At 43.3% G+C, this 118,097-nt stretch overlaps 2 protein-coding genes across 5 annotated transcripts; one reads left to right on the top strand and one right to left on the bottom strand.

Moving 5' to 3' along the window:
* Positions 1-30,396: 30,396 nt before the first annotated feature.
* HDDC2 (HD domain containing 2) lies at positions 30,397-43,925 on the top strand. The gene is made up of 6 exons (XM_059700249.1): positions 30,397-30,532; positions 32,031-32,152; positions 33,243-33,345; positions 37,334-37,402; positions 40,979-41,117; positions 43,543-43,925. Exons 1-6 carry the CDS (start codon positions 30,452-30,454, stop codon positions 43,647-43,649), a joined length of 621 nt encoding a protein of 206 aa, XP_059556232.1. The 5' UTR covers positions 30,397-30,451; the 3' UTR covers positions 43,650-43,925.
* A 7,593-nt stretch (positions 43,926-51,518) lies between these two features.
* On the bottom strand, positions 51,519-117,827 carry TPD52L1 (TPD52 like 1). 4 transcript variants are annotated; one of them, XM_059700247.1, is made up of 8 exons: positions 117,598-117,827; positions 77,704-77,819; positions 74,030-74,178; positions 63,712-63,813; positions 60,878-60,892; positions 59,584-59,622; positions 56,607-56,667; positions 51,519-52,107 (listed from the first exon to the last, which is right to left on the bottom strand). In XM_059700247.1, the coding sequence occupies exons 1-8, from the start codon at positions 117,614-117,616 to the stop codon at positions 51,982-51,984; spliced, it is 627 nt and encodes a 208-aa protein (XP_059556230.1). In that variant the 5' UTR covers positions 117,617-117,827; the 3' UTR covers positions 51,519-51,981. The 4 variants fall into 4 exon arrangements, with proteins under 4 accessions (XP_059556230.1, XP_059556228.1, XP_059556231.1 ...); XM_059700246.1 differs by lacking the exons at positions 59,584-59,622; positions 60,878-60,892; positions 117,598-117,827 and adding exons at positions 55,089-55,170; positions 116,064-116,203 and having other exon boundaries at positions 51,977-52,107; XM_059700245.1 differs by lacking the exons at positions 59,584-59,622; positions 60,878-60,892; positions 117,598-117,827 and adding an exon at positions 116,064-116,200.
* Between the last annotated feature and the right edge of the window lie 270 nt (positions 117,828-118,097).

Genomic DNA, 118,097 nt, shown 5'->3' with positions numbered 1-118,097 from the left:
TCCGTGTCCTGAAATCATCCCATCCAGGACTCAGTAGGAGGTGGCACCTCCTCAGAATTGCCTAGCAATTTGCTGCTGCTCTTGGTTTGATCCAATGTGTTACTGTAGTTGGGGACAGCGCATAGTAGGCACTCAGTTAAGATAAAACATTGAAGGGGGTGTGAAGTTTTTGCTTTTAATTAGTTTTTAATTAATCCTTCACTAGTAAATTAATTGGATAAAATCCTTTTTAGTTTTAATTTTGCATTTGGATAATCAACTCATATGCTCACCAATTACAGTCTCTATAACCATTGTTGATTTAATGCTAATGACTGAAAACTATTTTTAAATGAACGCATGAAGTGTTTTAAATTTCATGCAATGTGACTTCCATGCTATTCACATACCAAAATGATTAAAAGAAGAGTCTCTGTAGTCAGGCTGCCAAGGATGGAATCCTCACTCTGCCATCTACTAGTTGTGCAATCAGGGAATGTTACTTCACCCAGCTGTACTCGCTGCCTCAGATGTAATATATGGGGATGAATATAGTACCTATCAACAGCAACTACTCAAACTTGATTATATACAATGGGAAGTATCAAATAATGCAGAATGCAAATTGCTATACAGAGGGGAAAGAATTCCAACATTATAACTAAGGTTTATGTGTGACTGAGCCTTGAACTTTTGTCAGTCTAATCCAGTCTTGCACAACCATATAACTCTCTAGGTAAAATGTCTTTAAGTGGATTGCATACAATAGTCTGTTAATTCATTGGTCTGCTGCAATGACATTACAGATGTGATTATAAAATTGCAGGATGGACTAAAAAATGTAAATTACTATGCCAAAACTTACACATCCAAAGTACTGTTGGGCCTTCAAAGCTATCCTTTGTAAGATGTTTCTATAAACTTATTCTAATATTACTATGATTATTAAATATGTTCTTGGTTCTCTCGTTTTGGAAAGACCCTCAGAAATAGTGTAGAGGGTACATGCAAAATTTAATCAAATCCATTCCACCTCTCATCTGACACATTGTGACTATTCCCCAAAATCATATTTAGCCTTAAACACAATCAATACCAATAAAAGTCCAAGGAATAAATAACTGGCCCTGAAAGGAATGAATACATGTATTCCTCACTCATCCATAAATATTTATCTCAACGCACTACTAAAAAGGCTTTTACAATATCGATCCCACTGTCCTACGTGAAATATTTCCCTCGAGTAATAGTTGTGATAGGAATGTGTATAAGTCCTGGCATGTATTTAATTAAATAAAAGCTATCCAGACCGAGCTGGGCTCCAGCTACAAAGCCGCAAGTTTCATAAGCCCAGGGAGGCCGACCTTGCGAGGCAGGGTGAGGACAGCCTCCGGGGTCGCTCCTGGTGCATCCGAGGGCCTGCTGCTTCCCAGATACTGAAGATGTGCAATGAAACCCCGAGGGCCGAATCCCTGGGGCCAGCAGTTAGGGCGAGGCATCCTGGAATCCCATGAGAAACTCTCTGGACCTAGTTCATCTACGTCAAGTGAGCCTGCAAACAAGAGCCACGAGAGTTTAAAAAGACCGCGCTGCTGGCGACTTCCCTGGCCACGCACGTTTTCGCCCACAAAGCTCCGGGTGGCAGGAAAAAGCTGGAAAGAGGCCAAGGGAGTTGGAGGGAGGGAGAGAAGGCCAGGTCCTGCGTTAGGGATCGGGATGCTAAACTGCGCCACCTTCCTTCCCTCGCACCCTCACCCCCACTCCCACCCCCACCGCCCCCCTCACCTCCACCCCCACCCCCATCCTCACCCCCACCCGCAGGGCTCTCTTGGCGCTTGTTTTCTCTCCAAGGAAGCTGCAGCCCCAGGTACTCCTCCACCATCCCTGGACATCTGCTGGGCTTGTCTATTTTCTGCTACAGGCAGAGGACAGGAAGGAAGAGTTTGTTTCCTGTAAATACAGGGAGAGAAAATTACAGCTATGATTGTTTTGACAACGGAAGCCCTCCCTGAAACTGGTAACACGGTTCATTCCTGACAGGCATCGGCCCTGCGTTGCAAGCTCTCGGCAGAAATTCCTCTCAAGGGGTCCCCGGGGGAAGCTGAAAGACTTGATGGCTTTGCATTAGATGGCTAATGGCATAAAGATGTAATCCTGGGCCATCTTGATATCGGGCTGTGCGAATGGAATGCAGCCTGCGTTTTGATGAGTGTTTTGATGCAAGCCCCCACCCCCTACCCTACCCTCCCCCCGCCCCCCACCCGCCACCTCGGATGAGCAAGCTGGAGCTTGACCTGGAGAGCGAGGGCGCGCACACCCGTTTATACGCAAACACACAACCCAAGTTTGAAAGCGCCTTGATAACTCACGTTATTTTCCTTACCTTTTAAACGATCTCCTCTTGTCCTCTGTTCTCCCAAACGTCATTTCTTTTGAAGATTCCTTGGCTTTTAGAACTATATAAAGAGCCCTAAGCAGTTTGGCTCAGTGGATAGAGCGTCTGCCTGCAGACTAAAGGGTCCCAGGTTCGATTCCGGTCAAGGGATGTGCAGGAGGCAGCTGATGGATGTTTCTAACTCGCTCTCCCTTTCCCTTCCTCTCTGTAAAAAATCAATAAAATATATTTAAAAAATAAAAATAAAACCATATAAAGATACAAACATATTCAAGGAAAAGCTATAAAATTACCAACTATATACTGGGTTTCCTGCCTCCTTCTTTCAATATTTGAGGATGTGTCCACCTGTTGGGGGGGGGGGGGGGGGGCGGGGCGTGGAGAATGTATTTGACCAGGATCCTCAGACATAAACGTGTTATTTTTAGATGTTTTAAAGTCATCTTTTGCCTGATTGGTGTTTGAAATCTAAAAAGAAAGGAGGAAGGAGTTAACCAAAGATGGTTGGGTTAGGAGCCAGAGAAACATCTACTTCTATATCCGCTTACTAATGAGAATAAGCTATGTTACTCGAAGGGAGTGATTATCTCCTATTGGTAGGAGAATAAATTTAAATTTGATAGTTGAAGTAGGATTCATATTTATGTCAAACATATTCAGGAGGGGTTGTTTAGGTTTCTTTGCTGAACTTGTAACAATCAGAGAACACCCTAATTGAATTAAGTGAATGGGATGGTTTTTGCTCTTGTCTGTCTTGATAGCCTGTCCTTTGATTATCCTCTTTCACTGGCTTCTCCTTTTAGCATTCTTTGCTAGTCCCTTGTCCTCAGCTCCACTTCCAAATGATAGCATGTCCCAAAGCTCCATCCTGGTCCTTCATCTTTCATCCAAGCCCATAGCTTTAATACTATCTATATGCCGACAGTTTCCCAATTGTGATTCCAGGGACCACCTGTCCCCTGAATCCCAGATTCTTATAAGCCACAGCTTACCTGCCACCTCCACTTGGCCATCTACTACACATCTCAAATTTATATGCCAAAAACAGAGCTCAATTTCCTCATCCCCAAACCTGCTCCTACTCAGCATCTCTGTCATTGCTACCACATTCGCCTACTTGCTCTATCAGGAAATCATCCCAGAGTCTTCTCCTCCCCTATCTCTTATAGCCAATCTGCCAGCAATTTCTCCTATTTTTTTTCTACTTCCAACTAGCATCGCCTTCTATCTGTCTATCTTTCTTCAATCCCATGTGTCTATCTGCCAAGACTCTATTTGCAATAAGTCCACATCCACAGGTATTGGGAGTTAAGACTTCCACATATCATTTTTGGAGGGACACAATTCAACCGTAGCATGAACTGTGGGAGCCAATGGAAATGCATGTCTGAATGTGCAAGGGAGGGCTCAGTACATGAGTGTGTGTGTGTTTGTGTGCATGTGTGCTCACTTAATAAAGAACTATAACCAAGTAAGCAAGTTTCCTGGTTCTTGCTTTTAGGTTGCTTGGATAGATTGTATGTTGTCCCTCCACTCCACTCACAATGAGTAATGGATCATTTCTAAGGCTCTTACTCCCACCTTTAATGAATACCAACACTAATTAACTGTCAGTAACATGTAGCTGCTCTTGGCTGCATGCATCTCTCACTGAGGTCATAACGGCTGTTGGTAAAGAAATTTATTACTCTGTGAGGCACACTCTGGGACTCTCAGTGTGAAGACCATTTTTGCAAGTGCCAAAACCAATGCATGGCAGGTTTTCCTCGGGAAGGTAATATGTTCCATAGCTCCTGGGCCTTGGCAAGATGACACATCAAAGGCACAATGGTTCCATGGAATGCTGTAAAGATTTCCAACCACAGTCCCATCTGCTGGGAGGATCCTGTTTGAATACAAACTATTGCGTATGTCCTGAAATCAGAAACAGCACCAGAACCCCCTACATGATCAGAACACGGTGTATTGCTAGTATTATTAGCCTTAGAATTGTTCTGGGAGTGACAAAATTTGCATCTCAGGAAGAAACAACACCATACAAGCAATATCAGGGATTTCTCATTAGGAGAATGGCAGATGCCCACACCCTTGTGTGCCCTACAGTGAAGTCACTTGGGCAGCCTGCTTTAAGAGCCAGCTCTGTACTCCCAATGAACTCTACCAAATTAGCTTTACACGAGGACGCCGCCTTGCTTCTCTAGAGGATCAAAGTAGCTGGACCCAGGCCCAGTGTTCTGTAGATAAGCAGGTCACAGGATACGTTTGCACACTGTTCTACTCCTAGTACACCATGCTGCAGATTCCTCTGCATTTCCCGGGTTATAGCCATAGAGGGAACTTGGGTTCGCATGCTTCCTTCTATTATCTGCACTAATCTGGTGACCTGAGATCATTCCTGTTCCCTCCACTCTTGTTACAATGCATCTGGAACTGCGTAACATTTTTTTGGTCATGTATGGGGCTACTGTTCCCAACAAAGTCCTTTCATCCTTCCTATAATAACCTTTGTACTAGTAACAGCACCTCCTTGTAACACTTAAAATGCTTGTCTCACAAGGCCAGCATGACAAGGGAAAGTATGTCAATATGATTTTTCAAATGACATCTGAATAATGAAAAATCACAAGACTAGCTAGTCACAGTCATAAATAACAATGGCAGTGGAAAAGATGTATTAATATGATGAATAAAAGATGGAAGAAAATAGTGTAAGTTAGAATGAATTTTAGCTGTTCAGTGGTGGGTGTTATTGGTCAGGATGCCATGCTTGGATTCATTCTCCCTTTTCTGTTGCTCAATTTGCATGTACTAAGATCACAGTCTACATAATCTGCATACTATACCAATACATCAGAAATGTGGCTGCAAATTTTTGAGACTGACTTTTTTAAAATGCCAGAACTTAAAAACCCAAATTATTATTTTTCTTAATTCTAGAAGTATGTGGTTATTCCAATGCTGCTGTATTTACCTAAAAGCCTGTGGAACTCATCTTTTTAGAAACACCTTTGTGAAAACTGAAAACAAAAAGCATACTCATTACTTTGTGTTCACATCTTAAATTTGTCATCAAACTGTTTAATCATCTTGAACTCATCATACTCAGAGAGTTAATTCTAAACGTCTTTGTCTAGAAGTCAGCCTCTTTGAATGAACATTTGCTATCCCATTTTTAACATTTTAGATATTCTGAATTATAAAAGTGATACATGCCAGGTGGGTACTTGAAATTACGGGGGGGATCATTTGTAAAGTGTATGATTGTTTAACCACTATGCTGTATACCTAAAACGAATACGAAATAATACTGAATGTAAACTGTAATTGAAAAATAAAATTAGAAAAAGAACCAGCAAAAAAAAATGATACATGTTTATTATAACAAGTCAAAGAAATTTATAAGGAAAAAATAATCTCTGCCCTCTTCTTTCCCTCTAATCTTATCCCCATGAACTAATAAAATACGGTACATCCATGCTAAAGAATAATGAACAGCTATATATATTAACCTGGAGGGATGCTCAACATATATTTTACATTTTTAAATTCTTACAGCACATGAGTGTGCTATGCCACACTGGTTGAAAATCACCGCTCTAGAGTCACTCAATAAACACCCAACATAGCAGTGACTGTGTTTCTTTGTTGAGTCATTTTCCTAGGCCTATCACATTCCTAATGTCATCACAGGGGCTGGTCAGTGTATAAGATTCACGTGGATGAAAACTGCTGCCTGCCAATTTGCAAAGTGTACCTTGAACGAAGACTATCAAATAATGTGTCCGTCAGTAGTCATTCATGTTCTCTTTCATCTGTACATTTTAATTATAATTTAGTGTCTTCAACCATTCAGGAGAAAGGGAATTCTATTTATACTTTATAGAATAATGAGAACCAAGGTCATTACTAAAGAAAAGTTCTAGAGTAGTCCATAAAGTGTAAATGTTATTTAATTTGATAAACATTTATTGAGTGACTCCTCTCAGCCAGGAAAACTCCTAGGCATAAGAGAGAAAGAAATGGACAAACTGGTCACTGGCCTCAAAGAGGCAAGAGACAAACCAGTAACCACATTTCCAGCACAGTGTGAGAGAAGCTACAATGCAGACATATATGAGTTGCACTGGAAACCTACATGGGTCCCCTACAGTACTGAGGGTTATTACAATACTTTTAGAGTCACCACATGTGGCAAGGAAACACAGAGTTGAATATCCAGTGTGCTAAATAGTACTGAAAGCTCGATGATTAAGTCAAGCGGCAAGAAAATTGGGAATAAACAATGTAATAACAAGTTAAAATCCTACAAGGTTATATTTAAGCTCTTCATTTTGAAAAACCTGAAGACATGGACCTTATGATGATGCTCATGTTGGGGATAGAAACAAACACAAATTTTCTATTTTGTGAAATCAATTTGTCAAATAAAATTCTTCTCTGATTCCCAGTATATCCACATCCATCTATATATATAAAAGCCTAATATGCAAATTGTCCCCTCAGGAGTTTGACTAGAAGACCAGGAGTTCGATTGCTCAGTATGATGTGTGCAATCATACTGAGGGGGGCGGGGGGGCGGCGCAGGACAAAGGAAAGCCCCAGTCGGTAGCCGGAAAAAGGAGGCCCTGGCCGGCAGCCAGAAGGCTCTGATTGGCCCTGATTTCAGGCCAGGCCTAGCGACCCTACCCATGCACAAATTTCGTGCACCAGGCCTCTAGTGTAATAATAAGTCATTATATCATGAGGTTTGACTGTGTTGCTAGAATCTTGATAAACAAAAGTCATTGAAAATAACAATATTATCTAATTTAGTAGGGGTTTTTTTACAGGGATAAATTTTCCTGTGACACAACAATTATAGTTTAATTCAGCATCAAAGATGAACTATGAAGTAAAAGAACCCCAGGAAATTTATAAAATAAAAAAATCCCAAGGAACTTTATAAAATTGATGATGTATAAGCTTTAAGAACATCTGTATAATCCACTTAAAAGGAAATAATAAATGATGTGGTGTAAAAAAAAAAAACACTTCATAAAATATTTCCATCAATGTTTACTTTTAATCTGAAAACATAATAGTCTATAGAAGTACAATTTTAACCCCTGAACTTTCTTTTTGAAAAAAAATCTGATTTTTCTCAGTTTTTATCCCCTATAGTAGAGTGGTATCTGATGATTTTGCATTTGTTTTTATAACATGAAAAGTCTGCTTAGTAAAGTATTGTGTACCTTCATTTAGCATTTTTCTGCAAAGGAATAAAAAATAAAGTCTTTTTCTTAAGGCCATTTTGCACTCATCTACATACCAGTAAATAACAGTTCCTTCTTTTCCCCTCTTTCTCCTTCTTTCCTTCCTTCCTTCCTTCCTTCCTTCCTTCCTTCCTTCCTTCCTTCCTTCCTTCCTTCCTTCCTCCATCCTTCTTTCCTCCCTCCCTCCTACCTTCTGTCTCTCTCTTCTTTCAACAGTTTTGACCAAGAATAATTATATGCTTATTATGGTGCTAGCAATACAGATTTCAAAAGTGGACTTAACAATTACATCACAACTCTTCCATTAAAAGGTTTCATAAGACAGTGTGGTATTAGATTGCATATGTACATGGTTAAGTTCAGAAAATTAAACACCTCTGATTCAGCATTGATTAATAACTGCATCAGTAGGATGCATGATTGAATATAAGCCTGATTATCAATACTTAGGGACAAAAACTGTTTTGCTCTGTCTCTGAGGATATGTTCTGAATTCTAAGTGGTCATACTACATTGGAAATGTGGTCAGATAGAAATGGAATAGAATCAATGAAAAAAAGTGAATGCTAATTTTGAAATAGAACAATACATAAATAAAATTATGGAGAATGACTTTTTATGTGAATGACAGAAAATTATCAACCAATCTTGGACTCAAAGTGAATATAAAATGATGGTTATAGCAGAATAATGATTTTTCAGAGCAAGCAGAATAGGCTGTAGAAACCCAAAGGTTAATTCTTCCTTGACACTCACACAAAGTATTACCAAAGTACACTACTCAGTTGAGATACACCCACTGAGAGAAACATTAAAGCTTATAGAAAAGTCCCAGGTATGCTTGCATTTGTGCTATTAAGATTATTAAGTCTCTTGGAAAAGACTGTCAAGTGACCCCTGTTTATATTCACAGATTGACCCCAAAATACCATTTTCCACTTCATTGAGAACGGACTCAAGGGGCCACTTGACAGTCTTTTCCAAGAGACTTAATAAGACAAGGGAAAGCGCACGGATGAAGGAAATAGACAAGAAATGAAAGCTGCCTCTTCGGTTTGAGATTATATCAGATTCTCATCTTTCTAAAATGTTGGCAGTGCAGTCCTTCCTAGAAATAGGGAGGAACACCAACCAAAATACTGACTTTAAAGACCTAATTAATAAGCAGTCAACTTCTCAACTGCAAAAGCACACCATATTTCTCTCTTTACAAGAGTACGTCAGTGCATATGAACTATTTACATGTAACATAGAGGCTTACAAAGTATATGAAGGACAACTTAAAGTTTTATGTGTTCACTTGTTTTATAATCTGCCTTGCATCAGACAGGATTTTAAATGGCTTACAAGGATTCTGGGAAGATGGCAGTGGTAGAAGCATGCTATTTAAACATTCTTGAATCATTTCATAAGGACCAGGCAGAGCAACTACGATAGCAAACCCAAAAGCCCACAGGCAACCTGTGCAGCAAACTAGCTGACAAGATGTCCCCTGTAAAACCCAAAATATGAGGAACCAGAGCACCCACGGTTACAGGACTCGTGTGCAGTCATCCTTGGCACAGGAGGAAGTAGAGGGACATCAGCAGGGCATCTGGCGGCCCTGAAAAATAGGAGAACCCAAAAACTCTCCAAGGAGGCCCCACAGCCATCTGAAAGAGTGGCTTAGGGGTTAGGGGGTTTCATCCAAGGCCCATCCAGGATAAAGCCCCACAATGAGAAGAAATTGCTGGGATAGAATTCAATTTGGGCAGCCAGGGGCAACCGAAATGAGAGAAAGACAAAATCCAGATAGGTGTCATGAAAATAACAGAAAAGGAAGTATAAGAATCACCAAACTAGAAAAGGTATTCAGGACTACTACCACCACTCCAAAAATACTGGAAAACTCATTTTCCTTAAAAATTAGCATCAGAAAAATCAGAGTTGAATCCCATACAAAGTTATTAAATGAGAGAGAGAGAGAAAGGGGGGAGGGAGGGCAAAATAGCATCCCTACAAACAATAAAAATGCATAAAAAAGACACAAAAAGATGAAAAGTATAATATAATATTTAGAAACAACCTAAATGAAGTGGAAAAAAAATTAGAACATATAAGGGCTAAAAAATTATAATTAGGAAAAACTAAAAAATGAGGTGATTAAAAAAAAGAAAATCTTAAAAAGTGGCAGAACTTATAAATAATTGGCAAAGAAAACATGGTATACTTTTAAGACTAAATAGAAGGGATTTAAGAGCAAGTAAACACAATGGATAATATCTTTCAAGAATTAGTTGACTCAACAAACTAGAAATGGAAGGGAACTTCCTCAACTTGCTGAAAGGCATCGATGAAAAACTCACAGCTAATACTTAATGATGAAAGAGTGAACAGTTTTCCTCTAAAATGAGAAGCAAGACAAGGATATCTGCTTTCACCACGTCTACTCAGCATTGTAGTGGAGGGTCTAGCCAGGGCAATTAGGCAAGAAAATGAACTAAAGGAAATGAAAGTAAAACTGTCTCTACTTGTAAATGTCATGATCTTGTATACAGAAAACCCTAAGGAATCAATTTAAAAAACATTAGAATAAGTAAACAAGTACAGCAAAGTTGCATGATACAAATCAGTGTACGAAAATCAATTTGATTTCAATACATGCACAATGGACAATGTAAGTGAAAATGAAATTAAGAAAACAACTCCATTTGTAATAGCATTAAAAGAATAATATACTTAGGAATAAATTTAACAAAAGTAATTCAAATTGTATACTCTGAAAACTACAAAATATTGATAAAAGAAGTGAAAAAATACATGAATCAAAATCCCAGCTGGCTTCTTTGCAGAAATTGATAAGCTGATTCTAAAATCCATATGGAAATTCAAGTAGTTCAGAATGGGGTAGAGGGGGAGGGGAAATAACATCTTGAAAAAGAACAATATGGAAGACATACCTCCTAATTTTAATACTTAACAGAAAACTATAGTAATCATGATAGCAAATAACAACATAAGAATACATAGAAAGCCATAATATGAATCAATAGAATAGAATGAATAGTTCAGTAATAAACCCTCTCACTTGCAGTTAATTGACTTTGAAAAAGTTACCAAGACGATTCAATGGGGGAAGAATAGGCTTTCAACAAGTGATTCTGAGACAACTAGGTATCCACATTGAGTAAATTTAACTCAAAGTCGATCAAAGACCCATTTATAAGAGCTAAAAGTATAAAACTCTTAGAAGAAAACATAGGCATAAATCTTGAAGACCTTGGATTAGGCAATGGTTCCTAGATATGATGCAAAAGCACAAACATCAAAAGAAAAATAGCTGAATTGGACTTCATCAAAATTAAAAACTTTTGTGCTTCAAATGACACTATCAAAAAGGTGAAAGGACAACTCACAGATGAGAGAAAATATTTGCGAATCACGTACTTAGAAAATATGTGCAAATCATAAGAAACTGGTATCTAGAATATATAAAGAATGTTTCCAACTCAATACAAAAAGACAAACAACCCAATTAAAAATGGGCAAAAGATTTGAATAAGCATTTTTCCAAAAGAGATATACAAATGGCCAATAAACACAAGAAAAATTGCACAACATCCGTAGCCATTAGGGAAATAAAAGTCAAAACCACAATGGCATACTACTTTACTAGGACTGAATCATCAAAAAGACAGACAATAACTAGTGTTAGTGAGGATATGGAGAAATTGGAACCACATACACTGCTGGTGCAGCCACTGTAGAATACAGTCTGATGGATTCTTAAAAGGTTTGATGGATTTATCATGTGACCCAGGAATTCTGCTCTTAAGTATGCATCCCAGAATAACAAAAATACATGTCTACACAAAAACTGCTACACAAATGTTTATAGCAACATTATGCATAATAGGCAAAAATAAAGTCAATGAATGGAGGATGAATGGATTAATAAAATGTGCTGTATCCATACAGTAGAATATTACCCAGCAGCAAAACTAATGGAGTGCTGATACACATTACAACATGAAGTAATCTTGAAAATGTTATGCTGTGTGAAAGAAGCCAGTGTCAAAAGACTACATATTTTATTATTTCATTCACATGAAATGTTCATAATAAGCAAATCTGTAGAACCAGAGAGTAGATTAGTAGGTTAGTGGCTTCCTAAGGGCTGGGTGGGTTGGGGGTTTAGGAAAAATGGGGAGTGATTATTAATCATTAAGGAGTTTCTTTTTGGGATGACAATATGTTGCAAAATTGATTGTGATGGTGATCATACAAGTCTATAAATATATTATAAGCCTTGAATTGTACACTTTAAATAGATAAATCATATGACATGAATTATATTTCAACAAAGCTATCATAACATATTTTTAATTTTTATTATTTTTAATGTATTTTTGTTGCTTTCAGAGAGGAAGGGAGAGGGAGAGAGAGATGAAAACATCAATGATGAGAGAGAATCATTAATTGGCTGCCTCTTGCACACCCCCTACTGAGGATTGAACCTGCAACCTGGGCATGTGCCCTTGACCAGAATCAAACCCCGGGACCCTTCAGTCTGCAGGCCAATGCTGTATCCACTGAGCCAAACCTGCTAGGGCTAAAATATATTTTTTTTAAATTAGATTTTTAAAAGGAACTTAAAAATTCAAAATGAAATGAAGAGATAATTTTTAAAAAACTCATGAAAATATAATAAATATGGAAGACAGCAGATAGGAGCCCAAAAGGAAATAAAAATCAAAGTAATGGCACAAGACAAATGCTAAAATCTACATTCAAGAAAGATTTCCTGAGAGGGCATGGGGGACTTGAAACTATATATTGAATGACCAGCATGAATAATTACTATTGATTTAAAGAAAAATGTCTGAATCCAGGTTACCATGGAAATAAAGATGAAAGTAGATGATATTTGGTAGGAACACTTAAGGACCTACTTGGAGGTTAGCGATAGCCTATATTCAAAGTTTGTTCACAGAAATAGAGATATTTGTACTGTTGTTCATTTTATATCCTTCAAATATGATAGAAATATTCTATTGTGTGTTCAAAATCTATTAAAAGCAATTAAATTGACTAGTACTATAAGGCAACATCTAATAAGTGCTTAATAAAGAACCTAGTGGGGAAGAATTACCCTGCAGTGAGGATGTGAGCTGTTGAGTAACAGAATAATATCTGAAAATTGTTAAGCTCTTACATACAGCAGGCACTATCTAAAGTACTTTACAGTCATGCTGAACCTCTGGACAACCCTATGAGGTAAGCACTACTATTTTCCCATTTGGCGGATGAGAGAGCCAAGGTACAAGTTACTTATCTAATTTGCACAGTGAGTTGGTGACAGAGCTGGAATTTGAACCCAGGCAGCCTGGCTTTAGAGTCCATGCTCTTAATTTGTTATGCTTCACTCCCTGTGGATTTGCTTAGCCAGGGGTGGTGGTGATGTAAGAAACTCGGGAGTCATGCCAGCTATTCACAAGGACAATAGGGGGAAGGTCAGACAACCTTTGGGCTTAGTTGGAAGCCAGATCCAGAAGTGCCTGAGTGTCGTGCACAAATGTTGGTCTTTCCCCTTTGATCAGTGGTAGGTATTGAACATTTCTGAGCAAGCAAGTAATAAGCAGAAAGTTATGTTTAAGCAATGATCATAATAAACTGGGCTGGAAAAGTGGGAAAGAGCTAAATAAAGGCAGGAGATCAATTTGGAGACTTTGAGGAGAAGGCAATGAACTTAAAAGAGATGACTTTAAATCAGGAGCCAGAACCCTCAAATATTATTTTTTTCTTTAATTAAATTGTTCGGGGTGACATTGGTTAAGAAGATTATATAGGTTTCAAGTGTGCATTTCTATGATACATTACCTGTATAAGGCACAGCAGTTCCCAGGGGAATTTGTGTCCAGAGGCCCAGGCCCAGCAAAAGCACGTCCTGTAATATGATGGAGTCTTGACTCTTAATGAGTGAGAGTTGCTGCCTGAAGCCGAATGGATAGATTAGGTGGAGAACGCTGTCTACCTAAGTGAGGAAGGACCAAAGTCCAACAAAACAGTATGGAGAAACCTCATCATTCTTAGCCCTCCATAACCAGTCATTCCCACGGGGAGACAAGAACAGCCTGAGAAGATACTTGCTTCGGGCCCAGAACAGTCTCTCTAGAAATGGGTTTAACACATGCCTTCCTGCCACGGTCCCACCCCCGGGGACCAGGTCACTCCACTCCTCATGGACAGGAACTGGGGAGAGAAGGGTTTCCAGCTGCACCTGCGTAGGTGATCGCAGCACAAACTAAGGTGGTGAATATGGGAGCAGAAAGGAAGGACGTGACATGAGATCACAATGGCCAGTTGGTTATAAGGTGAAGGAGTGAACCCTCCAAAACAAGAGTTTGAGCCAAGATAATGAGAATAAATTGCACGCCATTTCGCATAAGGTTGCAGTTTCTGAGAGCTTATCCACATCATCAAGTGAGGATTTACTCTCACTCGGTAAGTCCCCGCCTAGAGCAGAGGGGGGTGGCCACTCTTTTCCACTTGCACAGCGCGGAGGGCAGTCGGTCGGGCACAGGATAGCTGCACAAACCAGGCCTGAGGAATGGACTCTGGGTCATAGTAACCAGGTCCCTTCCAAACATGCAGGAACGGGTAACTCCTGGTGAAGGTTGCCTCGAGTGAAGGCTTTAAAACTCAAGGATTTAGAAAAGTTTAGATTTAGAGATGACATTTCTTGGAATATTTCTCAAAGGGGAGCCAGTTGTGTGCTAGGCCATGTCTTGGCCCTAAGCAGCTATTCCCTCATGAAGTTTGGCCACAATTATCTAGTCACTATTATTTTATTTTGCCATTATTATTCATGCACTGTGATCTCAAGAAATGAAACTCACGTTCCTAAATCAATCACCAAGGAGGCATTGTAGACCTAAGCGCTGCTAAGCTCAAAGAAAGGGAGAGAAAAAGGAGAGTGACTTCTTAAAGTCCTCTATATTTTTCTCCAGCTTTATCTTAACATCACAGCTCTTAATTATTTGGGATGAACCATTTCATGAATGCTCAGGCCTCGAACATCAGAAAAAGTCAAAGTGATGAGGTAAATAACTTGCTTGGGGATGTGGTGACTTAGAAGTAAGCTCAATAGCTCACAACTGCTCAGTCTCCACCCAAGTAATGGTTTAAAAGGTTGTCTCACCCTGGCTGGTGACTCAGTTGGTTGGAGCATCCTCCCATGCACCAAAGGGTTACAAGTTCAATTCCCAGTCAGGGCACATACCTGGGATTGCGGATTCAATCCCCAGTCTGGGGCACATATGGGAGGAAACTGATTGATGTTTCTCTCTATATATACCCCACCTTCTCTCTCTCTTCCTAAAAAAATAAAATAAAAACATATCCTCCAGTGAGGATTTTTTTTCAAAAAAAGATTGTCTCATATTTCGTCACCAGGAGAACGTAACTTGTGATAGTGCCCCCTTAGGGAATCTATCATTACTCCAACGCCATATTGAACTGAACTCACATCTCACTGTCATAAATTCCAATGCAGCTCCCAAATCACTCACACAGAGAAAGACACTATGCATGGAAATGCAACCACTTTTTTGCATGTGCGGTAGAACACAGAGGCATTTTGTTTCGCAAGTATAACATGATGGTTTTTATGGGGGAAGTGAAGAATAATTTATCCAGTGGGGGAGGAATGTAATTAGCTTGAATACAGAGCATTGGAATTGGGCCAGAACAATAGCCAAGCTACTGAGGAAAAAACAAAAAAAGATTCCATCTTGGATACCCTAAACTAAAATAGTGTTCCCCAGTAAAAGCTTGTTTCTCATGGTTGTTTCTACCCCCGTCTCCACCCCCGGGCCCCGTCTCAGCAGAAAATATGTGATAAGAAACTAAGGGAACATATAAGAAATAACATTTGCCCAGCATCCACTGCATGTATACACTGTTTAACATTCTCAGTCTTTTCAATGCTTCTGTGCCCATCTGTGCAGCCAAACTCTCTCCACACCCTTCAAAACGCCTGCCCCTGACCCCCCCCCTTGGGTCTATAAGTGATCCCAGCGATGGCATCTTCAGAAGAATAATCTAGAAAAATACCTGAGCAGATTGGAAACAGGCTTGGGTTGTTGAGCAGAAAATGCCAGGGTCCCTGGCACCTGGATGATGGGTGCAGGGAGCGCAGGCTCCGTGGAAGTGTGCCCTTGACCCGGCATTCTCCTCAGTGTAGGCCCAGAGGCCAGAACAGGGACGTCTAAAATGTGGAGCACAGGAAGGTCCCCATGAACCTTTCCACTTCTTGCCTCGGTGCAGTGGTTCTCAACCTTCCTAATGCCACGACCCTTTAATACAGTTCCTCATGTTGTGGTGACCCCCAACCATAAAATTATTTTCGTTGCTACTTCATAACTGTAATTTTGCTACTGTTATGAATCGTAATGGAAATATCTGATATGCTATATGTGTTTTCCGATGGTCACGACCCACAGGTTGAGAACCGCTGGCTAAGGCTAGTGCCATCAACCTGAGTTAACTCCAGAACTTATGCTCTTAACCACAGAACAAAATAGCTCCACAGAGCACAAAAGCTTCCAAAAATTGCTAGCTGAATGAGTGATCGCATGGGAGTTAGTATCTGACCTCTTGGAGTTTCACAGAAAAAGATTTGTATATTATCTGCGGAATAAAATTGAAAATATGCTGGGCAAAAGGAGCATCAGAGCTCGGATCATCACCAGTTCCCACACCTGTGACGCTGGGTTAGCCTTCCCATGAGGAGCGCCTGCGGCTCAGCTGTCGGCAAAGGCCCCTGTTTCCCAATGCGCAGGACCCAGCACCCTGGATTCTCCTCCATCGCTCAGGACTCAGCGTTCTGTCCTTGGTAATCCGTCTGGAGCTGAGAGGCCGTACTCGGGTGACAGGAGAAGAATAATCCCAGGTTATGTTGCCCAGCCTGTCGTTGACTTTTAGGGCCGGATCAAGAAGAAAATAAAGGAACTGAAAGTCAGTCTAATCAGCATCAAAATTTGCCCCAGTAGCACCTCCTGGTAACAGGTTAAGGTGTTCATTTGTATTTGCCTTAAGTCAAGTAGCCTTTAGAGTAAGGGAGGTAGAAATTTAGAGTCTTTTCACAACAGAGGAAAGGTGTGTGTGTGTGCGTTTTTAATTGTTTGTTTTCTGATTACAAAAAAATCACATATGTCCTTGGGGAATAATTTTGAAAATGTGGAAATTTACATTGAAAAAAATCAACCATAATGCCAAGACAATGGCCTTTAGCACTGATTGCACTTTTGCATGTTAAAATCATTACCAGTTGCTCAATTAAAGCTCCTCTTTTTACCTAATATTTAGAGAAGCATTCTCTCATATTATTGAGAATCTCTGCATACGTCAATTTTATTAGCCACATGGTATCCCATTATCTAAATGTACTTGAGTTCACAGTTTACTTACCAATTAATTTTATTGTTCTCATAAGGCAGGGGGGCGGGGGGGGGCTTTGTTTTTCCCTGTAGTTTATTTTTGTTTTTATATTTGCCTTGGTGCATAATGTTGTATTTATTTTTTATTTTTTGCCTTTAATATAATATTAAAATATTAGAATGCATGCACACAAAATATATTTTAAGAAGTACATAGTGGGTCAAAGGGGCAGACTATTACTAAGGTTCTAAATTGCTTTCTAAAACTGGATCCTGTTTTAAACCCCATATTCTTATTCCACTTTCCCCCACCAGCATGAAGCACCTCTATCTGTTTATTTGATAACTGATATAAACATGGCATGTCATTGTTATAATCTGCATTTGTAGGGAAAGCAATTTAAATAAATGGAATTATGCCACATTTCCCACTGAAATGTATTAAAAGATCATTTTATCTGATTGTTAAAATATTTCCTAGCTTTCAATCAGTGATAACTGCATGATAAATATCTATGCATTTACTTTGTTCTTAAACATTTTCTTTAATTGTTACTATTTTTTTTAATATATTTTATTTATGTTTTACAGAGAGGAAGGGAGAAGGATAGAGTTAGAAACATCGATCAGCTGCCTCCTGCACACCCCTTACTGGGGATGTGCCCGCAACCAAGGTACGTGGCCTTGACCGGAATCGAACCTGGGACCCTTCAGTCCGCAGGCTGATGCTCTATCCACTGAGCCAAACCAGGTAGGGCTAATTGTTACTATTTTTAAAATTAGAGTTGGAAATGCCCTTTACTTGGTCCACAGAAATGGCAGACTTTTGGTTGCACATCCAACATTTGAAATTGACTTAAAATGATTCCATTTTATAATGGAAAACCCTGTTCTTATGCCCCAAAATTCAGTTTCTTAGGAACCACACTGGCTACAGAAATAGCTGGAATTATTGCTTTTCATCTTAGAAGCTTATCTCAATTTATCTTTTTATAATTGTGACATTTCATTTTTATTCCTCTTTCCATTCTCTACAGTACTGCATGCCATATGCTTGTTTTTCAAAACTCACATCTAATATTTTGACAAGCCTCACTGAGGATGATGCATTTCCATTCAAGCTCATCATATTTACAAACAAACAATAAAGAAAACAGGTATGAGGATTACCAGCTTGGAGGGAGACTCACTGGCGAGAACAGCACCCACACACCAACTTCAGCCGGGTGTGGGATTTTTGCCACTGACTTTTTTCCATTCACTTGTGAACAGCAGAAGCAAAAGGAGCTGGTTGGTGGTCTGCGCCCGTCCAGTCAATGCTGGGAAACTGTCAGGATTACAATGCTCCTTTGTTGGTTGGCTTGGCAGCGATGCCAAGGGCTGAATGGGCCACAGAGACTGAACTAGTGATGACGGCTGCTGGGTCCGCTTGAACCACCAGAGCCCTCCCACCGCATCGCCCAGGCCACCCGGGGCTGACAGCGCGGATGTGGAGATGCTCAGATTCCTCCCACCAAGATGCTGCGCCCAGTTGGCTAAAGGAAAATTTTCACTTCCTGCTAATCAATCTAATTCAGCAGCAGGAGCAATCTCATTTGAAACTTGCAAAGAGAAAGCAGGTAAACAGGATAGAAAGAAATCATGAAAACGCTATAGTGTAATGATGTGCTAATCCCTCTACTGAAATTGCCTGGTGGTTGTTGGGGGTGAGAGTAAAGGATTAAAAAATAAACTCAGGAGTGAGTGCAGGGTGGAGGGGTCAATGAGAAAAAAAGGGAGACATCTGTAAGACTTCCAACAATAAAGTAAACAAACAAACAAACAAACAAAAAACTCAGAGCAAAACAGAAAAAGGAGCTCCCCTATGATGACATTCATGGGGAAAATCCGATCTGAGCAATTGAGGGCATAATAAATTTTATATTTGTTTTTGTCACATCAAATATGCTGGAACTCCAATGCTCAGATTTAGATGCAGCCCCCAGTAACAGAGAGAAGGAAACTGAAGGTTATGAAGAAGGTAGGACAAAAGATTACTAAACGAAAAATGAGTTGTTTTCTAACAGCTTTCTTCTAACCCAGATTCCTGGTTTTATTTAAGAAGCCATTGCCTTTGAAAACACACAGGGTCTTTTCAATAGCAAAAGATCAAATGATGTTAATCAGGCAGTGGGGCTTAATCCTTTAATGCAGCTGTCTCTTTACATCATAAACATTCCAGCTATATAAACTGGAATGATTTCTACCTCAGCTTCCTTTCTTCTCTCTCTCTCTCTCTCTCTCTCTCTCTCTCTCTCTCTCTCTCTCTCCCCCCCCCATCCCCCTTTAATCCTAACTTTCGCCAATCAGTACAGAATACGCTTTCTTATCCTTTCTAACCTCGATCAAGGAACAACCTGCTGTGCCTTAGAAGGAAGATAAGAAAATGGGGCAGTAAGCACAGCCACTCTCCCTTCCCCTCTCCACGTCCCTCACACTTCGGGTTGATCATCGTAGTCTATGTTCTGGTGGAAAGACCACATCCACAGGCACTGCATGTAGCTCAGCTTCTCCCAGCTCCTCCTCAGCGATTGCTTTGGCCCAGTGAAACCAATTCCACTTACTACAGATGGAAATGCAATCTTTTCTTTAAGAATGCAATCACCATAGTTGAATTCTGAGTGTAGGCATGTAGACCTAAAGAGCGAAGGACTGAGGTGGGCTGAAGGGCATATGACAGTTGTCTTCAGAGAGTTGACCTGTCATGCTGTTGCAGTAGGATTGGACTTCTATAAAGATATGGAACCATCAGAGCAGTGATTTCTAACGGGGGGTGTGGTGGTAAAGGGTGTCACTCGGTAACTTCAGGGTACAACCCCTTTGTCTGCTGAGATGCTAATGTGCCTGCAGTGTAGCACCACTGCTACCCAAGGGAGTGGGGCCTATTTGGGGGCACGTTAGAATGGGGGGGAAATTGAGCGATTTCTCAAATTGGACTATAAATTCCACAAGATCAACTGAGAATATATAATTTCTTCATCTTTTTATTCCTAAGGACTAACAGGGCCTGAGATGTGGCAGATGCTCAAAAATCCTTCCTGAGGTATTATTTTGTTGATGAATTAAAGGGGAAAAAACTTCAGGGAAGCAAATATCATTTTACTATAAGTAGAAGGATCTAATAAGCATTGTCCAAAGTGGGTTCCCGTGAGAGACAGTGAGCGTTCCGTGCTTGGAGGAGTTCGAGCGTAAGCTGGGGATTCTGCTGTACACGTGGGAGACTTGAGCAGATCTCTGAGGCTAACGGATTGGCAGCTAACTTGGCTTCAGGCCCAAGAAAAATTCCACTTTCCTCTTCATGAATATGAAGGGATTCATTGCTTGAAGGGTGTAAAAAGATGATGCATCCTGTAATATCATCAGCTTAAACCTTGCTGTCTGGAAGTTATGTGTTAAATTTGAACCACAGTCTATTAAATCTTGTTTTAAATGTTTATGTATAGTGCTTTGCTTTATTATTATTATTATTGAGAATAACGTTTGCATCTTTGAAAGTCTCCAACCACATGGTTTTCCCCATGTGAATGCTAATACATATTAGCCCAGAGCTGTGGCTTCTAGGTCCTGAAAACCTAATTTGTTCTATCTGCAGAACCAACGGCCATACCTAGCTCTTTGTCACATTAATTTGGAGCCCAAATTTTCAAATTAGTTTAAGGATGGTCCATAAGAGAACTCCAACATTTCTGGGAACTTCGGAAGTCTTTTAGGTTTTTCTCCTCCCCCATTTCCTTCTCCACCTCTGCTCCTCCTTCTCCTTCTTTTAATTCTGAATGAAATTTCTCATCCAAGGGACTGTGGTACTTGATAATCACTTCTTTGATACCCCGGCATTCCACATTCACTTATACTGAACATCTGTGGCCCATTAAAGGAAGTAATAAAGTGGTAAGCCTCATGCCCAACCATCTGTTTGCTGTGATGATATTTTGGCAAAGAGCGCCCCCTATCACCAGTAAACCAACCTGGCCTCCCTGTGGGCCAGAGTCAGCCAGAGGAGGGGTGCAGTACCTATCACTAGCATTTTTTTTTCTTTGCCTCGCAATTACCTTTTCACCAACAACGGCATAGTACCTGAGACTGTACATCATGCCTGTTTTACTGTCAGCACACAGAGGTGGGTGACTCTGGGTTCTGAAAATAAGAGCCAAGTTTTCTGTCAATATTTTTCCCACTATCTATGAACTTAATTTTTGAGGAGAGTAATGGAAAATTCTTAATCTTCTTCTCAGTCTGGACCATTCTTAAACGTTTTGGATCTTTTGCTGAATAAAACATGTCTCCAAACTTTGCTCAGATTAACAATTATTCTCCAGCTTTTTAGGGGTCTTAGATATCTTCTAGGCACTTCCTGTTACAGGTGAGGAGCCTGGGGTCCAGTGATGACATTTACCTCTCCAGGTGACTCCACCTCCACTGACTGCTACCCTCAGGCCCTATCCTTTGGCCTACCCTCCTCTGACTTCTGCAACATAGAGGGTATTGGAAAGAGTGGGAGTGTATAAAAACTCACTATCGCCCTAGCCGGTTTGGCTCGGTGGATAGAGCATCGTCCTGCAGACTGAAGGGTCCCGGGTTCGATTCTGTTCAAGGGCATGTACCTCGGCTGCAGGGGAGCCTCCTCCCCGGCCCAGGCCTTGGTTGGGGCTCATGCAGGAGGCAACCAATCAATGTGTTTCTCTCACATCAGTGTTTCTCTCTGTCTTTCTCTCTCTCTTCCACTCTCTCTGAAAATCAGTGGAAAAAAATATCCTCGGGTGAGGATTAAAAAGACACACACAAAAACAAAACTCATTGTGATATCTTGGGCTGTATCTGAATAGAACTTTTATCTTTATGTTTTTATTATGTCCTGCTTGTGCTGATAAAATACAAATCTCTCTTCATAACACAAAAAATAGATGTTGATTCTAAATACAGTTATATCATTTACTATCTCTCTCTCTCTCTCTCTCTAAAATCATTCATGTAAATTTTTTGAAAAGGTATTTTATATTCTTCTTCCCTTGTAGGGAGTTTTAAGTGATTTAAAATGTTAGTTAGTTAGTACCTGTATGTATTATTTGATGATCATATAGTTCTTCCTAAACAGCATGCTTGACTTTTAACAGAGACTTTTGGGGATAATGTAGTTCGAGTGCCAATGGAGGAAATTTTACCTTATCATATATTATTTACTACAGAGGGGTGTTTCTATTGCAGGAGAAAGCCAATGGGCTAAGAATGAGAACTTTGGATTCAAGTACAGTGTCTGCCACTTAGTAGCTCTCTGACCAAACTCCCCTGGCAGAGGGGTGTGTGTGTGTGTGTGTGTGAGAGAGAGAGAGAGAGAGAGAGAGAGAGAGAGAGAGAGAGAGAGAGAGAGAGAGAAAGAGAGAGAGAGAGAGAGAGAGAGATCAGGGGAGGGAGTAGTAAGAAAATCTAAACTGCCTTTCTCATGGGATTGTTGCTAGCATCAAATCCAGTAACATAATTGTAAGTTCTTTGAAACTTATAAACAAATTTAAGTTAGTATTTCAATAGCCAGAGCATTTGCTTGCTGCCAGGTAGCATGCTAAATGGGCCCAGTGTGGTTAAAGGTTGAAATCTGGGCTCTCTGACCTGTCCACTTGGATGGAATCCCAGCTTCACCACTTGCTAGCCATGTGCCCTCTGGAGAGTTACTGAACTTGTCTAAGCTCGACTTCCTGAGGGGATACTAACTCAGCTCACGTCGTATTGGGTTGTGTTAAGATTAAGTACAGTAGTGAATGCAGGGCCCCCAGTGGGAGGGCCAGCCCACAGCAAAAAACGTTAGTTTATCTTCGTATTCGGAGGTTCCTGCTGTTCGTATGGCTCCCTGGAGCAAATAACCTGGGAGAGTTGAGCTTCTTAGCCCTTAAAATCGTTACTGAGGTTACCTATGTATAAAGCTCTAGCTGAGACGTCACCTCGAAGGACATGGAGACATTTCTGGACTCGTGAAACAAAATCATCGGCAGTAAGGATTCACGAGTTCGAGGGTAAACCCAAGAATATCTGCTTTTTCTCTGCCCTCTTTACTCTCGTCTTAAGAACTAGAGCTGTCTCTTATTGGGAAAATTTTACCGAGTGAAGAAATGACTACCTAGCTAGTGTCCCCAGTGGACACTAGCTGTATAAATGTTATGGACTTACAAATAAGTCATATACATAAAAACATATATATATGTTTTTCCTTTACAAATAATTTGTACTCTGATTCCTCTATTTTTACTCTATTTACTTTTAGGTTGTGACCTTCACAAAAGCTGGACTTTTTGGTTTGTTTTTCTCACTATGCCCAATATTCAAGTTCCATGAGTGATCCAAAGAAATGTAATGCCTTGGATTCATGTTGTGCCTCTGTTACCTACTTGTTGGCTATTCTGGGGAAAGTTGCTTCAATTCTCTGAGCCTCAGTTTCCTGGTTCATACAATGAAAGCTATCTTTCAGAGTCCCCATGGGACTTGGAAGTAATACCTGGAAAACCCTTAACACATACAGGTACTCAATAAAAGGCCACTATCAGTATTTCTCTCCTTTAAGCTGTCTCTTGTTGATTATTACCGCCATGCTGGCCATCATCTCTATCCCTATCCCTAAGTTTTGGCCCGGATTCCCAAGAACTAAAGATAACACCGGCAAGAAGAAAAATAGAAAAATCCAAAGAAGCCTGGTGAGAGGAAAAAAGCGTTTGCTAAGCTCAAATCAGCCAACAGAACAAACTTTGTGCTCCGTGGTCCAGAACTGAAAGCCAACAGGCTCAAACTGATGAAGGAGAACACTGATGCGATGGTGCCACTTAGTGGTCGTCTCCTAGTACTACAAGCAGCGACTTCGAAAGTGGTGGGGAAGTGATTGCCAAAGGAGCCTGATTGTGGTCTTCATTGCAAAGGTGGGAATGCACTGCTTGTCCCGCATCCTGCTCTCTTCCTGTCCCCAGCGGGGCTGTGGACAGCACACTCATGTCTGCTCAGCATCACTTTACTAGTTTGTTACTTCTATATGAATAGTTAGAGCCTCTTTGTGCTTACAACTTAGCTCATCAGCAATGAGTTGGCAATTAACTAAAATTTTAGTCAACCACAAAGTAACAAAGGAGGATGAGATCCTTCTTGACATTTGCAAGTTAAACGTAATCTCCACTCAGAATCCTTCCCCACTTGAGAAGAAGGGAGACAACGCTCACCCTTAATTCTGAATGTTTTTTGATAGTGCACCGGACAGTTACTCGCTGATAATTATCTTTCAAACACAATGATGTTAAATGAGGGGACCTGCTGAACCCTACAGGCATTCAGTCTTGAATCCCCGGGAAAGAGAAAATGGGCAGATTTGATTATTCTTGTATTATTCATTCACTTAAGTATAGTAGAATCTATGATAAAAAACTAAAGTTACCAACAGGGGGGAAATCCAATAGTGACGTATAAAGAGACGTGTCCTTTAAGGGTGAGGAAATCTTGTTTTAAACGTTAGGGTTTTAGAATTAGAAGGGACTTTAAAAATTAGATGGCTCGGCTGCTTTTTTTAAAAATTGGTGGAACTATATTTACCTAACTTACGTTTTTGTGATATTTGTGTGTTAACCTTGATTGCCGTGTTAGGTTTTGTTATACCTGGTAGAATGATCTGGCTCTACTAACAAGTTAGGCTGTAAAACACCTTCTGCAATGTGAAATTTATTGGGAGAGAGTGGACCTGGGAGAGAATTAGAACCAGCTGAAGGCACACACAGGCCCACTGCTGCTCCTGTTTTAAAGGTAGTTTAAAAGCTCAGATGGAGAGAGAGAGGAAGAACCAGAAAGTTAGAGCAGAACAGATGTTGCTGCTGCTGTGGCTCTGGTGGTAGGTGGTCCTTCCCGGCTCAGACTCGGGAGGGACCATCCTGGCAATTTGAAACACGTGCTCCTCAGCTCCCTGCCGCCCAGCCACACCTGGGCACGGGGGGAGAGAGGAGCAGGTATGTCCCAATCCTGAACACCCTTGTTTCATGGAAATGCCATGGCCCTCAGGCCAATAGCATCTCTTCAGTAGAGTTGGGAAATGTCTTCCAAGTCGACTGGTTTTGTTCATTACATTAAATTTTTGAGCTCCTGATTTACGGCAGTCTTCCAACATCCTCTTTATTTGGGGCAAGGTGATTCTGTCCCTGAAATGGGTCTCCTTTCTACATCTCTACCCCACAACCCCCACCCCACTTCATCACCATATTCAGGGGAATGTCATGCAAGATTCTTGGTTCTAAGGAAAGAAGATGAATCAGACATAGTGGCTGCCCTCCAAGAAACTTTCTGTCTGGTATCACCATCATGATAAAACTGCCTGAGAAATATGCCCTGAGCTCAGAAATGTACTTCCAACGAGTTAGAGAGTACTTCCGCAGCTTCATGTTTGGCCATTTGGTTTTTTCACCTTCTAAGGTCAGGTCCTTTGAAAAGACAGGAGCAACCACCAGGAAGGACACTCGACCTAATTCAAGTGGTGTTTCACTTAGAATGAACCAAAGACACACAAAGAACTGAAGTATCCCCAAAGAATACTTTAAATTATATTTAACTAGAGGCATTCGGGGGGTGGGGGGGGGGGGTCCCTCAGCCCGGCCTGTGCCCTCTCACTGTCTAGGACCCCTCGGGGGATGTCCACCTGCTGGCTTAGGCCCGCTCCCTGGGGGATCAGGCCTAAGCTGGCAGTCAGACATCCCTCTGGCAGCCTGGGAGCCCTTGGGGGATGTGCACTTGCCAGCAGAGAGCAGGCCTAAGCTGCAGTTGGACATCCTTAGTGCTGCTGAGGAGGTGGGAGAGGCTCCCGCCACCACCACTGTGCTGGCAGCCATCAGCCTGGCTTGTGGCTGAGCAGAGCTCCCCCTGTGGGAGTGCACTGACTACCGGGGGCATCTCCTGCATTGAGCATTGCCCCCTGGTGGTCAGTGTGTGTCATAGTGACCAATCATTCCCAGTCATTCTGTTGTTAGGGTCAATTTGCATATTACCCTTTTATTATATAGGACTAGAGGCCCGGTGCACAAAAATTTGTGCACTTGGGGAGGAGGGGGGTCCCTCGGCCCGGCCTGTGCCCTCTTGCAGTCTGGGACCCCTCAGGAGATAACGACCTTCTGGCTTAGGCCTGCTCCCGGGTGGCAGAGGGCAGGCCCAATCCCTAGGTGCAGCCCCTGGTTGGGCTCAGAGCAGGGCCATTGGGGAGTTGGGGCACTGCCCCCTGTCATGCACAGAGCAGGTTGATCAGGAGGTAGTGATGCCACCCTCAGTCACTCTCAGGGTAGGGCCGACTGGGGGGTTGGGGCACCATCCCCTGTCACACTTAAGGCAGGGTCGATGGGGAGGTTGCAGCGCCACCCCCTGTCACGCACAGAGCAGGGCCAATCAGGGGGTTGGGGCACTTCCCCCTGTCACTCACAGAGCAGGGCCAATCAGGGGGTTGGGGCACTTCCCCCTGTCACGCAGGGTCCATCAGGGGGTTGGGTCACCGCTCTCTATCACCCACAGAGCAGGGCCAATCAGGGGGTTGGGGCGCCGCCACTCTCACACTCAGGGCAGGGCCGATGGGGAGGTTATGGCTCTACCCTGTCACACACAGAGCAGGGCCCGTGGGGGGGGGGGGGGTTGGGGTGCCGCACCCTGTCACACACAGAGCTGCAGGGCGATCAGGGGGTTGGGGTGCCTTCCCCTGTCAGGAACAGAGCAGGGTGGATAGGGAGGTTGTGGCCCCGCTCCCTGTCACACACAGAGCCGCAGAGCGATCAGGGGGTTTGGGCACTGCCCCCTGTCACGCTGATTCCGGTGCCAGGAGGCCTCTCGGCTCCGCTGATCCCGGTGCTGGGAGGCATATTACCCTTTTACTATATAGGGTAGAGGCCTGGTGCATGGGTGGGTGCTGGCTGGTTTGCCCTGAATGGTGTCCTGGATCAGGGTGGGGGTCCCCACTGGGGTGCCTGGCCAGCCTGGGTGAGGGGATGATGGCTGTTTGCAGCTGGTCACACATCCTTCAGGGTGGGGGTCCCCACTGGGGTGCCTGGCCAGTCTGGGTGAGGGGCTAAGGACTGTTTTCAGGCTGTGGGTGACTGAAGCTCCCAACCGTTCCTTTTTTTTCTTTTTTCTTTTTTAATTCTGGGCCAGCTTTAGCTTTGAGGCTTGGCTCCAGCTCTTAGGCACTGCTGAAAGTAGGTTTCTGGCCTTTGCTTACAATGTTGTGATCCTGCTGGCTGAAGCCCGGCAACTAAAGCAGGTTTCTGGGGTTTTGTTTAGCTTCTATATTTGTTACATAGTTGTTTAGAGTTGCAACTCAGAGGCCTGCAGCGGCAGGCGGGGAACGTTGGAGTCCTCCGTCACTGAAGCAAGCAAGCCTCATGTTAGTTTCAAGCCGCCTGGCTGCCGGCAGCCATCTGGCTGGCAGTTAATTTGCATATCTCCCTGATTAGCCAATGGGAAGGGTAGCGGTCGTATGCTAATTACCATGTTTCTCTTTTATTAGATAGGATAATATATAGTTTCTATAAAGTGAGATGTACTTGATATAGAAAAGGTTTCTGCTCAATTATTCCCTTCCAAGTTTTAAACTAAGATTCCTTGGCAATAGAGCCAAACATTGCTAAATGCTCCCTTGGCAGGGAAAATCACCTGAGCTTGAGAACCGCTGATGCAGACCAACTGTTAACCTTTTTGTCCTTGAAGATATAGCAGCAGAAGCACTGTTTCTTCCTGAGATGTCTTAAGATGGGGAGAGGGGGGAGAACTAAGATTTTAGTCAGACTTGGGCTTTACTGTTTAGTTAGTTCCTTGAGCATACTCATGAATGTTTTCTGGGCAAGTTTTCTCAGATTAGTCCATTGGTATATATCCCCTCCTCTAATTCCCCCAATTCTTTGCATGTAATGACAGTTTACAAAATCTTCACACACAGAATCTCACTTAATTCCACAATGATAAGAGGTGGGTACTGATAAGCAATGATAAGGGTGTCCCAGAGAGAAAGATTTGGAGGAACACAGGCCGGAGCTTTGATGCTGGCACCACCATTCACTGGTTTTGGAACGGAGGCCAGTTCCTTAGCTTCTGGGCAACTCAGTTTTCTCATCTGAAATACAGGATTATTAATATTTCAGAGGGATGTTGGGAGAATTAAAATGAGGTGAGAGATATAACACTACTTCTCACCAGCAGAGGCTCGTGCAGTTACAGGTTTTGTTCTTGATTTTTTTTTTTTTTTTTTTTTTACTAGTTTATAACATCAGGACCAAAGCTTTGTGAACTCTACCACAGCTGCACATGGAAGCAAGTTTCCTAGTAGTGGGAGGTTTTGCCCCTTTTCTGCTCAGAGACCTCTTCAAGGATCTAACAAGCAGAAAAATCCTCATAACTAACACAGTTTTTAGACACTTTTAGAATATTCACAGACACCTCAGAAGTGTATATTGAGTCCAGGTGAAGAATCCCTCTAATGAGAACCCTCTCGTTTCACCTTTTCTTCCAATGGACTCGAGTAAGTGAGTTGTTTTCCTTGCCCATTGCTTTAAACTGGCATCCTCCTTCTGTGGAAAGATATTGGCTTCTGTTTCCCCTTCTTGTTGGCCAACACTATTTCCATTCTTTTTTTTAAAAAAAAAAACACCAAAACTCTTTTCTAGTGGCCCCATCCATTTAAAATGAATTGCAATACTTACTCCCATTCTCTCTGGAACCATTTGATTTGGGGTTCTGCTTGTCCCACTACAACGGAATCTTCTCTTATTCAGGTCACCAATGACATTGAATTTGCTAAGTCTGGCAGTTAAATCTCAACGCTTATCTGATATGACTTGGTTGACCATATTCCTTCCTGCTTGAAATATTTTCTTCCTTTGACTTCCAGGACACAGTCCTCTTCCTACCTCCCGGCTGTTTATTCTTGGTCTCCCAAACTCTACATGTTGGGTTGCCCCAGGCCTTAGACCTTAGGTAGCTTTTCTTCTTCACCCATAACTTCTCACTAGGGTCTCATCTAGGTCCATGGTTCTACATACCATCTTGTATGTTGATGACACAAAATTTTTACCTTTCTCCTGACCTCCAGATTATATATTTACTAGAGGCCCGATGCATGAAATTTGTGCAAGAGTAGGCCTTCCTTCCCCGGCTGCTGGCACTGGCTTCCCTCTGGCCCTGGCTTTGTCGGGGAGGACGGCGAGAATCATGTCCGGAAGGATGTCCGGTCTAATTAGCATTTTATTATTATAGATTAGGACCCCTACTAGGCATCTCCACATGTCCTAAACATCTGGTTCCTACCCTTCCCCACAACCTACTGTTCTTGCACTTTCTCCAGCTCAGTAAATAGCAACTCCATCCTTTCAGTTGGTCAGGCCTAAATTTGTGGTCTTGACTCCTCTCTTTCTCTCAGACCCTATGTGCAATCTGTCACAAATCCTGTTAGTCCTACCTTCAAGTTGTATGCAGAATTCAACATCTCGGCACCTCTGCTGCTGTCACCCTGGACCAAACCAAAATCATCTCTCCAAAGCAGTATTTCAGGAGTCTCCTAACTGGTCTTCCTACTTCCTGCTTGCCCTATATAGTCTATTCTCCACATTACCCCTCTCCCTGAGTCCTTCAGTATGCTTGTCCACCAAATGCCTTTAAAAATCGTTAGCACTGATTATTGATGGAATTAAGACAATGATTGAGACAGAGCCTGACCGAATCCTGGGGATTAGGGGGTTCTTGAGCACTTGAGGTGTTAAGGGAAGTTGTGATTTCATCCTGGGATTGTGCTCACTCTATAGGGCATTTATGTTGATCCCCAAACCTTTGGCTACGACTAACCCCAAAGTCCTACCAGTACTTGTCATTACTACTGAGCTTCTCTTCAAAGTACTTTCCTTGTACCTCTGTGCAAATGTTTATCGTTTGCCCATGTTTAAGTGGAGTTCCTTATCTTTTCCCCCCCCACCAGACTCTGAGTCCCTAAAAGGCAAGATTTTGGTGCAATCTGGCTTAGCCCTCCTCCTCCTCCTCCAAACACGCACCTGCCCTCCCACCCTCACCCGGGAACTGGGATCCTTTTACAAGTTGGAGGGAGCGCAGGTACATGGAGTTGAGCAAACAAGTCATGAGCGGCTGGCGTGTGCCCAGCACTGCGCCTGCAGTGGATGGTGCTTGGCCCGAGGGTCAGCCCCCAAAATCCTACGGCTCAGACAGGACAGAGAGGCCTGGGCAAGCCATGGCGAGAAGGCTGAGGAGGGGAAGAAGAGGAGGAGGAGGGAGGGGAGAGGTAAGGGGAGGAAGGAGACAGGAGGGGGCGGGGAGAGGGAAGAAGGGGGCGGAGCTACAGCAGCGGCCACGCGGCTCGCTCCCCGGCCGATCGGTGGCCGATGGCTGCGCCCTCCTCCGTGGCCGCCTCGGGCCCCGCCCGGAACCTGCTGCAGTTCCTGCGGCTGGTGGGGCAGCTCAAGGTGAGCGGGGTGGGGGGCCGGGCCCCAGCGGGGGGAGGCGGGCGGCCTCGGGGCACCGGGCTCCCCGCCCCCGCGGCCCGGCAGGAAGCACCTCCGGGTGCCGTTGCCCGCGCGGGCGGCAGGCGGCGGGAGCGAGCCGGCGGGGACGGGGTGTCGGGGCTGCCAGACCGACCGACCGACGGACCCCGGCCGAGTGGGGTCCAAACCGCGGAGTGTCCGGGTGGGGCGGCTGCCTGCGTTCGGAGGGAGGGGTGCGGGCGGCCCCTTCGCCCCGGCCCGCGTCCGCCCCGAGTCCTGGTGCCCTTGGGGCGCGGGGCCCCACACCTGGGCGGGTGGGGTGGCTTCCGAGCACCCCCCGATCCCGCAGATTGGAAGCGGGGTGCGCCTGTGGGTCCCCCAGCGGCTCTCGGAAATGCCCAGCCTTGTCCGCGGCCGCACCGGCCCGGCCTCGAGCTAAGCGGTGGGGCCGGGTGGCACTCGGGTGGGAGGGAGCCGAGCCTCTCTTCTCCGGAGGGTGCGGTGGTCCACGCTGCAGTGACGTCACGTTCGAGTCCCCCCCCCCCCCATTCCCCTTCTCCCCCACATCCCCTCTCCCCGCTCCTTTACGACTTTGTTAAGTTTCTCTAAGTTCAGTCTCCAAAATTATCAGTTTCTTGCCACTTTTACTCCAGTTTCCAGTGATGGCGAACCTTTTGAGCTCGGCGTGTCATTTTGCAAAACCCTAACTTAACTCTGGTGCCGTGTCACATACAGAAAGTTTTTGATCTTTGCAACCATAGTAAAACAAAAACTTATATTTTTGATATTTATTTTATATATTTAAATGCCATTTAACAAAGAAAAATCAACCCAAAAAATGAGTTCGCGTGTCACAGGTTCGCCATCACTGGTTTATACCATTCCTGAGAAATGTAGACTTCTGAGGAGGCAGTGCAACCCCACAAGATCACCTCGTGATGCGAATAAAAGGACGAGCCCTTAGAAACGCCGTGGCCCCTCGGCTTCGGCGTTCGGAAGTCTGTCGCCTGGTCAAGTTCAGAGCCTCCACCAGCGTTTTCCATCGGTGTCTGCCCAGCGGCCTTGTTGGGAGGCAGGTGTTCCCGAGTCTTGTCGTGATGAAAAATAAGCTACTTTACACGTTTATTTTTGTCGCAAGGACTTGTATGGGTTCCGAGAGGTATAGCTCAGTGACAGGAAGGGAAGGGGAACCTCAGGGGAGGGTGTTTTCAGTGCCTCGATTATTAGACTTTTGTGTTGTGTACGGGGGAATTATCTCCCCCCCCCTCACCCCCCAGCTCTTTGTCATTCTCTGCTGACTTCACTGCTTTATTTGATTCCAGATCTTGATCATTTTGGTTAGTTATGTGTGTTTTTTTAAATATGTTCTGAAACCATTACCCCGTTTCTGTGCCCTATTCCCTGGACTTCTATTGAACAGCCTAGCAGATAGTGAAAATACTTATTTTATAAACTTCTCCCTCTAATTCATTTCCACCAGAGAGTCCCACGGACTGGCTGGGTGTACAGAAATGTCGAGAGGCCAGAGAGCGTATCGGATCACATGTACAGGATGGCAGTTATGGCGCTGGTGACCAAAGATGATCATCTGAACAAAGACAGGTAAGCCATGAACGTTGGAACCTGGCAGGCAGGGTCTCTGCTCTGTGATGATGCACCACTTTTCATGACTGAGGCCTGTGTCAAATTCTTGTAGGTTCGTTTCAACATGGGAAGAAATTATTTGAGGTGACCCATACAGGTTCAGGATGGGGGGGGGGGAGACTGTGTGTGCTGATTGCTTCCATTGTTAATTGCACTCTGGGTTTTTTCCTGGCCAGTGAAAGAGCCTGCCTTGGCTGGTGTGGCTCAGTTGGTTAGGCGTCGTCCTGTGCACCCAGAGGATGCAGGTTCAATCCCTATGCAGGAGGCAGCCAATCAATGTTTCATTCTCACATCAATGCTTCTCTCTCTCTACCTCTCCCTTCCTCTCTCTCTAAAAATCAATTAAAATATTAAAAGAAAAAAAAGATTGATAACTTCAGGTTATAAAGCTAGATGATCTGGTTATAGCATTTACTTACTGATACAAAATTCAGAAACAATCATTTCTCCAGTAAACTAGTTAGGTGGCAACATGAGGACCTTCATAGAAAAACGAATAGAGTTGGACAGGTCTGAGTTCAAATCCAGTGACCAGATTGATGTTATCAAGCTTTTAAAATGATATTTGAAAAACCAGCCATTTCTTAAAAAAATATAGGCTATTTCCTCTGCACTCTCATGTATTATGTTGAATATTACTAAGCAGTTTTTTTTTTAAGTATATATTTTTATTGATTTCAGAGAGGAAGGGAGAGAGAGAGAAACATCAATGATGAGAGAGAATCATTGACCGCTGCCTCCTGCATGCCCCACACTGGGGATCGAGCCCACAACCCGGGCATGGGCCTTGACGGGGAATTGAACCGTGACCTCCTGGTTCATAGGTCGACCCTCAACCACTGCGCTACACAGGCCGGGCTTAACAAGCAGTTTTGATTCAAAGCTGTTGAAGGTTTTCATAATATAGTTACTGTAGAAAATACTGCATTGAAATACTCTCTGAGGGTGGAGAAAGAAAAGTATATTATGTAACTTCGAAACAGTATAGAGAAGGGGTTTGTAGCGAATATGCTTCTGTGTAATTATCCACCATTTCTCGCCTGGTCAGATGTGTACGCCTAGCCCTGGTTCACGATATGGCAGAGTGCATCGTTGGGGACATAGCACCAGCAGATAACATCCCCAAAGAAGAAAAACATAGGCGAGAAGAGGTCAGTGTTGGCTGTTGACTCCACAAGAGACCACCAGCAGAGCCTGTCGCTGACGCACAGCTAAGTCTGTTAGACCCGTTGGAGCAAGGGAGTGCGCCACCTCGGCAGGGCCTGAGTGTTCAGGAAGGGCAGGGGAACATCAGGGGAGGGTGTTTTCAGTGGTAGAGCCTGGGCTGGAGCATGCTTAGATGGATCTCACAAGAAGGGCAGCTAGTTGAGGCCGCAGACTGCACAGAGTTTAGGGCATAATAGCCTTGGATTGGTGGGAATGATGAGGCAAAATCTTAAAGACACTCTTGAAGAGTAAGCCATTAGTGCTTGCTCTGAATTGGGTAGTTTATAGTTGCAGCTTCCAGAAGCAAGGATTTCCCTGGAGTAGGAGCCAGTTGGTTTCTGGTTGTTCTCAACCTTGTTTAACACAAGAACAGGAAAGTGTGCCTGCTCACAGCCTTGTTTAGCACAGGGACAAGCAAACTGTATTGGTTTCCATTCTCATTAGTATGTGGACATAGGTAGCATGGCTTTCATTGGGATAGTGGAAATAGCTGGAACTTGAAGGAATTCTTCATGCGAGTTAAGCTCTTTGGAGAGAAGTTCTATAAATTACAAGTATAATCATTTTTATAATTGTTTGTTGGATTTTAAGTTAGTCCTTTAGTGGTCAGAAGTAAAGAAATATTTGTATTGGTAAGAAATGAACATCATCAATAACATAGGAAATCAGTATCATTCGGGCTGTAAACCCAGAGGCCAGGGCCAAAGAGGAAGACATATTTACAGCAGAGGCCACAACATCCGACGGGGATTTTAATGCTGAATAGCTGGTTCTCAGTTCTGGGATCATTGCAAGCTACTTTTACCAAAGGCCAAAAATCCTAAACTGCTAAGTGGACAAGCCCTTTATCAAGACGGTTTAACTGGGCAGGTGGCCTGAGCTAGCTGTTCTCAGAGCTGAGGGGCGACAAACTTAGCCAACAGCATTTTTGCCTCTCTACAGGCAGAAAAGCCATAAAGAATCCCAATTTAGGAATTCCAACGTATTCTAAATTATGGGAACGAGAGGAATAGTGTAAGGAATATTCTTCCTGCCAAAATACGGGTGTAGAATACAGGCTCAGCATCGCCACAGCCTATAGAAAGGGTGGAAGCTAAGGAAATGTTTCTCCATAGTTAGACTGTCATTGTGAGGTGATCACTTTCTAAGGTATAGATGTCTCTAGTCACTGTGTTGTACACCTGAAACTAATATCATATTGTATGTCAGCTATGACTGAAAAATACATTTTAAAAAATAATATTAAAATTTCTTAACACGTTAAGTGCCTAGCCTGTTTTGTCTTCCGGACGGAAAGTATAGTGTCAGTCACCAGTGATTGACATGGTGCTTAACATGTTAAAAAAAAAAAATTTCCTAGGTTGCTGGACAGAAATGATTTAAACTGGGACCAATTAGCTCAAGATACTAAGTTACAGAAAGGAATTAGCCCTCAACCAGAGGATGTTGAGAAATGACTTATGGCATAGAGAAAAAGAAGGGGGAAAACCTCCTCGATTATACAGCTCATTTCAGGATATATGGTAGTTTTATTCAAGGGTATATCTTTAAGGGTATATCTGGACATTGTGGACAAGAAATCATATACTGAAATACCAGATGGTAACCAAAGACCTTGAATGACATAGAAAGGAGAAAAGACAGGCCGTCCCTGTGCAGGTACACAGGGACTTGGAGGCTTACTTCATAGGGGAGCAAGTCAGAACCTTCTGAAGGAAAAGCACTGTCCATAGGAAGGATCTCCAGCTACTGGAGATGGGAGGAGACTTACTTCTGTCCTGACGAGAGCCGAGTCCTGGCCTCCGTGGGGGACAGAGTAGATCTGAACCATCAGAGGGAGTGGTGCTGTCCTCCTGGACTCCGTATCCTGGCAATTATGGGAAACCTCATTAAACCTCCTGTCTGCTGCCCACTCCTTCTGATTCACAGCAGAGTGAATACCGTAATCAGAAGGGACAAGGGAAGCATCTTAGAGAACCACAAGTTCTTGGGCAAGAAGCCAAAGGCCTAGAGAACACTGATATTCCATTGCCTCTTCCTGCTGCTGGCAAGGATTTGGGAACAGAGAGAAGGGTCTGGGAGATGAGCCATTCTTCATGCAGATGGTACTCATGAATAAGAGGTGGATGTCGGAACCAGGCATTAAGATAATTAAGTGAGGGTTTCTTGGCTCGAAGTGGATTGCACATGATGAGAGGCAGGGAGCATCCTTTGCCCAGAGGCTCGCCAACTGCATCAGGAAGGCTTTAAACCAAAGGAGGAGGGAGGAAAAGTACTTGATAAGCCTGGAGGCTGACTGTTTTTTGAAGGACAGCAAGTATTTGGATGAAAGGGAGAATGAGGGTATAGAAGAGAAAATGTAGGGGCCAAAAGCAGTACTTGTAGTCTGACCCTTCCTACCAGGACAAAACATACTTTATATTATAACCCACGTTGATAGAAGGCACTGTCAAGAACTAGGGAGATGGAACATGAAGCTTGAGTACATCAGTGGCAGGTTATATTCCTTTGTAAAGGCACAAACTTATTGAGACAGAAGGAGAGCCATGGTATTTATGTATCTTCAAGGGTTAAAGTTGTTAAAGAACTGAGGTTAAAAGAAGAACCACCCTACCTTGTTTGGCTCAGTGGATAGAGCTTTGGCCTGCAGGCTGAAGGGCCCTGTGTTCAATTCCAGTCAAGGGCACATGCCCGGTTACAGGCTCGATCCCCAGTAGGGGGCATGCAGGAGGCAGCCAATCAATGATTTCTCTCTCATTATTAATGTTTCTGTCTCCCTCTCCCTCTCCCTCTCCCTCTCTGAAATCAATAAAGATATTAAAAAAAAAGAGAGAGAGAGAAGAAACAAACTGTATTATGGGAGTGTATGTGACAAGATGGAGAAAATGAGAAATACAGTGAACATTTTATACAGTGCTTAGTATGTACCAGATAATAAAGACTTTATATATATATATATATATATATATATATATATATATACTATTTAAACCACACAACCATCCTTTCAGGTAGGTACCATTGCTAACCTCAATTCACAGATGACAAACCTGAAGGACCAAGAGTTTAAGTAACTTGCTGAGGTTTCCACAGCGAGTAAATGGCCAGCTGGTTTCAAACCCCATCTGGACTGATAGTTTGTAGTCGACTGCGGCACTGTTCAGCGTCACCAGTGATGTGTGCATGGTGAATGATGCTCTCGTGCTAGTCCCGAAACTGACGCAGATGTTTGCTGAAAGCTTCATTCAGCTCAGCACTTGAGGCAGAATCTTGACGGGGAATTATTTCTAAATCTGTGTGTGAACAAGGCTAATAGGTTGGAAGTGGGAGTGGCAGGGCTCGCCATCAGGAAGGGAAAGGCCGGCGCCTTCAGCCATGTAACCTGGACTTTTGTGGAGTTGGTTTCCGAGGGTTATTGAAAACAGTGGGCATGATTCTGTGGCACAGGCTGCCGAACAAGGAATATCGACTACCTAAGAGGCCTCGAGATGTGCCCTTCTGCTTGTATAGTAACAAATGATAGGGGTTTAGATCCATTGCTCAATTTCAGGAAGAGAGCAATATATTGTTTGTCTGTTTTGTTTTTTAATACCATGGCGATTTCAGTCAACGGGTAGTTTACTAATGAGTCAGTAATTGGATGTGGTCTCCAAAAAGCCAGTTCAGTCCTAGGCTGCATTTATAGAAATACAGTGTCTAGCATGAGGCTGAGGCTCCATTCTGTTCCACTTTGGTCATATCACACATCAGGAACTGCATTTAGTGCTGGGTGCATAACCTTAAATGGACACAACTGCCCTCCTCGTAAGCTGTAAATATTGTCCAATATTCTGCTGCCCCTTTGAGGCTCTGTGTGAGAGTTTGAGACCAGTACTTGGCTTTATAGAGAAGTTGAAATGTGAACATGATTAAAATAATGGTTTGATGTTTCAGGAAGCTATGAAGAGGCTAACCCAGCTTCTCTCAAAGGATCTCGGAAAGGAGCTCTATGAACTCTGGGAAGTAAGTGCATCTGGTGGGTTGTGTGGTGCCTGGAAGCCTGGCACGGGTGGTGTTGGTTACGAGGCCCAACAGGGTTTCTTTAGGCAGAATAGTCCCTTCTTCCGAAGTATGTACTTGCAAGCGAACTTTTGGAACACTCTGAGTCGGGGAATAATGGAGTGGAGTTGTGTTGCATTTCATACATTAAAAAAAAATGGCTCCTGAGTTTATGAAACCAATTCCTTGTGCTATTATCTCTTAAGGAGGAAAGACCTCAGGATTTGAAAACCTTTTACAAAAATTCCTACTCTTGTGACTCCTAATTATTGTAAATATGGTGGCAGTATCTGTTATTTTCTTAGTTAGCCATCAACAACTGGCTAAAGAAAGCTACCTGCAAAATTTACTTAACTACAACAGTAGTTCACAAATGAAGGTGCTACAACAGTCACTTAGCAAGACTTTGGATTTGGGAAACTGTAAAACGCCGAGCCTTAAATGATCCCATAATCCCCAAACCAGTAACAATTGTATGATCTTGTAAAAGTCATTGGTTGATTTAGTTCCACTTGTTAGAGAAGATCTCAGGACAGGGGCAGTGGCCGCCCTGGGAAGTGACAAGCCTCCTTTAGAATTGTGCTGCCAGGCCAACCAACACCTACAAAGACGGCAGTGGTTAAATTTCTTTATTGGAGATGCTGTGGGATATTGATGACTGATGTGGAGGAGAAGAGTTGTGAGCTTGTCTACTTTTTGACATGAAGTTCACCTTTACGTGCTATGAAAGGGATGGGGAACTCGTTTTTTAGGTGTTTTGTGTGTGTGTGTCTTTTGTGGGTTTTTTGTGGGGTTTTTTTTGTCTTTTTATTAAGGGCCAGAGGAGAAAAATGAAGACCATATGAATAAATAGCAACACATTTTTCAGACAGAATTATAGAAATTTATTTCTAGAAAACATTATTCCAGGCTCTTAAACTCTCCTTACCCAATCAGCACAGCCCTGCGAGTGAAGAGCTGCTCCAGCTCAGTAGGGTGGGCACAGGGGCCCAGAGGTACAGACTGAGGATACGCGTTAAGAATCCGTGTTTATTGGCTTGTTAGCAAAGAGGGTGAGTGTGTATGTGGTCTTCATATCAGCTCCAGGGGCGGCTCCTTCCTTGCCTCTCCCTCGCTTCTGGTGAAGCCTCCGCTGGCTTTGGCACCCCTTACCCTGTAGACACACTGCTCCAGTCTCTGCCTCCACAGTCAGGTGGTGTTCTCCCTGTGTCTGTATGTGTACCCACCGGAAGTTCCCTCTTCTGATAAGGACACCAGTCATTGCATTAGGATCCATCCTAATCCAACATTTAATTATATCTGCAAAGACCCTATTTCCAAATAGGCATAGATTCTAGAAAGGCACGCATTTTGGGGGAATATTATTTAAGCCGGTATACAAGCTCATAATAACTTAAGCATTTTTATAATTCATGTCCAATATTATCAGTACATGGACTTCAGTATCAGATTTCTATGTTCAAACACTGGCCCCTCTGTTTAGTAGCTATGTGATCTTGGGCAACCTATTGAACCTCTTTGTTCCTTAATTTCCTCATCAATAAAATGGCAATAATAATAGTACACCTATGTTATAGGATCAGATGGCAATCAAATTGATAAGTATAAAGCATTTAGAATATTGCCTGATACATAATAAGCTCTATTTTTCTTCTGTTTCCATCCCATATGTTCTGATTTTGGATTAAGAAAATATAGTCATTCTGTATCCCGGGAACTTACAATAGCACTAATAGGAAATGCCAGTTAATTGATTTCTGCAGCTATTCACACTATAAATAGCTGTCAGCCCAGAGTCACATCTGTTTAAAGCAGTTAAACATCCTTGATTATAATTTATCTTTTACCATAAAGTGTGAAATCAAATTTTAGAAAGTTAAGAGAAAACATTTTCTTTCTCAAAGTATCACAGAAAGGAGCCTCCCCACAGCCTGCGTTTTGCTTTGGAGAAATATCCCTGGTTGGAAAGTGAAATTGAACAATGCCAGTACCATTATTTTTTGAGAGAAAACCCAGTGATGTATATTTTGAAAATAAATATGTATTTTCCTCACAATTTGTTATAAAATATGTTATTTCCTAATGGTTTTGTAATCTTTTTTCCCACTTTCAACTGAGAAAAATCCTGGACTGCTGTGCTTCGAGTACTCAATTTATTTTTATTAAATAATGAACTTAAATTTATTAAGTATAAATATATAACTGTAAACAAACATTTAAATTAAGTGTAACTATTTCTAAGTGCCTTTGAAATAAAACAAAAATATATTGGTTTGATATTAAAATTATTTCTCTTTACAATTTTAAGCTCTATCAAAATTCAAATAGCTGTCTTAAAAGAATAAGGCATTTAACAAAAACTAAGAAACCATCAGTGACTCCCATCACATTATCTTGCCAAGAAAGCATGACAGGTTCATTATGGAACACATCTGGGGTGGAATTACAAATGAGAACTTGGCAGGGAAGCCAGTGGGAGCACTGTGATGTTAATAGAATGATTCTGTGTAGTATTAATTGGGACTTGTGTTCATGTGGCATGTGTCATGCTAAGAAACAGACCTCCTGTAGCCCATTTCAGGTGTGCACTGAGGAGAAACCAATGGGAGGAGGAAAGGTAAAATCTGCTCCGTGTCCACTTCCTTCACCACCTCCCTGCCACACACGCCATGAAGAATTCACAGATCCTGACTGGGTCGAGTCATAACCGGGACAGACTGAAGTCCTGCCTATTTGGAAAGCAAGGACAGCCTGGCCAGCATGGCTCAGTGGTTGCGCATCAACCTATGAGCCAGGAGGTCATGGTTTCATTCCCCGTCAGGGTACATGCCCAGGTTGCAGGCTCAATCCCCAGTAGGGGGTGTGCAGGAGGCAACTGATCGATGATTCTCATCATTGATGGTTCTATCTTTCCCTCTCACTTTCTCTCTGAAATCAATAAAAATATATTTTTTAAAGAAAGCAAGGACCGATGTTCCAAGTATAAAGTGCTAACCAAAATTAAATGAGAAAGCTAGAAATTTCCTTGAAGGAAAAGGAAACCCAACATTAAATGGAGAGAAATAATGTGAGAAGCATGAGATGAAATATTAGCTTGAAGTTAAAAAAGACCTATACCACTCAGGTGGATTAAAACATTGGTCACCAACTGTTGGTCCACAGACCACTAGTGGTCCGTGAGGTCCAAAAGGTTAGCGACTGCTGGATTAAAGAATAATGAGGTTGAAATGGAGACAAGATACTTAACAGGAAGAAAAATGCTTGGAGTGTCAATATGAACAAATGGGACTTCCAAGGCTTGCATCTGGTGGATGGAACACATGGCACTGTGAGCACACCCTTCTGGCGTGGGGTGGTGATGCTGGCTGTGAAATTACAGGGGACGCAACTCTGAAGGCTTTGTCATAAGGTGGAGATGTGGCCAGTTCAGAACGTGCTTTTACTAGTAGCTGTGACTGCTTTCAGGCAGTAGAATCAGAATTTTCCTGGATTTCCCTGTCCTGAGCCCTAATCATGATGCTCTAATTGTCCCTTTCTTAGGAGTATGAGACCCAATCTAGCGCAGAGGCCAAGTTTGTGAAGCAGCTGGACCAATGTGAGATGATTCTGCAGGCATCTGAGTATGAAGACCTGGAGAACAAACCTGGGAGACTGCAGGACTTCTATGACTCCACAGCAGGTACGCAGTGCTGTTTCCAATAAGCATCGTCACCATTTGGCTTCCTCCTAGTGCCATAAGTGACACTGAGCCGGTGAATCCACTCTTGTGACCCTCTTCCGACCTTTCCGTGTGGAGCATCTCAAGAGAAAGTGGTGAGATCACGGGGAGAGCTGGCCTGGGGCAGAAGAGCATTGCCCCCTGGATCCCGAGCTGTGTGCCCCTGGGCAGTCTCCTGACCTCGCCGTCTCCTCTCTCAGAAATGGGCATCATCATACTTGCCCTACGTAGGTCATAGGTCGGTTTTGAGATTCAGGAGAGAGGATGCATGTGAAAGTGCATTATGATCTCTAAGTGCTTCATGGGTATGAGGTCATGTGGAGGTGGAGGTAAGAATAGAGATGTAAGACAAGAAAGCCCTACATGGCTGAAGTCACCATACCGGTGTCGCCATAGCACAGACCTGCAGTCAAACTGCTTGGGTTTGAATCCTGGCTCTGCCCATAAAATCTGTGACCTCCAGTAAATTCCTTCACCTAGCTCTGGGCCTTAGTTTCCTTATTGTGAAAGTACAGATAATGACAGAATTTACTTTTCAGGGCTGTTTGAGGATACAGTGGGTTAATTCATGTGAAGTGCTTAGAATAATACCTGGCAGAAACCCTCAGCTATCTTCCTTTTGAACCAGTTTCCAGAGTGGGGAGCCAAGTTTCCTGGATTAGTGATGGCTGGTGTGACGCCCCGTGTTCCTGTCTCTTGCTGGAGTAACTCCGCCTCTCGCTGGGAGCGCTTCAGGCTCAGCCAGCCCCCACCTGAGAGTAGTTCGGGAGAGCCTTTCTGGGACCTCGCAGGACCCTCCTGTGGCCCCACCAAGGAGATGAGGCTCCCAGATCGCAGACGATTGCATTGAAATGAAGTTGATTGGATTTTCCTTCTCTCTTCCAGCCCGCTAGGTCTGCGCTAGGCCTGGCCCTCCTTATTTCTGTATTGGGCCGTTGTTATGACCGCCTAACTGAGCCGGCTAGGCTCACCATTCATCCTGAGGGCTTGCTTTTATAACTGTGGCTTTCCTCTTCCTCAGAAATAAAATCCTGACACTTTTGAGCAGCCTAAGGCCACTCACCACTCTGGTTTCCTTCCCAAACCTCCCTGTCAGGATGAAGTGTTCCCTTCCTTCTGCTGATCTGCACTGGTCCAGAGCTCACCATGGTGTTCACTGCCTGACCTGCATTCTCCTAATGATGCTGCTCCTGGGTCTCTTCCCAAACCCACACTTGCTCACCCCACCCTAGCAGGTGTGTGAGGGCCAACACCAGCTTTGTCTCGTATGTCCTTTCACGTAGGCAGTGCTCAAAAATGTTTGACTTCAGTTAAATAGAAATTTTGTGAACCGGGGGTCAGCAAACTGTGGCCCATGGGCCAAATTGGCCCACTGTACTTGTTTGTGTAACGTTTTATTGAAACATCCACACTCATTCCTTATGTATTGTTTATACTACTTTTGTGCTACAACAGCAGAGTTGAGTAATTTGCAAGATAGTCATGCAAGTTCACAAAGCCTAAAATATTTAATATCTGTCTCTTTACGGAAAAGGGTTGCCAGCTGTGTGTTGTTGTTGTTTTTTTTAAATATATTTTTATTGATTTCAGAGAGGAAGGGAGAGAGATAGAGATAGAAACATCAACGATGAGAGAGAATCATTGATTGGCCGCCTCCTGCGCGTCCCCCACTGCGGGGGATCAAGCCCACAACCCGGGCATGTGTCCTTGGCTGGAATTGAACCTGGGACCCTTTAGCCCGCAGGCGTCGCGACGCTCTATCTGCTGAGCCAAACGGGCTAGGGCATGCCAGCTGTGTTTTAAGCAATGATTGGGTTCTAGGATAGCATATTTTACCAATAATGTAACTAAAATATAAGTAAGTCATGTTTACGTGGTGCTTTGCATTTTAACATTATCTTCCATTGACACATTCTCAATGAAAAACAAAAAATGAAATACGAAAATACTAGTGAAATAAAAATGTGGGGACTGGAAGGTCACCTAGCTTACACTCCCTATTTTACTGAGGAAGAAACTTGAGCCTGGAAAGAGGGTGACATGCCCATAACTGAGCAGAGAGTGACTTCACTGCACTGAGCTCCTCCTGAGTTTCCCTGTGGCTCCTCATTCAGAGGCTGCCTGATGACGCTCCTCCCAGCTCCTGTCTAGTCGACAGTTTCGCCTGATTTTCATCCTTATGAGCGGCAACATCTGGGGTGACGGAGAATAAGCTCCAGGTGGTCCCCTCCAGCCCGCTCCAAACCAGAAGGAAGGATCTGGAATTGTGTTCTGCATTGGAGTAAAACATGGGTCAGGTCACAGAGCCACGCCCCTGACAAAGCCTGGGCTCAAGCTGGAGAGATCGATGTATTCTCTCATCTTTCTCCGTCTTCTTGCCTTGCAGGAAAATTCCATCACCCAGAGATAGTCCAGCTGGTTTCTGAACTCGAGGCAGAAAGAAACGCTAACATTGCTGCTGCCGTTGTCACCGCCAGCGAGGCGCACTCCTGAGAAGTTCTCTATGTAGTTGCAGTCCTGTAACCAACGTTTTATTTTCCCATTGAATGTATCGTGTTTGCCACTGTTGGTCTGTTAATTTCCCCAGACGTGAGTCTGTTTATTTTCAATTGCCTGGACTCCAGCAAGAAACATGATACAATTTGGGCCATAAAAGAGGCCGCGGAACAGGATGTGGTCGTGAAAATGCATGGACGAAGACGTGGCGGGGTGTGTGTGTGGGGGGGGGGGGGGTGTCTTTTTATGAACTAAATAAATACATTTTAAAACCCTAAACTTTGGCATATTTATTGGAGGTTTTAAATCTACTGAATTTATATCCTGTATTCCCGAGGGCCAGATTCATTGAACGATAGGACATTTAATTATGATTGCTTTTAAGAACAGGTTTTTCAGCCGACTTAGCGATAAGGATCTAGGAAACAGAATGTATTATAATGCCTTCTCTGCTCAGGCGGAATGCTGCTTTATTCAGGTGATCACTCTCCGGAACCAGATGTCTAATTCCACCGTGACCGGCTTTAGGCCTCTGACCATGGACTTGTAAACCTGCTAACAGGTTCTGACCCTTCCCCCAGTTCTGTTGCTCACTTGGAGATATAAGTTGGGGCATGCAATTCCACATGCTACTTGTCTTCCTCGGTGTATTGTTTCTTGTCTGATTTACAGATGTGCAGACTTTGATTATAGGAATGTTTACCAAGTGAGAAATAGGTGGTAAGAGGATTGCCGGGGTCACTGGGCCTCACGTAGGGAACACGGCAGACCTGTTTCTTCCCCTCATTTCTTTCAGGATAAGTAGTCTGCCCGCTGGCCTTGCTCAAGCATTGAATGGTGAGGAAGGGAAGACAACTTGGTGCAGACCTGCTCAATATTTTGCACTGATAGATTTTGGTGTGGAAAATGATGCCTGTCCCTTTAATTTAAATGTCAGTTTCTATTTGAAGAAAGCCTTTTCAGCTGGCACGGTGAGCAATCTAGGCAGCGTTTCTTTGGAAACTCTTTGCAGTCTCCATGGATACCCAGTCTGCGGGAAGCAAGGTGCATGATCTCTTCAGAGGCAGCACACGCATGTGCACATAGCTAGCCGCTCTGCGTTGAAAAGAGCAGCGCTGCTTTGCATCCAAATGCTGCTGCATCATAACAACAGTTTTTAAAAGGAGGTAAATGATTGGAAACCAGCAGTGTGCTTATTATTGGAGATGCAAGTTAGTAGGGAAACAGAACCACATCTATTAGTATTTTAGAGTGTATTCTCCTGGCACAAGAAAACTACAGATAAGGTTTAAATATTTATAACCAGGAGATTTCCTGTGGCCCTTGAGTATTATTTGGGATGTTTTTTTTTTCTTTTCAATTAAATCTTTATTGTTCAGATTATTACATTAGTTACTCTTTTTTCCCACCATAACTCCCCTCCGCCCAGTTCCCACCCCACCCTCCACCCTCACTCCCCACCCACTGTCCTCATCCATAGGTGCACGATTATTGTCCAATCTCTTCCCTCACCCCACACCCCTTCCCCCCCCTTTCCAAGAATAGTCAGTCCATTCCCTTTCTATGTCCCTGATTCTATTACAATCACCAGTTCATACTGTTCATCAGATTATTTATTCATTTGATTTTTAGATTCACTTGTTGATAGATGTGTATTTGTTGTTCATAATTTGTATCTTTACCTTTTTCTTCTTCCTCTTCTTAAAGGATACCTTTCAGCATTTCATATAATACTGGTTTGGTGGTGATGAACTCCTTTAGCTTTTTCTTATCTGTGAAGCTCTTTATCTGGCCTTCACTTCTGAATGATAGCTTTGCTGGATAAAGTAGTCTTGGTTGTAGGTTCTTGGTATTCATCACTTTGAATATTTCTTGCCATTCCCTTCTGGCCTGCAAAGTTTCTGTTGAGAAATCAGCTGACATTTGTATGGGTACTCCCTTGTAGGTAACTGATTTTCTTTCTCTTGCTGCTTTTAGGATTCTCTCTTTGTCTTTTGCTCTTGGCATTTTAATTATGATATGTCTTGATGTGGTCCTCTTTGGATTCCTTTTGTTTGGGGTTCTCTGCGCTTCCTGGACTTGGAAGTCTATTTCTTTCACCAGGTAGGGGAAGTTTTCTGTCATTATTTCTTCAAATATGTTTTCAATATCTTGCTCTCTCTCATCTTCTGGCACCCCTATAATTCTGATGTTGGTACGCTTGAAGCTGTCCCAGAGGCTCCTTACGCTATCTTCGTATTTTTGGATTCTTTTTTCATTTTGCTTTTCCGGTTGGGTGTTTTTTGCTTCTTCGCATTTCAAATCGTTGACTTGATTCTTGCGCTCCTCTGGTCTGCTGTTGGGAGTCTGTATAATATTCTTTATTTCAGTCAGTGTATGCTTAATTTCTAGTTGGTTCTTTATCACAACATTGAGGGTCTCATTAGATTTCTTGAGGATCTCACTACATTTATCGGCGGTCTCACCAGTCTTTTCGAGGGCCTTATTAAATTTATCGGCGGCTTCTAGACAGTTCTTTAAAGACCTTAAAAGTGTGGTTTTGAACTCTATATCCAACAGTTTGCTTTCCTCCAATTCTGTTGTTTGTGTCCTGTTTCTTTGTCTCGGCATTTTTTATGCTTCGCTGTGTCGATAGAGTGCCTTTCTGTGCTAAGTGTCCCAATTACCTGAGGTAGACACTCTTGGTGCACCCCCTTGTGGGCTTTGTGCGCAGTCTTGTTATAGTTAAGCCTTGATTGTTGTAGTTATCACTGTGAGGAATTGACCTCCAGGCCCATTAGCTGTGAGAATCAGCTGTGTCTGCAGTGGGAGAACTTCTGTGTTGGAGACACCCCTCTGGGGTAGACTTGCTTTGATGGGGCTTTGGTGCTCACTGAGTCTGCCCCTTGAGTGTGTCTTTTATGGTTCCACGGAGCTGCAAACTGGATGGTCCCACTCTGACCTCTGGGCTTCCTGGCTCCTGGATCTCTAGGGAGGTGCTAATCTAGCCTTTGCCTGAAGCTATCCAGCAAAAGTCTCCCTGCAGGGCTTGGGCAGGGCGGGGCGGGTCCCACGGGATCAACAGGGCGGGGTTAGCAATTATGGCTGCTCTCAGTCTTGCCCTCAGAGGCTCTGCTTCTCAGTGTCCCAGTAATCGCTGCAAGCCCCACGGAGAGAAAGCTGCCCTAGGGTTCTGAGCGATGCCAGACAGTCCCGCTTCTCCCGTATGAGTCTGGGTCCCTAGAGACTCGCCCGGAACTGGAGCTCAGAGCCTGAGACTCCCTCCCGATTGAAAACGACAACCACGCCTTCAGCCGCCAGCCTGCTCCGCATGCACTCCGCACCTTAGTATTTTACTTCAGCACTGCGCCTCCTCTGAGTCTCGGTATGTTTTTCTCTTTCCTCCTAGTTGTAGAGCTTCCACTCAGCCAGCCTTCCTGTGGTTCTGGATGATGTCTGTTCTGTCTTTTAGTTGTATTTTTGAAGTGGTTGTTCGAGGCAGCAAACTCCGGTGTTTACCTATGCTGCCATCTTGGTTTCTCCTGAGATGTTTTGCCTGCTATATTTTTTTGTAAATTCACAGAGAGATTTGGAACCCTCTACTTGTCACTTAATCATCATCTCAGTTTCCATTTACCTACCAAGTGAGGGCTCACACAGTCCCAAGCCTTCCTCACTGAGGTAATGTGTTTAAAAACAATGAAAATATAATGGTGCTATAAATAAAATATCATAAGAACAAAATTAAGGTCAATTTTTTAAAAAGCTGTTGAATTCACCAGCCAATGTCTACAAATATTTGAGCATTATCCCTTAAAAAATGTAGTTTTCACCCCAACCAGTTTGGCTCAGTGGATAGAGCGTCGGCCTGCAGACTGAAGAGTCCCAGGTTTGATTCTGGTCAAGGGCATGTACCTTGGTTGCAGGCACATCCCCAGTAGGGGGTGTGCAGGAGGCAGCTGATCGATGTTTCTCTCTCATCAATGTTTCTAACTCTCTATCCCTCTCCCTTCCTCTCTGTAAAAAATCAATAAAATATATATATATTTTAAAATGTAGTATTCACCTGGCTGGTGCAGCTCAGCATTTGAGCATCAGCCCAGGAACCAAGAGGTCACCAGTTCAATTCCCGGGTTGCGGGCTCAATCCCAGTAGGGTGCACGCAGGAGGCAGCCAATTGATGTTTCTCATCGATGTTTCTATCTGTCTCTCTAAAAATAAAAAATATTTTTTAAATGTATTTTTCTTAGGAGATACCTGCTACTTGCCTGGAATTGGCTTTCTGAATAACAAACCCTGTGATTATGATGCGGAGTAAATACTATTCTTGGCCTGAACTGTTGGTTCACAAACCAGCCGCCATACATAGAGAGCAAAAGAGACAGAAGGAAGAGGCAGAACACTCCCAGTGATTCTCAACCTTCTGGCCCTTTAAATACAGTTCCTCATGTTGTGACCCAACCATAAAATTATTTTCGTTGCTACTTCATAACTGTAATGTTGCTACTGTTATGAATCGTAATGTAAATATCTGATATGCAGGATGGTCTTAGGCGACCCCCTGAGAAAGGGTCATTTGACCACCAAAGGGGTCGCGACCCACAGGTTAAGAACCACTGTGTGCCTACTCTAGACCAGTGATGGCGAACCTATGACACGTGTGTCAGAGGTGGCACGCGGACTCATTTTTTGGTTGATTTTTCTTTGTTACATGGCATTTAAATATATAAAATAAATATCAAAAATATAAGTCTTTGTTTTACTATGGTTTCAAATATAAAAAGATTTCTCTATGTGACACAGCACCAGAGTTACGTTAGGGTTTTTCAAAATGCTGACACGCCGAGCTCAAAAGGTTCGCCATCACTGGTCTAGACTAGACTGATAGGGGCAGGTTAACGCGCAAGGGAGCTGGGATGGGACTTGTCTGGGGTGGCCACAAGGTGAGTAAATCTCTGCACCTGCCAGCATTACTATTCTTGCCCTTTGGGGCCATTATTAAGTAAAATAAGGGTTACTTGAACACCAGCACTGCATCTGATCATTCAGACGGCTACTAGGTGACTACTGGGGGGAGAGCATATACAATGTGCAGACACCAGACAAAGGACTGATTCTCGTCTCTGGCATGATGGAGAGTGATGGCTCGAGATTTCGTGATGCTGCTTAGAATGATGTGCAATTTAAAACTCGTGAATTGTTTATTTCTGGAATTTTTCGTTTAATACTGTTGGACCGAGATTGACTGAGGGTGACAGACTGCAGAAAGGGAAGTGGGGGATAAGGAGGACTACTGTACATTGTTTGTTGTGGTATCATTTTGTATAGATGTGGTCCTGACCAAATGTCATTTTGATTTGTTACTAAAAGGTCACGTTCATTGTGGCAAACGCCTTAGCACTTGTGGAACACGACTACTGCCACTGCGTGTGAACTTGCACTTGCAAAGTGAGGGCGAAACAGGCAGCTCTTGAGTGAGCAGGCAATACAGCAATGAAACCTCTAGCCCAAGACTACCTACCTACCAGCAAATGTCTTGATTATTCTAATCATTGATGTGGCTTGCTCATGCACATCCTATGACAAAATAAAAGACAACCTTATATCACTCCCAGATACTAGAGTGAATAATTTTTTAAAAGCTTTGCAATTAATACAGGTGATAATATAGCTTTTACCAAACTGATGAAATGGAGAATGATTTAAATAGCTAAATATATTTGCAGCTTTGCGGCATCAACATTAACTTTCTTAATTCTTTTTCTTTTTTTAAAAACATATTTTTCTTGATTTCAAAGAGGAAATGAGAGAGGGAGAGAGAGCTAGAAACATCAGTGATGAGAATCATGATTAGCTGCCTCCTACATGCCCTACACCTGGGATTGAGCCCAAAACCCGGGCATGTGTCCTGACCAGGAATCAAACTGTGACCTTCTGGTTCATGGGTCAGTGCTCAACCACTGAGCCACGCTGGCTGGGCTTGAGTATTTTTCTACCCAATTTTGATACAGTGCTTTCAGATTGTAAGGCTGGGACTACTGTGTGCAAAAATAGTTTGGTGAATGAAGATACTTGTTTACTAGTAAATAAGCGCCATAACTGCTTTTTTTATATTACAATGCGGTGTACCACTTAGTGTGGTAAAAAATAAATAAATTTAAAAAACGTGATGAGGTTACAAAAAAACGACCATTTCAAATGCACTAGGCAACTGCAGATTCGGCACAGAGGTGAGTACCCACATGCAGTGGACGAGTAACATGGTCAGAAGCCAGTGGGGCAGGGCTCAGCTTCAGCCAACAGGCTGGAAGGAGAAATTAGGGTGAGCAGCAGTGCACCTACTGGTAGGACTTCTTTGTCCACATTCGTCCACTCTGGTTCAAGTTTACAGACCTATACCTGTCTCTGCTACACATCCAGGACTCAGAGATCATGTGGCCCTGAGCCAGCTTGATTTTCAGTTAGGTACACAGACTGTCCTACTCCATTAATCAGACTGGCTTTATTTCACATGTCCACTTCTACTTAATAAATTTTAGAAATGAACATTGAACATACTAACTATATATAGGCTACATATATTACATGGATTATATGTTATATCCTCTATAATAAAAAAAAGTGTAATATGCTAATAAGACCAGACGTCCTTCCAAAGTCCTTCCGGATGACCTTCCAGGCAAAGCTGGGGCTGCAAGGGCCAAGCCCCTTGCATGAATTTTGTACATTGGGCCTCTAGTTTATAATAAAAGCCTAATATGCTAAGAATCCGGTTGTCTGGTCGGCTATTCAACCAATCAAAGCTAATGATATGCTAAGGTCGCCCAACCACTCACTATGACATGCACTGACCACCAGGGGGCCGACAGTCGACTGGTCAACCAGTCGCTATGACGTGCACTGACCACCAGGGGACAGATGCTCTGACTGCTGGGGTCTGGCCGATCGGGACTGAGCCAGACAAGCACTGGAGCCCTCCCTCTGTCCCTCCCCAGCTGGCCAACCTCCCACATCTCTCCCTGGCCCTGATTGTGCAATGGTGTGGTCCCTCGAGCTGGGCTGTGCCCTCTCACAATCCAGAAGCCCTCAGGGGATGTTGGGGGGCCAGTTTTGGCCTGATCCCGCAGGCCAGGCCGAAGGACCCCACTGGTGCATGAATTTGTGGACTGGGCCTCTAGTATTTATATATGTATCTAAATTGTGATTTTTTTTACTTTAGTTAGTAGGTCTAGTTTGTGTGCATTTTTAAAATGTAGTATAGGGTATATCTCTGCTACTTAGTAACACATGTTATGTCCCATTTAGAAGGAAAGAGAAGCATATGATGTGGAAGGTAAAAGTTACTGCGGAAATCTGATTGCATTAAATGATGCTTTTTTCATTCACGTGACCAATTTTACAAACTGGCAGGAGTCTGCACTTTTTCTTTCTTTTTTTTTAAGAGACAGCCTGGAAGAGAGAGGGACAGAGAGGAATATCGATGTGAGAGAAATCGATTGGTTGCCTCCTGCACATGCCCTGACCAGGACCCAGGCCCGAGACCAGAATTGAACCCAAGACCCCTCAGTCCATAGGCAGAGGCTCTATCCACTGAGCCAAATAGGCTAGGGTACTTCTCCTATTTTCTAGCTACTGTATTCCTTTTGCAGATACCCTTACATATTTAGCAGTTTACCTGAGTTAACTACTACTCTATGTAGATTAGAGAGACTTTTAGAATTGAAGTTTTAGCATCCTAAAGTAGCTAAGATTATAATTGCTTACCTATCTCTTTCCATGTTCACCCGATAGCAGAAGTTGATTTAAACTAGCGTCTGCAGAATTATTGCTATCACATTTTAAGGTCATTGATATCCCTGAAGACTTAAAGAAATTAAGAACCCAAAGTCATCATTAAAATCCATTATTTTAATTGCTTAAATAAACGTGTAATTAATGTAGGTGAGGCGGACCACAAGCAGTTTGATGAAATTTGCAGCGTCATCCTATTGACAGACTGAACTGAAGGGGGGTGCTCACTCAGCCTTCAGAGACATGCGTATGGTAATGGCGTCCAAGCAAAAATCAAAGCAAACAATAGCTTGTGTTTGAAAAATATGTCTGAATTACACAAAGAGAAGGGTCATGACCAATTTTGTACCTGCTCAAATCAGGACATTTGAAAAGATGACCACCTGTGACTACCTAAGGGTGCGGTCGAATGGTCCATTATCAACACAAATACAAATGGAAATCACTTTATGAAACTTTGTGGAGAGGCCACTTGAAGGTCAAGGCCTGGGTTCTGCAGTGGGATTTTGGTCTTCATATCCGTGTGGGTGCGCGGGGTGATGGGCTTGGGCTGGCAGCCCTAGCACTGCAGTTCCTCCTCCACCCGCCGGGGGGCGCCCGCCGAGCTCTGCGCGCTGGCGTGGGCGGTGGAGCTGAGCACCTCTTCAAAGCTGCCTGCGCCCGGGTTCGTCCCGCCTACTTTCGTCTGAAAGGGGCAGAGAAGGAAACATGCAGTTAGTTCATCTTTTTCTGAAATGTTTTTATAACATCGACTACTCTCAAGTTCGGAATTACTTTATTTCCCTTGAGACAGTCTGTAAAGGATGTAGAGAAGTCAGCTTCCTTTGGCAGAGGGCTGGGATGTCATGCATGCCTGGGTTCCGGGACTGGAATAGAAACTTAGACTGGACTGGAATAGAAACTTAAATTTTGTACAATGGTAGCAGCTCTCTCTCTTCGACATTCTCAATCCCTCCAGGAGCATAACCAGATCCGTGGATTCGAATGATCTCCTCATTCACCCAGAGAAACGATTTAATTCGTAAAAAATAGACTTTAGATATATTCCCCCAATTTTACAAATGTATGGACATTTTTAAGTGACTTAGACTTAGGATTTCCACTTGCGATTTAACGAGGCAATCTGCATTTCTGACAAATGTCTCTTGAAAAGGCAGAGTGGCTCCACGGAACATGATTGTTGGTCTCTGCTTCGAGAGTGGTAGATGAATGAAGTTTTAAGCCCTGGTCGCTTCACATCTTTCTAGGCAGTTGCCTTTACAGGAGGAAAAGCCCTTTAAATGGCCCTTTACAACACTCCTTTTTTGTGTACTTGTTATTAAGCATAGACTCAGGAAGAAATCAATTTATAACTAAATAATACAATTAAGTATTTTGAAAAATTCCCTAATAAAAAGCTCTTCGAAAGTATATTCTTTAGTCAGCCAGAATGCTTAATGAAAGTCTTAATAATAGTTACATCAGCCTTTCTTTAACCATTAACAATATGGATAATCACTCCGAGGAAAAGAAAGGTATAGACAAGGTTGCTATTCTCAAACTGCTGTCACGCCTCACTGTCACCAAGGTGATCCCTCACAAGAACATACACCACTCTGGGGAAGCAGTGTATCCGCCTACGGCAGTGATGGCGAACCTATGACACGCGTGTCAGAGGTGGCACGCAAACTCATTTTTTTGGTTGATTTTTCTTTGTTAAATGGCATTTAAATATATGAAATAAATATCAAAAATATAAATCTTTGTTTTACTATGGTTGCAAATATCAAAAAATTTCTGTATGTGACACGGCACCAGAGTTAAGTTAGGGTTTTTCAAAATGCTGACACGCCGAGCTCAAAAGGTTTGCCATCACTGGCCTACGGCCTGGCCTGCCCCTTTAAAACCTTAACCAGGGTTCAAAAGCAGTCCAATCATTACAAGCAAACACACACTTTTCTCCAATTGTCACTAAGTGCCTCTGTACCTCTTTAATTACAAAGTTGAATTTTTCCATCAGGTGGGGTTCGGAAATCCATTGGGGAAAGTGACAGATAAATACAGGGTATCCCAAACATGTGTATACACTTTACCACCTGATAGCTCAGTTTTGAAAATGCAATGTATTCAATAAACACTGCCTTTATAATTATTCAAAGAGTGTGTATACATTTTGGGGGGACACCCTATATCTTAGGCTTGGGAATCACAAATACTCCAATTAGCCGTTGTAGAAAGTAGCCAAAGATGATGCCTAACTGAATGAGCACGGCTGTGCTTCAGAAAGACTGTATGAAACTGCAGTGTGAATTTCCTGTAATTTCATTTTCACAAGTCACAAATATGATTTTTCCTTGTTGTTTTTATTTTTCAGCCATTAAAGAGGTGTAAAAACCATTCTTAGCTTACAGGCCATTCAAAGTAGGTGACCAGCTAGACTTGGCCCGCAAGCCTCAGGTGACAGACCTCTGCACAGAGCATTCGATTTCTCCTCTCCTCTTAGCACTGGGAAGGAGGGGGTTGCTTTCCAGTATGTGACTTTTTTTTCACTATGCTTATTTCTTTTCTGGGAGAAGCAAGATTAATCCACTGTGATTTCCTCTATTAATAGTCCCCGCTCTCCTCTCTATTTTATTCGCATTCCTCTCTTGCAATACATGTTACACACAGTATTGAATCAGATCAATACAAATTACTCATTTTCTGCTGGGCTTCATTTCATTCTTTCTCTCCTACTTCTTGATTTTCTCACATCAAAGCAGGAAAAAAAAGGAGGGGACCACTTTGAAATAAAGCTATTTGGCCAAAAGGCGTGAAATAAAGGAGTTTCCTAACTATGTGGGCTTAATGACTGCCCACTGCAATATTTCAGGCAAGGACTGGCTTAAGCAAAGATGTGAACAATAAACCACTCCATATCGCTTCCCCTCGTAATGGTTTTCCAAACAAGAATTTGTCACTTTGTCCCCAAAATTATACTTGTTCCTTGTAAAAAAGTTTATTTGAATTAATGAATTGTGCTTCCTAACCGCTCATTAAAAAATACCTGGTTGAAAGGACACAAAGAAACAATAAGTCTCCTGCCTTTTTGTTTAAAAATCAAGCTTAAAGCAGTATGTGAGCATGGCAATGCAGCATATACTAGTAGACCTGCCAGGAATTTCACTTGTCCTGCTGATTCCCCAGTCATTCCCTCAGCAGGCAACAGCCCCAGGATCCACAACTGAAGAACATGACAGAAATGTTGTAAAAGATTTAGGACACAAAAGTAAACTATACAGAAAATAAGCTATATAAAAAAGGGCCAAACATCTATTATTTAGTCTGAAGAAAAAAAGAAATGAGAAATTTGCAATTATGAGGGAGTGGGAGGTTTGACACAAAGCATGATTATTGGCTATTCTCCATTGCCTGGGTGGGCAGAAACAGAGGGACTATGCATTGACCATGACACAGGAAGCGAGTGGGCTGTGAGTCTTGTTAAACCTGTGGACAATCATGCCAACACAGAATTCACTTTCAGGAGGTCCTGACACGGGCTAGTTTCCAGCTGGCTGAGTTAGTTTTGTGCGTGTTTGAAGGAGGAGACAGGCTCTCTACCTTCCATCCCAGTGAGGTGAGAAAGTGAGAAGCCGAGAGTGTGAAAAACACTTAAATCACAAAATCGTACGTGAGCTGTGAGCTTACCAGAGTTTCCTAAAAGCAAATGAAAATTGGTTGCTCTTTATTCTTCTTTTGCTTCTTCATAGCTCCTTCTTCTAAAGAAAACCTAAAAAGCATAACTTCTCCTAAGTCAGAACGTGTCTAACAAGCAACAGAATCCATCCTCTCTGGCGAGCCTTAGGCTGAGAACCAAATGTTGAGAAATTGACTCCTAGGGGTTTTTGAGCCGTTTGTTTTAAAACAGGACATTGGAGCAAGAGAAATGTCCGAGATAACGCATGTCCCTCCCTACCAAACGTTTTCCCTGCCAATGGGGGCAGTTTAATGGCTCCTACTGGTCACTCAAGTGATGATGCTGACGAGCAGAGGGATGAAACTGCACAACTAGAAACTGCTGGTAAATGAAACCAGTGAAGGCATGATAGATGCTGAGTAATTATTTCATTCTTGGGCCTTAAACACCTAATCACAGGCCTAATAAAGTAGAAGATTTCTATGTTAAAGACCCTCCCCCTAAGAGGAAAGACCTTCTAAATCAAAATCAGTAAGAGTACCCCGGGCCTCTAGTGAGGAACAGACACCCTCACAGACCCTTCTCAGGCAGTATGGTGACAGGGGATTCAGAAGCAGCTGGAATCAGCATGTGCAAATATCTGCTTTAGATCCAGTTAAAGATCATCTGTATTTTTAATTTTCTCAGTAATAAGGACATGCAGAAATGGATTCCCTACAAAACAGTGATAATGATACCAAGATATAGGTAAGTCATTGTTTAGGTGATATCTTTAAAAACATAATCTTAGCAGTTTCAGTGATTTTTCCTGCTTTAAACGTTCTATACATTTTAAGATTAGACTGAATTTAATTTCGCTCTTTTTTCCTCTGTAAAATAACTTATCTCTGCTGAAACAAAAAAAACTCAATAAAATTTTTTAGCTCCTACAATGTATGCCACAGGCATATTTTTAGTTTATACTCAGGGATCCAATGCACTGTTACAAAATAATGCATCATGTGGCTCCTCTTTATTTTCTCTGTATGATAACCAAACTGTGTTGCGCTTAATATGTGAATTGGATAAATAAGTTAAGGCAGCTGGCAGGTAGTGAGTGGCAGTATAAAACAGGGAGCCAAGTTTGTGTTTGCTAGTCTATGTTCATCCCAGAAGAGCGTTGAACTGTTATTGAACTTATACTCTCAATTCAGAATTCACAGATCCTTTGGTCCATCCACATCCTCTTTCACTTACCTACTTTTTGAGGAATAGCATTAATAGGTCTAACCAGCTAACCAGTGCAGAGATGAATACATACCCCAATTCACTTCCATGAACAATTCATTTCTAGTGGCATATTTGTCAGGATACAGTGACACTACTCAAGCCTGGTTCTATTTACGGATTTATATGTGAAGCCTGACTGTGCAAGGCCGCCTTCTCGACTGCACCACACGTTGGCAGCACCACCCTTGGAGCTAACCACAGCAATGACTATGCTGTCCTGATTCAATGGCCCGATGACACAAAATTCACTTCATCTGTACCTTAAGACTTGTGACAGTTGTCTCAACCCTCTCCTCAAATGATTTGAAAGTAGGAGAATTCCTAAAATAACAAAAAAAAGAGAGGTCAGCTCCAAAGACCTGCCTGTGTTAGTAACTAAGCTGTCTGATTTCTGCTCTTAGAAACATCACTTCGCAACAGAGCTAGCTGTTGGTGTGGCACCTACCCGACCACGTTTTAATAACATGAATTTCACTTCTGCCAGGTTAGATTCAGAAACCATACTTGACATGGAATTTTTCCAAGTGGAATAGTGAGACACTCAACTGTAGAATAGTACAGCATTTGGCAACAGTACAAACGTAATAATTCCATCATGCACCGTGAGTCATTATCAATGAGTCAAAGGAGTGATAGCTTAATTTTTCATTTACTAATTGCTTCTATCACAACACTCTTTCTCCCACTTTTTTTTTTATTTTGTAAGCATGCAGAATCTGTCTAAAGAATGTCATGTTTGAGTTTTCTCACTTGGAATTTTAAAGTTATTCATTTCAGTGTATGTGAGACAAGACAGAAATAGCTCAAGGAAAAGAAGGTTTATAAGTTTTTCTTTTCAGTGCCTTCAAAAGTAATCATTTGATCAACTTCCATAAAGAAGTGTTTCTGAAAGTCAATGCTTTGATTATTGTAAGTTGAAATATTACTTGTCTAATGCTTTGTCAAAATGGTGTTATTAGTATGTGGTATTTTCCCTTCTGAAGAGGATATAACTAATTGTTCTCTTAGCAGAGCGAAACTTCACAGTCCACTGACATTTTATTGGTGACTCGTCATTGTGTTAAATAATCTATACCATTTGTAACTATAAGTGTTAAATACTTCATTTGGTGCCTTTTGGTTTCCTATACTGGGTTTGGTCACATGACATGATTTAATGACAACATTACCATAGAAATTGATATCACCAAGTCCAACTAAAGAAATAAAAACTGAACTAAAAATGTGTCTTAAATCTTGTGTCCATGTCAGCTTTCAGCAACAAGGACAGCCATCATTTTCACACCAAATAATTCCATTTGATAAGCCAATTATTATTCTCTCTTGAGTGCAGAGGAAAGAAAATAAGAGGAATGGCCTGGAGAAACTTCGGAAGGGAGCATGGCTATGAAATAGGGGCTTCATTGCATGGTGTGGAATGGAGCATCGCTCTAATACTACCAAGAGGAAAGTAATGTAGAGGACACGCTTTTGAGTGAATCTGGCTTTGTTAGGGATTGCCGCTCAAGACTTGGATGCATGAATTCACAATGGCGAGATCAGAAGGCCCAAGCATGGCTCCGCACCTTGTATTTGATTCAAACATGAGTTGAATTCCTATGAGTGATCCTCCATAATACCTCTGTTTCAGGAGGAAGAAATAGTGAAATTATACTTGAATGACTCAAAAGTAGACACTTACTGGCACCTGACTTCCATGGCAAGTTCTATCTGGCCAGACTGCTCACGGGACTGCTGTCACCCGTCAGTTACATTAGGCCACACTGAGCAGACAGTTTGCCTAATGGTTTATGGGTATATGTTAGAAGAGTTAACATCATTTTTCTTTTCAAGTTAATTTCAGGCAATTTTATGAGGATTGAATTTGACCCATAAGCCACTGGATGAATTCCTGGTTCATAGAGCAAAATCATGTTAATTTCTTGCAAGCTCTAGACTTAAAATTTGACGTAAAGGAGCTCAGAGCCCCTCAGGTTACATTACTCCGTCTGGCTGTTCTTATGCTGTGGGGAGCAAGTCATTCAAATAGGAACAAAGCAATCCTGAATCTATGCTCTCTACCACCAAATTAGGGAAATCGGATACTGTGATTAAATTCCCAAAGTAACCAAACAACCCCAGTGTAGAAGAGACATCGTCGGGCATAATGAAACAGGCATTTCTCAAATTAAATTACAGTAGAATACATACTGGAGAACGGGAGAAACTGTTTATTCAGATTTAATCATATTATATAAAATACAAACTTTTAGCAGTGCAAATGACCCCGGAAAGAACTTGGCTTTGGTGCACTGAAAATGTTGAGTAACTGAACCCCCTCCCTAATGTATCCACACCACAACATATGATACGAAGCAGGTTGGAGAAGCAGAGTTTTAACTAAAGTGGGGTAGGGTCCCAGGGCCTTGATTCTGCTCCCCCTCCCCATCACCATGGCAACTCAAGGCAAACACCATGGGAAAAGCAGTACATTTGGTTCTAGTTTCTTACTTATAAACATGATGAAACATATCACTGAGGTGAGTTTCCAAGGCTGCAAAATTCATTCCTGGCAGCCTTCGCCTACAACCTGTATCCTCTGACTCCCAGTCTAACATCAACTCCTCTACACGCTATGACTATGAGCTTGATTTTATCTGACTGCATCACAAGCTCAAGCACACTGGAAGCGGAGGCCATCTTTCTCGGTTTTCATCTTGACAGTAATTTTAATGATATTTTTTATTGTTCAACAGATACCTCACCTTAATTTATACCTTAAAAAGCCTAATGATATCCTTTCTAAAACTGCTCCCTCTCATTTAAACTTTCCCTTTCATTTAAACTTTTTTTCCAGCCTTGCATTTAATTCTGGGGAAATATATTTCTACCTTTGCAAGTGTGCTCAGAATGTTCTAGGCCTTACAGAGGTCACTTTGTTTATATCTCGCAACAACTATATAAAGTAGCTTTTAATGAAGATTGAGGTAAATTAAATAACTTGTCCCAAGTCTCACATATCAGGAGATTTAAGCTGGAGTGTCTGGTCAAAAGCCCAAGCTCATTGCATCTACACTACTTTTACAGGATTGTCGAAGTACCACAGGTTCTCCGGAGGACCACCGGAAAAGAGAACTAAGTAGTTCATGGCACTTCCCTTCATATACAGGAGAAAAAATCCACCAGGTAAATATCAGTAAAGTGACAGTTCATACAAATTCTGCATTAACATTACGTAAAATAATTTACACACATTACCTCATTGCAGGCATACTTATGGAATGGCGAATGGAGTAGCTTCAGGGCAAAAGCAGATTAAAGGGAAGAAAAGAAAGAAAAGAGAAGATAGCACAACATAAGCACATAAGAAACTCCCTCCGCACCGTTCTAAAACAGCAATCTCAACTCTCTGAAGTGTTTGCTGCCCAACCCACCAAGATGATATTTGTTTTCATTGGGTCGCACGGGCCACAGTCGATTCCAAGGGGACAAGGGAAGAATAGGCGATCCATGGTTGCATATTTACTTCCTGTAGGTGCCCCGTAGGCCAGGAAGTCTGATGTGAATGTCTGGTTCCTTCCAGGTCAACCCAGTGGCCCATGAGCATTCTGTCAAGGGCCTGCTCCCTCTCCACCCCCTTCTCCTGGTCAAGAAGATGGGAAATAGAGCTGAGCCGGTAACAGCTAACTGTTCCATTACAGTGAAACTCTCCAGAGGAATACAGGTAGTTAACACGAGACAGTCCATTTTCCACCCGTTCCAACACCATCCCTGCTTACTCCCCTCCTAAGAAACTAACTGGGAAGGGATCAAACTCATCACCCTTTCCCAACAATATCCACTGAGGCCATTGTATGGGTGGCACTTGACTAGAATGGAAACGAACGGACAAAGAAATTAATTAAAGAATTACTAAAATAAATTCATCAGCATTATCAATCTATTAATCTCCTTAAATAGAAACAGTTTTTCAGAAAAACAAATTCCAAAAAAAAGCATATGAGATTCCAGCTTAAAAAAAAAAAAAAAAAGGTTAATTCAGGGCACAGTGCCTATGTGCTTCTCCAGTAACTTTTTCCCTCTTCAACTTCAGAAGGTACGGGAAGTTGAAGATGAACCACCCTATTAACAACAGTCACAAGGTGTTCAGAAAACATGGCAGTCTAGAGAAAGTAATTTTCTGTTTCTTGACCTTACTTTCTCCAAGTTTTATAAAAATACACAACTCTCAATATCCATGTTCCTTTTTTCCTTCTCTCAGAAGGAACTCTGCCAATATAAGGAGAAATGATGCAGAAAAGAGATTCCTAAGAGATTGGGCAGCAAGTGAAGCTGGTGTAAATGATTCAGAAAGGAGATAAATATGTGCTTACATAAATTCAAATGCCTTAGATGCCCCCCACCCCCACCCCCAGTCTGTAACTCCCTGGTCAGAACACTCTCAGGAAGAGAGACTTAGTTTTTGGCGGAGGCGCACCCACACACAGCGTCCACACAGTGAAGAAAGACAGCTCTGGGGAGGAAGGGGCTGAGGGCCCCAGGCAGCGCTTACCCGATGGAGTGGGACCTGCAGCCAGGGCAGCATGGAGAGAAGAGCAGGAGCAGCATTATTAACACATCAGGAGGAAAAGATACACCAAACTGGCCCTTGTCCCCTCTGTTAAGAGCCCCAAAGCAAACAGTAATTCCATTCATTACAGTTTTTGAGTCTACTGACTTCTAACTATGATTCTCATGGAAACATCATGATGGTGAAACTCTCTAATGAAATCATGTGCCTCCTCCAAAGATTTCATCTGCACCAGATCACACGCAGTTTGAACAAATCCCTGAGAAGTATCAGGAAGATGCCAATATCATAAAAAGTATTCCATCAGCTTGCATTTCTTCAGAATCCTTTCACAAATGTGACTTCATTTTAACTTCACAGGAAACATTTTAATTTGGTAGTTTTTTTTAAAAAAAAATATGTTTTTATTGATTTCAGAGAGGAAGGGAGAGGGAGAAACAGATAGGAACATCAATGATGAGAGAGAATCATTGATTGGCTGCCTCCTGCAGGCCCCACTGGGGATCAAGCCACAACCCAGGCTTGTGCCCTGACTGGGAACCTAACCCCTGACCTCCTGGTTCATTTATTATTAGTACTCAGATTAATGTACATTTCTCACTTAACTCCAGCCTCATGAATACCAAGTTATTAAGATGGAGCATTAATATTGGGCACAATCTAGCAATATCTGAAGTAAAAAAATAACTTAAACACAAAGATATAAATATTTCCCTCTAGGTATCAAAGTTGCAGGGTAATAAAAAATTAATAGTTTAAGAATCCAGTGAAATAATTCACACAGATCTTTTTAAAAGAAGAAATTTAAATGTACTTTTAAAGTTTTTAAAGAATGAATTTGATTTCTAGAGAAAAAGGAAATTGGTTTATAAATTTAAAAAATCACATAAGCATATCAGCTAAATTCCAAATAAACTATGACAGGTATTTAAACAAGCAAAAAAGCATGAGAGAACAATTCTATATAACTCCTTAGCACATAATATAAAAAACAATGGTCAATACTGCAATGTTTTTCTGGTGACTATAGTGAGGACATTTGGTTCTCAGTTCAAAATTTTAATGATCACCTAATCTACACTAATAAAAGAGAAAAATGGTAATTGGCGTACGACCATACCCTTTTCATTGGCTAATCAGGGCTATATGCAAATTAACTGCCAACTAAGATTGGCAGTTAACTGCCAACAAGATGGCGGTTAATTTGCATATGTAGGCACAATGCAGGGAGGCGAAAGGGAAAGCAGGAAGAAGCCCCCTGCCACTGACAGTGATCGGAAACCCAGGGGGGAGCTAAGAGGGGGGAGCCATGATCGGAGAATCTGGCGCCTTTTCCGCCCTGGCCAGTGATAGCAGGAAGTAGGGGTGGAGCCAGCGATGGGAGCTGGACACGGTCGAAGCTGGCAGTCCCGGGAGCTAGGGGTCCCTTGCCTGGGCCTAAAGCGGAGCCCACGATCACGGGGCCGCTGCAGCTGCGGGTCCCCGCTGCCCGAGCCGAACGCCTCAGCCAGAGGTGTTAGGCCTGGGCAGGGGCGGAGCCTGCAACCGCGGGGAGCTGGGGGTCCCCTCCCCAGGCCTGACACCTCTGCCGGAGGCCTCAGGCCTGGTCAAGGGGCCGATCCGGTGATTGGTGATCGGAGGGTGATGAGGGTCAACTCCTCTGGCTGAGGCATCAGGCCTGGGCGGGGGGCTGAGATGGGGATTGGGGGGATATGAGGGTCCCCTTGCCCAGGCCTGAAGCCTGGGTCAGAGGCGTCAGGCTTGGGCGGGGGGTGGAGCAAGCGATCAGAGGGAGATGGGGGTCCCCTGCCCAGGCATGATTCCTGGGCCAGAGGCCTCAGGCCTGGGAGGGGGCCAGAGCCAGTGATCGGGGGGAGATGCGGGTCCCCTGTCCAAGCCTGACACCTCTGGCGGAGGCGTCAGGCCTGGGCAAGGGGCCGATCAGGTGATCAGAGGGTGATGGGGGTCTACGCCTCTGGCTGAGGCATCAGGCCTGGGCTGGGGGCAGAACCAGTGATGGGGGGAAATGAGGGTCCCCTGCCCAGGCCTGACACCTCTGTCAGAGGCGTCAGGCCTAGGCAAGGGGCCGATCCTGCGATTGGAGGGTGATGGGGGTCAACGCCTGAGGGCTCCCAGTATGTGAGAGGGGACAGGCTGGGCTGAGGGACACTCCCCCCCCCCACCCAGTGCACGAATTTCGTGCACCGGGCCCCTAGTTTTATATAATAGTGAAATACTGAAAAATAACCAAAATATGCAAGGAAATGCACTGGAAGATAATAAAGTTATTAAAAATGTAATAGACATTTATTGACATGTTCACAATATTGCTAAAGTGAAGAAAGAAAACTACCAGAAATATACACCATATAGTAACTTTTTGGAATAAAATAATACATACGTTATGTATTTAGCATAGAAAAATGAATGTATATAAAACTATAACTAGAATGGTTTATCAGAGCATATTCCACTGAATACATATTTTATTTTAATTTATTGGTTAAATTACAGTAATGAAAATTCATGTGTGCTGTGTTCTTATGAAATCCCTTATTACCAGCAATTAAAGACATCCTCTATCTTCTATTTTTACCAGGTTGGGTCCTAGTGGGACAGTCTTGCCAGTAAACTGACCTCCAGTCAGAATATGTCCTAATATAATAACTTATCTCAGTCACCAATCACTATCTGCCACATAACATGTTAATCCAATTAAAAAGGACTATCTTAGGAAGACTAGCCAATAGACAACGCTCCTCCTCTCTCTAGCAGCCAAGGGCTGAGCACATTCCCGGGGTTCTCTCCCACGGTACCTCATGTCTCCAAACTTCTTGCTGATGGCTGTCCCAACATTGCTGAAAGCAGCAGTTGCCTTCTGCCCTGCGTGACTCAGGGTTTCATGTGTCTTCTTGTAGCTGGAAGTAAACAGAACAACAGTTTATATACCATGATCACCCATAAAACATTCATCGTCCATCTCTCTCCTTAGTGACTGTTTCTAGTCATTGTTTTGAAATGATGGGTTGGCTGCCATTTATCAAAGGGATAGTCAGACAATTAAATCTGAATTCAGGAAAAAGATCCAGACACAAGTATAGATCTGAATGTGCAGATCTTTAATCGCAAGGAGTGGGACTGTTCCAAGAGCAGAGAGTCATTCTTAAAGAAGTGTATTAACTTTATGAAGAGACACTTGTCAATGAAAGCCCTAGACATTGAAGGTGACACAGAAGTTTAAAAATGTACATTTCAAAGAGAGCTTTAAGCTTTTACTGTTACTATGGGTGAAATTAACCATAAAAAAGCAAATACATAACTAGTGTTTAACTTACTTTTCTCATACTTCTACTGAGAATAAGAAAGGCACATGAGTTAATATAACACAGTGACTTTTTCAAAAACAGTTTTAGGAATGTAGTACTGTAATGACCTATGTCTGCTCATCGCCTAGGCCCCCCGGCTAGACTGACCCCTTGAGGGCAAGGAAGCCACTCATCTGTGTGTCCCCGGCGTCTGGCAGAGGGTGACAGGGGAAACTCAGTGAGCACCAGATGGACGAATGGATGCTCAGAGAGGATGCTCCTTTGTGGCTCTGAACGGGGAGTGTTGGCAGGAAGCATGGAGAGGAGGTGGTGGGTCCCAGAGAGAGATGCACAGACTTGACAGGTGATAAGTGACAGATAGAACCAGATGAAAACATTGGCCTGGGGTTTTGAGCACAGTGATGGGAAGAACTGTGCTATATCCACAGTTCTGAGAAATTTCTAACAGTTACTTAATAAAATAGGAAACAAAAGAGACCTAACCTGAGAGAATCAAAAGAAATCAAGAAAAAGTTTTGTACATCACTTCACAACATGCCAAGTCATTATGCCGTACACTTTAAACTTACACAGTGCTGTAGGTCAATTATATCTCACTGAAACTGAGAACAAAACAAGAATGTTTGTATAGATTAAAAAAGAAACAAATTCTTATAATGTACGTACCACCTTCTTCCGGTATCTGCTAATCCCAGGTAAGTTCCCCCAAAGTTACCTGCTGGGTCTAGAGCACTTACATTACCTGGCACCTCTGAGAAGACTTTATTTTATATCAAATCAGGTGTGTGTGAATGTCCATTATCCCTCTATCCACCCCTTCCATCTCCCGCGTCATGTCCTATCATACTTTAAGGAAATGCTTTAAAACATGCGCTTTGGTCTTCCTCGGGACTGAAATCACTTTATTTATTTTTTTTAAAAAATATATTTTATTGATATTTTACAGAGAGGAAGGGAGAGAGACAGAGAGTTAGAAACATCAATGAGAGAGAAACATCGATCAGCTGCCTCCTGCACATCTCCTACTGGGGATGTGCCCGCCAGCCAGGTACATGCCCTTGACCGGAATCGAACCTGGGACCTTTCAGTCCGCAAGCCGACGCTCTATCCACTGAGCCAAACCAGTTTTGGCTGAAATCACTTTATTAATATGGCATTCTACTACTGTCTTTTTGTTAGCAGCTTGGAATGAGTTTACCATATGTTATTTATTTACACAATGCCTGTTTTTCAGGAAGTGTCAAATCATATTATCTAGATCATAAAACCAAACAAACAAATTCATGTACTAAACAGACATTTCCTAGCGAATATGGAAAGACCAAGGAAAATAAGGGTCAAAGAAGAACCTGGTGAGTAGGAGGGAGTTTGTGTGTCTGGCGAGAGCTGTGTGAGGATAATGGGAACTTTTTGTTGATTTCTTTTGATTCCCTCAGGTTAGGTCTCTTCTGTTTTCCACTTTAGTCAATAACTGTTAGGAATTTCCTGTCACAGTGCTCAAAACCCCAGGCCAAACTTATTTATTAAGATTCAGTATCTCCTCCAGTGACCTCCCCACAGCTAGATCCCAAGCCACACACATCCCCTGTGCCTGCCTGAAGCCGAAAGACAACATAGAAGAGCAGCAGAGATCATTTTAAAAAAAGGAGGGGGGAATATTTTGTGTCTGCTCTTAGATTCTCTCAAACCAGGACACGTAAAAAACTATGATACAAACAGCAACAATAAACCCGGGACACAGGGGATCTCTTGACCTGCTATTGAATGGTTATCTTTCTAGAAAGGAGCTAATTTCAGTCTGCTGTGTAATTATTCCTACTCATCCAGTTCTGTTCCAATTTGAATCCTACCACAGACTAAAATATGCCAAGATCTTTCATTACCATCCCACAGATTTTCTTTTCATTATAAATCAAACTAAATAGGTCATGATTGCCTAATCAGTATGCAAAGTATTGCCTCTGGTAGTCACCAGCGATTCTCTGACAGCTAACATTCCTTTTAGTGCTTTAAAATCTAATTCTACCCAACTAACCCCATCCCAGTTCCCTCACATCAAAATGTTCACTGTATGAGCTATAGAGCTTGTCCTGGAATGGGTATCATGGACACTAACAACAGGGATTTAATTAATGAATGGAGAAAATCGATTTTGCTATCTGCCCCCTCCCTCACCCTAACATGTGAGTAAGACTTTTTCCCTTCCCTCAGCAGCCAAGAAAAAATGGTGGGAGGAAGATGCTTTCCCAAAATTATGTTGTTGACAGGCTTCCCTCTTAAGAGAGAGATTGACTCTTTCCTACAAAGCTAAGTTCACATCATCCCTAAAGGTTAGTGAGTCCACACTCATCTGTATCTATGAAATGATCTCTGAGGCAATCTCCTCTAGTCCTATAGCTTTCAAGACATCAGAAGGCAGACGACTCCCGAATGTCCTGGACTTTTCCCCACTTTGTGCTCTTGTTATATAAACTCGTTTGTCTACTGGGCATTTCAGACTTGATATGGCCAAAATGATTCTTGAGTCTCCCCACAAAATCTGTCTCAGTCTTTCCTAGAACAGTGTGTATGCCTGCAAAGTGTCAGACACCATCCTACATCCTACACAGATATTAACTCACTGAATCCTCACTTCCTATAAAATAGGTACTAATATGACCTCAATCTGCAGATGCAGGAAGGCCTAGATTTCAACCCAACCCGCTGGAGTCCATAGCTCATGGCTTAGCCACAATGCCACACTCCCATTGCAGTAAACAGTACCCATACTCACCCAGTAGTCCATATCCAAGACCAAAGAGTTACATTGGATCCTTCTATTCTCATCCCCTGCCTCCCAACCACTAGGAAATTCCATTGGCCTGACCTCCAAGTCCTGTCCGCTCCCTGTCCACAACTCTCCCTCACCACCATCCCCACTGGACTATGGCAACAGTCTCATAAAGGACTTTCCGGTTTCCACACCTGCCTTCCACAATCTATATCACACAAAGCAGCTGCAGTGATCCTTCCGAAAGATGAATCAGAACAGGTCACTTCCTGCTTCAAACTCTCCAACAGGATCCTGAGCCCTGGGAAGAAAATCCCCACAGTTCCTCATGAAACAGAGGCTCTGGCCCCCTCTCCTCTCATTACACTCCAGACACAGCACTTGCTTTGGGCTCCTGCAACCTAGAAAGCTAGTTCTGGCCTCAGGGTCTTTGCAGAAGCTTTTGCCTCTGCGTGGAAGCTCTTCCTCAGATCATCCCAAGATCTTCCTCATCATTCAGGTCTCAGCTCAAAGCAGCTTCTAGGACAGGATTTCCCTGACTGAGACCCCATCCCAGCAGCTTCTCCCGGGCCCCCTTCTCTTCCTGTAGAGCATCACCCTATGCCAGTTGGCACTTCCTAATATTTCCTTGTATGTTATTACTTGTTATTGCATTTTATTACTTGTTCTTGCTCTTTTGCCTTTCGACACACAAAGAGAGTAGGAACTCTGTCCATCTTTGAAGCCTGTACCCCGTGGGCTTAGATTAGCCTCTGGGTAATAATGCCTCAGAGTAGACACTCATTAAAGTTGCTGGATCAACAAACTGTCATGACCCCTTTAATGGCTTTCTATTGCCTGTGGATAAAGAATAACTCTATTTCCCATCTGGGGTTGCTCAGTGGTTGAGCGTCGACCTATGAACCAGGAGGTCACGGTTCGATTCCCAGTCAGGGCACATGGCTAGGTTTCGGGCTCGATCCCAGTAGGGGGCGTGCAGGAGGCAGCCGATCAATGATTCTCTCTCATCATTGATGTTTCTATCTCTCTCCCTCTTCCTTCCTCTCTGAAATCAATAAAAACGTATTATTTTTTTGTTAAAAAAATAACTCTATTAACAGATGCCACAGGCCACTTCTACCTGCCATCTCCACAACAGTGAGTACCTGGAGCCTCCTCTCCAGGGGCCTTCACCAGGGAGCCTCCCCCAGGAGGCCCCTCCTGCCCCTGTGGCTGGAGAATCCCCACTCATCCTTCTGCTGAAACATCTCTTCCTTGGGAACCCTTCGCTGGGCCCAGAAAGACTTAGTCTGCTTTCCAACCCGACAGCACCAGTATTTCACACTTATCCTTTAACTGGTGATTTGTAACTACTTATCCTATCTAATAAAAGAGAAACATGGTAATTAGCGTACGACTGCTACCCTTCCCATTGGCTAATCAGGGCAATATGCAAATTAACTGGCAGCCAAGATGGCCACCGGCAGCCAGGCAGCTTAAAGCGAACATGAGGCTTGCTTGCTTCAGTGACGGAGGACTCCAACGTTCCCCGCCTGTAGCTGCCGGCCTTTGAGCTGCAACTCTAAGCAACTATGTTACAAATATAGAAGCTAAACAAAACCCCAGAAACCTGCTTTAGTCGCTGGGCTTCAGCCAGCAGGATCGCAACATTGTTTCAAATACAGAAGGTAAACAAAGGCCAGAAACCTGCTTTCAGCAGCGGAGGCCTAAGAGCTGGAGCCTCAGAGCTAAAGCTGGCCCAGAATAAAAAAGAAAAAAAAAGAAAAAAAGGAGCAGTTGGGAGCTTCAGTCACCCGCCAGCCTGAAAACAGCCCTCAGCCCCTCATCCAGACTGGCCAGGAACCCCAGTGGGGACCCCTACCCTGAAGGGTGTGTGACCAGCTGCAAACAGCCATCATCCCCTCACCCAGGCAGGCCAGGAACCCCAGTGGGGACCCCCACCCTGATCCAGGACACCCTTCAGGGCAAACCAGCCGGCCCGCACCCCTGCACCTGGCCTCTATTCTATATAGTAAAAGGGTAATATGCCTCCCAGCACCAGGATCAGCGGAGCCGCGAGACCTCCCGGCACCAGGATCAGAGGAGCTGAGAGGCCTCCCGGCACTGGGATCAGTGTGACAGGGGGCAGCGCCCAAACTCCCTGATCGCCCTGCGGCTCTGTGTGTGACAGGGGGCGGGGCCACAACCTCCCTATCTGCCCTGCTCTGTTCGGGACAGGGGAAGGCGCCCTAACCCTCTGATCAGCCCTGCTCTGTGCCTGATAGGGGGGAGCTCCCCAACCCCCTGATCGCCCCGAGGCTCTGTGTGTGACAGGGTGCGGTGCCCCAACGCCCCCCCCCCCCCACGGGCCCTGCTCTGTGTGTGACGGGGTAGAGCCATAACCTCCCCATCGGTCCTGCCCTGAGTGTGACAGGGTGTGGCGCCCCAACCCCCTGATCTGCCCTGTTCTGTGTGTGACAGGGGGCGGTGCCCCAACTCCCCTATCCGCCCTACTCTGTGAGTGACGGGGGGAGCTCCTCAACCCCCTGATCGGCCCTGCTCTGTGCGTCACAGGGGGGAGCTCCCCAACCCCCTGATTGGCCCTGCTCTGTGGGTGACAGGGGGTGGCGCCAAAACCTCCCCATCGACCCTGCCTTGAGTGTGACAGGGGGTGGTGCCCCAACCCACCAATCGGCCCTACCCTGAGCGTGACTGAGGGTGGCATTGCAACCTCCCGATCCGCCCTGCTCTGTGCATGACAGGGGGCGGCGCCCCAACTCCCCAGTCGGCTCTGCTCTGAGCCCGACCAGGGGCTGCACCTAGGGATTGGGCCTGCTCTCTACCACCCAGGAGCAGGCCAAAGCCAGCAGGTCGTTATCTCCCGAGGGGTCCCAGACTGTGAGAGGGCACAGGCCGGGTTGAGGGACCCCCCCCCCCCCCGCGTACACAAATTTTTGTGCACCAGGCCTCTAGTAATATAAATAAAAACAAAAACTAAACTCTGTTTTCCTGACTAGCCTATACACTCTATACCCAGAGAATAAATTTATTCTATTCATTCGACAAAAACGTGATACTAAGTAGGATGCCTGACTATAAAACCAATGTGTTCTTTGAACATGGGGAAAATACAAACTACATACGCTCCCCTGTGTGAAGAGGCTAAAAGCCTTCCTGGAACTTGCCTGCTCCAATCCCATGTCCCAGCAGGAGTATGAGTCTCTCCTCTCACTGCCCCACCTCCCACTCTGCCTCCATCACACCTGGAGCAAACTCAGGGCACCCTCTGCCCATCTCCCTGCTCCCCACTCCCTTCAGCAACAAAGGGCCTTGCCCTCCCTTGGGCTAGCTTATCCCTGCAGTGCGGTTAGAAAGGCCAAGCACAACATCTAGCCTGGTTCTTACACCCAGAAGGGAATTCAGGTCAGTGTGGCATGAAGCCTCCAGACCTGGATTAAATACAGAGGTGACCAGACCCTAGGATTGGAGATTGTTTCACCTCACACTGTCAAGGCCATTAATGGGTCTAGGCCACCAAGGTGCAAAGACATAGGCCAAACTGCTGACACATGGGCTCATTAATTTAGTGCCTAAAATCCAGCTACGCTTTTCAGGAGATTGTTCACATGGTGTTGCGTTATGTATTTGAAATGTATAAACACTGATGTGAGGTGTCTTATCCTATCTAATAAAAGAGAAACATGGTAATTAGCGTATGTCCACTACCCTTCCCATTGGCTAATCAGCGAGATATGCAAATTAACTGCCAGCCAAGATGGCGGCCGGCAGCCAGGCAGCTTGAAACTAACATGAGGCTTGCTTGCTTCAGTGACGGAGGAAACCAACGTTCCCCGCCTGCAGCTGCCGGCCTCTGAGCTTGCAGTTTGAAACATAGTTACCAATATAGAAGCTAAACAAAACCCCAGAAACCTGTTTTCAGCCCACCGGGATCTCAGAGCTGGAGTTGATACAGTGTTTCGATTATAGAACCCAAACAAACCAGATACCTGCTTTCAGCAGCAGAGGCCTCAGAGCTGGAGCCAGACCTAAAGCTTGCCCAGAATTAAAAAAAAGAAAAAAAGGAGCAGTTGGGAGCTTCAGTCACCCGCCAGCCTGAAAACAGCCCTCAGCCCCTCATCCAGACTGGCCAGGCACCCCAGTGGGGACCCCCACGCTGAAGGGTGTGTGACCAGCTGCAAACAGCCATCATCCCCTCACCCAGGCAGGCCAGAAACCCCAGTGGGGACCCCCACCCTGATCCAGGACACCCTTCAGGGCAAACCAGCCGGCACCCACCCATGCACCAGGCCTCTATCCTATATAGTAAAAGGGTAATATGCCTCCCAGCACCAGGATCAGCGGAGCCGCGAGGCCTCCTGGCACCGGGATCAGAGTGACGGGGGCAGCGCCCAAACCCCCTGATCGCCCTGCAGCTCTGTGTGTGAGAGGGGGCGGGGCCACAACCTCCCTATCGGCCCTGATCTGTTCGTGACAGGGGAAGGTGCCCCAACCCCCTGATCGGCCCTGCTCTGTGTGTGACAGGGTGCGGCGCCCCAACCCCCGCCCCCCATGGGACCTGCTCTGTGTGTGACGGGGTAGAGCCATAACCTCCCCATTGGCCCTGCCCTGAGTGTGAGAGTGGTGGCGCCTCAACCCCCTGATCGGCCCTGCTCTGTGGTTGATGGAGGGCGGCACCCCAACCCCCTCCCCCCCCACGGGCCCTGTTCTGTGTGTGATGGGGTAGAGCCATAACCTCCCCATCGGCCCTGCCCTGAGTGTGACAGTGGCGGTGCCCCAACCCCCTGATCGGCCCTGCTCTGTGGTTGATAGAGGGTGGCGCCCCAACCCCCTGATTGACCCTGCTCTGTGCGTGACAGGGTACGGAGCCCCAACCCCCCTGATGGGCCCTGCTCTGTGCATGACAGGGTACGGAGCCCCAACCCCCCAATGGGCCCTGCTCTGTGCATGACAGGGGGCAGCACCCCAACCCCCTGATTGGCCCTGCTCTGTGCGTGACAGGGGGTGGCACTGCAACCTCCCCATCGACCCTGCCTTGAGTGTGACAGGGAGCGGTGCCCCAACCCACCAATCGGCCCTACCCTGAGTGTGACTGAGGGTGGCATCACAACCTCCCGATCCACCCTGCTCTGTGCATGACAGAGGGCGGCGCCCCAACTCCCCAGTCGGCCCTGCTCTGAGCCCGACCAAGGGCTGCAGGATTGGGCCTGACCTCTGCCACCCGGGAGCAGGCCAAAGCCAGCAGGTCGTTATCTCCCGAGGGGTCCCAGACTGTGAGATGGCACAGGCTGGGCTGAGGGACCCTTCCTCCCCTCTGAGTGCACAAGTTTTTGTGCACCGGGCCTCTAGTCTTCTATAATTGTCGTCAGGTTGGGGAAGGCTGGTTAGCCTCTGCAGATAAACAGCTGGGCTCCCTGGCTCCATCCTGCCCTACTGTGTGCCCTGACCCTGTTTGGAGAGCCCTTGCGGTACACAAGCACAGAAGCCTATGGGGTCGCTAGGCTGTTATAGGGGGAGAGAGTGGGTCTTCTTTCACCTAAAAACTAAAGGAAACACAGTGGGTAAACAGCAGACTCCTTTAACCCAACTCCTCCAACAAAGGGCACCGTCATACAGGAACAAAAGGTCTTAGACCTTAGCTTTCAGGAGTCAGCAGGCAAAGATGGCCCCCAACCAAACTGAAATAATGGCCATCCATCCCAGGTACCTCTTCCTACTACCAGGCCTCTGCATGTCCATTTACAATTTTATGAGAATAAAAAATACATATTCAACAAATGCTTAAAAATCCTATATAATAAAAGTGTAATATGCAAATTGACCCTAATGGCAGAATGCCCGATTGCTTAACGCGCACTGACCACCAGGAAGCAGATGCTCAATGCAGAAGCTGCCCCCTGGTGGTCAGTTCGATTCCACAGGGGGAATGCCGCTCAGCCAGAAGACGACTCATGGCTGGCCAGCACAGCGGTGGTGGCAGGAGCCTCTCCCGCCTCCGCGGCAGCACTAAGGATGTCCGACTGCCGGCTTAGGCCCGATCCCCCAGGGAGCAGGCCTAAGCCGGCAGGTGAACATCCCCTAAGGGGTCCTGGACTGTGAGAGGGCAAAGACCGGGCTGAGGGACCCTCTCCCAAGTCACTCTAGTACAGCAGTTCTCAACTTGTGGGTCGGATCCCTTTGAGGATTGAATGACCCTTTCACAAGGGTTGCCTAAGACCATCGGAAAACACATATTGAATATATAATTACATATTGTTTTTGTGACTAATCACCATGCTTTAATTATGTTCAATTTGTAACAATGAAAATAAATCCTGCATATCAGATATTTACATTACGATTCATAACAGTAGCAAAATTACAGTTATGAAGTAGCAACAAAAATAATTTTATGGTTGGGGGTCACCACAACATGAGGAACTGTATTAAAGGGTCGCAGCATTAGGAAGATTGAGAACCACTGCTCTAGTATATAATAAAAAGAAACAAAAGCCATGTCATATTATGGAATACTGAGCACTGGGCCCCTAGTATATAATAAAAAGAAACATTTTTTAAAAATATGCAATACCGTAAAGGGATCTGAGTAAAAATACAATTTTAATAAACAAAATTTAATTTCATAAAGCTACTTTATGGAGCATGCTCCACACGCAATGTTTTAAAAATGATTGTTGGCCAAAACCGGTTTGGCTCTGTGGATAGAGCGTCGGCCTGCGGACTGAAAGGTCCCGGGTTCGATTCCGGTCAAGGGCATGTACCTTGGTTGCGGGCACGTCCCCAGTGGGGAGTGTGCAGGAGGCAGCTGGTCGATGTTTCTCTCTCATCGATGTTTCTGACTCTCTATCTCTTTCCTTTCGTCTCTGTAAAAACTCAATAAAATATATTTTAAAAAAAAAATGATTGTTGAGGTTTTTCCCCTACTTTTAGAGAAAATATTCTTTTTCTAGCCACAGTACCAAGTCAGCCTTGTAGAAAAACATAGAAAAGTGGCAAGATGGCAGACTAAGTAATTGGTTAGTATTCCATGAATGTACTTACGCAGTGGTGGTCTGCATGTCATGCCAGCTTTTGCTGAAGTTCTGTTTTAATTCATTCATCAGGTTCATGCCGAGTTTTTGCTTTATCTCAACCAGGTGCCTTTCTTTCGCTGATAATACTTGTCGTAATGTTGTAATTTCGTCTTCCAGCTACAAGTATGAGGGAAGCAGTTCGGAAAGATGTCAGACCAAGCTGAAACGTACACCTGCCCCAGGTGTGTGTGTGTGTGTGTGTGTGTGTGTGTGTGTGTGTGCGTGTGTTTTCTGCCTTTGGATTCAAACTGTGATGTTAGCTCTTCCTGGGCCTCGAGCCTGCTAGCCTTCAGGCTGGAGGCACACCCTGTTCCCCTAGGTCTCCAGCTTGCTGACTATAGATCTTGGGGCCTGTTGGCATCCACAGTCACATCAGCTAATTCCCTATAATAAATCTCTTTCCATATATAGAAACACACATATATATAATTGGTTCTGTTTCTCTGGAGAACCCTGACTAATACAGAAGAATGTTTGCAGTAAGACATTATGGGTTATGAACACTTTAGTTGGTCACTAGCTTAGTCCAGAAAGAATAAAGGTTTGGGAGGAAGGAACTGAATCTGTACGTCTAAGAGATGGGAGCTTGAGGGCACTGTGTGTTCTTCCTGGGGGACCACACACCCAAGGAAGAGGGGAAACCAAGAGTGGATGGAGGGAGCCTGAAAATAGGTTCTGCCTGCTGGATAATGCTGTCTGGTATTTTTTCTAGTCCTATTAATACCCATTTTTCTTGAGTCATTTTATCGAGGGGACATTGGCACTTTCTAATTGTTATATAACACAAATTTCTAGCACCAATGCCATCATTTCATCCTTTTCAAAAGCCACGTCACATTATGGAATACTGAGCATAAAATGCAGCTTAGTGAAATGAAAGTGGGCGTGGATGTTCGTAGCACAGAAATATTGAGCAAGTTTAGTTAAAAAGGGAGACAGAGGGAAAGAAACACCAAATAGATGTGCAGAGACCTCGGGGATGTCAGGAGCAACTGGTAATAAGATGAATGAGATCAAATCTCTGACACAAAATATTTTAATATATTGATAAGCTTATTAAAATGCATAATCTACTGCCGGTATTTACAAATATAAATATTCATTGAAGCTATAAAATAAAGTTAAAAGCCTTACTGTGGGAAGAGCTCAGGAGATTTATCTCAGTGCAGTGGCAGATGCAATGGCGTGAGCGCACTCCGCCTATACAAGCTTCCTCGGCACACCGGGAAGTGGCAGCGCCCGCCTGAGTAAGCCCCCTAGAGCCCCTACATAGTACCCTGATCTTTCCTACCATTGGTTGCCCTAAAGATGGTGTAAACTTCTGATTGGTCTGGAATGTTATATATGTCGCTGCACTTAAACAATAAACTCAGATCTGCGTCTTGAACCAGTCTCCGGAGTTGGGCATGCTTCGTTAGGACTCCGTCTGCCTCACCCCCGCGGGACCCCCTGCCTCACCTTACTACACACCTGCTACACACAAAGCACATGCCAGATCAGAGGTGATACTGGCCTCACACTAAGAAGCTTTTATTTATTTATTTTTAGATTCTTTTTTCCTTTTTATTGAATTTATTGGAGTGACACTGGTTAACAGAATTATACAGAATTCAGGGGCACAATTCCACAGCACACCTGTATACTGTATTGTGTGTTCACCACCCCAAGTCAAGTCTCCATCCATCACCATCTATTCCCCTATACCCTCCTCCACCTTTTCCCACTGAAGGAACTTTGAAAAACACACGTATCACATGGCTACAGTCATAAAATAAAGGCCAAACTGTGTAACAACAGATTCCTCTTTTAGATTGCAGACTTGATCTAAGATGTAGCCTTTTGGACAATACTGGCTTATTTTACGTCTCCCAGCACAAGGGCAGGTCTTCCTAGTGCCAGCACTTGGTAAGCACACAACAATAAGGCAGGATGCAATACCCCCTCATCTCCGAGAAACGCAGAAATAAGAGAGAGCAAGCACAGAGGCTAATGCATTCTGGGGGATGAAAACATGCAACTTGGTAACTTGAACACAGTGACGGGAGTCTGATGTTATTTTCAGAATTCAGGCTCAGAAAGTGTTAGGAGTGAGATGCACTGGAAGCTTATTAATGTGGCCGAATAAAACAAGGATTTCTGAAAACACTGCAGGTTATTTATGTTCATGGGGTCTCCATTTAGAACCCAGGCTTACCTTTTCTTGATTATAAAAGTAACACATACTCAGCTTTGAACATTTAGAAAATACAGAATGTGGGAAAAATGCATTGATAGAATCCCAGAACCCAGAAAAATCAAGTCATTTTCTAAAAGCTGGTCTATCACAGAGGTTGCATCTGCACTTAAACCTGGACTGTTATATGAAGGAGTTAAATTTCAGCATAGAATCAGTTAACTTACACTGGCCTACAGAACATAAACTTTGGACACCACCACTGACATGAACAGGTCGTGAACAGAATTCCAGGCCGTAAGGAAACGTGGAGCTGCTGCACGCTCAGTGAAGGCTGACTTTGGTCCGCGCACTCCGGAATGGGTGGCCGGGTTGAAGTCAACTGAGTGGTTCTGGATCAGTGGCCACAGACAAACCCAGCCAAAGAAGCAGGCTCTGTGCTTATAAAAATAACTTCTGCTGTGCCAGAGGAATAAGCTGATTTTATGAAGTTATTTTAAGGTGTGTCTTGGGAAAGCACCTGAAAAATCTTCAATATGATTATGACCTGTCACGAACACACACTCTCAAGACCTCAGAGCCTGAGGAGTCTGCAGTGGACCAAGGGGGCTGAGGGTACGGTGGAGCTCGGAGCTCTGTCCCCAGCCTGCAGAAGAGGCCAGAGCCAGGGGTGAAAGCCTTGCTTCCCGATGGACCAGGAGCTTCCTGCCCTCGGAGCCAGGGATTCAGAATGGAGAGGGGATGCTGGCTTCACCCTTCTCGCCCTGCTGCTTATTGTATTCAGGAAGCCCCCTGTGTCCAGCCCTTTCCTTCTGTAATGTAACCAACCGCTCCTTAGCCAAGTGTTCAAGGGTTAGTAGGTGCTGCAAACAAAATACTTGAACAGAGAGTTGCATTCACAATGAGACAGGCATCCTCCTCGCCTCTAAGTCCAAATGCCCCAACAACTACCTGAGATCTAATGGAGCCTGCATCCAGCACAGCTTTCCTCTCTATCCCCAGAGCTTTATTCTTCTGCAAAAGAGCACAACTCAGTAAATCCAGTTGCTCTATGACTAACTTTTTTTGTGACAAAACTAAATTATTTCAAAGTGTTTGTTGAGCTATGCTGTTGACCTAAAACAAGAACTGCTCTTCAAAAGCAGCTTGTACTTGCAGGGTCTTGAAGGAATTCCACCAGGTTTGTAAGTGGTTTATCATCCCCATGGTATTGTGATACTAAAAGAGTAGGAGCTGCTAATTATCATTGTTGCTTAAGCAGCGTAGCCATTCAATTTTGTGCTGTAACCAACGAATAATGGACAATTAGCATTACAAAATACCCCCCAAAATAAATCATCTTGCAATACATCATTTATCAAATTTTACTGAATGTCATATAACAATTGTAATATGGGACTTATATAAAAGTAATAGTAACTCTCAAGATCCAGAGATAGTCATTGGAATAATAAGATTCCTAAACATACCTGAACTAATTCTGCCTTTAACTCTTCTCTCTCCTCGTCGGAGAGCATGCTAGAGAAGTCAGCACTGGCTACTGCGTCTTCATCTCTTCCTCGCAGGGGTTCAGTCTCCAACAAACCTTTAGGCAAGATTGATAGAACATAACGCAATGTTTAAAATGAATGAACAAATAAGACAAAACAAAAACAGATTCATAGAAACAGAGACCAAAAAGATGGTTGTCAGAGGGAAGGGGAGGGGAGTTGGTGAAAAAGGTGAAGGAAAATACAGTAAATAATATTGTGATAAGTTTGCTGATGTGATCACATGGATGAAACTTGGGAATAAGATTCTGAGTGGGAAAAAAAACAAGGTGCAGAAGCACACAGAGTACGGCTCCACTTATATGAAGTTGCAAAACTAAATAAAGTATTGTTTAAGGATAGATTTATGAAGGAAAGCAAGGCAATGATAAAGCATTCAGGACCATGGTTTGCTCTGAGGCAGCGGGGGCAGAGAGGGGGATGAAGAGGATGGGAGTGTGGGAACCTATAGGACATCTCTGTGGAGTTAATGGTAGTGGTCCATTTTTGGGACACTGTGCATAAGTATTTTCTGTACTTTACAATGTATTTTGTAAATATTTTTTGTATACTTAGTATTATTATTCAATAAAACAATTAAAATATATATAGTTTGTTAAAAGTCAAAAGAAAAAGGTAAATAATTATCCTACAAAATCATTCTAGTTAAAGAGTAAAAATATGGCCCAATTTGCAAAATTCTTCTGAAGCTGGCCTCACCCTCTCTCTCTTTTTTTAAATGACTACACTTATTTTTATTTATTTATTTATTTATTTATCCTCACCTGAGGATATTGTTCCACTGATATTTTAGACAGAATGGAAAGGAGGGGGAGAGACAGAGAGAGAAAAACATCTATGCGAGAGAGACACTTCGATTGGTTGTCTCTCACAGGAGCCCCCACCATGGCAAGGGGATCCAGTCTGGAATTGATCCTGGGACCCTTCAGTCCTCAGGCTGGTGCTCTATCCACTGAGCTAAACCGGCCAGGACTGGCTTCACTCTTAAGTCCACTGTACCCACATCTTTTTGTCTGAATCAATGGTGCACCATCAGCACTTTGTATTACTGCTGATACCCTAACACACATCAGTGAACACGGCATCTTGCTGACCCAAGTTCATCAGATCCTCATCCCCTCTATGTACTCCAGAGGCCAGTTTCACTGCTCAGTAATGTTCTTTTTCATGAGAAATACCTGTTTATTGTAGAAGACAAGAAAATAAAATTATCCGTTTCTAATTAAAATCACTATTATTCACACCACTCCAAAATAATTATCCTTTTGGTCCATCCTTGCTGACATTTCTTCTGTGCATACATGCATATTTTCTTATGTATTTTATATGCATTTACTAGTACTGTTGTGAACTTATTTGTTCATTTGATAGGTTATCATGAAAATCCTTTATGTTTAAAACCATGTATCAACATGCGTACATTCTCATGTGTGAATGATAATTTATCCTGTTTATTGGGAAGCTGCAGGGAACGTCTCCTAGCCAAGTCATAAGGCAAATCCTTGATGATTTCGTATACATAGTATTATTGAGTCAAAGGGCACGGGGACAGACCTTTTGAAACCCACTGCATTCATTCCCCAAAGAGGCTGTGCCAGTTTCATGTATATATTCAGCAACCTACAAGAATAACTCTAGATTCTGTACAAAAATGTAAATAAGTCATTTAAAGGGGAAACACACGGTCATTTATTTCTGCAAGTAAATATTTGTTTACATGTGGCCAATGTATTTTTAAAGTACATTTTTATTGATTTCAGAGAGGAAGGGAGAGGGAGAGAGAGGGAGAGAGAGTTAGAAACATCAATGATGAGAGAGAATCATTGATTGGCCGCCTTCTGCATGCTCCTTACTGGGGATCGAGCCCACAACCCAGGCATGTGCCCTTGACCGAAATCAAACCTGGGACCCTTCAGTACGCAGGCCGACGATCTATCCACTAAGCCAACCCAGCTGGGGTGCCCAATGTATTTTTAGAGCGTTTTCTAGGATAAATGTCTACATCAAGAATCAGCAGCAATTCCAAGCACAGGTTTAAGAGCTGGGTCTGGAAGGTAAGCTACCCCCCTGCACCTGGGGCTAGGAAGCAGTATGGTAGGACATTCTGGTCTTCTCCCCAACTCAGCCTGGCCCTGGGACTCAGGGATAGTGCTCAAATTTAGCTGGAACACAAATTCTCAAAGTTTCCTTCTCTTGACAGTGTGAGAGGGCATGTGTCAGGAAAGGGAATAGACAATAGTTCCAGGTAGTTAGACTTTACAAGACATGAAACATTTTTAGTATCTTCCTATATTCTAGGAAGAAAATTCAAAATCCAACTGAATTGATAATACAGGAACTGGGAAAGTTCTAGTGAATTTAGGGAAGGGTAGACCCCCACATGCAGCAGGATCTACTTTCCAGGAGGGAGATCCATAAACTTTATAGTGAGGCATTCTACACTGGCCTTCAGCTCTGGTCTGTCCTGTGTCCCACTCCTCAAAGACATCACGAATCTTTGAAAGTCTCACTCCCAGACACCAGCCATTCAGGAAATCTGCCTGGAGGCCAGGTTGCTAGTTACTTCACCTCTAATTAGATCAATTACCTTCTTCATTCTCATCTTTGAAATTAAATGACAGTTCCCCGTCTTCTTTTTCCACTTCTGTATCTATTTCCCTGCTACAGCCTCTTCCAGTGGGTATTCTATGAGAGACACAGTTCAGCACTGGGGGCCATGTTCATATAAACAGAATGAAATCAAGACCTGCTGTTTTCACCAGAATATGCTCTGCTCAGTGGGCTAGTGACGCAGCAATCAAATCATGAGGTCAAAGGGTAAATCCAGAATTAAAGAGGAGTTGGTTAAAAAAGTGATTAACCAGTAAAACTATATCAGAACCAGAAAGAAAAAAAAAGAAAATGATAAGAGATACCAAGTGGTAGACGATAATGTGAGAAGGGCAGTAAAATGCATATAAATTAACCTAGTTCCTATGAAAGTAGATATTGGAAGAGATTAAAAACATATTTTTAATAAAAAATAACAGGGAAAACTGTTCAGAAAGCACAATTTTTAGCAGGTACAGTACATTATGAGGCAACTTCATGAATCTGATTTTCTTTTCTGAACGCCCCCTTCTATAGCTCAGCTCTGGTCAAGTTCAAAAGCCCCGCCCTCTCCTCCAGCCCAGGGACCATATTGACTTCCTGCTGCCGTGGTTCTGAGGAGCTTCACCATCCCCTATTGGTTTCCCTTAACTCTTCCCATCTTCTAATAGTCCCTTCATTAAGCTCTCTTGAATCAGGCACCCCCTGAGAATGCCATCCATCTGTTTCTCTCCTGGGCCCTGACTGGTACAGAAAGGCTGCCCCAATTTCCTTTTTGAGCTCTAAAAAAAATATCGTTCAGGCCAGCCCACACCAACCTGGAGCACAGCCAGTGCCTGCAAACCAGACAGGTGCTGGGTGGTTGCCAAAACCAGCCTTTGGTGTTTACTTCCCCAACTGACACTTCTGCAGTCAGTTAACCATACTCGGGCTCCAGAACTCCCCACAGTACTTAGGGAGAATCCTGCCACCTTGGCAAGAGGTTGGTGACCCCACAGCAGACGCTGGGGTTACGGGCCCTGGCAAGGTGGAGAAAATCTCCCACCAACGAGAGCCAAGCGAGGCTGAATCAGCTTGGAAGGGCTACTGGGCCCAAACTCAGCAGAGAAAGGCAAGATCAAGGGGCATATCTGCAGAAGTGTCAGCATCAGAAGATATGAGGCCCCAGCTGCTGGAAGAGCAACAGAGAACACGAGGCACTACATGGGCCCTTCCTGCTTCCACGTACCTGATACCACCTCAGCCAGGGCAAGGGAAGGGCGCTGACAAAGAAGAAATCTGAGCTAGGAGGTACTCTCACTGAGAAAATGGGTATTATTTAAAGGGTCTTTTTAAATTATCGCATTGGAATGGACTAGACCTATTTTTTTACCCACTTCGCAAAGCCTGAGGGCCCATAACCAGGTCAGGTACATACATGGAGCCCATGTATGTACACCATGATATAGGGTAAATAAGTGTTGCCATCCCGCCATAGGAGTAGTTTGCACTTAAAGACAGTCATTTTACTTTCATTTTCATGCAATAAAATATACAGACTTAACAAAGGTAACAGATATCCACAGGTCTGACTCCAGTGCAGGAACTGTGCCTCTCCATCGGCTAGGTGACATTTTTGTCACCTAGAGCACTTGTCAGATGCTACCATGCTCCTGCTTTCACTATACCTACAATCGGCCAGTGGTGACTCATTTAAGTCTCCCATGCGGTGCTAAATGACACAACAAACTGAACCAGAGCACCTGAGAAGTCACTGCAGCTGGTCCCAGCCTTGCTGGTGAGGACCCTCACTCATGGGACCTGGGCTCAGGGTCTGGCTTGGTCACCTGCTGTTGGGCTCTCACTTAGGCCAGTCTGACTCCAAAGCGTATCTCCTTCTCTGTCTTACAACCACTGAAGAATAGTAAACAAAAGATGTTGGAAAGTACAAATCCAAAGGTGAGTTTTGGATCAGAGTGCCTCCTTTAGCTTTGAAACAAAATCTCCCATTGGTACCAACACACTTCTGATACACCCCGTCAAGCACTCCAATGGATTCAGTGGTTCTCAACCTTCTGGCCCTTTAAATACAGTTCCTCATGTAGTGACCCAACCATAAAATTATTTTCGTTGCTGCTTCATAACTGTAATGTTGCTACTGTTATGAATCGTCATATAAATATCTGATATGCAGGATGGTCTTAGGCGACCCCTGTGAAAGGGTCATTCGACCGCCAAAGGGGTCACGACCCACAGGTTGAGAACCGCTGGATTAGGTCATGGCTTCATGCATATGATTGAAACAGTATAGACAGCTGTGTGTTAAAATGATTACAAACTATGACTTCAGATGAGTGACCATATTTTGCATTGTTGAAAAATATATAAAAGTCACAGAATTTATTTTTTGAAAAAAATATTTTTATTGATTTCAGAGAGGAAGGGAGAGGGAGAGATAGAAACATCAATGATGAGAAAGAATCACTGATGGGCTGCCTCCTGCACAGCCCACATTGGGGATCAAGCCTGCAAGCCGGGCATGTGCCCTGACCGGAATTGAACTGTGACCTACTGATTCATAGGTTGATGCTCAACCACTGAGCCATACCGGCTGGGCCAGAATTTCCTTTAAATAGCAAAATAAGCTTGCATGTAGGTGTATGAGAACCATAGTAAGAAATTAACAAATAAATCCAACTCTATAACCAAGCAAAGGAATAAAAGCATATATTTGCAAAAAGAATACAAAATTACCCCAGGACTTCATAAAAGAAAGGATGCAATAAAGAAGCTTAAGTAAAAATTCACCATGTTTTAAATAATAAATTTAAGACTGTAATATTTATTACTTAATTACACTTTCTTCATGACATTTGGTAAAAATAACTTCAGGCAAATATAAAATTTCAAAATATCTTTTATTCCTCACAGGAAAAACTATTGAGCTAATCTCATTAATGTTGGATTTACGATTTTCTTAAAGCGCACAAAATTTTATACATGCTAATTCTAGGAGGATGGAAATTAAAGTTATAAAACAAATTTCTCTATTAGAATCCTTTCTACACATTTCCTAAGCCTACCACAAAAATTAAATACTATTTCTATAGACCTCCTTTATTGAACTGCTTTTCATTCACTTACCAATAACTTGTATTAAATATGTCTGTAGCCCTGGCATTTTAGCAAAGGCCTCAAGTGCTAAGAACAATACAGTGGGAGCTTACCATTCCTACATCCTCAAGCCAAGGCTTGAACCCTAGTGCATGACACACTGAAAGATCTGAAAAGGGGTTCTGCCAGGGCCTAGGGTCACCTACCGCTAGCCTTGAGAGTAGGGTAAAGAGTGAAATAGGAAGAGAGTAGCAGTTTAAGAAATTTGCATTCTCAGAAAAGCAATAATTAAAGACAAATTGTAATCTCACCTCCCAGAGTTCACCACTATAAAACTTTCATGTACATCTCTCCAGTTCTTTTCCTATACACCCACACTTTTTTTCACTTTACACCTCTCAAATTAGAATACTTCTTACAATCAATGGTGTCTTACAATTAATTGGTATACTTTTTCATTCTTAATGCTGTATAAAACAATGGGTATCTTAAAATCTTTGGCATCCTAGCTTTGAAAAATTTTATATATATATATATATATATATATATATATATATATATATATATATATATATGCCTAAGCAACTGGATGACCTGATGACTAGCTGGTAGCTATGATGCGCACTGACCACCAGGGAACAGACGCTCAATGCAGGAACTGCCCCCTGGTGGTCAGTGTGCTCCCATAGCAGGAATGCCACTCAGCTAACCAGTGGGTGCCAGATGCCCAAGGTCATGGCCGTGCGAGCCTCTCCCCTGGACACTCCCCCTGCATGCCTGAGCGGCGATGGTGGCAGGCACAGCGGGTCCCCTGGATGAGCCATTGGGATCCAGGCTCAGGCTCCACCCCAGCCACCTGCTGCTTCGCGCACTATTTTGTGCTGTGTGGAATCAATGTGACAGCAGACTGGAGCCCAACGAGCTGGTGGGTAAGGCTGGGCTGCAGCAGCGCAGAGGTCCACTGATCCCCGCAGGCCCAGCCAAGGGACCCCACCAGTGCAAGAATCCATGCACTTGGCCTCTAGTATAGATATCAATATATTTTAAAATCTAATATATAACATATATATTTAGATATACCCATAATATACACAAATAAGATCATACTGTTTTTTCAGGCTTTATCTTCTCATCTTTTTTCATCTCATCTGAAACCAGACCATATCAAAGGTCTCGAATTGATCCCATAATATATTCTCCCCAGAAACACATTGGGCAGGTGGCATCAAGACAAAGGATTTCAGATTTTACCCAATTTGCGAGCTAACAAGTTAGCCTGCCCATAGTTTCATGGGTGCTGGCAGAAGACCCAAGACTCCTGGATCATACTCAGCATGAACATCACATTCAGGTTTTTTCCCTTGTCAACAAGTTCCATGGAGGAGTGATGTGGAGGGACCTAGATGGAACATGCTCACACAGTGAGTTTCCATCACAACTGAAGAACCCAAGCTCAGGAAATCTGATTGCTTTTCATAGTCAGCAAACAAACCTGCTGACCTCCACCCTGGAGGGAGAGGTCATCTTTATTCTACTGGACTGTAGGCAACCTGACTTCTGCTCTAGAGATAGACACCATCTCTACCTTCCAAGGCTGTTTCCTACAAACATCCTTGAAAGGATAGTTCATAATAAAAAAGGTTGTCAGTATCTCTGCTTGCAAAATGGGCAGAAATTCAAGAGATCTATGAAGACTGATTTTGTAGAGATGGTTTCTCATTTTGCAAGTGAAGAAATGATGGCTCAAAGTGTTAAATAACTTACCCAACCTTACATGGTTGGTAAAAAGTGGATTTAAGCATTGAACGAAAGTTTATCAGGTTACAGAGTTCATGTTTTTTCAACTCGACCACAATATCTCATGCTGAGATGGGACAGGGCTAAAATGTCTCTCTATCCCACCCAGAAAACCTTCTGCTCAACAAGACTGAGGTTTACTGAAGGTCAAGGTCTGTAAGTTTAAAATCTGTAGCCTCCCCACTGTTGAGAATTGCAGAGTTCAGGGTAGGTCTACATCTCCTAAACTCTCTTAAATAGGAGTTGCTGAGCTAATGTTTACTGGATTAGATCCCCAAGGATAGAAAATCAAACTGTGAAGTCTTCCTGATGCCCTTTTCCTTATCGTTTTGTTATCTGTCATATTTGTCTACCCTTTTTAATTTTCATTGCCATGACAGTGATTTAGGTTTTATCACTACACACTCAACTACTGAAATCTTAGCTAAATTTTATTTCCTTGCTTGCAATCTCCCCACTGCCCAGCCTACACAACACTCATATCAATATTTTGAACATATTAGTTTCATCATGTCAAAACTCAGTTCAAAACACATTCAGTGGATGGAGTCACTTCCAGCCTAAATTTGAAAATTTGTATGCTAGCATTCCAGTGATGATTCCAATTAGCCTGCCTATGATTTTCCCACGACCCTTTGAAACCAGCCAGTCTACCATATGCAGTGTCCCTCAGTCATGCTTCTATTCAACCCTATGCTTTTATGCCTCTTCATCACTCTCAAAAGCTTCCACCACTTCCTCCTCAGTCTCCCTTCTAAGAATCTTACCAAGTTGCCAACAACACTAGAATAACAAGTAACATGCTGTGTGCCTTAAAATGATCTAAAGTGTTGACTTTTTTGCTTTCTATTCATATTACTATATATTACTATTAAATATTATGTACAGTATAAGTTACATTATGACTTGCATTATAAATTGCATTAACACACATAATACTATTATTATAATTATAGTTAAACAACTTTATGAAAAAAATATTTCTGACTCTGTCCTGTAGAAGTTTATTGTCCTTCTTAAAACATGAATACATGAGTCACCACTATTAATAGCCCTGTTTTCTAAAGCTTTGGTTTCATTTAATAATGTAGCTAAAAAAAGAAGTCGCATCTGTAATACTCAGCTTGAGTGCGCACGAATCAGGTGAATAAAGAAAGATTTTATGCTTTTTACTAAATCTATTATCAGAAGTTGCTTCTGAGGTTGTAGGAGGTTAGATTAAATTCTTATAATCCATTTTTCAGCTTTAAAAAATTCTGCTTCGGTGACAATTTAAATCGATGCCGATTAAAATTGACTCTAGTGTCTAAAGAAAAATTTGTTACTAGTCAAAACCAAATTTTGGCTAAAGATGGAAGTGACATACTATGAGATAGAAATCAACAATAGCCCTAGCTGATTTGGCTCAGTTGATAGTGTTGGACTGCGGACCAAAGAGTCCAGGCATCATTCAGGTCAAGGGCACATACCTCGGTTGCAGGCTCCTCCTTGGCCCAGGTCCTGGTTGGGGCTCATGCAGGAAGCAATCAATCGATGTGTTTCTTTCACATCAATATTTCTCTCTGTCTTTCCCTCACATCAATATTTCTCTCTGTCTTTCCCTCTCTCTTCCACTTTCTCCAAAAATCAATGGAAAAAATATCCTCAGTTGAAGATAAAAAAAAAAAAGAAATCAACAAATATATGGAAATATGCCCTTCCATTTCTCATTCACTCATATGTACAAGATGACTGTCTTCCTACTCCAAGAAGAAACCTAGCTTTGATGTAAAAATTCCTAGGTAATTTGTGTATTGTTGAAGTAACCAATATTCACTAGAATACTAAAGATTGCAGAAAACAATGGTACCCAATAGTTAAATATGTACCATGCAGCCTTCAAGGGTGAGCAACTTGCAAGGAGGTCAAACCAATTAGGGATTCACAAAAACCTAAATTATAATTTCTGTGACTAAGGTCTGACCAGAACTCCTATTCAGCTCCAGGAATAATAATCCCAGAGAGCCTGAAGAGCACCCAAGTACCCCAGGCTTCCCTGGTCTCATGCCCAACTCATGGCTTCAGGGTGCTCCTGAAGGCATTGAGAGCTGTAGGGATTAGGGTGATGAATGGATAGGACCTGCTTGCCTGAAGGGGACTGTGACACCGCTCAGGGCCATGGGAGTGGCTTGCTTCATGACATCATTTTACTGGGCTAACTACAGAAACTAGCATTGCATTAATACACAGCTTTGATTACTGTGTAAGACCAGTTGGCCATTCAGGCTGGCATCCTCTGGTAGGCTGCATACGGAAATGATATTGTATTCCAAGATATCACATATGAAGCTTAAATTCATATCATTTCCTGTGGTTTGGTTCACACTGCAATGATGAGCCTCTTCGATGACAGTCTCTACTAACCAATCTCCAAGGAGACTGATTTGCCAAGTAGATCAAATAACTTATGGCAATGTCTGTGCTTTTTACAACCTCAGAATAAAAACTACTTGAGGGACTAAATGAACAGCAAAGGATGATTGGTAAGCATTGGGAAGACTGATTTTAGTTAACTGTTAATTCTGTAGAAAATTTTAAAAAATTGTTTTATAAGTAGGTCAAGGGAACAAGTATAGGAAACACAGATTTTGGTTTTTTAAATGAAAGCCAGAAATAGAGACGCTTACGCTTCTTACAGATGATGTGGTAAATGTGCTCCTGCAGGAGTTGCTTCTGAACTTCACTCCAGAGGGACCAACTTCAATCACAACCAGAGTGAGCCGCTCAGACCTGAGCTTTTATGCCTCTCATGAGGTCACATGACCTCACCCACACCGATGGCTTCTGCTGGTCATGAGCAAGTCCGTGACTACCCTCAAAACCACGGAGGTTAATTTTCAATTAAAAGATGTAAAATATTTATCACAAATCTCCTCAGCTTCAAATGTAAGATTTAGGCATTTGGGATGTTGTTCCCATTTCAAATCACTATTTGTTACCCTTGAAAGGCACAGTTTGACACACTTACAAAACAGATGCAACTGCATAAAACAGCAACTCAGGCCACAATAACCCCAAAACAAAGACATAACAACACAGCAGCCACACATTCGAATAAAGAACACCAAACAAATAGTTATAGAAAACCAAAAATAGCTAATGTTCCTGATGCATAGACTCTGGGAACTTCCTTTTCTGAGTAAACACCTACATCGGATGAGAAAAATAAAACTATTACAGGGATGTGTATAGACAAACCATACATAGGTTGACCATTTTAACCTTTATGTCATCCTTTTTTTTCTGCATCTCCATCCTCATTTTACCCCCGCCCCACCCCAACACACACACACATATATTCAAGTTTACCTCTTCTGGTACTTGGGAAAGGAAGACAACTATGAAAAAAGATAAATCTCAGGATTTAACACCCAGACTTAGATTTCTGCCTTCAGCAAGACTGGAGACAGTCTCACTTGTATCAGTAAGAAAACTCCAGGGTAATAAATTACTCTAAATTCAAATTCATTAAGAAAATGTAACACTCATTTAAAGAAAGGGAAATCCCTCCTGTTTCTCCTACTCCTCCTATTCTCCTCCTTCTTATACCATTAGACTTGAGAACTGGATTTTCCATTCATTTGCTTGGTGAGTTGTCCCGAGATACCCAGCACTCGGAGACAGGCAGGTCTTGTCTGCGGTCAGCTTCACTGGACAGGCTACATTCCCATTCCAGTCATGCTCACTGGGCTTTATAAAGTGCTGGGCCATCCTTTAGGGCGAGTTCAGGGAAAGAGTAAAACCATTCCTTTTGCAATGGAAGACATCTACTATGGACATGAAGCAGGAACAAATATAACTCCCCCCTCCAAGGCATATTTGAAGAGTGGGGTAGATAGTATGAGGGACCTCTTCAGACAGGTCTGAACTTGTTAAAGTTCTCTAGCCCTGACACAATGCCAAGGCTATGGTTAGGATAACGCCATGATGGCCACATGGAAAGCCTGGTCCATGACCTTTGGTACTGCAGCCAGACTCAGAGGCTTGATCATTCAAAAAGCATTGTCATAGGTAAAAACAGTTTTCCCTTTAAGCAGTCAGCTCAGTAACATTCCCATTTCTCCAGTTTTACTTATCAAATCTCTAGCATTTCAAATAACTGTTATTGACAATCTCCAAGAAAATCTGTTTTTCTCTTGAAATCTGGGTAGAAAAAAATAAATGTTAACAGAGATGAAAATATGTGTTTCTGAATCATTCAAAAATAAAATATGCAAGAATTAGAGAAGTTTAAAGTCAGTCATACACAAGACAATGAAATAGCCAAATAAAATATGAAAGGACAACCTTACTAGTAACAAAGAAAATGCAAATTAAAATCGCAGAGATATACCATTTTTTCATCCAAGAGATTAGCAACAAAAATGCAAAAATTGTATCACAACCCTTGCAGGCACTGTCGAGGAAAAATAGATCCTCTAACGTATCACTGGCTTCTGGGCTATAACAGCTGGTTGAAAGGCTTTTGAGAATCGATCTTATAGAAGAAAAAAGACAATCTAAGAAGATTTTAGATATTTACTGCAGTATTGTTGACAATGGTAGCCAACTATAAAAACCTGGATGCCCCTGGCCAGCGTGGTTTAGTGGTTGAGCATCAATTTATGGACCAGGAGGTTCAACTCCCCAGTCAGGACACATGCCGGGTTGTGGGCTCGATCCCCAGTGCGGAGTGTGTAGGAGGTGGCCAGTCAATGATTTTCTCTCATCATTGATGTTTCTCTCTCTCTCTCTCTCCCTCTCCCTTCCTCTCTGAAATCAATAAAAACATATTTTTTTTCCTTCAAACATATTTTATTGATTCTTCACAGAGAGGAAGGGAGAGAGATAGAGAGTTAGAGACACCGATGAGAGAGAAACATCGATCAGCCGCCTTCTGCACATCTCCCACCGGGGATGTGCCCGTGACCCAGGTACATGCCCTTGACCAGAATCGAACCCGGGACCTCCCAGTCCACAGGCCGATGCTCCATCCACTGAGCCAAACCGGCTTCGGCAAAAAAAACCCACATATTTTTAAAAATAAAAACAAATAAAAAAACCTGGATGCCCATTAGTAGGGGAACAAATGAAACAAGTACAGCGCACCACTGTGCTACTTTTGAGTTATTAGGAATAATGACCAGAAGGAACGTTCATTGTATATTGTCAAATGTGAAAAGCAAGGTGCTGAGTAGTGTTTGCACATGATCAATTTAGAGAGAGGAATAAAAACTGCTGGGAAAGGCAGTCTTGTGCGTGCAGCCTTTGGGCCCCCACTTCACCAAATAAGGATGGGCCTTGGGCCTGTGACACGTCTTACCAGAGATACAGAGTCCATTGAGCCTGTGCCCTTGTGAAGGAGTATCTCCAGATAGCAGGCTCGGTATGTGCTCTTTTGTACTGCTTCAGCATGCCTGTCAATGGCCCTCAGGCACACCCCCACCTTTCGGTATCTCAGACTCCATCGAGGAGGGATAGGGTTGGAGTCCTTCCCCCCATTGTTGATGCTGGTAGAAAGGAGAGGGGTATCCATAAGCCAAATGCCCAGTCTGCGGCTAGGGAAGTAGGGGGTTGCCCTGCTAGCCATGAGGGACTGATGCCCATTATTGAAGCTGATCTTGTTCTGTTTCTTTGTAAGTAAAGGGTTGTTCTATCCACTGCTCGACTGTCTTTTCCTTGGCAACTCCAATACCAACACACAGTAGTGTTTGGATTCCTCCCCTGGGACTGATACACAGCGTTCGGCTCCCTTGGGATTAAAACCAGTACACAGTACTCTGCTTCACAAAAATACCTTATATGTGAACAGGAATCCCCAGGTGTTTGTATGAGCACTGAGAAAGGTGAGAAAAGATACATACCAAATTGTTAATGCCGGTCACTGCCAAAGGGTGAGATTGGATAAAGAAAAGATGAACTCTCTTTTACATACCTCTGCAATACTTGTCTGGTTACAACAAGCATGTGCACTGGACTGGATCTTTGTGTCTCCCCAGATACATATGTTGAAATCATAATCCTCAATGTGATGCTATTAGGAGGTGGGGTCTTCAGGAGGTGACTAGGTCATGAGGGTGTAGCCCTTATATGGGATTAGTGCCCTTATAAGAGGCTCCAAAGAGCTCTCTCATCCCTTTTACCAGGTGAGGACACAGCAAAAAGATGCCATCCATGAACCTGTAACCAGAAGTCACCAGCGGTTGCTGAAGTGCCCCACATTGGCAGACCCACAGCCTTCGCTCACTCTGGAGATAAATGACTACTGAAGCACATTTAACAATTAGGTCATGTTGAATTATTGAGAAACCATGTACATCTTTTGGCTCTATTTTCTGAAAACATTTCTGGCATTTTGGATGGAAAGTTTTTCAGAGAAATATATATTTAAATCTGTGGCTAGTCAATTTCCAACATATTTTAAACAAATGACTGAAATTTAGAACTGTTTTTTTTAAAAAAAAAAACAGAAGATCAAACTACCGTAAGAATTTATTAATGGAATTTCTGGCAGGCTACACTTCCTGCATCAACACAGGAAGGGCCCAAGTTCTCCTTTAAAATCCTTCCTAGTTGGCAAACAAAACTAAAAAATGCAAGTCTGCACATGAGATGATGGGAAGAAGGGTTTTAATAATAATCAATGGCTTTAAAAATGTATGTTCCTTTTAAAGAGGTGTCAGGAGTTTAACGTGGACGAGCAACATTAGAACAGGGCAATGACTGCTGGCTCTCTCATGTGTCCCAGGGCACCCAGCCCAGGCAGTTGGGTGATGACCCGCCCACTGAGGTGACGTTACCTAACAATGGAACAGTGTGGACATGCAATGAAAGTTGAGCTTTAAAAACTGCCCCATGACTCCAAAGTGTTTTTATGCATGAAGTCATTGGAAAAATTTTATCCACTTCTGATTTCCAATATTTTGTGATGTAAGTACTCAATTCTATTTAAGGCAAGATACACTTAAATATCTCCTTTTTCCTTTACAGTTTCATTTGACTTGAAATAATACTTTATAGACAGAATTTAACAAGTGACCTTTTTCTTGGTGTCATGCAAATATCAGCAATAATTTAGTAAATTATACGAACCTATCAAAATTTTAGGCTGTATTATTGGTAAAAATTAAAATCCACAAAATCTAGCCTTAGGTCCTATAATCCATAATGCAATAAACTAGTTGAGTAGTTAGACTTGCTTATTTAAAAGAAAAAAAATTAACTTTCCTTTTAGAATCAAGGAAAAGTTCTCTTTCACCAGAATTGGATTGAGTTCCACAGCAGTGTCTAGCATCTATGGGCTCTTTATCTCCTTCGGTGCCAGATGAGCCGGTTATGTTAGTATGTTAACAGTATCCAACACATTCTTTTTCCTAAGGATGAAGGAAAATCAGCCTTGTCCCTCTTTGCTATGACTATTTAGCCAGATGGGTTTCTCGGCCTGGGCACTACTGGCATTTGGGCAGGGGGATTCTTTGTTGTGTCCTGCGCATTGTGGGATGTTTAGGAGGACATATGGCCTCTAACAGCCAGATACCAGTAGAACCCTTCCCTCCAGGTGTGACTATTAAAAATGTCTCCAGACATTGTCCAGTGTCCCCTGTAGGACAAACGACGCCCAGTTGAGACCCAGTGGGGAAGCTCTGCTACCAGAGACAGCTCCACACCCACAATTATGGCTCTGCGCACGCGCTGACTCTGTGTCCACAATGTGTCAGGCACTAGGCCAGGAGTTTTGTGCACATTAATTCATATGGGTAGGTATCACTACCGCTAATTTATAGATGAGGAAGTTGATGTTCAGAGAGAGAGCGTGGTCAAGCGGGGTCCCCTGCTTTGTCTATATTCAGGTGGCATGCTTCAGTGTGTCCCTGGACCTCCCCGTTTGGAATCTAACCATGTGTTTGTAAACATGTACCCCTTCCCCGTGCATCCATGCATGAGTGTGCAAGGACAGGACCGGAGCAGCCACTGCAAGTGAACAGAGGTGGAAAGTAAAAGAGGGGAACTTCCCAATTTTTCCATCTCCAGTGAAGCAGTGAAACATCACTTAACCCTGCCACTGTCGGTTTTAAATACTCCGCAAGACACTGGGAATACAGTAGGCACAGGAGGCTCAAACTGCCTTACAGGGTTTAAAGCACTGCAGAGGCCTCCCAGTGGCTGAGCTGTGAGCTGCTCCTGCCCTAATCAGGACCCACTGGAAACGAACCACAGATTTCCTATTCTACCCCTGAAGGCAGACAGACCGTGGGCCCCTTCTCCTCTCAGAGAGCCAAACAGAGTTCAAGATCACACTCACATTAGGCAGAGAGCCAGGGCCTTGGCTTGAGGCCCAGCGTATAATCCTAGTTCCTGGCAGGGCTTTGACAGTGGTGACCTTCTCGGACCCCAGCCTCTGCTTCTTTCATTGGAGCTTCAGGCTCACTCAGAGGTCCCCAGGCTAACTGATCGCCTTGACCAGAGGCGATCGCCCAGCCTACACCTGTGAGCTCCATAAGTGAGCTGCTGTTAACCACACTCTGTTGGGACATCTCCTACCTCCTCCTTTTATTTTCCTTCCTTTGGAGTCACCAGTGACTCTGCTGTTTCGGGTAGTGGATAGCCACGTGCCTCTTTTAGACTCTTTGAAAACAGCTGATGCAACCCCTCACCTCTGAGGTGCAGCTTCAATTCCCTAGGGAATCGTCCACTTCTAATAGGAACACTTCACTTGCTTATAGTTCCTGCCTCTCTTCTGAATCCTCAGCACTAAACGGAAAGGACAAGCAAGCAACTTGGCACACAGTTCTAATCTTTTGGGGTACACCTCATCTGAGACGCACTCTTGTTTCTGAAATGTGGCCTAACTTCAAAGAAATATTAAATTATATGTTATTTTAGAAATAGCAAGTTTTCATACTTGATTAGCACTTTAATTGTATTCTAAATTATAATGGAAAATAGACTTTACTTTAAAAAAAATTCCTGTCAACTATTCTGAACCTCACACTTACACTCCAAATAGTCTTTACTTCAGGACCAGGCAGGGAGTAAGAGGGGAGTGTCTCCTGCTTTGGGGGACAAACATTTCTCTAAAATTCTCCCTGGTAGAAAAAGAACTCAAAATGGACATGAAAATGAGCTGTGGGAAAACTATGAAAGTTACATTTCTGGCATTTCTGAGCTTGTGAACTTGATTCAGCCCACTCTAGACTGAATGGGGTTGATGGGTGGACATGTGTGGTTTAGAACTATTTAATCAGAGATTATGAAGGGAACAGATAAAAAACTAAAATGATTCCAGGGTTTGGAAGGCCAACATGGTAACATTAGAAAAAAACAAAAAACACACACAACAGATTTATTCTGGAAAAGGCCATCTCTAGAGATTTCACACCAGGAGGGAGGGTGTGTTACAAGGAAAAGGGCACAGCCCTTCTCCCAGCGAGCAGTAAGCAGGACGAAACATTTCAGTGAGCATGATTTTGAGTCTGTTTTAGGAAATATTTTTCAGGTGATAAATTTAATGTAGCTCTTCATGGTCTAGAAAAGGTTGGGAACATCTTTTCTGGAGATCCCCACATGATTATTCTGATTCAAAGCACAGACTTGGCCAGATAGCTCAGGAGTAGTTTTAAGGTTGCTGTGTTTTGCTTTCCCGGTCATTTAGAAATGTGACTACACCTTTGAGATGAGTTGCAATGCCGGGTCTGCCGCTAACTGGGTGGGTGGCTCTGAGCAGGATTCTCATTCATTCTCACCTCCTTGCCTCCTACATAAAGCAAGCGGGACAGCATGTCATACCTAGAAGTCTGTTTAGATTCCATGTGGTGAGGGAGGAGGTGAGTTTAAAATAAAATCTGATATCAAATATGTACACGAATATGAGGGGAAAAGGAAAGTTCTATTTTCATGGAAATCTATTGTACAATTTAAGTGGAATCAGATGAACACCAAAGACATATTATAGATAAGTAATCATTTATTTCAAGTTATTTACTATCATGTACTTTATATAAACTAACAGAAAAATAACTATATAATATGTAGTACATTTCTTAAAAATAATTTGGTGGTGGTTGGTCGTGCATTGAGACAGAGCCTAGTTGGTAATTATTTACGTTTCCTGTATTTGTAGGACAACATACCAAAACTTGTTTATACCTTAAAACTGTAATGAAGCTCTGACATGACTGAAACAATAATTAAAGCTTTGGAACTGCCCCAGATGTTTCTGTGGCTAATCTAGGTTCATGTTTGATCTCATTATTATCTCTGTGACAGTCACAAGGATTAAGGATATGAGATGAAGATTTAAAATAGAACATAGAAGGTCTTAAAAGCAACCACAACTTTTGGAAGCTATGGATAGCTTATCTTTCCTTGTTTTCCTGAGCTTTTGATGATTCATGGAGCCAAATTTAAGAGCATCATTCCAGGCCAACTGAGTTGGAATCTTTGAGGTCAACCTTGCACATCTGTGTTTTTTTAAACCCCACAGGTGACACTGATGGGCAGCTAATGTTGAAAAACACTTATTTTAAATAATAGAATATGATGTAAGTGGTACCATGTCAAACTCCAAAAGAAAAGAGATTTCCTTTATGCTAAGCGAAATAAGCCAGTCAGAGAAAGATAAATATCACATGATCTCACTCATTTGTGGAATTATAATGAACAATATAAGCTGATGAACAAAAATAGATCCAGAGCCAGAGAAGCATCAAACAGACTGTCAAACCTCAGAGGGAAGGCAGGGGAGGGTGAGAGGGTGGAGGTAAGAGATCAACCAAAGGACTTGTATACATGCATATAGGCATAACCAAAGGACACAGACACTAGGGGTTGAGGGCATGTGCTGGGGGGAGGGGGGAAGTGGCAGGGGATAGGCCAATGGGGGAAAAAGGAGACATATGTAATACTTTAATCAATAAAGAATAAACTTAAAAAATAAAATAAAAAAGAAAAGAGATTTCCAAGGAGAGGTAATAACTAGTTCAAAAGTTCTGGTTTAAAACATTAAAGGATTCAAAGATGCACGGGTTGACTAGAGCGCCACAAGATGACAATACTGTGTGTCCAGCATTATCAGGGAATCCCACACAAGTGTCTGTCCCATAGACCTGAAATTTACTTAAATTATTTAAAAATTATGCATTTTATACAAAATCTTTCTCTTGTTGAACGGTGAGACAGAAATGCAGGGCATAATTATCCTCAAAGAACTGAATATCCTCAATGTACCCAGCGAACTACAAATCAAGAAAGAATGTATTTAAATGCTTTATTTGTGGTCTAAACCATGCACTATTAGCACAAATAAAGTTTAATTCCAATAACAAATCCTAAAGGTCTTCCTAGAGATGTTGTTTGATTTTGGACTTATAAAATAAAAGAGATTTTCGACAGGTAGAGATGGGGAGGGAGATCGCGTAGGGAAGAGCATCGGCAGAGCATCAGAACCAAGGAAGTTCAGGTACGGTCAAAGGATGGAGAGTTGCTCGATTACCTGGGCTTAGGCTTTTTGGGGACGGCCTTGACTTGGAAAGGAGCTGGGAAGGAGAAAGGAGGCAGTAGAGAAGCACAGGTTTTTGAGCCGAGGAATCATAGGCCAAGAGATGTTCTTTGAAGAAAACACTACTTTTCTGATGCTTTAATGTATTTAACTGCACTGATGACTCCAGGGGCTTTAAACAGCTTTAAACAAATGCTGAGAAGGGAGAGTTGGTGTTTCTTCCAGATCTTTTCCTGCTCACAACTGCCATTTCTAATTCATTGTAAACTAGAAGTTGCCAAGGGAAACTAACAAGTCACACTTAATCCTATAATTGAATAAATAAGCTTGAAATCCGAGGTGGTCCCAGTCAGCTCTTAGGGACTGAAGGCACGGGGCCTTGTACTAGCTGTTTGCTTTGTGCTAGTTTGTTTACTTTTCAGAAAACTGTTTCACAGAATTCTCTAACTCATGACAATTGATCTATAAATTGAACTGCCCCTGTTATCCTCCCGGAAAACAGAAGCCCTTTGGGTTGTGAGCTCCCTGAAGGCCTGGCCCAGCCTTGAACCCCGCAGCCCCCCAGCTCCCTCTGGGAGGCTCGGGGAAGAGCTGCTGCAGTGAGCGCTAAGCTTTGCACGTGCTAACGCTGATGCTGGCCGGGGAGAGGGGGGCATGCATGCGCAGAGTCTCCTCTCGAGCGGTCTATGTTCTTCATGAATATGTGTTTTGCATCTGCACGTCTTCCATGTGCATATACGTTTCCTATTTTAATATACATATGCTTTTCATACACATAGGAACCGTTTCGCATCCTTCCTCAGCACTCCACCGCGGTGTGTGCCACCTGAAACCATGTCATCAAACAGAAAACTCCACACACAGGAAGTCACTGGAAAATGGCTTGGGATTTGTCAGCGCTCCTTCAGCCCACGTGTTCTCAGGTCCTTTTCTATCACTGTGCTCCTGGGGGCTGCCGTGGCACCTTCAGAAACAGTGACGCAGTGTAGCGGTGACCGTCAGTAGAGAGGACAGACATGCCCCCCACTCCACCTCGCCAGGAAAGTAAATCAGACAGAACAGGGAAAAGGAGGGGAGGAGGAAAATGGAAAAGGGCGATGTAAACACAGCCGTGGAATAAAATGCCCTGAATCCTTCTGCCATACTCCTCCCAGGACACGGAGAAGCACAGTATAATAGAGAGTACGGCCTTTGGTGTAAGATGGGCCTGAGTCTAGTCCTAGCAACACAATGGTTAGCTGAATAATCCTGGCCATCTCATGGAACTTCTCTACGGTTCACTTTCCTCTTCTGTAAAATAGAAAAAAAAGTCACAGGAACTATCGCACACAGTTGTTTGGAGGATTAAGTGAGATTAAATTACGTACACTGTCGGGTCCCATGTCTAACACAGGAATAATGAATAGATGGCGGCAGTGATTGCTGTAAACAACCAGCCAGGCAGAGCTGAACTGCACCGTCAGTGCCCTTGTAATTAAATGCTTCCCACGGAGGGCATGGATGCTAATCAAGCTTTTCAAGAAACCCGGTGGGACACTTGGTACAGGCCCCGCTCCCACCGGAGTGGCCACGCGTGGGCCTGGCTTCATCGTAAGGGGTGTGTGGGAGTCAGGGCAGGGCATGAGGGAGGGAGTCCTGCGGGAGTGCAGAGGTAGGGACAGACACAGGCCCACCACCAAAGCAGACGGCGGCAAAGTGTTTGCAACCACAGCTAATATGCTCTTTTCTCTCTAGGCTCTTCATTAACACTCAGAAAAGTGGACTCAGCCAACTAACAAAGTGGGGGGGGGGATCGATGCTTATTTCCTTAGCAATGAAGCTGGGCAGTCATATATAGGCCAGAGCTGAGCGGCTGGTGTCCTGAGTGCTAGCCAGGTTGACCAGGCAAAGAAGAATTTCCACTTGGAATCAAAGCCATCCTCAGCTCCGCCCAGTAGTCTCATACACTGAAGGCCCAGGGGACCCGTGATAGCTGGACATAGTTTGCTCCCCCAACGGCATCTCTACCGAAGTCAGCAGGAAAACGGGTGGCTAGGTAGTAGCTATGTCGGGTCCTTCGTTGATAATTTTAAATCTTTTATTTCACTTCAATTCTGCCGTTAGAATTGCAGGTTCCACATGCCATTATACCGTGTATATACTGGTTCTTTTTCATTTTTCTTAAACTTACCTTGTTTAAAAAAATAATAGTTCATCATGACAAGGTATGTTGCTGTCCAACAGAGCAAGGGAGCAAAAACAGGTATCTGAAGGCCACTGAGGGCTGTGAGATGCCCCACAGCTGTCCATTGCCTCCTTTATTCAGAGCTCTCTCCCCTCCGATGATAGGGAGAGAGACACACTCAGAGTAAGTTTGGTCTGATAAGCAGAACACCTGCACCCTATTTCTCTATTTTGACAAACAACATGTGAGAATAGCCAACCAAATGGAAAACACCGCTATTCTCCGCATCTATTATGCTGCAACACTGATGCTTAGTCGTGGGTAGGCTCCTCTGCACCCTTTCAGTTAGAAGGGAGAATACCATTCACCCAATTTTGAATACATCGTTATCCTTTTTCCTGTCGAAATTAAGGAAAAAGAATTAAAGCCATTATTTTCATGGAACCTGGAAAAGAACATTTGGTCTCTCTCTTCTTCATTGAGAAGAGAAGCGTGGAAAAGCTGCTGTCTGTGCTCGGGGAAACAGCCAGCGCGTGGACAATGGGCGAGAAGCAAGTGTCCAAGGACAAGCTGTTCCTCTGCGAAACCGTCCACTAGGAAAGAAGGCCGGGATGATTATTGAAATAAAGAGACGGAGGAAATACCATGTGAACACAATGACCCAACACATACACACACACACACACACACATACACACACACACACGCACACCCTGAAAGCAAAATAAAACCCCAAGGTCAGCGAGGAATTATTCCCTTTAAAAGAAAACGTTAGTTATGTTTTAGAAGACAGCTGAATTAAAATTCCACATAACATCATATGCTGTAAATAAGTCACCATAGTCAAACATAGAGTGGAGACAAAAAAAAAAAAAAGGGGATATTGCATCATATTTCCTTGGTACAGCAAAAGAAAATGTATTGAGTATTCTTTAAAATGCTAAGGCATGCTGATGTAATGATGATGGCTCTTAGTCCCACTGGTTTCCTGTCATTGGTTTGGTTGTTGCAGTGACTCCCAGGCCACCTACTTTCGTGCAGTTTTCAGAGAGAACGACCTAGGTTTTAATTCTGAAAATGGAGCCCCAGCGGCTGTAGTCTGCTTCATCTGGGACTGGTCACAAGTTAGGTGTCTTATTTTTTGACAATCCTACAAACCAAGAAAAGCATATTGATTCTTGCCAGTCACAGAGTCACAGCTGAGAGTTTAGTAATATTATGGCCACTGTAGTTCATAGAAACGCCTTCCAACCTGGCACTTCCAGTTACTTTGAGGCTCACTGTTTTCAGCTACAGAAAGAAATGGCAAATGCCTGAAGAGCAGAAAGCACTACCTATACTTCCTTTCCATCCTAGCTCCCAATACCGTAATGTTGGCAGAGAATTCTAGCAAGGGGAGGGAAATGGAAAGGTGGGTCTTCGGAGGACCTATACTTTGGCTTTCCCCCTCTCAGCACCCCCTTTCTGTCAGGTGTCTCGTCAACTGGAAGCTATTGTCACTATTGCTTTTACTGTACATTCTTCTTTCTGTGCTGCTTATTAAATACCTTGGGGGGAAAAGTCTCAATTTCTGTCAAATATTCATGTGGTAAGGAAATAAAATTAAGCTCCGATAATATCAGATTTGGAACTACTTCAAAGTCAGAAGGAAATAGCAATGGGGTTGGTGAAAAGTCTTATGGAAAAATACCAAGAAGAGAGAGGTTGCCAGTCCTCCTCCTCTGCTCGTTCCCATGTGATGAACGAGCTTTTGACAACACCACATCAAAGGCACCGATGTTAATCACTAGGGGGGAAAGTTAGATTAAATAATAAAGTTAATGGCAGGCTATGACAGCCTTTCTCTCCTAATGAGTATTTTTAAAAATGCTCTTTAATACACATATTAAATTAGGTTTACTACAAAGGATGCCATAGGCAGAGTCCATTTTTGTCTTCTTTTTGAAATTCTTTGTACCCAAATCCAGTTAGATATAACATACATCATTTTCCTTTGTGGTCAAACCCTAAGTCATGTTTTCGAATACTTTCACTTTATGAGCCTACATATCAGCCACCTCTGTGCTTATGGCCCACACAAATCCTGAACTGGAATGAAATGTACCACTGATCTTACTGATCTTAAGAATTAATTTAGCAGTTTGCCCAACTGGGGTACTTATTATAAAAGAGTGTACTTCATTGTTCTTTAGTTTGCTATGGAAATTCTTTTTTTCCCCACATGAATAATGATTTTCAAGTCTACGTGGGGAAGATAATCCAAGAATGCTTAGGGCAGAGGTGAAATCAACTGAGATGCCTTCTATTTATACCAAGATGACCAGACTACTCATGACAGTCCCAACTGTTGGGAAAAAATTATTATCTAAGGTATCAACCACAGAGTAAAAAAGTATTTGCTCCCAGTTTACTGGTAAGCTGATTCTCTAAAAGTATCACAGTGCTTTGCCTACGACTTGAAACTACCTTAAGGAACCTGCTGTCAGGATGTCTTCCACATGAGCTGGCCTTATCGGCATGGACTAAAGAACAGAAAACATGCCTAGGTCTGGGTTTGACCTCCCTGAGTAACTACCTTGCCAGCCCAGTGGAATGCCATGCATGCAGTTTTGATAGGAGTCCTTTGATGTGATATTTTTTTCAACTGCAGATCACTACCCATTGAATGGGTCAGTAAGGCAGCTTAATGGGCTCTGACCAGCATTTATTTTTAATGAAACAAAATAAAGCAAACTAGAATAGAGTAGAGATTATTAGAAATGCACATAGTAAGGGCAAGCAATGTTTCATGAATTTTAGTGTCCGCTATAGTCATTCTTTTATATATACAAATGGGATGAGGCCACTTTTAGCTATACTCAGAACACAGCTGTGGAAGGAAGAATCAACAGCACATGAAGACGGATCCACTGAGGATTGCAAACGTGCCTTTCCACTGGATAACAAGCTGATGATGCAGCTGTTTAAACAGAGGAGAGAGGAGAGTTTCCACTGGGGTCGTTGGTTTTCCCAGCTACGGCGGCTTGTTCCGAAACCTAACCAGCTGTGAAGGCCTTGGTGACATGAGCAGTGTGCTTGGATAACTGTGGGATAGCCAATTCAATAGGTGACGCCATAGAACCTGGACACTTTCTCACGAGAAACCTCCAAAACCAGGTCTCCAATAATTATTCTTAAATGTGACGTGTTCCCCTTCCTCCCCCCTCGAACCCCCAGCTAAAACCCTTTGTTCTTCAACACCATTAAAAACATAAGGAGGTATAAAAACAGAAGTGCATTTGACAGTTTCTGGAGTTAAGATAACACAAGACTTTGCTTATTTTTTGGCAATGTGTGTGTGCACATGTACATACATGATTATATGTACACATGCTTTTTTGCCACTGTTTGATAAAAATGGCATATTTGTATACTCCTCTGTATCTTGCTGCTCTTAATTCAGAATTCATACTAGATATATGTGCCAAATGGTACCATTGTAAGTCATCCTTTCCCACAATGCCCTGTCTAGTGTCACGCATTTATTCTTCTGTAGGTCCTCTGCATGCATTTTATCCAATTCCAAAATATCTTTGCTGGCACTCTGAATGGAATTACATTAAATATACAGTGGGGCTTTGACTTATGAGTGTCCCAACTAATGAGTTTTTCGAGATACGAGCCGTCTCTCGGCCGATTTTTTGCTTTGAGTTGCGAGCTAAAATTCGGGTTACGAGCCAGCTTCAGATACCCCACCGCTAGTTGGCGCAGCGAACGTCACAGTGAACGCTGCAACATCAGCCCAGCATCACGTGTCTCGCTCGTTCACTTTTTGATTTGACATAGGAGTAATTTGAATTACGAGCTCCGTCACGGAACGAATTAAAGTCGTAAGTCAAGGCCCCACTGTAGTGATTAATTCATCTATTGAAGTTTTATATTCTTCTTGGATCAATTTTGGTAGATTATATTTTGCTGTGCTTTCGCTAGTTCAGGGGTCAGAAAATGTGGCCTACGGGCCAAATCTGGCCCCATCTATTTTTGTAAATAAACTTTTACTGGATCATGGACATGCCCACTTGTTTTTTTTGATGTCTATTTGTTTTTATGGGTCCTTTGAGCTTCGGTGACAGAATAGAGTGTGACACAGACTATTTGACCTGCAAAGCTTAAAATATTTACTGTATGGTCCTTTACAGGAAACTTCTGCAGATCCCTGCTCCATGTTTACAATTTATTTTCCAAAAAGTTGTACATGGTATTTTCCAACTTCTAAAATTTCTTCAATGTTTTAATTATCTTTCCTTTTTCATGTCTAACTTTGTTCTCTTTTTTTCTGGAAATAGGTTCACAAGAGGTTTGTATCTTTTCTAAAATTAACTTTTGAATTTATTTATCCTTTCTGCTACTTTTCTGGATGCTGTTTCTGATTTTATTAATTTCTGCTTCCATCTTTTAAAATTCTTTCTTATTTTAGTGTACTTTTTTCTAGTTTCTTAATTTTAACTTGTATGATTTGTAACTACTCTGTGTCTCAGGTTTTGGAGGTTCTCTCTTTCATTATTTTCTAGATATTTCAGAATTTCATTTTTACATTTGACCCAACCATGTTTCTTAATTTCTAAGTTGTTAAATATTTACAGTTATATTTTAATATTTATTTCTAATGTTGTTGCACAATGATAAAAGAATTTGGTCTATAAAAGCTCTTCTGAATGTTTTAAGGTATTCTTTGGACCAATTATTTCATTAATTTTTCTAAGTGCTTCATGGCACCAACGGAGTTAGGGTAAGAACATTAAGTTCTATATAAAGTTTTAAAATATATCCTGTTAATTCAATTTAATTGGATTGTTCAAGGCCTTTCTGTCTTTACCTATTATCTACAATTTACTCATTAAAATACACCAATATAAATTCTTGGTATATTTTATTACACCAATTATTAACAGTTCTCCCTGCAGTTGTGATAGCTTTTGATTATGCATTTCTAGCTGACATGCCAATTGGGCATAGAATTTTATGACTTTACAAACTGTGCTTCTTTCTACAGTTTTATGCTTTCTTACTAATTTAATTATTGTTCTTCATGTTTTGTTTGCTCTTTGCCTTGAGTAGTTTTGCCTGTCTCTGTGTTCCCTCAACCTCAAAAAAATTAAGTATAACTTCTTATAGCAACTCTCATCTATATTTTCATGCCAGCAGTCTCTCATTTTATGTAAGGGTATTTGCACCTTTTATATTTTAATGTAACAATAGTATATTTGACTTGTTATTTTATATTTATAATTTAGTTTACTCCTTTTTTCCCTCTTTACTATTGTGCTGGCTTGGTAGAATTTCTATTCCTATTTTTTTCTTGTTAATTTAAAAGTTCTACCACTCTTTTCAATTCTATAAGCTGTCGCCTTCTCTTCACAAATACGTGTATTGTAATATTCTGAAAACAAAATGCCTAATGCTAATAATCAGACACAAATCAAATGTTTACTGTCTTATACAAACGAAACACCAACAATTTCTTCCTTCCAGATATGTTTGTTATTCCTACATTGTCTCCCCCTGCGTCTGCCTCCACTGCCAAGCCCCAGAGACTGGCCTCCTCAGAGCCAGAGGCTCATGAGACGGGTTAGGTCAGTCAGAAGCCGTGGCAGCTGGAGGCTGCACTTCAACCACCTCTGCTGTTCCCGCAGCCAAGCACAGACTTGAAGTCATCAGCTTTCTGTGGGGGAGGTCTCCATGTCCCCCCCAATCACCCCCCCCCCCCGCAACTTTATGGTGTGACCCATTCATTGAGCTGCTGCAAACAGGAGCAGGGGTAGCACAGTTCTGCAGCCAACCGCAGGCGCAACAGCTTGGTGACAAGGCAGGTTCCAAAGGGGTGGCTTGATCCCAAATGCTTCTGAATAGTAGCTATGGCAGCAGCAACGGGGTGCCCCAGTTCTAGAGAGTAGTTGTAATAGTTGTTCCTGAAAGCTTAGTCTAGTCTACCTCTTCAGCCATACAGTGAGTCTGTGGCCATTTAACATGGCTCTGGAATGCCTTCCTGTTTACAATAGGTGCGTGGATTCTGTCCTTTGTAATTGGACCCCAAGTCATACTCTCCCTTTCTCCCCATAGAACTCACAGCTTTTACTAAGACAACAATAATTTCGTACTTTTGGTTTTAGACAGTTTCCCTTTCAGTATGTCTTCCCTTTTCTCTATTAAAAATCTTTATGTAGATCTTATCTTACATATTCCCAATTACTACCATCCTGGACCTTCTGGATGCCCCAGTATTCTGCATGCACCTTAGTGCTGCTTTCCAAATATGCCTTCATCCCTCTTTCCATTCCTTTTTTCCTTCATTCCTATTTATTGTATAAGGACTGATTCTATTGAAAATTCCTCAAAAAGGGGGAATTTGTCTTTTTGGTTACTCTCGTTGTTTATAATATAGTGATTGGTATAAAGTTTCAAAAATAACATTCCTTGCATTCTTAATCCCCACAGTGTGTGTGTGTGTGTGTGTGTGTGTGTGCGCTCATATGTGATATACAAACACACATACAATGCACATAGTGATTTTTGAGTACTCAGTGCACAAGCTACTTAAATTATCTAGGCCTCCATTTACTCATCGTGAAACAGAGACACTGCCACCTACCACATAGTCGTGTTTGGGAGCTTAACTGGGACCCTGTATGGCAATGTGTCCTTAGCAGTTGTCCAGGGTACCGAGTAAGGACATTGTAGGGATGATGATGTCTGATAGCCAAGCCAGTGCTCTTCCATCCTGACTCCCCCAGCTGTTCTCAGCCAAGGTAATGAATGTTTGCTTCTCTTAATGTACTCCAAAAGCAAGAGGAGGACTTCCAGACGCTGTGCCCAAGGCCTGGAATGTCATCACATCCAGATGGCAGGTTCCCTCCCTTCCACTTTCAACCACTTCTCAAAAACCACCCCCTCAACACTCATCTCCTGACTATTACAGAGGAAGCCTCTTCTCTCCACCTCACTCTCTCCAAAAACGCAACTCCCACAGCGCTTTGCTCACGACTTCAGCTCACGACTCCTGAAAAAAGGTAGCTTGTATTTAAACGTAATCAAAAGTGACAACACTGTGCAGCTGTTCGGGTTTACCTACTTCCCCTGCACTCTATGTGCTTTTGATGTTTGTACATTTGCCTTAGAGAAGGCACAGTGCTGTTTACATTGATTTTTTTTTCAATGCCCAGCCAACTAGCATGCTTTGACAAATATTGGCTTAATAAAGGCTCCCGGCAGTGACTCAGCATCGATGCCTACCTGTCTTCCCGGGGACTCTCAGTCATTATGCTTAACTGGTTTCTATAAAGCACAGCTGCGAAGGAGCACAGTAGTGCCTTTCTGAAGCCAGAAGTGTCCCGGGGCAGCCCTGTCCATAAGCACTGTTGAGAAGGGGGGATTTGGACAGGCACCACCAGGACGAAGGCTGTACAAAGCCACTTTCCAAATGAAAAACTGCCCAAGAATCTCCCTCATGTCCCAGAGACTCCGTAGACCCCACAATCAGCGCACCATCCAATACGGACTAACTCCAATTCTCCTGGGAAATCCTGGCCTTTGACAACGTGGGAGAAGAGAGAAACTGCCCGAAGGCCTATGGCTCACACCATCCAAGATACACTGAAAAGGCCTGGATGTTCCTAATTATCTATGCCGACACATTTTAGCATCTGCTTCAGTTCATCAGTGTAGCCCCAGAATCTATACATTGCCTAGCATACAGAAGAGTTCACCAAATGTTTGTCAGTAAATAAATATTATCTTAAAATAACATATGCTTCTATCTAGGTCTGTCCTCAGTTACTAGTATGAAACACCCAAATTCTTTTTTTTTTTTGGCAAATTTTTTTATACATTTCAGTTAGATAAGGAAACTCCTCCCACTACTAACCATGTAGTGAATGTTCCTACATGCTACCCCAGGAAATAGCATTAGATTACACTTCACAGAAGACATCAACATTGCACAAAATAGGTTCACCTATGTCCCCTTTTTTCTCCCATTGACCCCTTATAGCCTGCTCCAGCTCCATGCCCCAGGCCTCCACCACCCTATTGTCTGTGTCCATGGGTTATGCATATATGCATACAAGTTCTTCGGTTGATCTCTTCCCTCCCTTATTTCCACCACCCCCACCCCCACCTTCCCTCTGAGATTCCACAGTTGAAACACCCAAATTCTTTAGCTATTCATCCTCTGGTATTTAAATCCCATGACACTAGTTAAGTCTCAGTTTGGTTGCCTCTCTAGAAAACAGACGGCATGTACTAATAAGGTAAAATAGCTCGTTTGCCTCGACACTAACACTGAAATCCCCAGCTACCTTAGTTCTTTGTTGTACCAGGACTAAAAATGTTATTTAATTCTCTTGGTTATTCCTAAGTCTTCTGAAGAGATATTATATTCAGACATCCTAGCTTTCCTGAATTTTGGTCTTGGCATTGTTACAGAGTGCAAACTGAAGAACAGCAATAACCAGAGCTATGGGCCAAAGATGATGGCCACATGGTGTCAAATGGCATCAGAGTTCTGTCCCGTGGAAGATGCAGGTGATCTTAGACTCCAGGTAGAAAGTGACTTTCCTTGTTGAAATGACTTTCAAACACCCCCCTTAACCAGATTGCTGTAAGATGTTGCTCCCCAGAGCAACACAGCCCTCTTGAAACCATCTCTGAATTTTTCTCAGAATGCTCCAACAATGGCACCGTGCGTGAGAGCAGAAAAGACTCACTTTAAAGAAGAGCTGTCCTCTCAGATTTTGGTTCCTACAAAGATCACTGGTGTTGAGTAAGTAAACTGAAGGAATAGTTAGTACCACAGAGTGAAAAGGAAGAAATTCAAGGTCATTCTGCTACCCCGAAGCTATCCTGTGAAAAAGAACTTGTGTGCTAAATATATACCAGGTACAAGGAAATGATCATCATTGTAAAAACAAACCAGTAGTTCAAGTCACATTATCATAAATCCTGCATAGAAAGGGAAAAGAATGACCCGCTCGTGAAATGCTTTAAGCGATTTTTAAAGTAAACCTTCAACTAAGAAAAACTAGGATTCCTAAAGTGGTTCTTCATTTACGAAGTGCTTTGAGGCGTGTGGGGACTTCTGCAATCCCTATTCACACTTGAGAGATTAGGTCTCTGAGCAGTTACCTGCAATCAGGAGCCTGAGTGGGATGACCCTGTGTGTTTGGGCTGCACTATTTCACCCTAGTCCTGTACTGAGGGTCTACTTGGGTTACCCATTGCTCTACACAGTGATAAACGGGAAGCTAAACAGAGCAAAAGGCATGGTGTTTTTCCTTTTAAATTTCATTGTCTCCTGGAGAACTAAAGTTGACCAGGAAAGTGACTGGAGAAGTTGTGTCCAAATTGCAAGATAAAACCGTGAGGGATGCCTGGAATTCAGTCAGCTATGCCTGTTAAGATTGAATAGTCTGAAGAATATGAAGGAATGCAGGGTTCCCGCGAAGATCTTTACGGTTGGGTGGACAGAATGCTTCCATTTTGTAAGAGCCAAAGAAATACAAAATCCATCCAAATGATGTGGGATTGCAGGTTTCCCTTTAGAAGTCATGGAGTGGTGGACATGGCAATTATAAGTTCAAAGTGTTCACCAGGGTCAAGAGTGGTAATCTAGTCCTAACCCAAATCTCTGGGACTTGTGCAGCCTCCGGTGTGTTCAGAAAGCCATGCCTCTCTGCTGGAAAGGAAGTGCAGATCAAGTCTCTGTGCAGAGAATCAATCTCAGAGAGGTGTAGAATCACCTACCACCACTCCCCCTACCCCCACATTCTCAACCTTGTTCAATTTATTGTTCTCCTTAGCATTTACCAACATCTAGTATACTACGTCATTTATGAATCTACATTATTTACTCTTTTTCTCTTCCCTAGAATATGAACTTCCCAAGGGCAGAAATTTTCATCTTGGTTGCTTGTGTTTTTCTGGAATATAGAACAGTGCCCAGCACTTAGATATTTTAGGTAACTATTGAATGAAGAATTGAATGAAGACATTAATAAAACCAAAGGTGCAGAATTAGTATATTTGTGAGAAGGCATCTGAATATTTGGTATTTTATAGTATGTTTGAGAGAATTTGGTCTATTGAGAGACTATCAGGTTTAGTTTAACTTGGTAATTGATTTAAATGTGATCATTAAGGGGAAATTCTACTAAATCTGCAAGTAACATCACATTTAAGAGAATGTTAGATTTACTATATATATTTAATTTTTAGATCTAAGTACTTGGGAAGACTAGTCCATTAGAAAATTGAAGTACTTAAATACGAAATTGAGTATATCAGCTAAATTTGTATGTCAGTGATATCTTAGTACTTAAATATCATACTCTTCCAAGTTCCTTTCAAAGTAATTATTTACCTTTGGTAATTTTATAAGGAGAATAAGGTTTGCCAGCTGAAAGTGTCAGATGGGAGCACAGGGCTGCAAGGCAGAAAACCAAGTTCCTGTTCTAGTGCCCACACAGAAGAAACCAGCCCAGGCAAATCCCCTGGAGAATGCAGTGCTTTCATCTGCACAATGAGGAGATGGTATGAGATCGTTTATTAAGTCCCTCCCAACTCTAAATCACAAGACTACTTCTTAAGGACATAAGGCAGATCCATAGTGCTGTGGGAGTTGAGCGGAGAGGATTACTTCCCGTGGGAAAACCAGGAGCTCATTAGTGGGATCTGACAAGCTGAACTGAGGAGAAACAGCATTTGAGGTGGACGCCTGAGCAAACGAGGGAAAGCAGAAAGTGGGTTTGGAAAAGGGGGAGTGAGAGAACATGTCCAATGGTGGGCCAGCCATCAAGTCTGGTCAAGAGAGCATTTCCCCAACGTGTTGATGAATATACGTCATCGCTCAAAACACTCATGTATGAGTAGCAGCCTTTACCAGGTCTGCTAGGATGTCAGAGATAGTTTCATAGCACAATGATAGTATTTACTTAGGACCTAAACAAAAAACTGATTAAAGAAATTATTATACCATCTATTTACATAGCTTTTACAGGAAGAATCTGCTTTATAAATTACACAGTAACCTCGGAAGTTTACTTAAAAATAAGCTTATGCTAATTTATTAGTGTAAGGCTAGTGATGACTCAAATATCATGTTTCAGAATCCAAGTCGAGTTCCACAAAACTGAAAGAATAGCCATATAATCTGCTATTTCTGCAAAAGATTTCCTCTGCCCTAAATTCTCAACAAAGCTAAAAATCCTCTTCATTAAAAGGTCAGTGAACTACCGAGGTGAATGGATCCATCCTCATCAATATTTCAAACCCTAGCAGGCCATCAGTGAGAACGTGGGGGAGGTAGCACATTCAGGGAAGGAAATAAGTGTTTTCAGGTTTAGTTCAATAACTACTTGCAGCATATTGAATAAGGTTTTTAAGCAACACAAGAATATGGACATAGTTTCTCGTAAATGGCAATAAAGTAGCCAATCAGAGCAAGCCACATGTGTATTACAGAAGAAAATGCCACCAACTGATTGTAACCTCTATTACTTCAAATGAGACTTTCATCTGTCCAGTTAAAATAATTTGAACAAGCCCAGCTGGGGTGGCCCAGTGGTTGAGTGTCGACCAATGAACCAGGAGGTCACGGTTAAATTCTTGTTCAGGGCACATGCCTGGGTTGTGGACCTGATCCCCAGTGAGGGGCGTGCAGGAGGCAGGCGATTAATGATTCTCTCTCATCATTGATGTTTCTATCTCTCGCTCCTTCTCCCTTCCTCTCTAAAATCAGTAAAAATATATTTTAAAAAATAATAATTGAACAGGCGTTGCTGACCCAAGGTTTTCAACTGCCTGCAAACCAGCTGCCCAGGTGAACCATTCCCCGTGGCAGTGGTTGCGGCTCTCTCCTTCTCACCCCTCCTCCGCCCCTTCGGAGCCCCCACACCAGGACAGAGAGAAAAACAGGCACTCAAAGCACGTGGTTATTTGCACATCTCACACTGACAGTCTAAGCATTCGCTCAATATTTGCTTAATGGAGATGGGGAGAAGCTGAACACCCAGTTCTTTGTTTGTAAAATATACATCAGCTATCCAGTCACCACTTTCCTCTTGAGCTGTCCCACATCAAAAGTCTATTTACACAAGCATTTTGAACATGCATTGCAGAATTTATGACAGATGCTACAGGGACACTGAGAAGTGCTTTATAGTATTTCTTGGGAACACATCATTAGAAGCGTCTCTTGTCCTGTTTCTCTCCTCCGCCTCCCGGCATCTCATTCTCTCTTCCATTCTATTTCTTCTCTCTCCAGGACTGTCTTTGTGGCTTTCCTCTCACTTCCCATATTTCCCCCTTACCCTCTCCATATCCCCCTCACTCCTTTTCTTAGTAAGAGCAACTTAGTTCTATCTTTACGTTGACATACTCCTACTCCGTGGTCATATATGATGTATCTACTCAATACTATTTATTTTGCCATGCGTCATTTCCCCACAAGCATGGACAGATGCTTTCCATGAGCCAGTCACTTCCAGACCCCGGGGATATGGCAATAAAGAAAACAGTCAAAGTCCCTGCCCTCAAGGAGCTTACATGCTCCTTGGGAGAAAAAGAAAACAAATAATTATTCATAATATAAAGTGACAAAGTCCTATGAAGAAAAAGAAAGCAGAGTAAAGGGACATAGACATATACATATTAAAAGTTTTTATTTGTGTCTTATTTTTTAAGAACATCTAAAATAGCAAGAGCAGAAATCTAAATTTGTCACTAGAAGCTTTTCGGGATACTCAGAAATCTTAAGCATGCTGCTAAGCAACTGACACCAGGATCTTCAATCTCCTGCCCTCAGAGCACAGCCCTTTCTCCATGGCTTTGCATTCCATCAGCAAGGCTGCACTGCAATACACTGCATCCCAGCTGCAAGATACCAGAAATAACAGCTGCTCACTGATTCCCAATCCGGGGTCCAACATGTGCAGGCTGTACACGTTGGAGAAAGTTCTGTAACTACTATCATTCAGTTTCCTCATCTAAGATGAGAATACCATGACCTTCCTCATGACTTTGTTGTATTTATTAAGTAACATGATTTTTAAAAATATATATACATTTTTTTTAATGATTTCAGAGAGGAAGGGAGAGGGAGAGAGAGATAGAAACATCAATGATGAGACAGAATCATTGATTGGCTGCCTCCTGCATGCCCCCTACTGGGGACTGAGACATAATCTGAGCATGTGCCCTGACCTGGAATGGAATCTTGACCTTCTGGTTCATAGGTCGACACTCAACCACTGAGCCACACCAGCCAGGCTAAGTAGCATGATTTAAAAAAAAAAGTTTTAATATATATATATTTTTTATCGATTTCAGAGAGAAGAAGGGAGAGGGAGAGAGAGAGATAGAAACATCAATGATGAGAGGGAAACATTGATCGGCTGCCTCCTACACGCCCACACTGGGGATCAAGCCCACAACAGAGAATGTGCCCCAACTGAGAATGGAACCATGACCTTTTAGTTCATAGGTTGATGCTCAACCACTGTGCCACACCGGCAGGGCCTCACTTAATTGTTCTGACCTCCCATTTCCCTGTCTATAAATGAGTTAAAAGTAATGGTATCTATTCCAAAATGTTCGCATAAGGATTCAATAAGATAATACATGTGAAGTTCTTGGCATGTACTACTCAAAGCAACAGCAAGCATTTATATAGTACTTACCCTGTGCTGAGCACTGTTTTAAGAACATTGATTGTATTCACTTGTTAAACCCTCATTACAATCCTATGATGTAAACGCTATTATTACCCTCACTTTGCATATGGAAAAACCAAGGCCCCGAGAAATGAAGTAACTTGTTCAGGGTCATATTAATGGTGACATCGGCAGGATTAAAATCCAGGCAGTTTGCCTGGTACTGGAATCTTAAACACTGTCCCTCTGTCTCTCAGCATTCAGTGCTTGTCGAATCTTTGCTATTACTATAGTCATCGATATGGCTATCGATGTAGTTGTTGATATATTTATTTGACTAATCAATACTTGAGGAAGTATTCATTTATTATTTACTTTCGCTCACCAAGTACCAAATCTTATCCTAGTCCACAAAAACAAACCCTCTTGCTTATCAATCTTATAAAGCAACTTTTCAGATTCTGCCCACCAAGAGTATCAAGCAAACAAGGTGTATATTAGGGAAGGCAATTCAAAATAGATTCCCATATACTATAATATCTATCATTTGTATGATCAGATTTTACAAGAATTTTAATTGCAACAATAGGATGTGTGGAAAATGACTGACTTCATCTTATGTATGCACCACTACTACTTTAAAACTTCTATTTAACAGGAAAATAAAACAATAGGAGGTAGCTCTGATTTATGATTTAAGAATCATAAATCAAAATGTATAACACCTAGCTCCCATTGTTGAAGGCTTATAATTACATTAACTGAAATTTGCAGAAGAATTATTTTGTGGGGGATAGTCTGATCCCTACACTATAAGAGATTTTGCCTGTTGCTATTCAGCAGGGGAAGGAAGGATTAGTTTATTGTTTTGAAACAAAAAAAAAATTTTTTTTTTCACAAAGCAAGAATTTGTTTTCTATGTAATATTAACAAAAAGGATAGAATTGCATTTGTTTTACTAGAGCTTCATTCCTTGCTTCACTTGCTGTCATTATCCTCGTTTACTTTATTTCTTGTATTTCTAATTTACATTATCTTGCTGTGTTTCATATTTCTGTATAAACTGCCGTAAGTTCTTCCTGGAACAAGATGAGGCTAAGTCAATGTCCTGTGAGCAAAGCATAATGTAAGGTATTCATGACATTTTCACTTTAATGGAATTTGCAATCAGGCAGGATTAATCGGACACGTATTACTGTATGTCATTCATGGATTTCTGAGGACCCTGAGACTAGCATGTGTGAATATAAAAAGTAGTTACTGTAGCAGACTGAACAACAGCCCCCAAGTATACCAGGCCCTAATCTCTGGGACCAATCAATGCCACCTTATGTAAGAAAAGGGTCTTTGTGCATGTGATTAAGTTGAGGATCTGGAGATGGGAAGATGACCTTGGATTATCCAGGTGGACTCTAAATGAAATCACAAGTGCCCTTAGAAACTGGAGGCCGAGGGAAATCTGAACAGACAGCAGAGAAGGCAATGGACACGGAGGCAGATACTGAGGTGATGCAGCCAAAGAAAGCAGCCGACAGCCACCAGAAGCTGCAAGAAACAAATTCTTTCTTAGAGCATCCCGGGAAGGAATGCCCTGCTGATACCCTGATTTGGGTCCAGTGAGAGTGATTTCGGAATTCCGGCTCCAGAACTGTGAGAGAATAAATTTCTGTTGTGGTAAGCCACCAACGGTGTAGTAATTTGTTACAGCAGTCAGAAGAAACTAACACAGCTATTAATCTGAATATATACCAGGGTTAAGTGGAAAGAAGATTTTTCTTTCAACATTAAAGACACTGGGAAGGACAAAAAGCAACGTTATTTCCTAGAAAAAATGAAATATTGGAAGATAGTTTTAAAAGATCAGGAACTTTTCATTTTAAAGCACTACCATATGTTTCAGGAAAATGCTACATTCCTAACCAAATTTCCTCTCCAATACATCATTATATTAAAGCAACATTCTCTAGTGCCAGGAAAGCAACTGGGAATGCGCGCATCCTGGGGGCCCCCACTCCGCACTGTTCTCCAGCCCCGCCTCACAGCATCCTGTTGCTCATAAGCCCCCTTCTGCATGTTTTTGTTCTACCAACTTCCCAGAATGTGTCCTTGTTTTACCAAAAGTGATCTTTTCTTTTACAAAGTTAAGTGATCTATTTGCAGAAGTTCACTTATGGAGCAGTTTCTGGGGTTGGCTGCTGTCTTCACTGAACTACACGTGCAAATGATGCCCACAGCATCCCGTTGGTCTCCGGGAAGGTACAGGGGGTATCGCATCAGCAGCTGCCTACGTAACCTCACTCATCTCTGTTCTCTCCAGATCAAGAGGCAGAAAGATAAGCCACCCTCACTCTGGGTAATTCTAACATACATTGTGCTGATGACACAAACCTGCACAAAGGACTCTCTTAGAATCTAAGAGTCAACTTCACTTAGCCAGAAAAATATGCCAAGTGGAAAGAAGATTTTCTCTTCAATATATACTATAAATGCTTTGTGAATAGTTTGCTTCTTAAAGAACTTTAAAAGGGGGGGGGCTTAAATGAAAAATGTGAAGTACTGGGAAAATAAGGATTTAAGAGGTAAATATTCATCTGGTTGTAAAAGTATAACATGGGGGCCCGGCTGGTGTGGCTCAGTGGTTGAGCATTGACCTACGAAGCAAGAGGTCACCCCGGTTCAATTCCCGGCAGGGTTTCAGCTTGATGTCCAGTAGGGGGCAGGCAGGAGGCAGCGGATCTCTCATAGATGTTTCTCTCTCTCTCTATCCTTCTCCCTTTCTCTCTCTCTCTAAAACTCAATAAAACATTTTTTTAAAATATAAAGTTGGGGTCAGCCTTGACACCACCCTCCTTCATATTAATCAAAGTTATTTTTATTTTTTTCCTAAATGTTTTTTAAATCTGTTCACTGTTCTCTTCGTGGCTGACCATCACCCTAATACAAGCGTCCCTAGGCATACTGCATTTGCCTTTTTAACTTGTCCTCCCCACCCACCCAGGTCCCACCCCCTCATGCGGGGAAGGGGGAGAGTGGCAGAGAGGCCAGGGGAGAGTAGGGGGCTGAGGTTTTCTTTCCTCTAAAGGTGGTGGCTTTGAGCAGGAAGGGTCACTGAGCATCACCTCTGCCCCTAGTTACTACTTGGTTTACAGGGAATTTACATCCTGTGCATCTGTCTCTGTGGAAGGGGCATGAGAACACTACCTACCTCCTGGGACTACTGTGAAGAAGAAATGAGCCAACACATGCGAAGCACAAAGACCAGAAACGGGCACAGTAAAGGAACTTCACTATTTTGGTTAGCACCTGCCAGGCCTAAAGTCTTTCCAGGGCTCCCTCTTTCCATGTCATAAACGACGCTGCGGTTTCACATTTATCAAATAACTCTCAGAGCAGTGTCTGCCTCTTCTCTGCTGTGGACTTCAGGAAGCAGGAATCACACCTGTGGCTGCTTCTCCTGCACGGTGTTGGGCGAAGAAAAGCACGGGCATGTCTGTTAAGCAGATCTCTCCGGTACAGCAGACCAGGGACCCGCGGTTCCAGCCTGCAGCTCCACGCGCCTTCAGGGTTAGCTTTGGTCCAGCTCGCCGAGTAATAGCAGGATCCGGGAAGCCTTCAGACATACCCACGGCCAGCCCCAGAGAGGCCGGTTTGATTGGTCTGGGGCTCGCCAGGGCCGGTATTTAAAACTCTCCAAATAATCCTCATCGGCAGGTCAGGTTGGAAAGTTCCCACCTGCTTCCATTCGGGAGGGAAGGCCTCCGAGCCGACCTCTGCTTTTGAATTTGCCCAGCCTCGGGCGCGATGGGGGGGGGGGGGGGTGAATTCTCCTTTCTTATTTAGATAATGGGCAGTTTTATGGACAGGAACTTGGCTGACGGAACAAACAAGAATGGTTCGCACTGTTCAGACCATTGTAATCCTGGCAGCAAAACCGTGGGGATGGCTCCTGGCCCCGGTGCCGCCAAACCACTCTCATTCGGGACACTTCTGCCCCTAGAGGGCGAGCGCACAGGGTCATGAACCTCCTCTTTATTTATTTATCTTAAAAGCCATCACTGAATTCCCTACACGGTGGTGAAGAAGAAAGGCGCGATGGTTGTTCTAAAGGCTGCAGAAAGCTGACCTCAACGCAGCCCTTCCTGGCGCTGCTCCCAAGACAGAAAGACCCCAGAATCAGCGTTCTTCCTCCCAGCCTCCTGTTCCACATCCTCCACCTCTGCTCCTTTCCAGCCGTTTACTCCCGTTCTGCATGAGTCCATCGGGCTTCCCAAGCCCCGGTCCGAGTGTGACCCCAGACATAAGGGTGCCCCTCGCGAAGCCGTCGCGGGTTCCTCCAGGAGTGGGGAGCTGGGCGACCAGACCGGCGGGGCCCCGCGCGCCTGGGGAGGCAGAGGGAGCTCCCCGATCGCGGGAAACCAGGGCGCACCTGTCGGTCCGACTGCAGATCAGCGGGCGGGCAACGCTCTCCTCGCCGGGGAAGGCCGGTCCCCGAGAGGCCAGCGTGTCCGGGAGACCCGGGTCTCCGCGGAGGCCCCACCTCGGCGCGCCCCGCGCTGAGCCCCGAATTTGGGAGCTGCACGCAGGGCGCGAGCCCAAGGCGCGGACATCGCGCTCCCTCCCCACTCCCCGCGGGAAAGGGAAAGAAACGAGGATCCGCGACCCCGTCCAACAGGTCCTGGGGTCCTCGCGAGGTTCAGGAAGTCGGACGACAGGCTGGGGAAAGGGGCGAGAACATGCCGTGGGCGCATCACCTACGGAGGAACCTCTCCACTTACCGTCTTCTTCACCCGCCCCGGCCCCACAGCTCACCCTGAGTTTGGGGAGCAGGAATCATCCCGCGGACGCGGGTGGGAGCAGGGTGGCGGACCCGTGAGGCTGGCACCGGCCCGCTCTGTCCGAGAAGTTGGGGATGCAGGAGAAGCGCCTCTCTGCGCGCCGGGGAGCTGGCCCTGGGGCGATCGGCGACCACTCACCTTGTGCCTGCGCCTCCATGGTAGCCGAGCTCGGGCTGAGCGCGGCGGGGACCTGCTCGCGGAGATCCAGACGGCGGCCGAGTCCAGAGCGCAGCTGGTCCGGCCCCGGGCGCCTCCTCGCTGCACCCAATCGCGAGCTCTGCGTGCGCGGGGAGAGGAGCCTCGGGCAGCCACCGCCGGCCGCCGCTCGTTACCTCCGCCCCTTGCAGTCCACCTGGCCTCGACCGCGCTGGGGAAAAGCCCGCCGAGGGCGCCACCTGCCGGCCACGCGGAGCACTGGGCGGACGGCGCCCCCTCCTGGCTCAGGGCGCGTGCTCAGGCCAAATAAATGCCTGACCCGGCTCAAGCGGGCCTGAACTGGGTTGCACCAAGACAAACACCATGGGAGAGAAGAGGGAGGGAGGATTTACAATACTGAACGATTACTTTTCCTGGTGGAAATACTGTGCGGTTTCTGTTACCCCCAGGACGCAACATTTTTGTCAACTGACCAATATATA

Source organism: Myotis daubentonii, chromosome 6 (genome assembly GCF_963259705.1).
Source record: "Myotis daubentonii chromosome 6, mMyoDau2.1, whole genome shotgun sequence".
In the NCBI taxonomy this organism is placed as follows: domain Eukaryota; kingdom Metazoa; phylum Chordata; class Mammalia; order Chiroptera; family Vespertilionidae; genus Myotis; species Myotis daubentonii.
The sequence above is the reverse complement of the archived record's forward strand: the minus strand, read 5'-3'. Positions and strand labels throughout refer to the sequence as shown.

Bases quoted from the DNA above. Each gene is read 5' to 3' on its own strand.
- HDDC2 (XM_059700249.1), top strand. From the start codon at position 30,452: ATGGCTGCGCCCTCCTCCGTGGCCGCCTCGGGCCCCGCCCGGAACCTG. The intron at 32,153-33,242 runs GTAAGCCATGAA...TCGCCTGGTCAG, and splicing joins GATCATCTGAACAAAGACAG to ATGTGTACGCCTAGCCCTGG. The intron at 37,403-40,978 runs GTAAGTGCATCT...TCCCTTTCTTAG, and splicing joins AGCTCTATGAACTCTGGGAA to GAGTATGAGACCCAATCTAG.
- TPD52L1 (XM_059700247.1), bottom strand. The intron at 74,179-77,703 runs GTATGTTTAGGA...TCATACTTGTAG, and splicing joins TAAAGGCAGAATTAGTTCAG to CTGGAAGACGAAATTACAAC. The intron at 52,108-56,606 runs GTACAGATGAAG...TGCCCCTTTCAG, and splicing joins CAACTGTCACAAGTCTTAAG to ACGAAAGTAGGCGGGACGAA.